Genomic DNA, 144,179 nt, shown 5'->3' with positions numbered 1-144,179 from the left:
CTGATTGGACCTTGTTTTCACACAAATGGACCCAGAATGATGTGAAATTGTGCTTCGTGCAACATAATTCTGGGTGCCATTTACAAACCATAAGTGCTAATGACTCCATTCCTTTTTGTGGTTGTAGAGGCTGTCTATTGGAGTACACTAAAACAAACCTGACCTCTTTAGGATATTCAGAAGCCAAGTTATTAGCTCACAAAGGTGTAACTGGACTACTTCTTTAAAGTGACACCAGGCCCGGTGACCTTTGGGTCATGGTTTGACCCCCTATAGGAATGTGCGATCATCATGAAACGTTCAGATCACTTACAACTCAATAGATTCTACCTTCTTGTAACGTTTCAGCCTGATTGGACCTTGTTTTCACACAAATGGACCCAGAATGTTGTGAAATTGTGCTTCGTGCAGCATAATTCTGGGTGCCATTTACAAACCATAAGTGCTAATGACTCCATTCCTTTTTGTGGTTGTAGGGGCTGTTGATTGGAGTACACTAAAACAAACCTGATCTCTCTAGGACATTCAGAAGCCAAGTTATAAGCCCACAAATGTGTAACTGGACTACTTCTTTAAATTGACACCAGATCCGGTGACCTTTGGGACATGGTTTGACCGCCTTAGGAAAGTGCTATCATCATGAAACGTTCAGATCACTTACAACTCAATAGATTCTACCTTCCTGTAACGTTTCAGCCTGATTGGACCTTGTTTTCACACAAATGAACCCAGAATGATGTGAAATTGTGCTTCGTGCAACATAATTCTGGGTGCCATTTAAAAACCATAAGTGCTAATGACTCCATTACTTTTTGGGGTAATGGGGGCTGTTAACTGGAGTACACTAAAACAAGCCTGACCTCTCTAGGACATTCAGAAGCCAAGTTATAAGCCCACAAATGTTGGTACATGACTACGTCTTTAAATTGACACCAGATCCGGTGACCTTTGGGACATGGTTTGACCCCCTTAGGAAAGTGCTATCATCATGAAACGTTCAGATCACTTACAACTCAATAGATTCTACCTTCCTGTAACGTTTCAGCCTGATTGGACCTTGTTTTCACACAAATGGACCCAGAATGTTGTGAAATTGTGCTTCGTGCAGCATAATTCTGGGTGCCATTTACAAACCATAAGTGCTAATGACTCCATTCCTTTTTGTGGTTGTAGGGGCTGTTGATTGGAGTACACTAAAACAAACCTGATCTCTCTAGGACATTCAGAAGCCAAGTTATAAGCCCACAAATGTGTAACTGGACTACTTCTTTAAATTGACACCAGATCCGGTGACCTTTGGGACATGGTTTGACCCCCTTAGGAAAGTGCTATCATCATGAAACGTTCAGATCACTTACAACTCAATAGATTCTACCTTCCTGTAACGTTTCAGCCTGATTGGACCTTGTTTTCACACAAATGAACCCAGAATGATGTGAAATTGTGCTTCGTGCAACATAATTCTGGGTGCCATTTAAAAACCATAAGTGCTAATGACTCCATTACTTTTTGGGGTAATGGGGGCTGTTAACTGGAGTACACTAAAACAAGCCTGACCTCTCTAGGACATTCAGAAGCCAAGTTATAAGCCCACAAATGTTGGTACATGACTACGTCTTTAAATTGACACCAGATCCGGTGACCTTTGGGACATGGTTTGACCCCCTTAGGAAAGTGCTATCATCATGAAACGTTCAGATCACTTACAACTCAATAGATTCTACCTTCCTGTAACGTTTCAGCCTGATTGGACCTTGTTTTCACACAAATGAACCCAGAATGATGTGAAATTGTGCTTCGTGCAACATAAATCTGGGTGCCATTTACAAACCATAAGTGCTAATGACTCCATTCCTTTTTGTGGTTGTAGGGGCTGTTGATTGGTGTATACTAAAACAAACCTGATCTCTCTAGGACATTCAGAAGCCAAGTTATAAGCCCACAAATGTGTAACTGGACTACTTCTTTAAATTGACACCAGATCCGGTGACCTTTGGGACATGATTTGACCCCCTTAGGAAAGTGCTATCATCATGAAACGTTCAGATCACTTACAACTCAATAGATTCTACCTTCCTGTAACGTTTCAGCCTGATTGGACCTTGTTTTCACACAAATGAACCCAGAATGATGTGAAATTGTGCTTCGTGCAACATAATTCTGGGTGCCATTTACAAACCATAAGTGCTAATGACTCCATTCCTTTTTGTGGTTGTAGGGGCTGTTTATTGGAGTATACTAAAACAAACCTGATCTCTCTAGGACATTCAGAAGCCAAGTTATAAGCCCACAAATGTGTAACTGGACTACTTCTTTAAATTGAAACCAGATCCGGTGACCTTTGGGACATGGTTTGACCCCCTTAGGAAAGTGCTATCATCATGAAACGTTCAGATCACTTACAACGCAATAGATTCTACCTTCTTGTAACGTTTCAGCCTGATTGGACCTTGTTTTCACACAAATGGGCCCAGAATGTTGTGAAATTGTGCTTCGTGCAGCATAATTCTGGGTGCCATTTACAAACCATAAGTGCTAATGACCCCATTCATTTTTGTGGTTGTAGGGGCTGTTGATTGGAGTACACTAAAACAAACCTGATCTCTCTAGGACATGCAGAAGCCAAGTTATAAGCCCACAAATGTGTAACTGGACTACTTCTTTAAATTGACACCAGATCCGGTGACCTTTGGGACATGGTTTGACCCCCTTAGGAAAGTGCTATCATCATGAAACGTTCAGATCACTTACAACTCAATAGATTCTACCTTCCTGTAACGTTTCAGCCTGATTGGACCTTGTTTTCACACAAATGAACCCAGAATGATGTGAAATTGTGCTTCGTGCAACATAATTCTGGGTGCCATTTAAAAACCATAAGTGCTAATGACTCCATTACTTTTTGGGGTAATGGGGGCTGTTAACTGGAGTACACTAAAACAAGCCTGACCTCTCTAGGACATTCAGAAGCCAAGTTATAAGCCCACAAATGTTGGTACTGGACTACGTCTTTAAATTGACACCAGATCCGGTGACCTTTGGGACATGGTTTGACCCCCTTAGGAAAGAGCTATCATCATGAAACGTTCAGATCACTTACAACTCAATAGATTCTACCTTCCTGTAACGTTTCAGCCTGATTGGACCTTGTTTTCACACAAATGAACCCAGAATGATGTGAAATTGTGCTTCGTGCAACATAATTCTGGGTGCCATTTACAAACCATAAGTGCTAATGACTCCATTCCTTTTTGTGGTTGTAGGGGCTGTTGATTGGAGTACTCTAAAACAAACCTGATCGCTCTAGGACATTCAGAAGCCAAGTTATAAGCCCACAAATGTGTAACTGGACTACTTCTTTAAATTGACACCAGATCCGGTGACCTTTGGGACATGATTTGACCCCCTTAGGAAAGTGCTATCATCATGAAACGTTCAGATCACTTACAACTCAATAGATTCTACCTTCCTGTAACGTTTCAGCCTGATTGGACCTTGTTTTCACACAAATGAACCCATAATGATGTGAAATTGTGCTTCGTGCAACATCATTCTGGGTGCCATTTACAAACCATAAGTGCTAATGACTCCATTCCTTTTTGTGGTAGTAGGGGCTGTTGATTGGAGTATACTAAAACAAACCTGATCTCTCTAGGACATTCAGAAGCCAAGTTATAAGCCCACAAATGTGTAACTGGACTACTTCTTTAAATTGACACCAGATCCGGTGACCTTTGGGACATGGTTTGACCCCCTATAGGAATGTGCTATCATCATGAAACTTTCAGATCACTTACAACTCAATAGAATCTACCTTCCTGTAACGTTTCAGCCTGATTGGACCTTGTTTTCACACAAATGGACCCAGAATGATGTGAAATTGTGCTTCGTGCAACATAATTCTGGGTGCCATTTACAAACCATAAGTGCTAATGACTCCATTCCTTTTTGTGGTTGTAGAGGCTGTCTATTGGAGTACACTAAAACAAACCTGACCTCTTTAGGATATTCAGAAGCCAAGTTATTAGCTCACAAAGGTGTAACTGGACTACTTCTTTAAAGTGACACCAGGCCCAGTGACCTTTGGGTCATGGTTTGACCCCCTATAGGAATGTGCGATCATCATGAAACGTTCAGATCACTTACAACTCAATAGATTCTACCTTCTTGTAACGTTTCAGCCTGATTGGACCTTGTTTTCACACAAATGGACCCAGAATGTTGTGAAATTGTGCTTCGTGCAGCATAATTCTGGGTGCCATTTACAAACCATAAGTGCTAATGACTCCATTCCTTTTTGTGGTTGTAGGGGCTGTTGATTGGAGTACACTAAAACAAACCTGATCTCTCTAGGACATTCAGAAGCCAAGTTATAAGCCCACAAATGTGTAACTGGACTACTTCTTTAAATTGACACCAGATCCGGTGACCTTTGGGACATGGTTTGACCCCCTTAGGAAAGTGCTATCATCATGAAACGTTCAGATCACTTACAACTCAATAGATTCTACCTTCCTGTAACGTTTCAGCCTGATTGGACCTTGTTTTCACACAAATAAACCCAGAATGATGTGAAATTGTGCTTCGTGCAACATAATTCTGGGTGCCATTTACAAACCATAAGTGCTAATGACTCCATTCTTTTTTGTGGTTGTAGGGGCTGTTAATTGGAGTACACTAAAACAAGCCTGACCTCTCTAGGACATTCAGAAGCCAAGTTATAAGCCCACAAATGTGTAACTGGACTACTTTAAAATGACACCAGATCCGATGTCCTTTGGGACATGGTTTGACCCCCTTAGGAAAGTGCTATCATCATGAAACGTTCAGATCACTTACAACTCAATAGATTCTACCTTCCTGTAACGTTTCAGCCTGATTGGACCTTGTTTTCACACAAATGAACCCAGAATGATGTGAAATTGTGCTTCGTGCAACATAATTCTGGGTGCCATTTAAAAACCATAAGTGCTAATGACTCCATTCCTTTTTGTGGTTGTAGGGGCTGTTTATTGGAGTACACTAAATTAAACCTGATCTCTCTAGGACATTCAGAAGCCAAGTTATAAGCCCACAAATGTGTAACTGGACTACTTCTTTAAATTGACACCAGATCTGGTGACATTTGGGACATAGTTTGACCTCCTTAGGAAAGTGCTATATGCATGAAACGTTCAGATCACTTACAACTCAATAGATTCTACCTTCCTGTAACGTTTCAGCCTGATTGGACCTTGTGTTCACACAAATGGACCCCGAATGATTTGAAATTCTGCTTCGTACAACATAATTCTGGATGCCATTTACAAACCATAAGTGCTAATGACTCCATTCCTTTTTGTGGTTGTAGGGGCTGTTGATTGGAGTACACTAAAACAAGCCTGACCTCTCTAGGACATTCAGAAGCCAAGTTATAAGCCCACAAATGTGTAACTGGACTACTTCTTTAAATTGACACCAGATCTGGTGACCTTTGGGACATGGTTTGACCCCCTATAGGAATTTGCTATCATCATGAAACGTTCAGATCACTTACAACTCAATAGATTCTACCTTCCTGTAACGTTTCAGCCTGATTGGACCTTGTTTTCACACAAATGGACCCAGAATGATGTGAAATTGTGCTTCGTGCAACATAATTCTGGGTGCCATTTACAAACCATAAGGGCTAATGACTCCATTCCTTTTTGTGGTTGTAGAGGCTGTTGATTGGAGTACACTAAAACAAACCTGACCTCTTTAGGATATTCAGAAGCCAAGTTATTAGCTCACAAAGGTGTAACTGGACTACTTCTTTAAAGTGACACCAGGCTCGGTGACCTTTGGGACATGGTTTGACCCCCTATAGGAATATGCGATCATCATGAAACGTTCAAATCACTTACAACTCAATAGATTCTACCTTCTTGTAATGTTTCAGCCTGAATGGACCTTGTTTTCACACAAATGGACCCAGAATGTTGTGAAATTGTGCTTCGTGCAGCATAATTCTGGGTGCCATTTACAAACCATAAGTGCTAATGACTCCATTCCTTTTTGTGGTTTGTAGGGGCTGTTGATTGGAGTACACTAAAACAAACCTGATCTCTCTAGGACATTCAGAAGCCAAGTTATAAGCCCACAAATGTTTAACTGGACTACTGCTTTAAATTGACACCAGATCCGGTGACCTTTGGGACATGGTTTGACCCCCTTAGGAAAGTGCGATCATCATGAAACGGTCAGATCACTTACAACTCAATAGATTCTACCTTCCTGTAACGTTTCAGCCTGATTGGACCTTGTTTTCACACAAATGAACCCAGAATGATGTGAAATTGTGCTTCGTGCAACATAATTCTGGGTGCCATTTAAAAACCATAAGTGCTAATGACTCCAGTCTTGTTTGTGGTTGTAGGGGCTTTTGATTGGAGTACACTAAAACAAACCTGACCTCTTTAGGATATTCAGAAGCCAAGTTATAAGCCCACAAAGTTGTAACTGGACTACTTCTTTAAAGTGACACCAGGCCCGGTGACCTTTGGGACATGGTTTGACCCCCTTAGGAAAGTGCTATCATCATGAAACGTTCAGATCACTTACAACTCAATAGATTCTACCTTCTTGTAACGTTTCAGCCTGATTGGACCTTGTTTTTACACAAATGGACCGAGAATGATGTGAAATTGTGCTTCGTGCAACATAATTCTGGCTGCCGTTTACAAACCATAAGTGCTAATGACTCCCTTCCTTTTTGTGGTTGTAGGGGCTGTTGATTGGAGTACACTAAAACAAACCTGATCTCTCTAGGAAATTCAGAAGCCAAGTTATAAGCTCACAAATGTGTAACTGGACTACTTCTTTAAATTGACACCAGATCCGGTGACCTTTGGGACATGGTTTGACCCCCTTAGGAAAGTGCTATCATCATGAAACGTTCAGATCACTTACAACTCAATAGATTCTACCTTCCTGTAACGTTTCAGCCTGATTGGACCTTGTTTTCACACAAATGAACCCAGAATGATGTGAAATTGTGCTTCGTGCAACATAATTCTGGGTGCCATTTAAAAACCATAAGTGCTAATGACTCCATTCCTTTTTGTGGTTGTAGAGGCTGTTGATTGGAGTACACTAAAACAAACCTGACCTCTTTAAGATATTCAGAAGCCAAGTTATAAGCCCACAAAGGTGTAACTGGACTACTTCTTTAAAGTGACACCAGGCCCGGTGACCTTATTGGAAATGGTTTGACCCCCTATAGGAAAGTGCGATCATCATGAAACGTTCAGATCACTTACAACTCAATAGATTCTACCTTCTTGTAGCGTTTCAGCCTGATTGGACCTTGTTTACACACAAATGGACCCAGAATGATGTGAAATTGTGCTTCGTGCAACATAATTCTGGGTGCCATTTACAAACCATAAGTGCTAATGACTCCATTCCTTTTTGTGGTTGTAGGGGCTGTTGATTGGAGTACACTAAAACAAGCCTGACCTCTCTAGGACATTCAGAAGCCAAGTTATAAGCCCACAAATGTGTAACTGGACTACTTCTTTAAATTGACACCAGATCCAGTGACCTTTGGGACATGGTTTTTCCCCCTATAGGAATTTTCTATCATCATGAAACGTTCAGATCACTTACAACTCAATAGATTCTACCTTCCTGTAACGTTTCAGCCTGATTGGACCTTGTTTTCACACAAATGGACCCAGAATGATATGAAATTGTGCTTCGTGCAACATAATTCTGGGTGCCATTTACAAACCATAAGGGCTAATGACTCCATTCCTTTTTGTGGTTGTAGAGGCTGTTGATTGGAGTACACTAAAACAAACCTGACCTCTTTAGGATATTCAGAAGCCAAGTTATTAGCTCACAAAGGTGTAACTGGACTACTTCTTTAAAGTGACACCAGGCTCGGTGACCTTTGGGACATGGTTTGACCCCCTATAGGAATATGCGATCATCATGAAACGTTCAGATCACTTACAACTCAATAGATTCTACCTTCTTGTAACGTTTCAGCCTGATTGGACCTTGTTTTCACACAAATGGACCCAGAATGTTGTGAAATTGTGCTTCGTGCAGCATAATTCTGGGTGCCATTTACAAACCATAAGTGCTAATGACTCCATTCCTTTTTGTGGTTGTAGGGGCTGTTTTTGGAGTACACTAAAACAAACCTGATCTCTCTAGGACATTCAGAAGCCAAGTTATAAGCCGACAAATGTGTAACTGGACTACTTCTTTAAATTGACACCAGATCCGGTGACCTTTGGGACATGGTTTGACCCCCTTAGGAAAGTGCTATCATCATGAAACGTTCAGATCACTTACAACTCAATAGATTCTACCTTCCTGAAACGTTTCAGCCTGATTGGACCTTGTTTTCACACAAATGAACCCAGAATGATGTGAAATTGTGCTTCGTGCAACATAATTCTGGGTGCCATTTAAAAACCATAAGTGATAATGACTCCATTACTTTTTGGGGTAATGGGGGCTGTTAACTGGAGTACACTAAAACAATTCTGACCTCTCTAGGACATTCAGAAGCCAAGTTATAAGCCCACAAATGTTGGTACATGACTACGTCTTTAAATTGACACCAGATCCGGTGACCTTTGGGACATGGTTTGACCCCCTTAGGAAAGTGCTATCATCATGAAACGTTCAGATCACTTACAACTCAATAGATTCTACCTTCCTGTAACGTTTCAGCCTGATTGGACCTTGTTTTCACACAAATGAACCCAGAATGATGTGAAATTGTGCTTCGTGCAACATAATTCTGGGTGCCATTTAAAAACCATAAGTGCTAATGACTCCATTCCTTTTTGTGGTTGTAGGGGCTGTTTATTGGAGTACACTAAATTAAACCTGATCTCTCTAGAACATTCAGAAGCCAAGTTATAAGCCCACAAATGTGTAACTGGACTACTTCTTTAAATTGACACCAGATCTGGTGACATTTGGGACATAGTTTGACCTCCTTAGGAAAGTGCTATATGCATGAAACGTTCAGATCACTTACAACTCAATAGATTCTACCTTCCTGTAACGTTTCAGCCTGATTGGACCTTGTTTTCACACAAATGGACCCCGATGATTTGAAATTCTGCTTCGTACAACATAATTCTGGATGCCATTTACAAACCATAAGTGCTAATGACTCCATTCCTTTTTGTGGTTGTAGGGGCTGTTGATTGGAGTACACTAAAACAAGCCTGACCTCTCTAGGACATTCAAAAGCCAAGTTATAAGCCCACAAATGTGTAACTGGACTACTTCTTTAAATTGACACCAGATCCGGTGACCTTTGGTACATGGTTTGACCCCCTATAGGAATTTGCTATCATCATGAAACGTTCAGATCACTTACAACTCAATAGATTCTACCTTCCTGTAACGTTTCAGCCTGATTGGACCTTGTTTTCACACAAATGGACCCAGAATGATGTGAAATTGTGCTTCGTGCAACATAATTCTGGGTGCCATTTACAAACCATAAGGGCTAATGACTCCATTCCTTTTTGTGGTTGTAGAGGCTGTTGATTGGAGTACACTAAAACAAACCTGACCTCTTTAGGATATTCAGAAGCCAAGTTATTAGCTCACAAAGGTGTAACTGGACTACTTCTTTAAAGTGACACCAGGCTCGGTGACCTTTGGGACATGGTTTGACCCCCTATAGGAATATGCGATCATCATGAAACGTTCAAATCACTTACAACTCAATAGATTCTACCTTCTTGTAATGTTTCAGCCTGAATGGACCTTGTTTTCACACAAATGGACCCAGAATGTTGTGAAATTGTGCTTCGTGCAGCATAATTCTGGGTGCCATTTACAAACCATAAGTGCTAATGACTCCATTCCTTTTTGTGGTTTGTAGGGGCTGTTGATTGGAGTACACTAAAACAAACCTGATCTCTCTAGGACATTCAGAAGCCAAGTTATAAGCCCACAAATGTGTAACTGGACTACTGCTTTAAATTGACACCAGATCCGGTGACCTTTGGGACATGGTTTGACCCCCTTAGGAAAGTGCGATCATCATGAAACGGTCAGATCACTTACAACTCAATAGATTCTACCTTCCTGTAACGTTTCAGCCTGATTGGACCTTGTTTTCACACAAATGAACCCAGAATGATGTGAAATTGTGCTTCGTGCAACATAATTCTGGGTGCCATTTAAAAACCATAAGTGCTAATGACTCCAGTCTTGTTTGTGGTTGTAGGGGCTTTTGATTGGAGTACACTAAAACAAACCTGACCTCTTTAGGATATTCAGAAGCCAAGTTATAAGCCCACAAAGTTGTAACTGGACTACTTCTTTAAAGTGACACCAGGCCCGGTGACCTTTGGGACATGGTTTGACCCCCTTAGGAAAGTGCTATCATCATGAAACGTTCAGATCACTTACAACTCAATAGATTCTACCTTCTTGTAACGTTTCAGCCTGATTGGACCTTGTTTTCACACAAATGGACCGAGAATGATGTGAAATTGTGCTTCGTGCAACATAATTCTGGCTGCCGTTTACAAACCATAAGTGCTAATGACTCCCTTCCTTTTTGTGGTTGTAGGGGCTGTTGATTGGAGTACACTAAAACAAACCTGATCTCTCTAGGAAATTCAGAAGCCAAGTTATAAGCTCACAAATGTGTAACTGGACAACTTCTTTAAATTGACACCAGATCCGGTGACCTTTGGGACATGGTTTGACCCCCTTAGGAAAGTGCTATCATCATGAAACGTTCAGATCACTTACAACTCAATAGATTCTACCTTCCTGTAACGTTTCAGCCTGATTGGACCTTGTTTTCACACAAATGAACCCAGAATGATGTGAAATTGTACTTCGTGCAACATAATTCTGGGTGCCATTTAAAAACCATAAGTGCTAATGACTCCATTCCTTTTTGTGGTTGTAGAGGCTGTTGATTGGAGTACACTAAAACAAACCTGACCTCTTTAAGATATTCAGAAGCCAAGTTATAAGCCCACAAAGGTGTAACTGGACTACTTCTTTAAAGTGACACCAGGCCCGGTGACCTTATTGGAAATGGTTTGACCCCCTATAGGAAAGTGCGATCATCATGAAACGTTCAGATCACTTACAACTCAATAGATTCTACCTTCTTGTAGCGTTTCAGCCTGATTGGACCTTGTTTACACACAAATAGACCCAGAATGATGTGAAATTGTGCTTCGTGCAACATAATTCTGGGTGCCATTTACAAACCATAAGTGCTAATGACTCCATTCCTTTTTGTGGTTGTAGGGGCTGTTGATTGGAGTACACTAAAACAAGCCTGACCTCTCTAGGACATTCAGAAGCCAAGTTATAAGCCCACAAATGTGTAACTGGACTACTTCTTTAAATTGACACCAGATCCAGTGACCTTTGGGACATGCTTTGTCCCCCTATAGGAATTTTCTATCATCATGAAACGTTCAGATCACTTACAACTCAATAGATTCTACCTTCCTGTAACGTTTCAGCCTGATTGGACCTTGTTTTCACACAAATGGACCCAGAATGATATGAAATTGTGCTTCGTGCAACATAATTCTGGGTGCCATTTACAAACCATAAGGGCTAATGACTCCATTCCTTTTTGTGGTTGTAGAGGCTGTTGATTGGAGTACACTAAAACAAACCTGACCTCTTTAGGATATTCAGAAGCCAAGTTATTAGCTCACAAAGGTGTAACTGGACTACTTTTTTAAAGTGACACCAGGCTCGGTGACCTTTGGGACATGGTTTGACCCCCTATAGGAATATGCGATCATCATGAAACGTTCAGATCACTTACAACTCAATAGATTCTACCTTCTTGTAACGTTTCAGCCTGATTGGACCTTGTTTTCACACAAATGGACCCAGAATGTTGTGAAATTGTGCTTCGTGCAGCATAATTCTGGGTGCCATTTACAAACCATAAGTGCTAATGACTCCATTCCTTTTTGTGGTTGTAGGGGCTGTTTTTGGAGTACACTAAAACAAACCTGATCTCTCTAGGACATTCAGAAGCCAAGTTATAAGCCGACAAATTTGTAACTGGACTACTTCTTTAAATTGACACCAGATCCGGTGACCTTTGGGACATGGTTTGACCCCCTTAGGAAAGTGCTATCATCATGAAACGTTCAGATCACTTACAACTCAATAGATTCTACCTTCCTGTAACGTTTCAGCCTGATTGGACCTTGTTTTCACACAAATGAACCCAGAATGATGTGAAATTGTGCTTCGTGCAACATAATTCTGGGTGCCATTTAAAAACCATAAGTGCTAATGACTCCATTACTTTTTGGGGTAATGGGGGCTGTTAACTGGAGTACACTAAAACAATTCTGACCTCTCTAGGACATTCAGAAGCCAAGTTATAAGCCCACAAATGTTGGTACATGACTACGTCTTTAAATTGACACCAGATCCGGTGACCTTTGGGACATGGTTTGACCCCCTTAGGAAAGTGCTATCATCATGAAACGTTCAGATCACTTACAACTCAATAGATTCTACCTTCCTGTAACGTTTCAGCCTGATTGGACCTTGTTTTCACACAAATGAACCCAGAATGATGTGAAATTGTGCTTCGTGCAACATAATTCTGGGTGCCATTGAAAAACCATAAGTGCTAATGACTCCATTACGTTTTGGGGTAATGGGGGCTGTTAACTGGAGTACACTAAAACAAGCCTGACCTCTCTAGGACATTCAGAAGCCAAGTTATAAGCCCACAAATGTTGGTACTGGACTACGTCTTTAAATTGACACCAGATCCGGTGACATTTGGGACATGGTTTGACCCCCTTAGGAAAGTGCTATCATCATGAAACGTTCAGATCACTTACAACTCAATAGATTCTACCTTCCTGTAACGTTTCAGCCTGATTGGACCTAGTTTTCACACAAATGAACCCAGAATGATGTGAAATTGTGCTTCGTGCAACATAAATCTGGGTGCCATTTACAAACCATAAGTGCTAATGACTCCATTCCTTTTTGTGGTTGTAGGGGCTGTTGATTGGAGTATACTAAAACAAACCTGATCTCTCTAGGACATTCAGAAGCCAAGTTATAAGCCCACAAATGTGTAACTGGACTACTTCTTTAAATTGACACCAGATCCGGTGACCTTTGGGACATGGTTTGACCCCCTATAGGAATGTGCTATCATCACGAAACGTTCAGATCACTTACAACTCAATAGAATATACCTTCCTGTAACGTTTTAGCCTGATTGGACCTTGTTTTCACACAAATGGACCCAGAATGATGTGAAATTGTGCTTCGTGCAACATAATTCTGGGTGCCATTTACAAACCATAAGTGCTAATGACTCCATTCCTTTTTGTGGTTGTAGAGGCTGTCTATTGGAGTACACTAAAACAAACCTGACCTCTTTAGGATATTCAGAAGCCAAGTTATTAGCTCACAAAGGTGTAACTGGACTACTTCTTTAAAGTGACACCAGGCCCGGTGACCTTTGGGTCATGGTTTGACCCCCTATAGGAATGTGCGATCATCATGAAACGTTCAGATCACTTACAACTCAATAGATTCTACCTTCCTGTAACGTTTCAGCCTGATTAGACCTTGTTTTCACACAAATGAACCCAGAATGATGTGAAATTGTGCTTCGTGCAGCATAATTCTGGGTGCCATTTACAAACCATAAGTGCTAATGACTCCATTCCTTTTTGTGGTTGTAGGGGCTGTTGATTGGAGTATACTAAAACAAACCTGATCTCTCTAGGACATTCAGAAGCCAAGTTATAAGCCCACAAATGTGTAACTGGACTACTTCTTTAAATTGACACCAGATCCGGTGACCTTTGGGACATGGTTTGACCCCCTATAGGAATGTGCTATCATCATGAAACGTTCAGATCACTTACAACTCAATAGAATATACCTTCCTGTAACGTTTCAGCCTGATTGGACCTTGTTTTCACACAAATGAACCCAGAATGATGTGAAATTGTGCTTCGTGCAACATAATTCTGGGTGCCATTTACAAACCATAAGTGCTAATGACTCCATTCCTTTTTGTGGTTGTAGGGGCTGTTGATTGGAGTACACTTAAACAAACCTGATCGCTCTAGGATATTCAGAAGCCAAGTTATAAGCCCACAAATGTGTAACTGGACTACTTCTTTAAATTGACACCAGATCCGGTGACCTTTGGGACATGATTTGACCCCCTTAGGAAAGTGCTGTCATCATGAAACGTTCAGATCACTTACAACTCAATAGATTCTACCTTCCTGTAACGTTTCAGCCTGATTGGACCTTGTTTTCACACAAATGAACCCAGAATGATGTGAAATTGTGCTTCGTGCAACATAATTCTGGGTGCCATTTACAAACCATAAGTGCTAATGACTCCATTCCTTTTTGTGGTTGTAGGGGCTGTTGATTGGAGTACACTTAAACAAACCTGATCGCTGTAGGACATTCAGAAGCCAAGTTATAAGCCCACAAATGTGTAACTGGACTACTTCTTTAAATTGACACCAGATCTGGTGACCTTTGGGACATGGTTTGACCCCCTATAGGAATGTGCTATCATCATGAAACGTTCAGATCACTTACAACTCAATAGAATATACCTTCCTGTAACGTTTCAGCCTGATTGGACCTTGTTTTCACACAAATGGACCCAGAATGATGTGAAATTGTGCTTCGTGCAACATAATTCTGGGTGCCATTTACAAACCATAAGTGCTAATGACTCCATTCCTTTTTGTGGTTGTAGAGGCTGTCTATTGGAGTACACTAAAACAAACCTGACCTCTTTAGGATATTCAGAAGCCAAGTTATTAGCTCACAAAGGTGTAACTGGACTACTTCTTTAAAGTGACACCAGGCCCGGTGACCTTTGGGTCATGGTTTGACCCCCTATAGGAATGTGCGATCATCATGAAACGTTCAGATCACTTACAACTCAATAGATTCTACCTTCTTGTAACGTTTCAGCCTGATTGGACCTTGTTTTCACACAAATGGACCCAGAATGTTGTGAAATTGTGCTTCGTGCAGCATAATTCTGGGTGCCATTTACAAACCATAAGTGCTAATGACTTCATTCCTTTTTGTGGTTGTAGGGGCTGTTGATTGGAGTACACTAAAACAAACCTGATCTCTCTAGGACATTCAGAAGCCAAGTTATAAGCCCACAAATGTGTAACTGGACTACTTCTTTAAATTGACACCAGATCCGGTGACCTTTGGGACATGGTTTGACCCCCTTAGGAAAGTGCTATCATCATGAAACGTTCAGATCACTTACAACTCAATAGATTCTACCTTCCTGTAACGTTTCAGCCTGATTGGACCTTGTTTTCACACAAATGAACCCAGAATGATGTGAAATTGTGCGTCGTGCAACATAATTCTGGGTGCCATTTAAAAACCATAAGTGCTAATGACTCCATTACTTTTTGGGGTAATGGGGGCTGTTAACTGGAGTACACTAAAACAAGCCTGACCTCTCTAGGACATTCAGAAGCCAAGTTATAAGCCCACAAATGTTGGTACATGACTACGTCTTTAAATTGACACCAGATCCGGTGACCTTTGGGACATGGTTTGACCCCCTTAGGAAAGTGCTATCATCATGAAACGTTCAGATCACTTACAACTCAATAGATTCTACCTTCCTGTAACGTTTCAGCCTGATTGGACCTTGTTTTCACACAAATGGACCCAGAATGTTGTGAAATTGTGCTTCGTGCAGCATAATTCTGGGTGCCATTTACAAACCATAAGTGCTAATGACTCCATTCCTTTTTGTGGTTGTAGGGGCTGTTGATTGGAGTACACTAAAACAAACCTGATCTCTCTAGGACATTCAGAAGCCAAGTTATAAGCCCACAAATGTGTAACTGGACTACTTCTTTAAATTGACACCAGATCCGGTGACCTTTGGGACATGGTTTGACCCCCTTAGGAAAGTGCTATCATCATGAAACGTTCAGATCACTTACAACTCAATAGATTCTACCTTCCTGTAACGTTTCAGCCTGATTGGACCTTGTTTTCACACAAATGAACCCAGAATGATGTGAAATTGTGCTTCGTGCAACATAATTCTGGGTGCAATTTAAAAACCATAAGTGCTAATGACTCCATTACTTTTTGGGGTAATGGGGGCTGTTAACTGGAGTACACTAAAACAAGCCTGACCTCTCTAGGACATTCAGAAGCCAAGTTATAAGCCCACAAATGTTGGTACATGACTACGTCTTTAAATTGACACCAGATCCGGTGACATTTGGGACATGGTTTGACCCCCTTAGGAAAGTGCTATCATCATGAAACGTTCAGATCACTTACAACTCAATAGATTCTACCTTCCTGTAACGTTTCAGCCTGATTGGACCTTGTTTTCACACAAATGAACCCAGAATGATGTGAAATTGTGCTTCGTGCAACATAAATCTGGGTGCCATTTACAAACCATAAGTGCTAATGACTCCATTCCTTTTTGTGGTTGTAGGGGCTGTTGATTGGAGTATACTAAAACAAACCTGATCTCTCTAGGACATTCAGAAGCCAAGTTATAAGCCCACAAATGTGTAACTCGACTACTTCTTTAAATTGACACCAGATCCGGTGACCTTTGGGACATGATTTGACCCCCTTAGGAAAGTGCTATCATCATGAAACGTTCAGATCACTTACAACTCAATAGATTCTACCTTCCTGTAACGTTTCAGCCTGATTGGACCTTGTTTTCACACAAATGGGCCCAGAATGTTGTGAAATTGTGCTTCGTGCAGCATAATTCTGGGTGCCATTTACAAACCATAAGTGCTAATGACTTCATTCCTTTTTGTGGTTGTAGGGGCTGTTGATTGGAGTACACTTAAACAAACCTGATCGCTCTAGGACATTCAGAAGCCAAGTTATAAGCCCACAAATGTGTAACTGGACTACTTCTTTAAATTGACACCAGATCTGGTGACCTTTGGGACATGGTTTGACCCCCTATAGGAATGTGCTATCATCATGAAACGTTCAGATCACTTACAACTCAATAGAATATACCTTCCTGTAACGTTTCAGCCTGATTGGACCTTGTTTTCACACAAATGGACCCAGAATGATGTGAAATTGTGCTTCGTGCAACATAATTCTGGGTGCCATTTACAAACCATAAGTGCTAATGACTCCATTCCTTTTTGTGGTTGTAGAGGCTGTCTATTGGAGTACACTAAAACAAACCTGACCTCTTTAGGATATTCAGAAGCCAAGTTATTAGCTCACAAAGGTGTAACTGGACTACTTCTTTAAAGTGACACCAGGCCCGGTGACCTTTGGGTCATGGTTTGACCCCCTATAGGAATGTGCGATCATCATGAAACGTTCAGATCACTTACAACTCAATAGATTCTACCTTCTTGTAACGTTTCAGCCTGATTGGACCTTGTTTTCACACAAATGGACCCAGAATGTTGTGAAATTGTGCTTCGTGCAGCATAATTCTGGGTGCCATTTACAAACCATAAGTGCTAATGACTTCATTCCTTTTTGTGGTTGTAGGGGCTGTTGATTGGAGTACACTAAAACAAACCTGATCTCTCTAGGACATTCAGAAGCCAAGTTATAAGCCCACAAATGTGTAACTGGACTACTTCTTTAAATTGACACCAGATCCGGTGACCTTTGGGACATGGTTTGACCCCCTTAGGAAAGTGCTATCATCATGAAACGTTCAGATCACTTACAACTCAATAGATTCTACCTTCCTGTAACGTTTCAGCCTGATTGGACCTTGTTTTCACACAAATGAACCCAGAATGATGTGAAATTGTGCGTCGTGCAACATAATTCTGGGTGCCATTTAAAAACCATAAGTGCTAATGACTCCATTACTTTTTGGGGTAATGGGGGCTGTTAACTGGAGTACACTAAAACAAGCCTGACCTCTCTAGGACATTCAGAAGCCAAGTTATAAGCCCACAAATGTTGGTACATGACTACGTCTTTAAATTGACACCAGATCCGGTGACCTTTGGGACATGGTTTGACCCCCTTAGGAAAGTGCTATCATCATGAAACGTTCAGATCACTTACAACTCAATAGATTCTACCTTCCTGTAACGTTTCAGCCTGATTGGACCTTGTTTTCACACAAATGGACCCAGAATGTTGTGAAATTGTGCTTCGTGCAGCATAATTCTGGGTGCCATTTACAAACCATAAGTGCTAATGACTCCATTCCTTTTTGTGGTTGTAGGGGCTGTTGATTGGAGTACACTAAAACAAACCTGATCTCTCTAGGACATTCAGAAGCCAAGTTATAAGCCCACAAATGTGTAACTGGACTACTTCTTTAAATTGACACCAGATCCGGTGACCTTTGGGACATGGTTTGACCCCCTTAGGAAAGTGCTATCATCATGAAACGTTCAGATCACTTACAACTCAATAGATTCTACCTTCCTGTAACGTTTCAGCCTGATTGGACCTTGTTTTCACACAAATGAACCCAGAATGATGTGAAATTGTGCTTCGTGCAACATAATTCTGGGTGCAATTTAAAAACCATAAGTGCTAATGACTCCATTACTTTTTGGGGTAATGGGGGCTGTTAACTGGAGTACACTAAAACAAGCCTGACCTCTCTAGGACATTCAGAAGCCAAGTTATAAGCCCACAAATGTTGGTACATGACTACGTCTTTAAATTGACACCAGATCCGGTGACATTTGGGACATGGTTTGACCCCCTTAGGAAAGTGCTATCATCATGAAACGTTCAGATCACTTACAACTCAATAGATTCTACCTTCCTGTAACGTTTCAGCCTGATTGGACCTTGTTTTCACACAAATGAACCCAGAATGATGTGAAATTGTGCTTCGTGCAACATAAATCTGGGTGCCATTTACAAACCATAAGTGCTAATGACTCCATTCCTTTTTGTGGTTGTAGGGGCTGTTGATTGGAGTATACTAAAACAAACCTGATCTCTCTAGGACATTCAGAAGCCAAGTTATAAGCCCACAAATGTGTAACTCGACTACTTCTTTAAATTGACACCAGATCCGGTGACCTTTGGGACATGATTTGACCCCCTTAGGAAAGTGCTATCATCATGAAACGTTCAGATCACTTACAACTCAATAGATTCTACCTTCCTGTAACGTTTCAGCCTGATTGGACCTTGTTTTCACACAAATGGGCCCAGAATGTTGTGAAATTGTGCTTCGTGCAGCATAATTCTGGGTGCCATTTACAAACCATAAGTGCTAATGACTCCATTCCTTTTTGTGGTTGTAGGGGCTGTTTATTGGAGTATACTAAAACAAACCTGATCTCTCTAGGACATTCAGAAGCCAAGTTATAAGCCCACAAATGTGTAACTGGACTACTTCTTTAAATTGAAACCAGATCCGGGGACCTTTGGGACATGGTTTGACCCCCTTAGGAAAGTGCTATCATCATGAAACGTTCAGATCACTTACAACGCAATAGATTCTACCTTCTTTTAACGTTTCAGCCTGATTGGACCTTGTTTTCACACAAATGGGCCCAGAATGTTGTGAAATTGTGCTTCGTGCAGCATAATTCTGGGTGCCATTTACAAACCATAAGTGCTAATGACCCCATTCCTTTTTGTGGTTGTAGGGGCTGTTGATTGGAGTACACTAAAACAAACCTGATCTCTCTAGGACATGCAGAAGCCAAGTTATAAGCCCACAAATGTGTAACTGGACTACTTCTTTAAATTGACACCAGATCCGGTGACCTTTGGGACATGGTTTGACCCCCTTAGGAAAGTGCTATCATCATGAAACGTTCAGATCACTTACAACGCAATAGATTCTACCTTCCTGTAACGTTTCAGCCTGATTGGACCTTGTTTTCACACAAATGAACCCAGAATGATGTGAAATTGTGCTTCGTGCAACATCATTCTGGGTGCCATTTAAAAACCATACGTGCTAATGACTCCATTCCTTTTTGTGGTAGTAGGGGCTGTTGATTGGAGTATACTAAAACAAACCTGATCTCTCTAGGACATTCAGAAGCCAAGTTATAAGCCCACAAATGTGTAACTGGACTACTTCTTTAAATTGACACCAGATCCGGTGACCTTTGGGACATGGTTTGACCCCCTATAGGAATGTGCGATCATCATGAAACGTTCAGATCACTTACAACTCAATAGAATCTACCTTCCTGTAACGTTTCAGCCTGATTGGACCTTGTTTTCACACAAATGGACCCAGAATGATGTGAAATTGTGCTTCGTGCAACATAATTCTGGGTGCCATTTACAAACCATAAGTGCTAATGACTCCATTCCTTTTTGTGGTTGTAGAGGCTGTCTATTGGAGTACACTAAAACAAACCTGACCTCTTTAGGATATTCAGAAGCCAAGTTATTAGCTCACAAAGGTGTAACTGGACTACTTCTTTAAAGTGACACCAGGCCCAGTGACCTTTGGGTCATGGTTTGACCCCCTATAGGAATGTGCGATCATCATGAAACGTTCAGATCACTTACAACTCAATAGATTCTACCTTCTTGTAACGTTTCAGCCTGATTGGACCTTGTTTTCACACAAATGGACCCAGAATGTTGTGAAATTGTGCTTCGTGCAGCATAATTCTGGGTGCCATTTACAAACCATAAGTGCTAATGACTCCATTCCTTTTTGTGGTTGTAGGGGCTGTTGATTGGAGTACACTAAAACAAACCTGATCTCTCTAGGACATTCAGAAGCCAAGTTATAAGCCCACAAATGTGTAACTGGACTACTTCTTTAAATTGACACCAGATCCGGTGACCTTTGGGACATGGTTTGACCCCCTTAGGAAAGTGCTATCATCATGAAACGTTCAGATCACTTACAACTCAATAGATTCTACCTTCCTGTAACGTTTCAGCCTGATTGGACCTTGTTTTCACACAAATAAACCCAGAATGATGTGAAATTGTGCTTCGTGCAACATAATTCTGGGTGCCATTTACAAACCATAAGTGCTAATGACTCCATTCTTTTTTGTGGTTGTAGGGGCTGTTAATTGGAGTACACTAAAACAAGCCTGATCTCTCTAGGACATTCAGAAGCCAAGTTATAAGCCCACAAATGTGTAACTGGATTACTTTAAAATGACACCAGATCCGATGACCTTTGGGACATGGTTTGACCCCCTTAGGAAAGTGCTATCATCATGAAACGTTCAGATCACTTACAACTCAATAGATTCTACCTTCCTGTAACGTTTCAGCCTGATTGGACCTTGTTTTCACACAAATGAACCCAGAATGATGTGAAATTGTGCTTCGTGCAACATAATTCTGGGTGCCATTTAAAAACCATAAGTGCTAATGACTCCATTCCTTTTTGTGGTTGTAGGGGCTGTTTATTGGAGTACACTAAATTAAACCTGATCTCTCTAGGACATTCAGAAGCCAAGTTATAAGCCCACAAATGTGTAACTGGACTACTTTAAATTGACACCAGATCTGGTGACATTTGGGACATAGTTTGACCTCCTTAGGAAAGTGCTATATGCATGAAACGTTCAGATCACTTACAACTCAATAGATTCTACCTTCCTGTAACATTTCAGCCTGACTGGACCTTGTTTTCACACAAATGGACCCCGAATGATTTGAAATTCTGCTTCGTACAACATAATTCTGGATGCCATTTACAAACCATAAGTGCTAATGACTCCATTCCTTTTTGTGGTTGTAGGGGCTGTTGATTGGAGTACACTAAAACAAGCCTGACCTCTCTAGGACATTCAGAAGCCAAGTTATAAGCCCACAAATGTGTAACTGGACTACTTCTTTAAATTGACACCAGATCCGGTGACCTTTGGGACATGGTTTGACCCCCTATAGGAATTTGCTATCATCATGAAACGTTCAGATCACTTACAACTCAATAGATTCTACCTTCCTGTAACGTTTCAGCCTGATTGGACCTTGTTTTCACACAAATGAACCCAGAATGATGTGAAATTGTGCTTCGTGCAACATAATTCTGGGTGCCATTTAAAAACCATAAGTGCTAATGACTCCATTACTTTTTGGGGTAATGGGGGCTGTTAACTGGAGTACACTAAAACAAGCCTGACCTCTCTAGGACATTCAGAACCAAGTTATAAGCCCACAAATGTTGGTACATGACTACGTCTTTAAATTGACACCAGATCCGGTGACCTTTGGGACATGGTTTGACCCCCTTAGGAAAGTGCTATCATCATGAAACGTTCAGATCACTTACAACTCAATAGATTCTACCTTCCTGTAACGTTTCAGCCTGATTGGACCTTGTTTTCACACAAATGGACCCAGAATGTTGTGAAATTGTGCTTCGTGCAGCATAATTCTGGGTGCCATTTACAAACCATAAGTGCTAATGACTCCATTCCTTTTTGTGGTTGTAGGGGCTGTTGATTGGAGTACACTAAAACAAACCTGATCTCTCTAGGACATTCAGAAGCCAAGTTATAAGCCCACAAATCTGTAACTGGACTACTTCTTTAAATTGACACCAGATCCGGTGACCTTTGGGACATGGTTTGACCCCCTTAGGAAAGTGCTATCATCATGAAACGTTCAGATCACTTACAACTCAATAGATTCTACCTTCCTGTAACGTTTCAGCCTGATTGGACCTTGTTTTCACACAAATGAACCCAGAATGATGTGAAATTGTGCTTCGTGCAACATAATTCTGGGTGCAATTTAAAAACCATAAGTGCTAATGACTCCATTACTTTTTGGGGTAATGGGGGCTGTTAACTGGAGTACACTAAAACAAGCCTGACCTCTCTAGGACATTCAGAAGCCAAGTTATAAGCCCACAAATGTTGGTACATGACTACGTCTTTAAATTGACACCAGATCCGGTGACATTTGGGACATGGTTTGACCCCCTTAGGAAAGTGCTATCATCATGAAACGTTCAGATCACTTACAACTCAATAGATTCTACCTTCCTGTAACGTTTCAGCCTGATTGGACCTTGTTTTCACACAAATGAACCCAGAATGATGTGAAATTGTGCTTCGTGCAACATAAATCTGGGTGCCATTTACAAACCATAAGTGCTAATGACTCCATTCCTTTTTGTGGTTGTAGGGGCTGTTGATTGGAGTATACTAAAACAAACCTGATCTCTCTAGGACATTCAGAAGCCAAGTTATAAGCCCACAAATGTGTAACTCGACTACTTCTTTAAATTGACACCAGATCCGGTGACCTTTGGGACATGATTTGACCCCCTTAGGAAAGTGCTATCATCATGAAACTTTCAGATCACTTACAACTCAGTAGATTCTACCTTCCTGTAACGTTTCAGCCTGATTGGACCTTGTTTTCACACAAATGAACCCAGAATGATGTGAAATTGTGCTTCGTGCAACATAATTCTGGGTGCCATTTACAAACCATAAGTGCTAATGACTCCATTCCTTTTTGTGGTTGTAGGGGCTGTTTATTGGAGTATACTAAAACAAACCTGATCTCTCTAGGACATTCAGAAGCCAAGTTATAAGCCCACAAATGTGTAACTGGACTACTTCTTTAAATTGAAACCAGATCCGGGGACCTTTGGGACATGGTTTGACCCCCTTACGAAAGTGCTATCATCATGAAACGTTCAGATCACTTACAACGCAATAGATTCTACCTTCTTTTAACGTTTCAGCCTGATTGGACCTTGTTTTCACACAAATGGGCCCAGAATGTTGTGAAATTGTGCTTCGTGCAGCATAATTCTGGGTGCCATTTACAAACCATAAGTGCTAATGACCCCATTCCTTTTTGTGGTTGTAGGGGCTGTTGATTGGAGTACACTAAAACAAACCTGATCTCTCTAGGACATGCAGAAGCCAAGTTATAAGCCCACAAATGTGTAACTGGACTACTTCTTTAAATTGACACCAGATCCGGTGACCTTTGGGACATGGTTTGACCCCCTTAGGAAAGTGCTATCATCATGAAACGTTCAGATCACTTACAACGCAATAGATTCTACCTTCCTGTAACGTTTCAGCCTGATTGGACCTTGTTTTCACACAAATGAACCCAGAATGATGTGAAATTGTGCTTCGTGCAACATCATTCTGGGTGCCATTTAAAAACCATAAGTGCTAATGACTCCATTCCTTTTTGTGGTAGTAGGGGCTGTTGATTGGAGTATACTAAAACAAACCTGATCTCTCTAGGACATTCAGAAGCCAAGTTATAAGCCCACAAATGTGTAACTGGACTACTTCTTTAAATTGACACCAGATCCGGTGACCTTTGGGACATGGTTTGACCCCCTATAGGAATGTGCTATCATCATGAAACGTTCAGATCACTTACAACTCAATAGAATCTACCTTCCTGTAACGTTTCAGCCTGATTGGACCTTGTTTTCACACAAATGGACCCAGAATGATGTGAAATTGTGCTTCGTGCAACATAATTCTGGGTGCCATTTACAAACCATAAGTGCTAATGACTCCATTCCTTTTTGTGGTTGTAGAGGCTGTCTATTGGAGTACACTAAAACAAACCTGACCTCTTTAGGATATTCAGAAGCCAAGTTATTAGCTCACAAAGGTGTAACTGGACTACTTCTTTAAAGTGACACCAGGCCCAGTGACCTTTGGGTCATGGTTTGACCCCCTATAGGAATGTGCGATCATCATGAAACGTTCAGATCACTTACAACTCAATAGATTCTACCTTCTTGTAACGTTTCAGCCTGATTGGACCTTGTTTTCACACAAATGGACCCAGAATGTTGTGAAATTGTGCTTCGTGCAGCATAATTCTGGGTGCCATTTACAAACCATAAGTGCTAATGACTCCATTCCTTTTTGTGGTTGTAGGGGCTGTTGATTGGAGTACACTAAAACAAACCTGATCTCTCTAGGACATTCAGAAGCCAAGTTATAAGCCCACAAATGTGTAACTGGACTACTTCTTTAAATTGACACCAGATCCGGTGACCTTTGGGACATGGTTTGACCCCCTTAGGAAAGTGCTATCATCATGAAACGTTCAGATCACTTACAACTCAATAGATTCTACCTTCCTGTAACGTTTCAGCCTGATTGGACCTTGTTTTCACACAAATAAACCCAGAATGATGTGAAATTGTGCTTCGTGCAACATAATTCTGGGTGCCATTTACAAACCATAAGTGCTAATGACTCCATTCTTTTTTGTGGTTGTAGGGGCTGTTAATTGGAGTACACTAAAACAAGCCTGACCTCTCTAGGACATTCAGAAGCCAAGTTATAAGCCCACAAATGTGTAACTGGACTACTTTAAAATGACACCAGATCCGATGACCTTTGGGACATGGTTTGACCCCCTTAGGAAAGTGCTATCATCATGAAACGTTCAGATCACTTACAACTCAATAGATTCTACCTTCTTGTAACGTTTCAGCCTGATTGGACCTTGTTTTCACACAAATGAACCCAGAATGATGTGAAATTGTGCTTCGTGCAACATAATTCTGGGTGCCATTTAAAAACCATAAGTGCTAATGACTCCATTCCTTTTTGTGGTTGTAGGGGCTGTTTATTGGAGTACACTAAATTAAACCTGATCTCTCTAGGACATTCAGAAGCCAAGTTATAAGCCCACAAATGTGTAACTGGACTACTTTAAATTGACACCAGATCTGGTGACATTTGGGACATAGTTTGACCTCCTTAGGAAAGTGCTATATGCATGAAACGTTCAGATCACTTACAATTCAATAGATTCTACCTTCCTGTAACATTTCAGCCTGATTGGACCTTGTTTTCACACAAATGGACCCCGAATGATTTGAAATTCTGCTTCGTACAACATAATTCTGGATGCCATTTACAAACCATAAGTGCTAATGACTCCATTCCTTTTTGTGGTTGTAGGGGCTGTTGATTGGAGTACACTAAAACAAGCCTGACCTCTCTAGGACATTCAGAAGCCAAGTTATAAGCCCACAAATGTGTAACTGGACTACTTCTTTAAATTGACACCAGATCCGGTTACCTTTGGGACATGGTTTGACCCCCTATAGGAATTTGCTATCATCATGAAACGTTCAGATCACTTACAACTCAATAGATTCTACCTTCCTGTAACGTTTCAGCCTGATTGGACCTTGTTTTCACACAAATGAACCCAGAATGATGTGAAATTGTGCTTCGTGCAACATAATTCTGGGTGCCATTTACAAACCATAAGGGCTAATGACTCCATTCCTTTTTGTGGTTGTAGAGGCTGTTGATTGGAGTACACTAAAACAAACCTGACCTCTTTAGGATATTCAGAAGCCAAGTTATTAGCTCACAAAGGTGTAACTGGACTACTTCTTTAAAGTGACACCAGGCTCGGTGACCTTTGGGACATGGTTTGACCCCCTATAGGAATATGCGATCATCATGAAACGTTCAGATCACTTACAACTCAATAGATTCTACCTTCTTGTAATGTTTCAGCCTGATTGGACCTTGTTTTCACACAAATGGACCCAGAATGTTGTGAAATTGTGCTTCGTGCAGCATAATTCTGGGTGCCATTTACAAACCATAAGTGCTAATGACTCCATTCCTTTTTGTGGTTTGTAGGGGCTGTTGATTGGAGTACACTAAAACAAACCTGATCTCTCTAGGACATTCAGAAGCCAAGTTATAAGCCCACAAATGTTTAACTGGACTACTTCTTTAAATTGACACCAGATCCGGTGACCTTTGGGACATGGTTTGACCCCCTTAGGAAAGTGCGATCATCATGAAACGTTCAGATCACTTACAACTCAATAGATTCTACCTTCCTGTAACGTTTCAGCCTGATTGGACCTTGTTTTCACACAAATGGACCGAGAATGATGTGAAATTGTGCTTCGTGCAACATAATTCTGGCTGCCGTTTACAAACCATAAGTGCTAATGACTCCCTTCCTTTTTGTGCTTGTAGGGGCTGTTGATTGGAGTACACTAAAACAAACCTGATCTCTCTAGGAAATTCAGAAGCCAAGTTATAAGCTCACAAATGTGTAACTGGACTACTTCTTTAAATTGACACCAGATCCGGTGACCTTTGGGACATGGTTTGACCCCCTTAGGAAAGTGCTATCATCATGAAACGTTCAGATCACTTACAACTCAATAGATTCTACCTTCCTGTAACGTTTCAGCCTGATTGGACCTTGTTTTCACACAAATGAACCCAGAATGATGTGAAATTGTGCTTCGTGCAACATAATTCTGGGTGCCATTTAAAAACCATAAGTGCTAATGACTCCATTCCTTTTTGTGGTTGTAGAGGCTGTTGATTGGAGTACACTAAAACAAACCTGACCTCTTTAAGATATTCAGAAGCCAAGTTATAAGCCCACAAAGGTGTAACTGGACTACTTCTTTAAAGTGACACCAGGCCCGGTGACCTTATTGGAAATGGTTTGACCCCCTATAGGAATATGCGATCATCATGAAACGTTCAGATCACTTACAACTCAATAGATTCTACCTTCTTGTAACGTTTCAGCCTGATTGGACCTTGTTTTCACACAAATGGACCCAGAATGTTGTGAAATTGTGCTTCGTGCAGCATAATTCTGGGTGCCATTTACAAACCATAAGTGCTAATGACTCCATTCCTTTTTGTGGTTGTAGGGGCTGTTGATTGGAGTACACTAAAACAAACCTGATTTCTCTAGGACATTCAGAAGCCAAGTTATAAGCCCACAAATGTGTAACTGGACTACTTCTTTAAATTGACACCAGATCCGGTGACCTTTGGGACATGGTTTGACCCCCTTAGGAAAGTGCTATCATCATGAAACGTTCAGATCACTTACAACTCAATAGATTCTACCTTCCTGTAACGTTTCAGCCTGATTGGACCTTGTTTTCACACAAATGAACCCAGAATGATGTGAAATTGTGCTTCGTGCAACATAAATCTGGGTGCCATTTACAAACCATAAGTGCTAATGACTCCATTCCTTTTTGTGGTTGTAGGGGCTGTTGATTGGAGTATACTAAAACAAACCTGATCTCTCTAGGACATTCAGAAGCCAAGTTATAAGCCCACAAATGTGTAACTGGACTACTTCTTTAAATTGACACCAGATCCGGTGACCTTTGGGACATGGTTTGACCCCCTATAGGAATGTGCTATCATCATGAAACGTTCAGATCACTTACAACTCAATAGAATATACCTTCCTGTAACGTTTCAGCCTGATTGGACCTTGTTTTCACACAAATGAACCCAGAATGATGTGAAATTGTGCTTCGTGCAACATAATTCTGGGTGCCATTTACAAACCATAAGTGCTAATGACTCCATTCCTTTTTGTGGTTGTAGAGGCTGTCTATTGGAGTACACTAAAACAAACCTGACCTCTTTAGGATATTCAGAAGCCAAGTTATTAGCTCACAAAGGTGTAACTGGACTACTTCTTTAAAGTGACACCAGGCCCGGTGACCTTTGGGTCATGGTTTGACCCCCTATAGGAATGTGCGATCATCATGAAACGTTCAGATCACTTACAACTCAATAGATTCTACCTTCTTGTAACGTTTCAGCCTGATTGGACCTTGTTTCCACACAAATGGAGCCAGAATGTTGTGAAATTGTGCTGCGTGCAGCATAATTCTGGGTGCCATTTACAAACCATAAGTGCTAATGACCCCATTCCTTTTTGTGGTTGTAGGGGCTGTTGATTGGAGTACACTAAAACAAACCTGATCTCTCTAGGACATGCAGAAGCCAAGTTATAAGCCCACAAATGTGTAACTGGACTACTTCTTTAAATTGACACCAGATCCGGTGACCTTTGGGACATGGTTTGACCCCCTTAGGAAAGTGCTATCATCATGAAACGTTCAGATCACTTACAACTCAATAGATTCTACCTTCCTGTAACGTTTCAGCCTGATTGGACCTTGTTTTCACACAAATGAACCCAGAATGATGTGAAATTGTGCTTCGTGCAACATAATTCTGGGTGCCATTTAAAAACCATAAGTGCTAATGACTCCATTACTTTTTGGGGTAATGGGGGCTGTTAACTGGAGTACACTAAAACAAGCCTGATCTCTCTAGGACATTCAGAAGCCAAGTTATAAGCCCACAAATGTTGGTACTGGACTACGTCTTTAAATTGACACCTGATTCGGTGACCTTTGGGACATGGTTTGACCCCCTTAGGAAAGTGCTATCATCATGAAACGTTCAGATCACTTACAACTCAATAGATTCTACCTTCCTGTAACGTTTCAGCCTGATTGGACCTTGTTTTCACACAAATGAACCCAGAATGATGTGAAATTGTGCTTCGTGCAACATAATTCTGGGTGCCATTTACAAACCATAAGTGCTAATGACTCCATTCCTTTTTGTGGTTGTAGGGGCTGTTGATTGGAGTACTCTAAAACAAACCTGATCGCTCTAGGACATTCAGAAGCCAAGTTATAAGCCCACAAATGTGTAACTGGACTACTTCTTTAAATTGACACCAGATCCGGTGACCTTTGGGACATGATTTGACCCCCTTAGGAAAGTGCTATCATCATGAAACGTTCAGATCACTTACAACTCAATAGATTCTACCTTCCTGTAACGTTTCAGCCTGATTGGACCTTGTTTTCACACAAATGAACCCAGAATGATGTGAAATTGTGCTTCGTGCAACATCATTCTGGGTGCCATTTACAAACCATAAGTGCTAATGACTCCATTCCTTTTTGTGGTTGTAGGGGCTGTTGATTGGAGTATACTAAAACAAACCTGATCTCTCTAGGACATTCAGAAGCCAAGTTATAAGCCCACAAATGTGTAACTGGACTACTTCTTTAAATTGACACCAGATCCGGTGACCTTTGGGACATGGTTTGACCCCCTATAGGAATGTGCTATCATCATGAAACGTTCAGATCACTTACAACTCAATAGAATCTACCTTCCTGTAACGTTTCAGCCTGATTGGACCTTGTTTTCAAACAAATGGACCCAGAATGATGTGAAATTGTGCTTCGTGCAACATAATTCTGGGTGCCATTTACAAACCATAAGTGCTAATGACTCCATTCCTTTTTGTGGTTGTAGAGGCTGTCTATTGGAGTACACTAAAACAAACCTGACCTCTTTAGGATATTCAGAAGCCAAGTTATTAGCTCACAAAGGTGTAACTGGACTACTTCTTTAAAGTGACACCAGGCCCAGTGACCTTTGGGTCATGGTTTGACCCCCTATAGGAATGTGCGATCATCATAAAACGTTCAGATCACTTACAACTCAATAGATTCTACCTTCTTGTAACGTTTCAGCCTGATTGGACCTTGTTTTCACACAAATGGACCCAGAATGTTGTGAAATTGTGCTTCGTGCAGCATAATTCTGGGTGCCATTTACAAACCATAAGTGCTAATGACTCCATTCCTTTTTGTGGTTGTAGGGGCTGTTGATTGGAGTACACTAAAACAAACCTGATCTCTCTAGGACATTCAGAAGCCAAGTTATAAGCCCACAAATGTGTAACTGGACTACTTCTTTAAATTGACACCAGATCCGGTGACCTTTGGGACATGGTTTGACCCCCGTAGGAAAGTGCTATCATCATGAAACGTTCAGATCACTTACAACTCAATAGATTCTACCTTCCTGTAACGTTTCAGCCTGATTGGACCTTGTTTTCACACAAATAAACCCAGAATGATGTGAAATTGTGCTTCGTGCAACATAATTCTGGGTGCCATTTACAAACCATAAGTGCTAATGACTCCATTCTTTTTTGTGGTTGTAGGGGCTGTTAATTGGAGTACACTAAAACAAGCCTGACCTCTCTAGGACATTCAGAAGCCAAGTTATAAGCCCACAAATGTGTAACTGGACTACTTCTTTAAATTGACACCAGATCTGGTGACATTTGGGACATAGTTTGACCTCCTTAGGAAAGTGCTATATGCATGAAACGTTCAGATCACTTACAACTCAATAGATTCTACCTTCCTGTAACGTTTCAGCCTGATTGGACCTTGTTTTCACACAAATGGACCCCGAATGATTTGAAATTCTGCTTCGTACAACATAATTCTGGATGCCATTTACAAACCATGAGTGCTAATGACTCCATTCCTTTTTGTGGTTGTAGGGGCTGTTGATTGGAGTACACTAAAACAAGCCTGACCTCTCTAGGACATTCAGAAGCCAAGTTATAAGCCCACAAATGTGTAACTGGACTACTTCTTTAAATTGACACCAGATCCGGTGACCTTTGGGACATGGTTTGACCCCCTATAGGAATTTGCTATCATCATGAAACGTTCAGATCACTTACAACTCAATAGAATATACCTTCCTGTAACGTTTCAGCCTGATTGGACCTTGTTTTCACACAAATGAACCCAGAATGATGTGAAATTGTGCTTCGTGCAACATAATTCTGGGTGCCATTTACAAACCATAAGTGCTAATGACTCCATTCCTTTTTGTGGTTGTAGAGGCTGTCTATTGGAGTACACTAAAACAAACCTGACCTCTTTAGGATATTCAGAAGCCAAGTTATTAGCTCACAAAGGTGTAACTGGACTACTTCTTTAAAGTGACACCAGGCCCGGTGACCTTTGGGTCATGGATTGACCCCCTATAGGAATGTGCGATCATCATGAAACGTTCAGATCACTTACAACTCAATAGATTCTACCTTCTTGTAACGTTTCAGCCTGATTGGACCTTGTTTCCACACAAATGGACCCAGAATGTTGTGAAATTGTGCTGCGTGCAGCATAATTCTGGGTGCCATTTACAAACCATAAGTGCTAATGACCCCATTCCTTTTTGTGGTTGTAGGGGCTGTTGATTGGAGTACACTAAAACAAACCTGATCTCTCTAGGACATGCAGAAGCCAAGTTATAAGCCCACAAATGTGTAACTGGACTACTTCTTTAAATTGACACCAGATCCGGTGACCTTTGGGACATGGTTTGACCCCCTTAGGAAAGTGCTATCATCATGAAACGTTCAGATCACTTACAACTCAATAGATTCTACCTTCCTGTAACGTTTCAGCCTGATTGGACCTTGTTTTCACACAAATGAACCCAGAATGATGTGAAATTGTGCTTCGTGCAACATAATTCTGGGTGCCATTTAAAAACCATAAGTGCTAATGACTCCATTACTTTTTGGGGTAATGGGGGCTGTTAACTGGAGTACACTAAAACAAGCCTGATCTCTCTAGGACATTCAGAAGCCAAGTTATAAGCCCACAAATGTTGGTACTGGACTACGTCTTTAAATTGACACCAGATCCGGTGACCTTTGGGACATGGTTTGACCCCCTTAGGAAAGTGCTATCATCATGAAACGTTCAGATCACTTACAACTCAATAGATTCTACCTTCCTGTAACGTTTCAGCCTGATTGGACCTTGTTTTCACACAAATGAACCCAGAATGATGTGAAATTGTGCTTCGTGCAACATAATTCTGGGTGCCATTTACAAACCATAAGTGCTAATGACTCCATTCCTTTTTGTGGTTGTAGGGGCTGTTGATTGGAGTACTCTAAAACAAACCTGATCGCTCTAGGACATTCAGAAGCCAAGTTATAAGCCCACAAATGTGTAACTGGACTACTTCTTTAAATTGACACCAGATCCGGTGACCTTTGGGACATGATTTGACCCCCTTAGGAAAGTGCTATCATCATGAAACGTTCAGATCACTTACAACTCAATAGATTCTACCTTCCTGTAACGTTTCAGCCTGATTGGACCTTGTTTTCACACAAATGAACCCAGAATGATGTGAAATTGTGCTTCGTGCAACATCATTCTGGGTGCCATTTACAAACCATAAGTGCTAATGACTCCATTCCTTTTTGTGGTTGTAGGGGCTGTTGATTGGAGTATACTAAAACAAACCTGATCTCTCTAGGACATTCAGAAGCCAAGTTATAAGCCCACAAATGTGTAACTGGACTACTTCTTTAAATTGACACCAGATCCGGTGACCTTTGGGACATGGTTTGACCCCCTATAGGAATGTGCTATCATCATGAAACGTTCAGATCACTTACAACTCAATAGAATCTACCTTCCTGTAACGTTTCAGCCTGATTGGACCTTGTTTTCACACAAATGGACCCAGAATGATGTGAAATTGTGCTTCGTGCAACATAATTCTGGGTGCCATTTACAAACCATAAGTGCTAATGACTCCATTCCTTTTTGTGGTTGTAGAGGCTGTCTATTGGAGTACACTAAAACAAACCTGACCTCTTTAGGATATTCAGAAGCCAAGTTATTAGCTCACAAAGGTGTAACTGGACTACTTCTTTAAAGTGACACCAGGCCCAGTGACCTTTGGGTCATGGTTTGACCCCCTATAGGAATGTGCGATCATCATAAAACGTTCAGATCACTTACAACTCAATAGATTCTACCTTCTTGTAACGTTTCAGCCTGATTGGACCTTGTTTTCACACAAATGGACCCAGAATGTTGTGAAATTGTGCTTCGTGCAGCATAATTCTGGGTGCCATTTACAAACCATAAGTGCTAATGACTCCATTCCTTTTTGTGGTTGTAGGGGCTGTTGATTGGAGTACACTAAAACAAACCTGATCTCTCTAGGACATTCAGAAGCCAAGTTATAAGCCCACAAATGTGTAACTGGACTACTTCTTTAAATTGACACCAGATCCGGTGACCTTTGGGACATGGTTTGACCCCCTTAGGAAAGTGCTATCATCATGAAACGTTCAGATCACTTACAACTCAATAGATTCTACCTTCCTGTAACGTTTCAGCCTGATTGGACCTTGTTTTCACACAAATAAACCCAGAATGATGTGAAATTGTGCTTCGTGCAACATAATTCTGGGTGCCATTTACAAACCATAAGTGCTAATGACTCCATTCTTTTTTGTGGTTGTAGGGGCTGTTAATTGGAGTACACTAAAACAAGCCTGACCTCTCTAGGACATTCAGAAGCCAAGTTATAAGCCCACAAATGTGTAACTGGACTACTTCTTTAAATTGACACCAGATCTGGTGACATTTGGGACATAGTTTGACCTCCTTAGGAAAGTGCTATATGCATGAAACGTTCAGATCACTTACAACTCAATAGATTCTACCTTCCTGTAACGTTTCAGCCTGATTGGACCTTGTTTTCACACAAATGGACCCCGAATGATTTGAAATTCTGCTTCGTACAACATAATTCTGGATGCCATTTACAAACCATGAGTGCTAATGACTCCATTCCTTTTTGTGGTTGTAGGGGCTGTTGATTGGAGTACACTAAAACAAGCCTGACCTCTCTAGGACATTCAGAAGCCAAGTTATAAGCCCACAAATGTGTAACTGGACTACTTCTTTAAATTGACACCAGATCCGGTGACCTTTGGGACATGGTTTGACCCCCTATAGGAATTTGCTATCATCATGAAACGTTCAGATCACTTACAACTCAATAGATTCTACCTTCCTGTAACGTTTCAGCCTGATTGGACCTTGTTTTCACACAAATGGACCCAGAATGATGTGAAATTGTGCTTCGTGCAACATAATTCTGGGTGCCATTTACAAACCATAAGGGCTAATGACTCCATTCCTTTTTGTGGTTGTAGAGGCTGTTGATTGGAGTACACTAAAACAAACCTGACCTCTTTAGGATATTCAGAAGCCAAGTTATTAGCTCACAAAGGTGTAACTGGACTACTTCTTTAAAGTGACACCAGGCTCGGTGACCTTTGGGACATGCTTTGACCCCCTATAGGAATATGCGATCATCATGAAACGTTCAGATCACTTACAACTCAATAGATTCTACCTTCTTGTAATGTTTCAGCCTGATTGGACCTTGTTTTCACACAAATGGACCCAGAATGTTGTGAAATTGTGCTTCGTGCAGCATAATTCTGGGTGCCATTTACAAACCATAAGTGCTAATGACTCCATTCCTTTTTGTGGTTTGTAGGGGCTGTTGATTGGAGTACACTAAAACAAACCTGATCTCTCTAGGACATTCAGAAGCCAAGTTATAAGCCCACAAATGTTTAACTGGACTACTTCTTTAAATTGACACCAGATCCGGTGACCGTTGGGACATGGTTTGACCCCCTTAGGAAAGTGCGATCATCATGAAACGTTCAGATCACTTACAACTCAATAGATTCTACCTTCCTGTAACGTTTCAGCCTGATTGGACCTTGTTTTCAAACAAATGGACCGAGAATGATGTGAAATTGTGCTTCGTGCAACATAATTCTGGCTGCCGTTTACAAACCATAAGTGCTAATGACTCCCTTCCTTTTTGTGGTTGTAGGGGCTGTTGATTGGAGTACACTAAAACGAACCTGATCTCTCTAGGAAATTCAGAAGCCAAGTTATAAGCTCACAAATGTGTAACTGGACTAATTCTTTAAATTGACACCAGATCCGGTGACCTTTGGGACATGGTTTGACCCCCTTAGGAAAGTGCTATCATCATGAAACGTTCAGATCACTTACAACTCAATAGATTCTACCTTCCTGTAACGTTTCAGCCTGATTGGACCTTGTTTTCACACAAATGAACCCAGAATGATGTGAAATTGTGCTTCGTGCAACATAATTCTGGGTGCCATTTAAAAACCATAAGTGCTAATGACTCCATTCCTTTTTGTGGTTGTAGAGGCTGTTGATTGGAGTACACTAAAACAAACCTGACCTCTTTAAGATATTCAGAAGCCAAGTTATAAGCCCACAAAGCTGTAACTGGACTACTTCTTTAAAGTGACACCAGGCCCGGTGACCTTATTGGAAATGGTTTGACCCCCTATAGGAAAGTGCGATCATCATGAAACGTTCAGATCACTTACAACTCAATAGATTCTACCTTCTTGTAGCGTTTCAGCCTGATTGGACCTTGTTTACACACAAATGGACCCAGAATGATGTGAAATTGTGCTTCGTGCAACATAATTCTGGGTGCCATTTACAAACCATAAGTGCTAATGACTCCATTCCTTTTTGTGGTTGTAGGGGCTGTTGATTGGAGTACACTAAAACAAGCCTGACCTCTCTAGGATATTCAGAAGCCAAGTTATTAGCTCACAAAGGTGTAACTGGACTACTTCTTTAAAGTGACACCAGGCTCGGTGACCTTTGGGACATGGTTTGACCCCCTATAGGAATATGCGATCATCATGAAACGTTCAGATCACTTACAACTCAATAGATTCTACCTTCTTGTAACGTTTCAGCCTGATTGGACCTTGTTTTCACACAAATGGACCCAGAATGTTGTGAAATTGTGCTTCGTGCAGCATAATTCTGGGTGCCATTTACAAACCATAAGTGCTAATGACTCCATTCCTTTTTGTGGTTGTAGGGGCTGTTGATTGGAGTACACTAAAACAAACCTGATCTCTCTAGGACATTCAGAAGCCAAGTTATAAGCCCACAAATGTTTAACTGGACTACTTCTTTAAATTGACACCAGATCCGGTGACCTTTGGGACATGGTTTGACCCCCTTAGGAAAGTGCGATCATCATGAAACGTTCAGATCACTTACAACTCAATAGATTCTACCTTCCTGTAACGTTTCAGCCTGATTGGACCTTGTTTTCACACAAATGAACCCAGAATGATGTGAAATTGTGCTTCGTGCAACATAATTCTGGGTGCCACTTAAAAACCATAAGTGCTAATGACTCCAGTCCTTTTTGTGGTTGTAGGGGCTGTTGATTGGAGTACACTAAAACAAACCTGACCTCTTTAGGATATTCAGAAGCCAAGTTATAAGCCCACAAAGTTGTAACTGGACTACTTCTTTAAAGTGACACCAGGCCCGGTGACCTTTGGGACATGGTTTTACCCCCTATAGGAATGTGCGATCGTCATGAAACGTTCAGATCACTTTTCAACTCAATAGATTCTACCTTCTTGGAACCTTTCAGCCTGATTGGACCTTGTTTTCACACAAATGGACCCAGAATGATGTGAAATTGTGCTTCGTGCAACATAATTCTGGGTGCCATTTACAAACCATAAGTGCTAATGACTCCATTTCTTTTTGTGGTTGTAGGGGCTGTTGATTGGAGTACACTAAAACAAACCTGATCCCTCTAGGACATTCAGAAGCCAAGTTATAAGCCCACAAATGTGTAACTGGACTACTTCTTTAAATTGACACCAGATCTGGTGACATTTTGGGACATGGTTTGACCACCTTAGGAAAGTGCTATCATCATGAAACGTTCAGATCACTAACAACTCAATAGATTCTACCTTCCTGTAACGTTTCAGCCTGATTGGACCTTGTTTTCACACTAATGAACCCAGAATGATGTGAAATTGTGCTTCGTGCAACATAATTCTGGGTGCCATTTAAAAACCATAAGTGCTAATGACTCCATTCCTTTTTGTTCTTGTAGGGGCTGTTAATTGGAGTACTCTAAAACAAACCTGACCTCTCTAGGATATTCAGAAGCCAAGTTATAAGCCCACAAATGTGTAACTGGACTACTTCTTTAAAGTGACACCAGATCCGGTGACCTTTGGGACATGGTTTGACCCCCAATAGGAATGTGCGATCATCATGAAACGTTCAGATCACTTACAACTCAATATATTCTACCTTCTTGTAACGTTTCAGCCTGATTGGACCTTTTTTTCACACAAATGGACCCAGAATGATGTGAAATTGTGCTTCGTGCAACATAATTCTGGGTGCCATTTATAAACCATAAGTGCTAATGACTCCCTTCCTTTTTGTGGTTGTAGGGGCTGTTGATTGGAGTACACTAAAACAAACCTGATCTCTCTAGGACATTCAGAAGCCAAGTTATAAGCCCACAAATGTGTAACTGGACTACTTCTTTAAATTGACACCAGATCCGGTGACCTTTGGGACATGGTTTGACCCCCTTAGGAAAGTGCTATCATCATGAAACGTTCAGATCACTTACAACTCAATAGATTCTACCTTCCTGTAACGTTTCAGCCTGATTGGACCTTGTTTTCACACAAATGAACCCAGAATGATGTGAAATTGTGCTTCGTGCAACATAATTCTGGGTGCCATTTAAAAACCATAAGTGCTAATGACTCCATTCCTTTTTGTGGTTGTAGGGGCTGTTGGTTGGAGTACACTAAAACAAACCTGATCTCTCTAGGACATTCAGAAGCCAAGTTATAAGCCCACAAATGTGTAACTGGACTACTTCTTTAAATTGACACCAGATCCGGTGACCTTTGGGACATGGTTTGACCCCCTTAGGAAAGTGCTATCATCATGAAACGTTCAGATCACTTACAACTCAATAGATTCTACCTTCCTGTAACGTTTCAGCCTGATTGGACCTTGTTTTCACACAAATGAACCCAGAATGATGTGAAATTGTGCTTCGTGCAACATAATTCTGGGTGCCATTTAAAAACCATAAGTGCTAATGACTCCAGTCCTTTTTGTGGTTGTAGGAGCTGTTGATTGGAGTACACTAAAACAAACCTGACCTCTTTAGGATATTCAGAAGCCAAGTTATAAGACCACAAAGTTGTAACTGGACTACTTCTTTAAAGTGACACCAGGCCCGGTGACCTTTGGGACATGGTTTGACCCCCTTAGGAAAGTGCTATCATCATGAAACGTTCAGATCACTTACAACTCAATAGATTCTACCTTCTTGTAACGTTTCAGCCTGATTGGACCTTGTTTTCACACAAATGGACCCAGAATGATGTGAAATTGTGCTTCGTGCAACATAATTCTGGCTGCCATTTACAAACCATAAGTGCTAATGACTCCCTTTCTTTTTGTGGTTGTAGGGGCTGTTGATTGGAGTACACTAAAACAAACATGATCTCTCTAGGAAATTCAGAAGCCAAGTTATAAGCTCACAAATGTGTAACTGGACTACTTCTTTAAATTGACACCAGATCCGGTGACCTTTGGGACATGGTTTGACCCCCTTAGGAAAGTGCTATCATCATGAAACGTTCAGATCACTTACAACTCAATAGATTCTACCTTCCTGTAACGTTTCAGCCTGATTGGACCTTGCTTTCACACAAATGAACCCAGAATGATGTGAAATTGTGCTTCGTGCAACATAATTCTGGGTGCCATTTAAAAACCATAAGTGCTAATGACTCCATTCCTTTTTGTGGTTGTAGAGGCTGTTGATTGGAGTACACTAAAACAAACCTGACCTCTTTAAGATATTCAGAAGCCAAGTTATAAGCCCACAAAGCTGTAACTGGACTACTTCTTTAAAGTGACACCAGGCCCGGTGACCTTATTGGAAATGGTTTGACCCCCTATAGGAAAGTGCGATCATCATGAAACGTTCAGATCACTTACAACTCAATAGATTCTACCTTCTTGTAGCGTTTCAGCCTGATTGGACCTTGTTTACACACAAATGGACCCAGAATGATGTGAAATTGTGCTTCGTGCAACATAATTCTGGGTGCCATTTACAAACCATAAGTGCTAATGACTCCATTCCTTTTTGTGGTTGTAGGGGCTGTTGATTGGAGTACACTAAAACAAGCCTGACCTCTCTAGGATATTCAGAAGCCAAGTTATTAGCTCACAAAGGTGTAACTGGACTACTTCTTTAAAGTGACACCAGGCTCGGTGACCTTTGGGACATGGTTTGACCCCCTATAGGAATATGCGATCATCATGAAACGTTCAGATCACTTACAACTCAATAGATTCTACCTTCTTGTAACGTTTCAGCCTGATTGGACCTTGTTTTCACACAAATGGACCCAGAATGTTGTGAAATTGTGCTTCGTGCAGCATAATTCTGGGTGCCATTTACAAACCATAAGTGCTAATGACTCCATTCCTTTTTGTGGTTGTAGGGGCTGTTGATTGGAGTACACTAAAACAAACCTGATCTCTCTAGGACATTCAGAAGCCAAGTTATAAGCCCACAAATGTTTAACTGGACTACTTCTTTAAATTGACACCAGATCCGGTGACCTTTGGGACATGGTTTGACCCCCTTAGGAAAGTGCGATCATCATGAAACGTTCAGATCACTTACAACTCAATAGATTCTACCTTCCTGTAACGTTTCAGCCTGATTGGACCTTGTTTTCACACAAATGAACCCAGAATGATGTGAAATTGTGCTTCGTGCAACATAATTCTGGGTGCCACTTAAAAACCATAAGTGCTAATGACTCCAGTCCTTTTTGTGGTTGTAGGGGCTGTTGATTGGAGTACACTAAAACAAACCTGACCTCTTTAGGATATTCAGAAGCCAAGTTATAAGCCCACAAAGTTGTAACTGGACTACTTCTTTAAAGTGACACCAGGCCCGGTGACCTTTGGGACATGGTTTTACCCCTATAGGAATGTGCGATCGTCATGAAACGTTCAGATCACTTTTCAACTCAATAGATTCTACCTTCTTGGAACGTTTCAGCCTGATTGGACCTTGTTTTCACACAAATGGACCCAGAATGATGTGAAATTGTGCTTCGTGCAACATAATTCTGGGTGCCATTTACAAACCATAAGTGCTAATGACTCCATTTCTTTTTGTGGTTGTAGGGGCTGTTGATTGGAGTACACTAAAACAAACCTGATCCCTCTAGGACATTCAGAAGCCAAGTTATAAGCCCACAAATGTGTAACTGGACTACTTCTTTAAATTGACACCAGATCTGGTGACATTTTGGGACATGGTTTGACCACCTTAGGAAAGTGCTATCATCATGAAACGTTCAGATCACTAACAACTCAATAGATTCTACCTTCCTGTAACGTTTCAGCCTGATTGGACCTTGTTTTCACACTAATGAACCCAGAATGATGTGAAATTGTGCTTCGTGCAACATAATTCTGGGTGCCATTTAAAAACCATAAGTGCTAATGACTCCATTCCTTTTTGTTCTTGTAGGGGCTGTTAATTGGAGTACTCTAAAACAAACCTGACCTCTCTAGGATATTCAGAAGCCAAGTTATAAGCCCACAAATGTGTAACTGGACTACTTCTTTAAAGTGACACCAGATCCGGTGACCTTTGGGACATGGTTTGACCCCCAATAGGAATGTGCGATCATCATGAAACGTTCAGATCACTTACAACTCAATATATTCTACCTTCTTGTAACGTTTCAGCCTGATTGGACCTTTTTTTCACACAAATGGACCCAGAATGATGTGAAATTGTGCTTCGTGCAACATAATTCTGGGTGCCATTTATAAACCATAAGTGCTAATGACTCCCTTCCTTTTTGTGCTTGTAGGGGCTGTTGATTGGAGTACACTAAAACAAACCTGATCTCTCTAGGACATTCAGAAGCCAAGTTATAAGCCCACAAATGTGTAACTGGACTACTTCTTTAAATTGACACCAGATCCGGTGACCTTTGGGACATGGTTTGACCCCCTTAGGAAAGTGCTATCATCATGAAACGTTCAGATCACTTACAACTCAATAGATTCTACCTTCCTGTAACGTTTCAGCCTGATTGGACCTTGTTTTCACACAAATGAACCCAGAATGATGTGAAATTGTGCTTCGTGCAACATAATTCTGGGTGCCATTTAAAAACCATAAGTGCTAATGACTCCATTCCTTTTTGTGGTTGTAGGGGCTGTTGGTTGGAGTACACTAAAACAAACCTGATCTCTCTAGGACATTCAGAAGCCAAGTTATAAGCCCACAAATGTGTAACTGGACTACTTCTTTAAATTGACACCAGATCCGGTGACCTTTGGGACATGGTTTGACCCCCTTAGGAAAGTGCTATCATCATGAAACGTTCAGATCACTTACAACTCAATAGATTCTACCTTCCTGTAACGTTTCAGCCTGATTGGACCTTGTTTTCACACAAATGAACCCAGAATGATGTGAAATTGTGCTTCGTGCAACATAATTCTGGGTGCCATTTAAAAACCATAAGTGCTAATGACTCCAGTCCTTTTTGTGGTTGTAGGAGCTGTTGATTGGAGTACACTAAAACAAACCTGACCTCTTTAGGATATTCAGAAGCCAAGTTATAAGACCACAAAGTTGTAACTGGACTACTTCTTTAAAGTGACACCAGGCCCGGTGACCTTTGGGACATGGTTTGACCCCCTTAGGAAAGTGCTATCATCATGAAACGTTCAGATCACTTACAACTCAATAGATTCTACCTTCTTGTAACGTTTCAGCCTGATTGGACCTTGTTTTCACACAAATGGACCCAGAATGATGTGAAATTGTGCTTCGTGCAACATAATTCTGGCTGCCATTTACAAACCATAAGTGCTAATGACTCCCTTTCTTTTTGTGGTTGTAGGGGCTGTTGATTGGAGTACACTAAAACAAACATGATCTCTCTAGGAAATTCAGAAGCCAAGTTATAAGCTCACAAATGTGTAACTGGACTACTTCTTTAAATTGACACCAGATCCGGTGACCTTTGGGACATGGTTTGACCCCCTTAGGAAAGTGCTATCATCATGAAACGTTCAGATCACTTACAACTCAATAGATTCTACCTTCCTGTAACGTTTCAGCCTGATTGGACCTTGCTTTCACACAAATGAACCCAGAATGATGTGAAATTGTGCTTCGTGCAACATAATTCTGGGTGCCATTTAAAAACCATAAGTGCTAATGACTCCATTCCTTTTTGTGGTTGTAGAGGCTGTTGATTGGAGTACACTAAAACAAACCTGACCTCTTTAAGATATTCAGAAGCCAAGTTATAAGCCCACAAAGGTGTAACTGGACTACTTCTTTAAAGTGACACCAGGCCCGGTGACCTTTTTGGAAATGGTTTGACCCCCTATAGGAAAGTGCGATCATCGTGAAACGTTCAGATCACTTACAACTCAATAGATTCTACCTTCTTGTAGCGTTTCAGCCTGATTGGACCTTGTTTACACACAAATGGACCCAGAATGATGTGAAATTGTGCTTCGTGCAACATAATTCTGGGTGCCATTTACAAACCATAATTGCTAATGACTCCATTCCTTTTTGTGGTTGTAGGGGCTGTTGGTTGGAGTACACTAAAACAAACCTGATCTCTCTAGGACATTCAGAAGCCAAGTTATAAGCCCACAAATGTGTAACTGGCCTACTTCTTTAAATTGACACCAGATCCGGTGACCTTTGGGACATGGTTTGACCCCCTTAGGAAAGTGCTATCATCATGAAACGTTCAGATCACTTACAACTCCATAGATTCTACCGTCCTTTAACGTTTCAGCCTGATTGGACCTTGTTTTCACACAAATGAACCCAGAATGATGTGAAATTGTGCTTCGTGCAACATAATTCTGGGTGCCATTTAAAAACCATAAGTGCTAATGACTCCATTCCTTTTTGGGGTAATAAGGGCTGTTGATTGGAGTACACTAAGACAAACCTGACCTCTCTGAGACATTCAGAAGCTAAGTAATAAGCCCCCAAATGTGTGTTTGGAACCCCGCCTTCAAGGAACAAGTGATCCGGTGACCTTTATGACCTGATTTGACGCCCTTAGGAATCTGCTATCATCATGAAACACAGGAATCATTTACAACTCAATAGATTCTACTTTTCTGTGACATTTCAGCCTGATTGAAGTTGTTTTCTTTGAAATGGACCCGGAATGATGTGAAATTGTGCTTTGTGCAACATAATTCTGGGTGCCATTTAAAAACCATAAGTGCTAATGACTCCATTCCTTTTTGTGGTTGTAGGGGCTGTTGATTGGAGTACACTAAAACAAACCTAACCTCTCTAGGCCATTCAGAAGCCAAGTTATAAGCCCACAAAGGTGTAACTGGACTACTTCTTTAAAGTGACACCAGGCCCGGTGACCTTTGGGACATGGTTTGACCCCCTTAGGAAAGTGCTATCATCATGAAACGTTCAGATCATTTACAACTCAATAGATTCTACCTTCCTGTAACGTTTCAGCATGATTGGACCTTGTTTTCACACAAATGGACCCAGAATGATGTGAAATTGTGCTTCGTGCAACATAATTCTGGGTGCCATTTACAAACCATAAGTGCTAATGACTCCATTCCTTTTTGTGGTTGTAGGGGCTGTTGATTGGAGTACACTAAAACAAACCTGATCTCTCTAGAACATTCAGAAGCCAAGTTATAAGCCCACAAATGTGTAATTGGACTACTTCTTTAAAAATTGACACCAGATCCGGTGACATTTTGGGACATGGTTTGACCCCCTATAGGAATGTGCGATCATCATGAAACGTTCAGATCACTTACAACTCAATAGATTCTACCTTCTTGTAACGTTTCAGCCTGATTGGACCTTGTTTTCACACAAATGGACCCAGAATGATGTGAAATTGTGCTTCGTGCAACATAATTCTGGGTGCCATTTACAAACCATAAATGCTAATGACTCCATTTCTTTTTGTGGTTGTAGGGGCTGTTGATTGGAGTACACTAAACCAAACCTGATCTCTCTAGGACATTCAGAAGCCAAGTTATAAGCCCACAAATGTGTAATTGGACTACTTCTTTAAATTGACACCAGATCCGGTGACATTTTGGGACATGGTTTGACCCCCTTAGGAAAGTGCTATCATCATGAAATGTTCAGATCACTTACAACTCAATAGATTCTACCTTCCTGTAACGTTTCAGCCTGATTGGACCTTGTTTTCACACAAATGAACCCAGAATGATGTGAAATTGTGCTTCGTGCAACATAATTCTGGGTGCCATTTAAAAACCATAAGTGCTAATGACTCCATTCCTTTTTGTGGTTGTAGGGGCTGTTAATTGGAGTTCTCTAAAACAAACCTGACCTCTCTAGGATATTCAGAAGCCAAGTTATAAGCCCACAAATGTGTAACTGGACTACTTCTTTAAAGTGACACCAGATCCGGTGACCTTTGGGACATGGTTTGACCCCCAATAGGAATGTGCGATCATCATGAAACGTTCAGATCACTTACAACTCAATAGATTCTACCTTCTTGTAACGTTTCAGCCTGATTGGACCTTGTTTTCACACAAATGGACCCAGAATGATGTGAAATTGTGCTTCGTGCAACATAATTCTGGGTGCCATTTACAAACCATAAGTGCTAATGACTCCCTTCCTTTTTGTGGTTGTAGGGGCTGTTGATTGGAGTACACTAAAACAAACCTGATCTCTCTAGGAAATTCAGAAGCCAAGTTATAAGCCCACAAATGTGTAACTGGACTACTTCTTTAAATTGACACCAGATCCGGTGACCTTTGGGACATGGTTTGACCCCCTTAGGAAAGTGCTATCATCATGAAACGTTCAGATCACTTACAACTCAATAGATTCTACCTTCCTGTAACGTTTCAGCCTGATTGGACCTTGTTTTCACACAAATGAACCCAGAATGATGTGAAATTGTGCTTCGTGCAACATTATTCTGGGTGCCATTTAAAAACCATAAGTGCTAATGACTCCATTCCTTTTTGTGGTTGTAGGGGCTGTTGATTGGAGTACACTAAAACAAACCTGATCTCACTAGGACATTCAGAAGCCAAGTTATAAGCCCACAAATGTGTAACTGGACTACTTCTTTAAATTGACACCAGATCCGGTGACCTTTGGGACATGATTTGACCCCCTTAGGAAAGTGCTATCATCATGAAATGTTCAGATCACTTACAACTCAATAGATTCTACCTTCCTGTAACGTTTCAGCCTGATTGGACCTTGTTTTCACACAAATGAACCCAGAATGATGTGAAATTGTGCTTCGTGCAACATAATTCTGGGTGCCATTTAAAAACCATAAGTGCTAATGACTCCATTCCTTTTTGTGGTTGTAGGGGCTGTTAATTGGAGTTCTCTAAAACAAACCTGACCTCTCTAGGATATTCAGAAGCCAAGTTATAAGCCCACAAATGTGTAACTGGACTACTTCTTTAAAGTGACACCAGATCCGGTGACCTTTGGGACATGGTTTGACCCCCAATAGGAATGTGCGATCATCATGAAACGTTCAGATCACTTACAACTCAATAGATTCTACCTTCTTGTAACGTTTCAGCCTGATTGGACCTTGTTTTCACACAAATGGACCCAGAATGATGTGAAATTGTGCTTCGTGCAACATAATTCTGGGTGCCATTTACAAACCATAAGTGCTAATGACTCCCTTCCTTTTTGTGGTTGTAGGGGCTGTTGATTGGAGTACACTAAAACAAACCTGATCTCTCTAGGAAATTCAGAAGCCAAGTTATAAGCCCACAAATGTGTAACTGGACTACTTCTTTAAATTGACACCAGATCCGGTGACCTTTGGGACATGGTTTGACCCCCTTAGGAAAGTGCTATCATCATGAAACGTTCAGATCACTTACAACTCAATAGATTCTACCTTCCTGTAACGTTTCAGCCTGATTGGACCTTGTTTTCACACAAATGAACCCAGAATGATGTGAAATTGTGCTTCGTGCAACATTATTCTGGGTGCCATTTAAAAACCATAAGTGCTAATGACTCCATTCCTTTTTGTGGTTGTAGGGGCTGTTGATTGGAGTACACTAAAACAAACCTGATCTCACTAGGACATTCAGAAGCCAAGTTATAAGCCCACAAATGTGTAACTGGACTACTTCTTTAAATTGACACCAGATCCGGTGACCTTTGGGACATGATTTGACCCCCTTAGGAAAGTGCTATCATCATGAAATGTTCAGATCACTTACAACTCACTAGATTCTACCGTCTTGTAACGTTTCAGCCTGATTGGACCTTGTTTTCACACAAATGAACCCAGAATTATGTGAAATTGTGCTTCGTGCAACATAATTCTGGGTTCCATTTAAAAACCATAAGTGCTTATGACTCCATTCCTTTTTGGGGTAATGGGGGCTGTTAACTGGAGTACTCTAAAACAAACCTGACCTCTTTAGGTTATTCAGAAGCCAAGTTATAAGCCCACAAAAGTGTAACTGGACTACTTCTTTAAAGTGACACCAGGCCCTGTGACCTTTGGGACATGGTTTGACCCCCTATAGGATTGTGCGATCATCATGAAAAGTTCAGATCACTTACAACTCAATAGATTCTACCTTCTTGTAACGTTTCAGCCTGATTGGACCTTGTTTTCACACAAATGGACCCAGAATGATGTGAAATTGTGCTTCGTGCAACATAATTCTGGGTGCCATTTACAAACCATAAGTGCTAATGACTCCATTCCTTTTTGTGGTTGCAGGGGCTGTTGATTGTAGTACACTAAAACAAGCTTGACTTCTCTAGGACATTCAGAAGCCAAGTTATAAGCCCACAAATGTGTAATTGGACTACTTCTTTAAATTGACACCAGATCCGGTGACATTTTGGGACATGGTTTGACCCCCTTAGGAAAGTGCTATCATCATGAAATGTTCAGATCACTTACAACTCAATAGATTCTACCTTCCTGTAACGTTTCAGCCTGATTGGACCTTGTTTTCACACAAATGGACCCAGAATGATGTGAAATTGTGCTTCGTGCAACATTATTCTGGGTGCCATTTAAAAACCATAAGTGCTAATGACTCCATTCCTTTTTGTGGTTGTAGGGGCTGTTGATTGGAGTACACTAAAACAAACCTGATCTCACTAGGACATTCAGAAGCCAAGTTATAAGCCCACAAATGTGTAACTGGACTACTTCTTTAAATTGACACCAGATCCGGTGACCTTTGGGACATGATTTGACCCCCTTAGGAAAGTGCTATCATCATGAAATGTTCAGATCACTTACAACTCACTAGATTCTACCGTCTTGTAACGTTTCAGCCTGATTGCACCTTGTTTTCACACAAATGAACCCAGAATTATGTGAAATTGTGCTTCGTGCAACATAATTCTGGGTTCCATTTAAAAACCATAAGTGCTTATGACTCCATTCCTTTTTGGGGTAATGGGGGCTGTTAACTGGAGTACTCTAAAACAAACCTGACCTCTTTAGGATATTCAGAAGCCAAGTTATAAGCCCACAAAGGTGTAACTGGACTACTTTAAAGTGACACCACGCCCGGTGACCTTTGGGACATGGTTTGACCCCCTATAGGATTGTGCGATCATCATGAAAAGTTCAGATCACTTACAACTCAATAGATTCTACCTTCTTGTAACGTTTCAGCCTGATTGGACCTTGTTTTCACACAAATGGACCCAGAATGATGTGAAATTGTGCTTCGTGCAACATAATTCTGGGTGCCATTTACAAACCATAAGTGCTAATGACTCCATTCCTTTTTGTGGTTGTAGGGGCTGTTGATTGGAGTACACTAAAACAAGCTTGACTTCTCTAGGACATTCAGAAGCCAAGTTATAAGCCCACAAATGTGTAATTGGACTACTTCTTTAAATTGACACCAGATCCGGTGACATTTTGGGACATGGTTTGACCCCCTTAGGAAAGTGCTATCATCATGAAATGTTCAGATCACTTACAACTCAATAGATTCTACCTTCCTGTAACGTTTCAGCCTGATTGGACCTTGTTTTCACACAAATGGACCCAGAATGATGTGAAATTGTGCTTCGTGCAACATTATTCTGGGTGCCATTTAAAAACCATAAGTGCTAATGACTCCATTCCTTTTTGTGGTTGTAGGGGCTGTTGATTGGAGTACACTAAAACAAACCTGATCTCACTAGGACATTCAGAAGCCAAGTTATAAGCCCACAAATGTGTAACTGGACTACTTCTTTAAATTGACACCAGATCCGGTGACCTTTGGGACATGATTTGACCCCCTTAGGAAAGTGCTATCATCATGAAATGTTCAGATCACTTACAACTCACTAGATTCTACCGTCTTGTAACGTTTCAGCCTGATTGCACCTTGTTTTCACACAAATGAACCCAGAATTATGTGAAATTGTGCTTCGTGCAACATAATTCTGGGTTCCATTTAAAAACCATAAGTGCTTATGACTCCATTCCTTTTTGGGGTAATGGGGGCTGTTAACTGGAGTACTCTAAAACAAACCTGACCTCTTTAGGATATTCAGAAGCCAAGTTATAAGCCCACAAAGGTGTAACTGGACTACTTTAAAGTGACACCACGCCCGGTGACCTTTGGGACATGGTTTGACCCCCTATAGGATTGTGCGATCATCATGAAAAGTTCAGATCACTTACAACTCAATAGATTCTACCTTCTTGTAACGTTTCAGCCTGATTGGACCTTGTTTTCACACAAATGGACCCAGAATGATGTGAAATTGTGCTTCGTGCAACATAATTCTGGGTGCCATTTACAAACCATAAGTGCTAATGACTCCATTCCTTTTTGTGGTTGTAGGGGCTGTTGATTGGAGTACACTAAAACAAGCTTGACTTCTCTAGGACATTCAGAAGCCAAGTTATAAGCCCACAAATGTGTAACTGGACTACTTCTTTAAATTGACACCAGATCCGGTGACCTTTGGGACATGGTTTGACCCCCTTAGGAAAGTGCTATCATCATGAAACGTTCAGATCACTTACAACTCAATAGATTCTACCTTCCTGTAACGTTTCAGCATGATTGGACCTTGTTTTCACACAAATGAACCCAGAATGATGTGAAATTGTGCTTCGTGCAACATAATTCTGGGTGCCATTTACAAACCATAAGTGCTAATGACTCCATTCCTTTTTGTGGTTGTAGGGGCTGTTTATTGGAGTACACTAAATTAAACCTGATCTCTCTAGGACATTCAGAAGCCAAGTTATAAGCCCACAAATGTGTAACTGGACTACTTCTTTAAATTGACACCAGATCCGGTGACCTTTGGGACATAGTTTGACCTCCTTAGGAAAGTGCTATCAGCATGAAACGTTCAGATCACTTACAACTCAATAGATTCTACCTTCCTGTAATGTTTCAGCCTGATTGGACCTTGTTTTCACACAAATGGACCCAGAATGATTTGAAATTGTGCTTCGTACAACATAATTCTGGATGCCATTTACAAACCATAAGTGCTAATGACTCCATTCCTTTTTGTGGTTGTAGGAGCTATTAATTGAAGTACTCTAAAACAAACCTGACCTCTCTAGGACATTCAGAAGAAAAGTTATAAGCCCACAAAAGTGTAACTGGACTACTTCTTTAAAGTGACACCAGGCCCGGTGACCTTTGGGACATGGTTTTACCCCCTATAGGAATGTGCGATCGTCATGAAACGTTCAGATCACTTACAACTCAATAGATTCTACCTTCTTGTAACGTTTCAGCCTGATTGGACCTTGTTTTCACACAAATGGACCCAGAATGATGTGAAATTGTGCTTCGTGCAACATAATTCTGGGTGCCATTTACAAACCATAAGTGCTAATGACTCCATTTCTTTTTGTGGTTGTAGGGGCTGTTGATTGGAGTACACTAAACCAAACCTGATCCCTCTAGGACATTCAGAAGCCAAGTTATAAGCCCACAAATGTGTAACTGGACTACTTCTTTAAATTGACACCAGATCTGGTGACATTTTGGGACATGGTTTGACCACCTTAGGAAAGTGCTATCATCATGAAACGTTCAGATCACTAACAACTCAATAGATTCTACCTTCCTGTAATGTTTCAGCCTGATTGGACCTTGTTTTCACACTAATGAACCCAGAATGATGTGAAATTGTGCTTCGTGCAACATAATTCTAGGTGCCATTTAAAAACCATAAGTGCTAATGACTCCATTCCTTTTTGTTGTTGTAGGGGCTGTTAATTGGAGTACTCTAAAACAAACCTGACCTCTCTAGGATATTCAGAAGCCAAGTTATAAGCCCACAAATGTGTAACTGGACTACTTCTTTAAAGTGACACCAGATCCGGTGACCCTTCGGACATGGTTTGACCCCCAATAGGAATGTGCGATCATCATGAAACGTTCAGATCACTTACAACTCAATATATTCTACCTTCTTGTAACGTTTCAGCCTGATTGGACCTTTTTTTCACACAAATGGACCCAGAATGATGTGAAATTGTGCTTCGTGCAACATAATTCTGGGTGCCATTTATAAACCATAAGTGCTAATGACTCCCTTCCTTTTTGTGGTTGTAGGGGCTGTTGATTGGAGTACACTAAAACAAACCTGATCTCTCTAGGACATTCAGAAGCCAAGTTATAAGCCCACAAATGTGTAACTGGACTACTTCTTTAAATTGACACCAGATCCGGTGACCTTTGGGACATGGTTTGACGCCCTTAGGAAAGTGCTATCATCATGAAACGTTCAGATCACTTACAACTCAATAGATTCTACCTTCCTGTAACGTTTCAGCCTGATTGGACCTTGTTTTCACACAAATGAACCCAGAATGATGTGAAATTGTGCTTCGTGCAACATAATTCTGGGTGCCATTTAAAAACCATAAGTGCTAATGACTCCATTCCTTTTTGTGGTTGTAGGGGCTGTTGGTTGGAGTACACTAAAACAAACCTGATCTCTCTAGGACATTCAGAAGCCAAGTTATAAGCCCACAAATGTGTAACTGGACTACTTCTTTAAATTGACACCAGATCCGGTGACCTTTGGGACATGGTTTGACCCCCTTAGGAAAGTGCTATCATCATGAAACGTTCAGATCACTTACAACTCAATAGATTCTACCTTCCTGTAACGTTTCAGCCTGATTGGACCTTGTTTTCACACAAATGAACCCAGAATGATGTGAAATTGTGCTTCGTGCAACATAATTCTGGGTGCCATTTAAAAACCATAAGTGCTAATGACTCCAGTCCTTTTTGTGGTTGTAGGAGCTGTTGATTGGAGTACACTAAAACAAACCTGACCTCTTTAGGATATTCAGAAGCCAAGTTATAAGACCACAAAGTTGTAACTGGACTCCTTCTTTAAAGTGACACCAGGCCCGGTGACCTTTGGGACATGGTTTGACCCCCTTAGGAAAGTGCTATCATCATGAAACGTTCAGATCACTTACAACTCAATAGATTCTACCTTCTTGTAACGTTTCAGCCTGATTGGACCTTGTTTTCACACAAATGGACCGAGAATGATGTGAAATTGTGCTTCGTGCAACATAATTCTGGCTGCCATTCACAAACCATAAGTGCTAATGACTCCCTTTCTTTTTGTGGCTGTAGGGGCTGTTGATTGGAGTACACTAAAACAAACCTGATCTCTCTAGGAAATTCAGAAGCCAAGTTATAAGCTCACAAATGTGTAACTGGACTACTTCTTTAAATTGACACCAGATCCGGTGACCTTTGGGACATGGTTTGACCCCCTTAGGAAAGTGCTATCATCATGAAACGTTCAGATCACTTACAACTCAATAGATTCTACCTTCCTGTAACGTTTCAGCCTGATTGGACCTTGTTTTCACACAAATGAACCCAGAATGATGTGAAATTGTGCTTCGTGCAACATAATTCTGGGTGCCATTTAAAAACCATAAGTGCTAATGACTCCATTCCTTTTTGTGGTTGTAGAGGCTGTTGATTGGAGTACACTAAAACAAACCTGACCTCTTTAAGATATTCAGAAGCCAAGTTATAAGCCCACAAAGGTGTAACTGGACTACTTCTTTAAAGTGACACCAGGCCCGTTGACCTTTTTGGAAATGGTTTGACCCCCAATAGGAAAGTGCGATCATCATGAAACGTTCAGATCACTTACAACTCAATAGATTCTACCTTCTTGTAGCGTTTCAGCCTGATTGGACCTTGTTTACACACAAATGGACCCAGAATGATGTGAAATTGTGCTTCGTGCAACATAATTCTGGGTGCCATTTACAAACCATAATTGCTAATGACTCCATTCCTTTTTGTGGTTGTAGGGGCTGTTGGTTGGAGTACACTAAAACAAACCTGATCTCTCTAGGACATTCTGAAGCCAAGTTATAAGCCCACAAATGTGTAACTGGACTACTTCTTTAAATTGACACCAGATCCGGTGACCTTTGGGACATGGTTTGACCCCCTTAGGAAAGTGCTATTATCATGAAACGTTCAGATCACTTACAACTCCATAGATTCTACCGTCCTGTAATGTTTCAGCCTGATTGGACCTTGTTTTCACACAAATGAACCCAGAATGATGTGAAATTGTGCTTTGTGCAACATAATTCTGGGTGCCATTTAAAAACCATAAGTACTAATGACTCCATTCCTTTTTGGGGTAATAAGGGCTGTTGATTGGAGTACACTAAGACAAAGCTGACCTCTCTGAGACATTCAGAAGCTAAGTAATAAGCCCCCAAATGTGTGTTTGGAACCCCGCCTTCAAGGAACAAGTGATCCGGTGACCTTTATGACCTGATTTGACGCCCTTAGGAATCTGCTATCATCATGAAACACAGGAATCATTTACAACTCAATAGATTCTACTTTTCTGTGACATTTCAGCCTGATTGAAGCTGTTTTCTTTGAAATGGACCCGGAATGATGTGAAATTGTGCTTTGTGCAACATAATTCTGGGTGCCATTTAAAAACCATAAGTGCTAATGACTCCATTCCTTTTTGTGGTTGTAGGGGCTGTTGATTGGAGTACACTAAAACAAACCTAACCTCTCTAGGCCATTCAGAAGCCAAGTTATAAGCCCACAAAGGTGTAACTGGACTACTTCTTTAAAGTGACACCAGGCCCGGTGACCTTTGGGACATGGTTTGACCCCCTTAGGAAAGTGCTATCATCATGAAACGTTCAGATCATTTACAACTCAATAGATTCTACCTTCCTGTAACGTTTCAGCATGATTGGACCTTGTTTTCACACAAATGGACCCAGAATGAAGTGAAATTGTGCTTCGTGCAACATAATTCTGGGTGCCATTTACAAACCATAAGTGCTAATGACTCCATTCCTTTTTGTGGTTGTAGGGGCTGTTGATTGGAGTACACTAAAACAAACCTGATCTCTCTAGAACATTCAGAAGCCAAGTTATAAGCCCACAAATGTGTAATTGGACTACTTCTTTAAAAATTGACACCAGATCCGGTGACATTTTGGGACATGGTTTGACCCCCTATAGGAATGTGCGATCATCATGAAACGTTCAGATCACTTACAACTCAATAGATTCTACCTTCTTGTAACGTTTCAGCCTGATTGGACCTTGTTTTCACACAAATGGACCCAGAATGATGTGAAATTGTGCTTCGTGCAACATAATTCTGGGTGCCATTTACAAACCATAAGTGCTAATGACTCCATTTCTTTTTGTGGTTGTAGGGGCTGTTGATTGGAGTACACTAAACCAAACCTGATCTCTCTAGGACATTCAGAAGCCAAGTTATAAGCCCACAAATGTGTAATTGGACTACTTCTTTAAATTGACACCAGATCCGGTGACATTTTGGGACATGGTTTGACCCCCTTAGGAAAGTGCTATCATCATGAAATGTTCAGATCACTTACAACTCAATAGATTCTACCTTCCTGTAACGTTTCAGCCTGATTGGACCTTGTTTTCACACAAATGAACCCAGAATGATGTGAAATTGTGCTTCGTGCAACATAATTCTGGGTGCCATTTAAAAACCATAAGTGCTAATGACTCCATTCCTTTTTGTGGTTGTAGGGGCTGTTAATTGGAGTTCTCTAAAACAAACCTGACCTCTCTAGGATATTCAGAAGCCAAGTTATAAGCCCACAAATGTGTAACTGGACTACTTCTTTAAAGTGACACCAGATCCGGTGACCTTTGGGACATGGTTTGACCCCCAATAGGAATGTGCGATCATCATGAAACGTTCAGATCACTTACAACTCAATAGATTCTACCTTCTTGTAACGTTTAAGCCTGATTGGACCTTGTTTTCACACAAATGGACCCAGAATGATGTGAAATTGTGCTTCGTGCAACATAATTCTGGGTGCCATTTACAAACCATAAGTGCTAATGACTCCCTTCCTTTTTGTGGTTGTAGGGGCTGTTGATTGGAGTACACTAAAACAAACCTGATCTCTCTAGGAAATTCAGAAGCCAAGTTATAAGCCCACAAATGTGTAACTGGACTACTTCTTTAAATTGACACCAGATCCGGTGACCTTTGGGACATGGTTTGACCCCCTTAGGAAAGTGCTATCATCATGAAACATTCAGATCACTTACAACTCAATAGATTCTACCTTCCTGTAACGTTTCAGCCTGATTGGACCTTGTTTTCACACAAATGAACCCAGAATGATGTGAACTTGTGCTTCGTGCAACATTATTCTGGGTGCCATTTAAAAACCATAAGTGCTAATGACTCCATTCCTTTTTGTGGTTGTAGGGGCTGTTGATTGGAGTACACTAAAACAAACCTGATCTCACTAGGACATTCAGAAGCCAAGTTATAAGCCCACAAATGTGTAACTGGACTACTTCTTTAAATTGACACCAGATCCGGTGACCTTTGGGACATGATTTGACCCCCTTAGGAAAGTGCTATCATCATGAAATGTTCAGATCACTTACAACTCACTAGATTCTACCGTCTTGTAACGTTTCAGCCTGATTGGACCTTGTTTTCACACAAATGAACCCAGAATTATGTGAAATTGTGCTTCGTGCAACATAATTCTGGGTTCCATTTAAAAACCATAAGTGCTTATGACTCCATTCCTTTTTGGGGTAATGGGGGCTGTTAACTGGAGTACTCTAAAACAAACCTGACCTCTTTAGGATATTCAGAAGCCAAGTTATAAGCCCACTAATGTGTAACTGGACTACTTCTTTAAAGTGACACCAGGCCCGGTGACCTTTGGGACATGGTTTGACCCCCTATAGGATTGTGCGATCATCATGAAAAGTTCAGATCACTTACAACTCAATAGATTCTACCTTCTTGTAACGTTTCAGCCTGATTGGACCTTGTTTTCACACAAATGGACCCAGAATGATGTGAAATTGTTCTTCGTGCAACATAATTCTGGGTGCCATTTACAAACCATAAGTGCTAATGACTCCATTCCTTTTTGTGGTTGTAGGGGCTGTTGATTGGAGTACACTAAAACAAGCTTGACTTCTCTAGGACATTCAGAAGCCAAGTTATAAGCCCACAAATGTGTAACTGGACTACTTCTTTAAATTGACACCAGATCCGGTGACATTTTGGGACATGGTTTGACCCCCTTAGGAAAGTGCTATCATCATGAAATGTTCAGATCACTTACAACTCAATAGATTCTACCTTCCTGTAATGTTTCAGCCTGATTGGACCTTGTTTTCACACAAATGGACCCAGAATGATGTGAAATTGTGCTTCGTGCAACATTATTCTGCGTGCCATTTAAAAACCATAAGTGCTAATGACTCCATTCCTTTTTTTGGTTGTAGGGGCTGTTGATTGGAGTACACTAAAACAAACCTGATCTCACTAGGACATTCAGAAGCCAAGTTATAAGCCCACAAATGTGTAACTGGACTACTTCTTTAAATTGACACCAGATCCGGTGACCTTTGGGACATGATTTGACCCCCTTAGGAAAGTGCTATCATCATGAAATGTTCAGATCACTTACAACTCACTAGATTCTACCGTCTTGTAACGTTTCAGCCTGATTGGACCTTGTTTTCACACAAATGAACCCAGAATTATGTGAAATTGTGCTTCGTGCAACATAATTCTGGGTTCCATTTAAAAACCATAAGTGCTTATGACTCCATTCCTTTTTGGGGTAATGGGGGCTGTTAACTGGAGTACTCTAAAACAAACCTGACCTCTTTAGGATATTCAGAAGCCAAGTTATAAGCCCACAAAGGTGTAACTGGACTACTTCTTTAAAGTGACACCAGGCCCGGTGACCTTTGGGACATGGTTTGACCCCCTATAGGATTGTGCGATCATCATGAAAAGTTCAGATCACTTACAACTCAATAGATTCTACCTTCTTGTAATGTTTCAGCCTGATTGGACCTTGTTTTCACACAAATGGACCCAGAATGATGTGAAATTGTGCTTCGTGCAACATAATTCTGGGTGCCATTTACAAACCATAAGTGCTAATGACTCCATTCCTTTTTGTGGTTGTAGGGGCTGTTGATTGGAGTACACTAAAACAAGCTTGACTTTTCTAGGACATTCAGAAGCCAAGTTATAAGCCCACAAATGTGTAACTGGACTACTTCTTTAAATTGACACCAGATCCCGTGACCTTTGGGACATGGTTTGACCCCCCTATAGTAATGTGCAATCATCTTGAAACGTTCAGATCACTTACAACTCAATAGATTCTACCTTCTTGTAACGTTTCAGCCTGATTGGACCTTGTTTTCACACAAATGGACCCAGAATGATGTGAAATTGTGCTTCGTGCAACATAATTCTGGGTGCCATTTACAAACCATAAGTGCTAATGACTCCATTCCTTTTTGTGGTTGTAGAGGCTGTTGATTGGAGTACACTAAAACAAACCTGACCTCTTTAGGATATTCAGAAGCCAAGTTATAAGCCCACAAAGGTGTAACTGGACTACTTCTTTAAAGTGACACCAGGCCCGGTGACCTTTGGGACATGGTTTGACCCCCTATAGTAAAGTGCGATCATCATGAAACGTTCAGATCACTTACAACTCAATAGATTCTACCTTCTTGTAACGTTTCAGCCTGATTGGACCTTGTGTTCACACAAATGGACCCAGAATGATGTGAAATTGTGCTTCGTGCAACATAATTCTGGGTGCCATTTACAAACCATAAGTGCTAATGACTCAATTCCTTTTTGTGGTTGTAGGGGCTGTTGGTTGGAGTACACTAAAACAAACCTGATCTCTCTAGGACATTCAGAAGCCAAGTTATAAGCCCACAAATGTGTAACTGGACTACTTCTTTAAATTGACACCAGATCCGGTGACCTTTGGGACATGGTTTGATCCCCTTAGGAAAGTGCTATCATCATGAAACGTTCAGATCACTTACAACTCAATAGATTCTACCTTCCTGCAACGTTTCAGCCTGATTGGACCTTGTTTTCACACAAATGAACCCAGAATGATGTGAAATTGTGCTTCGTGCAACATAATTCTGGGTGCCATTTAAGAACCATAAGTGCTAATGACTCCATTCCTTTTTGTGGTTGTAGGAGCTATTAATTGAAGTACTCTAAAACAAACCTGACCTCTCTAGGACATTCAGAAGAAAAGTTATAAGCCCACAAATGTGTAACTGGACTACTTCTTTAAAGTGACACCAGGCCCGGTGACCTTTGGGACATGGTTTGACCACCTATAGTAATGTGAAATCATCTTGAAACGTTCAGATCACTTACAACTCAATAGATTCTACCTTCTTGTAACGTTTCAGCCTGATTGGACCTTGTTTTCACACAAATGGACCCAGAATGATGTGAAATTGTGCTTCGTGCAACATAATTCTGGGTGCCATTTACAAACCATAAGTGTTAATGACTCCCTTCTTTTTGTGGTTGTAGGAGCTATTAATTGAAGTACTCTAAAACAAACCTGACCTCTCTAGGACATTCAGAAGAAAAGTTATAAGCCGAAAAAGGTGTAACTGGACTACTTCTTTAAAGTGACACCAGGCCCGGTGACCTTTGGGACATGGTTTGACCCCCTATAGGAATGTGCGATCATCAAGAAACGTTCAGATCACTTACAACTCAATAGATTCTACCTTCCTGTAAAGTTTCAGCCTGATTGGACCTTGTTTTCACACAAATGGACCCAGAATGATGTGAAATTGTGCTCCGTGCAACATAATTCTGGCTGCCATTTACAAACCATAAGTGCTAATGACTCCCTTTCTTTTTGTGGTTGTAGGGGCTGTTGATTGGAGTACACTAAAACAAACCTGATCTCTCTAGGAAATTCAGAAGCCAAGTTATAAGCTCACAAATGTGTAACTGGACTACTTCTTTAAATTGACACAAGATCCGGTGACCTTTGGGACATGGTTTGACCCCCTTAGGAAAGTGATATCATCATGAAACGTTCAGATCACTTACAACTCAATAGATTCTACCTTCCTGTAACGTTTCAGCCTGATTGGACCTTGTTTTCACACAATTGAACCCAGAATGATGTGAAATTGTGCTTCGTGCATCATAATTCTGGGTGCCATTTAAAAACCATAAGTGCTAATGACTCCATTCCTTTTTGTGGTTGTAGGAGCTATTAATTGAAGTACTCTAAAACAAACCTGACCTCTCTAGGACATTCAGAAGAAAAGTTATAAGCCGACAAAGGTGTAACTGGACTACTTCTTTAAAGTGACACCAGGCCCGGTGACCTTTGGGACATGGTTTGACCCCCTATAGTAATGTGCAATCATCTTGAAACGTTCAGATCACTTACAACTCAATAGATTCTACCTTCTTGTAACGTTTCAGCCTGATTGGACCTTGTTTTCACACAAATGAACCCAGAATGATGTGAAATTGTGCTTCGTGCAACATAATTCTGGGTGCCATTTAAAAACCATAAGTGCTAATGACTCCATTCCTTTTTGTGGTTGTAGGGGCTGTTAATTGGAATACTCTAAAACAAACCTGACCTCTCTAGGATATTCAGAAGCCAAGTTATAAGCCCACAAATGTGTAACTGGACTACTTCTTTAAAGTGACACCAGATCCGGTGACCTTTGGGACATGGTTTGACCCCCAATAGGAATGTGCGATCATCATGAAACGTTCAGATCACTTACAACTCAATAGATTCTACCCTCTTGTAACGTTTCAGCCTGATTGGACCTTGTTTTCACACAAATGGACCCAGAATGATGTGAAATTGTGCTTCGTGCAACATAATTCTGGGTGCCATTTACAAACCATAAGTGCTAATGACTCCCTTCCTTTTTGTGGTTGTAGGGGCTGTTGATTGGAGTACACTAAAACAAACCTGATCTCTCTAGGAAATTCAGAAGCCAAGTTATAAGCTCACAAATGTGTAACTGGACTACTTCTTTAAATTGACACCAGATCCGGTGACCTTTGGGACATGGTTTGACCCCCTTAGGAAAGTGCTATCATCATGAAACGTTCAGATCACTTACAACTCAATAGATTCTAACTTCCTGTAACGTTTCAGCCTGATTGGACCTTGTTTTCACACAAATGAACCCAGAATGATGTGAAATTGTGCTTCGTGCAACATAATTCTGGGTGCCATTTAAGAACCATAAGTGCTAATGACTCCATTCCTTTTTGTGGTTGTAGGAGCTATTAATTGAAGTACTCTAAAACAAACCTGACCTCTCTAGGACATTCAGAAGAAAAGTTATAAGCCCACAAATGTGTAACTGGACTACTTCTTTAAAGTGACACCAGGCCCGGTGACCTTTGGGACATGGTTTGACCCCCTATAGGAATGTGCGATCATCATGAAACGTTCAGATCACTTACAACTCAATAGATTCTACCTTCTTGTAACGTTTCAGCCTGATTGGACCTTGTTTTCACACAAATGGACCCAGAATGATGTGAAATTGTGCTTCGTGCAGCATAATTCTGGGTGCCATTTACAAACCATAAGTGCTAATGACTCCATTCCTTTTTGTGGTTGTAGGGGCTGTTAATTGGAATACTCTAAAACAAACCTGACCTCTCTAGGATATTCAGAAGCCAAGTTATAAGCCCACAAATGTGTAACTGGACTACTTCTTTAAAGTGACACCAGATCCGGTGACCTTTGGGACATGGTTTGACCCCCAATAGGAATGTGCGATCATCATGAAACGTTCAGATCACTTACAACTCAATAGATTCTACCTTCTTGTAACGTTTCAGCCTGATTGGACCTTGTTTTCACACAAATGGACCCAGAATGATGTGAAATTGTGCTTCGTGCAACATAATTCTGGGTGCCATTTACAAACCATAAGTGCTAATGACTCCCTTCCTTTTTGTGGTTGTAGGGGCTGTTGATTGGAGTACACTAAAACAAACCTGATCTCTCTAGGAAATTCAGAAGCCAAGTTATAAGCTCACAAATGTGTAACTGGACTACTTCTTTAAATTGACACCAGATCCGGTGACCTTTGGGACATGGTTTGACCCCCTTAGGAAAGTGCTATCATCATGAAACGTTCAGATCACTTACAACTCAATAGATTCTAACTTCCTGTAACGTTTCAGCCTGATTGGACCTTGTTTTCACACAAATGAACCCAGAATGATGTGAAATTGTGCTTCGTGCAACATAATTCTGGGTGCCATTTAAGAACCATAAGTGCTAATGACTCCATTCCTTTTTGTGGTTGTAGGAGCTATTAATTGAAGTACTCTAAAACAAACCTGACCTCTCTAGGACATTCAGAAGAAAAGTTATAAGCCCACAAATGTGTAACTGGACTACTTCTTTAAAGTGACACCAGGCCCGGTGACCTTTGGGACATGGTTTGACCACCTATAGTAATGTGCAATCATCTTGAAACGTTCAGATCACTTACAACTCAATAGATTCTACCTTCTTGTAACGTTTCAGCCTGATTGGACCTTGTTTTCACACAAATGGACCGAGAATGATGTGAAATTGTGCTTCGTGCAACATAATTCTGGGTGCCATTTACAAACCATAAGTGCTAATGACTCCATTCCTTTTTGTGGTTGTAGAGGCTGTTGATTGGAGTACACTAAAACAAACCTGACCTCTTTAGGATATTCAGAAGCCAAGTTATAAGCCCACAAAGGTGTAACTGGACTACTTCTTTAAAGTGAAACCAGGCCCGGTGACCTTTGGGACATGGTTTGACCCCTATAGGAATGTGCGATCATCATGAAACGTTCAGATCACTTACAACTCAATAGATTCTACCTTCTTGTAACGTTTCAGCCTGATTGGACCTTGTTTTCACACAAATGGACCCAGAATGATGTGAAATTGTGCTTCGTGCAGCATAATTCTGGGTGCCATTTACAAACCATAAGTGCTAATGACTCCATTCCTTTTTGTGGTTGTAGGGGCTGTTGGTTGGAGTACACTAAAACAAACATGATCTCTCTAGGACATTCAGAAGCCAAGTTATAAGCCCACAAATGTGTAACTGGACTACTTCTTTAAATTGACACCAGATCTGGTGACCTTTGGGACATGGTTTGACCCCCTTAGGAAAGTGCTATCATCATGAAACGTTCAGATCACTTACAACTCAATAGATTCTACCTTCCTGTAACGTTTCAGCCCGATTGGACCTTGTTTTCACACAAATGAACCCAGAATGATGTGAAATTGTGCTTCGTGCAACATAATTCTGGGTGCCATTTAAAAACCATAAGTGCTAATGACTCCAGTCCTTTTTGTGGTTGTAGGGGCTGTTGATTGGAGTACACTAAAACAAACCTGACCTCTTGAGGATATTCAGAAGCCAAGTTATAAGCCCACAAAGTTGTAACTGGACTACTTTTTTAAAGTGACACCAGGCCCGGTGACCTTTGGGACATGGTTTGACCCCCTTAGGAAAGTGCTATCATCATGAAACGTTCAGATCACTTACAACTCAATAGATTCTACCTTCTTGTAACGTTTCAGCCTGATTGGACCTTGTTTTCACACAAATGGACCCAGAATGATGTGAAATTGTGCTTCGTGCATCATAATTCTGGCTGCCATTTACAAACCATAAGTGCTAATGACTCCATTCCTTTTTGTGGTTGTAGGAGCTATTAATTGAAGTACTCTAAAACAAACCTGACCTCTCTAGGACATTCAGAAGAAAAGTTATAAGCCGACAAAGGTGTAACTGGACTACTTCTTTAAAGTGACACCAGGCCCGGTGACCTTTGGGACATGGTTTGACCACCTATAGTAATGTGCAATCATCTTGAAATGTTCAGATCACTTACAACTCAATAGATTCTACCTTCTTGTAACGTTTCAGCCTGATTGGACCTTGTTTTCACACAAATGAACCCAGAATGATGTGAAATTGTGCTTCGTGCAACATGATTCTGGGTGCCATTTAAAAACCATAAGTGCTAATGACTCCATTCCTTTTTGTGGTTGTAGGGGATCTTAATTGGAATACTCTAAAACAAACCTGACCTCTCTAGGATATTCAGAAGCCAAGTTATAAGCCCACAAATGTGTAACTGGACTACTTCTTTAAAGTGACACCAGATCCGGTGACCTTTGGGACATGGTTTGACCCCCTTAGGAAAGTGCTATCATCATGAAAAGTTCAGATCACTTACAACTCAATAGATTCTACCTTCTTGTAACGTTTCAGCCTGATTGGACCTTGTTTTCACACAAATGGACCCAGAATGATGTGAAATTGTGCTTCGTGCAACATAATTCTGGGTGCCATTTACAAACCATAAGTGCTAATGACTCCATTCCTTTTTGTGGTTGTAGGGGCTGTTGATTGGAGTACACTAAAACAAGCTTGACTTCTCTAGGACATTCAGAAGCCAAGTTATAAGCCCACAAATGTGTAATTGGACTACTTCTTTAAATTGACACCAGATCCGGTGACATTTTGGGACATGGTTTGACCCCCTTAGGAAAGTGCTATCATCATGAAATGTTCAGATCACTTACAACTCAATAGATTCTACCTTCCTGTAATGTTTCAGCCTGATTGGACCTTGTTTTCACACAAATGGACCCAGAATGATGTGAAATTGTGCTTCGTGCAACATTATTCTGGGTGCCATTTAAAAACCATAAGTGCTAATGACTCCATTCCTTTTTTTGGTTGTAGGGGCTGTTGATTGGAGTACACTAAAACAAACCTGATCTCACTAGGACATTCAGAAGCCAAGTTATAAGCCCACAAATGTGTAACTGGACTACTTCTTTAAATTGACACCAGATCCGGTGACCTTTGGGACATGATTTGACCCCCTTAGGAAAGTGCTATCATCATGAAATGTTCAGATCACTTACAAATCACTAGATTCTACCGTCTTGTAACGTTTCAGCCTGATTGGACCTTGTTTTCACACAAATGAACCCAGAATTATGTGAAATTGTGCTTCGTGCAACATAATTCTGGGTTCCATTTAAAAACCATAAGTGCTTATGACTCCATTCCTTTTTGGGGTAATGGGGGCTGTTAACTGGAGTACTCTAAAACAAACCTGACCTCTTTAGGATATTCAGAAGCCAAGTTATAAGCCCACAAAGGTGTAACTGGACTACTTCTTTAAAGTGACACCAGGCCCGGTGACCTTTGGGACATGGTTTGACCCCCTATAGGATTGTGCGATCATCATGAAAAGTTCAGATCACTTACAACTCAATAGATTCTACCTTCTTGTAATGTTTCAGCCTGATTGGACCTTGTTTTCACACAAATGGACCCAGAATGATGTGAAATTGTGCTTCGTGCAACATAATTCTGGGTGCCATTTACAAACCATAAGTGCTAATGACTCCATTCCTTTTTGTGGTTGTAGGGGCTGTTGATTGGAGTACACTAAAACAAGCTTGACTTCTCTAGGACATTCAGAAGCCAAGTTATAAGCCCACAAATGTGTAACTGGACTACTTCTTTAAATTGACACCAGATCCCGTGACCTTTGGGACATGGTTTGACCCCCCTATAGTAATGTGCAATCATCTTGAAACGTTCAGATCACTTACAACTCAATAGATTCTACCTTCTTGTAACGTTTCAGCCTGATTGGACCTTGTTTTCACACAAATGGACCCAGAATGATGTGAAATTGTGCTTCGTGCAACATAATTCTGGGTGCCATTTACAAACCATAAGTGCTAATGACTCCATTCCTTTTTGTGGTTGTAGACGCTGTTGATTGGAGTACACTAAAACAAACCTGACCTCTTTAGGATATTCAGAAGCCAAGTTATAAGCCCACAAAGGTGTAACTGGACTACTTCTTTAGAATGACACCAGGCCCGGTGACCTTTGGGACATGGTTTGACCCCCTATAGTAAAGTGCGATCATCATGAAACGTTCAGATCACTTACAACTCAATAGATTCTACCTTCTTGTAACGTTTCAGCCTGATTGGACCTTGTGTTCACACAAATGGACCCAGAATGATGTGAAATTGTGCTTCGTGCAACATAATTCTGGGTTCCATTTACAAACCATAAGTGCTAATGACTCAATTCCTTTTTGTGGTTGTAGGGGCTGTTGGTTGGAGTACACTAAAACAAACCTGATCTCTCTAGGACATTCAGAAGCCAAGTTATAAGCCCACAAATGTGTAACTGGACTACTTCTTTAAATTGACACCAGATCCGGTGACCTTTGGGACATGGTTTGACCCCCTTAGGAAAGTGCTATCATCATGAAACGTTCAGATCACTTACAACTCAATAGATTCTACCTTCCTGCAACGTTTCAGCCTGATTGGACCTTGTTTTCACACAAATGAACCCAGAATGATGTGAAATTGTGCTTCGTGCAACATAATTCTGGGTGCCATTTAAGAACCATAAGTGCTAATGACTCCATTCCTTTTTGTGGTTGTAGGAGCTATTAATTGAAGTACTCTAAAACAAACCTGACCTCTCTAGGACATTCAGAAGAAAAGTTATAAGCCCACAAATGTGTAACTGGACTAATTCTTTAAAGTGACACCAGGCCCGGTGACCTTTGGGACATGGTTTGACCACCTATAGTAATGTGAAATCATCTTGAAACGTTCAGATCACTTACAACTCAATAGATTCTACCTTCTTGTAACGTTTCAGCCTGATTGGACCTTGTTTTCACACAAATGGACCCAGAATGATGTGAAATTGTGCTTCGTGCAACATAATTCTGGGTGCCATTTACAAACCATAAGTGCTAATGACTCCCTTCTTTTTGTGGTTGTAGGAGCTATTAATTGAAGTACTCTAAAACAAACCTGACCTCTCTAGGACATTCAGAAGAAAAGTTATAAGCCGAAAAAGGTGTAACTGGACTACTTCTTTAAAGTGACACCAGGCCCGGTGACCTTTGGGACATGGTTTGACCCCCTATAGGAATGTGCGATCATCAAGAAACGTTCAGATCACTTACAACTCAATAGATTCTACCTTCCTGTAAAGTTTCAGCCTGATTGGACCTTGTTTTCACACAAATGGACCCAGAATGATGTGAAATTGTGCTTCGTGCAACATAATTCTGGGTGCCATTTACAAACCATAAGTGCTAATGACTCCCTTCCTTTTTGTGGTTGTAGGGGCTGTTGATTGGAGTACACTAAAACAAACCTGATCTCTCTAGGAAATTCAGAAGCCAAGTTATAAGCTCACAAATGTGTAACTGGAATACTTCTTTAAATTGACACCAGATCCGGTGACCTTTGGGACATGGTTTGACCCCCTTAGGAAAGTGCTATCATCATGAAACGTTCAGATCACTTAAAACTCAATAGATTCTAACTTCCTGTAACGTTTCAGCCTGACTGGACCTTGTTTTCACACAAATGAACCCAGAATGATGTGAAACTGTGCTTCGTGCAACATAATTCTGGGTGCCATTTAAGAACCATAAGTGCTAATGACTCCATTCCTTTTTGTGGTTGTAGGAGCTATTAATTGAAGTACTCTAAAACAAACCTGACCTCTCTAGGACATTCAGAAGAAAAGTTATAAGCCCACAAATGTGTAACTGGACTACTTCTTTAAAGTGACACCAGGCCCGGTGACCTTTGGGACATGGTTTGACCACCTATAGTAATGTGCAATCATCTTGAAACGTTCAGATCACTTACAACTCAATAGATTCTACCTTCTTGTAACATTTCAGCCTGATTGGACCTTGTTTTCACACAAATGGACCCAGAATGATGTGAAATTGTGCTCCGTGCAACATAATTCTGGCTGCCATTTACAAACCATAAGTGCTAATGACTCCCTTTCTTTTTGTGGTTGTAGGGGCTGTTGATTGGAGTACACTAAAACAAACCTGATCTCTCTAGGAAATTCAGAAGCCAAGTTATAAGCTCACAAATGTGTAACTGGACTACTTCTTTAAATTGACACAAGATCCGGTGACCTTTGGGACATGGTTTGACCCCCTTAGGAAAGTGATATCATCATGAAACGTTCAGATCACTTACAACTCAATAGATTCTACCTTCCTGTAACGTTTCAGCCTGATTGGACCTTGTTTTCACACAATTGAACCCAGAATGATGTGAAATTGTGCTTCGTGCAACATAATTCTGGGTGCCATTTAAAAACCATAAGTGCTAATGACTCCATTCCTTTTTGTGGTTGTAGGAGCTATTAATTGAAGTACTCTAAAACAAACCTGACCTCTCTAGGACATTCAGAAGAAAAGTTATAAGCCGACAAAGGTGTAACTGGACTACTTCTTTAAAGTGACACCAGGCCCGGTGACCTTTGGGACATGGTTTGACCCCCTATAGTAATGTGCAATCATCTTGAAACGTTCAGATCACTTACAACTCAATAGATTCTACCTTCTTGTAACGTTTCAGCCTGATTGGACCTTGTTTTCACACAAATGAACCCAGAATGATGTGAAATTGTGCTTCGTGCAACATAATTCTGGGTGCCATTTAAAAACCATAAGTGCTAATGACTCCATTCCTTTTTGTGGTTGTAGGGGCTGTTAATTGGAATACTCTAAAACAAACCTGACCTCTCTAGGATATTCAGAAGCCAAGTTATAAGCCCACAAATGTGTAACTGGACTACTTCTTTAAAGTGACACCAGATCCGGTGACCTTTGGGACATGGTTTGACCCCCAATAGGAATGTGCGATCATCATGAAACGTTCAGATCACTTACAACTCAATAGATTCTACCTTCTTGTAACGTTTCAGCCTGATTGGACCTTGTTTTCACACAAATGGACCCAGAATGATGTGAAATTGTGCTTCGTGCAACATAATTCTGGGTGCCATTTACAAACCATAAGTGCTAATGACTCCCTTCCTTTTTGTGGTTGTAGGGGCTGTTGATTGGAGTACACTAAAACAAACCTGATCTCTCTAGGAAATTCAGAAGCCAAGTTATAAGCTCACAAATGTGTAACTGGACTACTTCTTTAAATTGACACCAGATCCGGTGACCTTTGGGACATGGTTTGACCCCCTTAGGAAAGTGCTATCATCATGAAACGTTCAGATCACTTACAACTCAATAGATTCTAACTTCCTGTAACGTTTCAGCCTGATTGGACCTTGTTTTCACACAAATGAACCCAGAATGATGTGAAATTGTGCTTCGTGCAACATAATTCTGGGTGCCATTTAAGAACCATAAGTGCTAATGACTCCATTCCTTTTTGTGGTTGTAGGAGCTATTAATTGAAGTACTCTAAAACAAACCTGACCTCTCTAGGACATTCAGAAGAAAAGTTATAAGCCCACAAATGTGTAACTGGACTACTTCTTTAAAGTGACACCAGGCCCGGTGACCTTTGGGACATGGTTTGACCCCCTATAGGAATGTGCGATCATCATGAAACGTTCAGATCACTTACAACTCAATAGATTCTACCTTCTTGTAACGTTTCAGCCTGATTGGACCTTGTTTTCACACAAATGGACCCAGAATGATGTGAAATTGTGATTCGTGCAGCATAATTCTGGGTGCCATTTACAAACCATAAGTGCTAATGACTCCATTCCTTTTTGTGGTTGTAGGGGCTGTTAATTGGAATACTCTAAAACAAACCTGACCTCTCTAGGATATTAAGAAGCCAAGTTATAAGCCCACAAATGTGTAACTGGACTACTTCTTTAAAGTGACACCAGATCCGGTGACCTTTGGGACATGGTTTGACCCCCAATAGGAATGTGCGATCATCATGAAACGTTCAGATCACTTACAACTCAATAGATTCTACCTTCTTGTAACGTTTCAGCCTGATTGGACCTTGTTTTCACACAAATGGACCCAGAATGATGTGAAATTGTGCTTCGTGCAACATAATTCTGGGTGCCATTTACAAACCATAAGTGCTAATGACTCCCTTCCTTTTTGTGGTTGTAGGGGCTGTTGATTGGAGTACACTAAAACAAACCTGATCTCTCTAGGAAATTCAGAAGCCAAGTTATAAGCTCACAAAGGTGTAACTGGACTACTTCTTTAAATTGACACCAGATCCGGTGACCTTTGGGACATGGTTTGACCCCCTTAGGAAAGTGCTATCATCATGAAACGTTCAGATCACTTACAACTCAATAGATTCTAACTTCCTGTAACGTTTCAGCCTGATTGGACCTTGTTTTCACACAAATGAACCCAGAATGATGTGAAATTGTGCTTCGTGCAACATAATTCTGGGTGCCATTTAAGAACCATAAGTGCTAATGACTCCATTCCTTTTTGTGGTTGTAGGAGCTATTAATTGAAGTACTCTAAAACAAACCTGACCTCTCTAGGACATTCAGAAGAAAAGTTATAAGCCCACAAATGTGTAACTGGACTACTTCTTTAAAGTGACACCAGGCCCGGTGACCTTTGGGACATGGTTTGACCACCTATAGTAATGTGCAATCATCTTGAAACGTTCAGATCACTTACAACTCAATAGATTCTACCTTCTTGTAACGTTTCAGCCTGATTGGACCTTGTTTTCACACAAATGGACCGAGAATGATGTGAAATTGTGCTTCGTGCAACATAATTCTGGGTGCCATTTACAAACCATAAGTGCTAATGACTCCATTCCTTTTTGTGGTTGTAGAGGCTGTTGATTGGAGTACACTAAAACAAACCTGACCTCTTTAGGATATTCAGAAGCCAAGTTATAAGCCCACAAAGGTGTAACTGGACTACTTCTTTAAAGTGACACCAGGCCCGGTGACCTTTGGGACATGGTTTGACCCCCTTAGGAAAGTGCTATCATCATGAAACGTTCAGATCACTTACAACTCAATAGATTCTACCTTCCTGTAACGTTTCAGCCCGATTGGACCTTGTTTTCACACAAATGAACCCAGAATGATGTGAAATTGTGCTTCGTGCAACATAATTCTGGGTGCCATTTAAAAACCATAAGTGCTAATGACTCCAGTCCTTTTTGTGGTTGTAGGGGCTGTTGATTGGAGTACACTAAAACAAACCTGACCTCTTGAGGATATTCAGAAGCCAAGTTATAAGCCCACAAAGTTGTAACTGGACTACTTTTTTAAAGTGACACCAGGCCCGGTGACCTTTGGGACATGGTTTGACCCCCTTAGGAAAGTGCTATCATCATGAAACGTTCAGATCACTTACAACTCAATAGATTCTACCTTCTTGTAACGTTTCAGCCTGATTGGACCTTGTTTTCACACAAATGGACCCAGAATGATGTGAAATTGTGCTTCGTGCATCATAATTCTGGCTGCCATTTACAAACCATAAGTGCTAATGACTCCATTCCTTTTTGTGGTTGTAGGAGCTATTAATTGAAGTACTCTAAAACAAACCTGACCTCTCTAGGACATTCAGAAGAAAAGTTATAAGCCGACAAAGGTGTAACTGGACTACTTCTTTAAAGTGACACCAGGCCCGGTGACCTTTGGGACATGGTTTGACCACCTATAGTAATGTGCAATCATCTTGAAATGTTCAGATCACTTACAACTCAATAGATTCTACCTTCTTGTAACGTTTCAGCCTGATTGGACCTTGTTTTCACACAAATGAACCCAGAATGATGTGAAATTGTGCTTCGTGCAACATGATTCTGGGTGCCATTTAAAAACCATAAGTGCTAATGACTCCATTCCTTTTTGTGGTTGTAGGGGATCTTAATTGGAATACTCTAAAACAAACCTGACCTCTCTAGGATATTCAGAAGCCAAGTTATAAGCCCACAAATGTGTAACTGGACTACTTCTTTAAAGTGACACCAGATCCGGTGACCTTTGGGACATGGTTTGACCCCCTTAGGAAAGTGCTATCATCATGAAACGTTCAGATCACTTACAACTCAATAGATTCTACCTTCCTGCAAGTTTCAGCCTGATTGGACCTTGTTTTCACACAAATGAACCCAGAATGATGTGAAATTGTGCTTCGTGCAACATAATTCTGGGTGCCATTTAAGAACCATAAGTGCTAATGACTCCATTCCTTTTTGTGGTTGTAGGAGCTATTAATTGAAGTACTCTAAAACAAACCTGACCTCTCTAGGACATTCAGAAGAAAAGTTATAAGCCCACAAATGTGTAACTGGACTACTTCTTTAAAGTGACACCAGGCGCGGTGACCTTTGGGACATGGTTTGACCACCTATAGTAATGTGAAATCATCTTGAAACGTTCAGATCACTTACAACTCAATAGATTCTACCTTCTTGTAACGTTTCAGCCTGATTGGACCTTGTTTTCACACAAATGGACCCAGAATGATGTGAAATTGTGCTTCGTGCAACATAATTCTGGGTGCCATTTACAAACCATAAGTGCTAATGACTCCATTCCTTTTTGTGGTTGTAGGGGCTGTTGATTGGAGTACTCTAAAACAAACCTGACCTCTCTAGGACATTCAGAAGAAAAGTTATAAGCCGAAAAACGTGTAACTGGACTACTTCTTTAAAGTGACACCAGGCCCGGTGACCTTTGGGACATGGTTTGACCCCCTATAGGAATGTGCGATCATCATGAAACGTTCAGATCACTTACAACTCAATAGATTCTACCTTCCTGTAACGTTTCAGCCTGATTGGACCTTGTTTTCACACAAATGGACCCAGAATGATGTGAAATTGTGCTTCGTGCAACATAATTCTGGCTGCCATTTACAAACCATAAGTGCTAATGACTCCCTTCCTTTTTGTGGTTGTAGGGGCTGTTGATTGGAGTACACTAAAACAAACCTGATCTCTCTAGGAAATTCAGAAGCCAAGTTATAAGCTCACAAATGTGTAACTGGACTACTTCTTTAAATTGACACCAGATCCGGTGACCTTTGGGACATGGTTTGACCCCCTTAGGAAAGTGCTATCATCATGAAACGTTCAGATCACTTACAACTCAATAGATTCTAACTTCCTGTAACGTTTCAGCCTGATTGGACCTTGTTTTCACACAAATGAACCCAGAATGATGTGAAATTGTGCTTCGTGCAACATAATTCTGGGTGCCATTTAAGAACCATAAGTGCTAATGACTCCATTCCTTTTTGTGGTTGTAGGGGCTGTTGATTGAAGTACTCTAAAACAAACCTGACCTCTCTAGGACATTCAGAAGAAAAGTTATAAGCCCACAAATGTGTAACTGGACTACTTCTTTAAAGTGACACCAGGCCCGGTGACCTTTGGGACATGGTTTGACCACCTATAGTAATGTGCAATCATCTTGAAACGTTCAGATCACTTACAACTCAATAGATTCTACCTTCTTGTAACGTTTCAGCCTGATTGGACCTTGTTTTCACACAAATGGACCCAGAATGATGTGAAATTGTGCTTCGTGCAACATAATTCAGGGTGCCATTTACAAACCATAAGTGCTAATGACTCCATTCCTTTTTGTGGTTGTAGAGGCTGTTGATTGGAGTACACTAAAACAAACCTGACCTCTTTAGGATATTCAGAAGCCAAGTTATAAGCCCACAAAGGTGTAACTGGACTACTTCTTTAAAGTGACACCAGGCCCGGTGACCTTTGGGACATGGTTTGACCCCCTATAGGAATGTGCGATCATCATGAAACGTTCAGATCACTTACAACTCAATAGATTCTACCTTCTTGTAACGTTTCAGCCTGATTGGACCTTGTTTTCACACAAATGGACCCAGAATGATTTGAAATTGTGCTTCGTGCAGCATAATTCTGGGTGCCATTTACAAACCATAAGTGCTAATGACTCCATTCCTTTTTGTGGTTTTAGGGGCTGTTGGTTGGAGTACACTAAAACAAACATGATCTCTCTAGGACATTCAGAAGCCAAGTTATAAGCCCACAAATGTGTAACTGGACTACTTCTTTAAATTGACACCAGATCTGGTGACCTTTGGGACATGGTTTGACCCCCTTAGGAAAGTGCTATCATCATGAAACGTTCAGATCACTTACAACTCAATAGATTCTACCTTCCTGTAACGTTTCAGCCTGATTGGACCTTGTTTTCACACAAATGAACCCAGAATGATGTGAAATTGTGCTTCGTGCAACATAATTCTGGGTGCCATTTAAAAACCATAAGTGCTAATGACTCCAGTCCTTTTTGTGGTTGTAGGGGCTGTTGATTGGAGTACACTAAAACAAACCTGACCTCTTGAGGATATTCAGAAGCCAAGTTATAAGCCCACAAAGTTGTAACTGGACTACTTCTTTAAAGTGACACCAGGCCCGGTGACCTTTGGGACATGGTTTGACCCCCTTAGGAAAGTGCTATCATCATGAAACGTTCAGATCACTTACAACTCAATAGATTCTAACTTCCTGTAACGTTTCAGCCTGATTGGACCTTGTTTTCACACAAATGAACCCAGAATGATGTGAAATTGTGCTTCGTGCAACATAATTCTGGGTGCCATTTAAGAACCATAAGTGCTAATGACTCCATTCCTTTTTGTGGTTGTAGGAGATATTAATTGAAGTACTCTAAAACAAACCTGACCTCTCTAGGACATTCAGAAGAAAAGTTATAAGCCCACAAATGTGTAACAGGACTACTTCTTTAAAGTGACACCAGGCCCGGTGACCTTTGGGACATGGTTTGACCACCTATAGTAATGTGCAATCATCTTGAAACGTTCAGATCACTTACAACTCAATAGATTCTACCTTCTTGTAACGTTTCAGCCTGATTGGACCTTGTTTTCACACAAATGGACCGAGAATGATGTGAAATTGTGCTTCGTGCAACATAATTCTGGGTGCCATTTACAAACCATAAGTGCTAATGACTCCATTCCTTTTTGTGGTTGTAGAGGCTGTTGATTGGAGTACACTAAAACAAACCTGACCTCTTTAGGATATTCAGAAGCCAAGTTAAAAGCCCACAAAGGTGTAACTGGACTACTTCTTTAAAGTGACACCAGGCCCGGTGACCTTTGGGACATGGTTTGACCCCCTATAGGAATGTGCGATCATCATGAAACGTTCAGATCACTTACAACTCAATAGATTCTACCTTCTTGTAACGTTTCAGCCTGATTGGACCTTGTTTTCACACAAATGGACCCAGAATGATGTGAAATTGTGCTTCGTGCAGTATAATTCTGGGTGCCATTTACAAACCATAAGTGCTAATGACTCCATTCCTTTTTGTGGTTGTAGGGGCTGTTGGTTGGAGTACACTAAAACAAACATGATCTCTCTAGGACATTCAGAAGCCAAGTTATAAGCCCACAAATGTGTAACTGGACTACTTCTTTAAATTGACACCAGATCTGGTGACCTTTGGGACATGGTTTGACCCCCTTAGGAAAGTGCTATCATCATGAAACGTTCAGATCACTTACAACTCAATAGATTCTACCTTCCTGTAACGTTTCAGCCTGATTGGACCTTGTTTTCACACAAATGAACCCAGAATGATGTGAAATTGTGCTTCGTGCAACATAATTCTGGGTGCCATTTAAAAACCATAAGTGCTAATGACTCCAGTCCTTTTTGTGGTTGTAGGGGCTGTTGATTGGAGTACACTAAAACAAACCTGACCTCTTGAGGATATTCAGAAGCCAAGTAAGCCCACAAAGTTGTAACTGGACTACTTCTTTAAAGTGACACCAGGCCCGGTGACCTTTGGGACATGGTTTGACCCCCTTAGGAAAGTGCTATCATCATGAAACATTCAGATCACTTACAACTCAATAGATTCTACCTTCTTGTAACGTTTCAGCCTGATTGGACCTTGTTTTCACACAAATGGACCCAGAATGATGTGAAATTGTGCTCCGTGCAACATAATTCTGGCTGCCATTTACAAACCATAAGTGCTAATGACTCCCTTCCTTTTTGTGGTTGTAGGGGCTGTTGATTGGAGTACACTAAAACAAACCTGATCTCTCTAGGAAATTCAGAAGCCAAGTTATAAGCTCACAAATGTGTAACTGGACTACTTCTTTAAATTGACACCAGATCCGGTGACCTTTGGGACATGGTTTGACCCCCTTAGGAAAGTGCTATCATCATGAAACGTTCAGATCACTTACAACTCAATAGATTCTACCTTCCTGTAACGTTTCAGCCTGATTGGACCTTGTTTTCACACAAATGAACCCAGAATGATGTGAAATTGTGCTTCGTGCAACATAATTCTGGGTGCCATTTAAAAACCATAAGTGCTAATGACTCCAGTCCTTTTTGTGGTTGTAGGGGCTGTTGATTGGAGTACACTAAAACAAACCTGACCTCTTGAGGATATTCAGAAGCCAAGTTATAAGCCCACAAAGTTGTAACTGGACTACTTCTTTAAAGTGACACCAGGCCCGGTGACCTTTGGGACATGGTTTGACCCCCTTAGGAAAGTGCTATCATCATGAAACGTTCAGATCACTTACAACTCAATAGATTCTACCTTCTTGTAACGTTTCAGCCTGATTGGACCTTGTTTTCACACAAACTGACCCAGAATGATGTGAAATTGTGCTCCGTGCAACATAATTCTGGCTGCCATTTACAAACCATAAGTGCTAATGACTCCCTTCCTTTTTGTGGTTGTAGGGGCTGTTGATTGGAGTACACTAAAACAAACCTGATCTCTCTAGGAAATTCAGAAGCCAAGTTATAAGCTCACAAATGTGTAACTGGACTACTTCTTTAAATTGACACCAGATCCGGTGACCTTTGGGACATGGTTTGACCCCCTTAGGAAAGTGATATCATCATGAAACGTTCAGATCACTTACAACTCAATAGATTCTACCTTCCTGTAACGTTTCAGCCTGATTGGACCTTGTTTTCACCCAATTGAACCCAGAATGATGTGAAATTGTGCTTCGTGCAACATAATTCTGGGTGCCATTTAAAAACCATAAGTGCTAATGACTCCATTCCTTTTTGTGGTTGTAGGAGCTATTAATTGAAGTACTCTAAAACAAACCTGACCTCTCTAGGACATTCAGAAGAAAAGTTATAAGCCGACAAAGGTGTAACTGGACTACTTCTTTAAAGTGACACCATGCCCGGTGACCTTTGGGACATGGTTTGACCCCCTATACTAATGTGCAATCATCTTGAAACGTTCAGATCACTTACAACTCAATAGATTCTACCTTCTTGTAACGTTTCAGCCTGATTGGACCTTGTTTTCACACAAATGAACCCAGAATGATGTGAAATTGTGCTTCGTGCAACATAATTCTGGGTGCCATTTAAAAACCATAAGTGCTAATGACTCCATTCCTTTTTGTGGTTGTAGGGGCTGTTAATTGGAATACTCTAAAACAAACCTGACCCCTCTAGGATATTCAGAAGCCAAGTTATAAGCCCACAAATGTGTAACTGGACTACTTCTTTAAAGTGACACCAGATCCGGTGACCTTTGGGACATGGTTTGACCCCCAATAGGAATGTGCGATCATCATGAAACGTTCAGATCACTTACAACTCAATAGATTCTACCTTCTTGTAACGTTTCAGCCTGATTGGACCTTGTTTTCACACAAATGGACCCAGAATGATGTGAAATTGTGCTTCGTGCAACATAATTCTGGGTGCCATTTAAGAACCATAAGTGCTAATGACTCCATTCCTTTTTGTGGTTGTAGGAGCTATTAATTGAAGTACTCTAAAACAAACCTGACCTCTCTAGGACATTCAGAAGAAAAGTTATAAGCCCACAAATGTGTAACTGGACTACTTCTTTAAAGTGACACCAGGCCCGGTGACCTTTGGGACATGGTTTGACCACCTATAGTAATGTGCAATCATCTTGAAACGTTCAGATCACTTACAGGTGCTGGCCAGTAAATTAGAATATCATCAAAAGGTTGAAAATATTTCAGTAATTCCATTCAAAACGTGAAACTTGTACATTATATTCATGCAATGCACACAGACCAATGTATTTCCAATGTTCATTACATTTAAATTTGATATTCATAAGTGACAACTAATGAAAACTCCAAATTTGGTATCTCAAAAAATTAGAATATTCTGAAAAGGCTGAATATAGAAGACACCTGCTGCCACTCTAATCAGCTGATTTACTCAAAACACCTGCAAAGGCCTTTAAAAGGTCCCTCAGTCTTGTTTTGAAGGCACCACAATCATGGGGAAGACTTCTGACTTAACAGCTGTCCAAAAGACAATCATTGACACCTTGCACAAGGAGGGCAAGACACAAAAGGTGATTGCTAAAGAAGCTGGCTGTTCGCAGAGCTCTGTGTCCAAGCACATTAACAGACAGGCGAAGGGACGGAAAAAATGTGGTAGAAAAAAGTGTACAAGCTCTAGGGATAACCGCACCCTGCAGAGAATTGTGACGACAAACCCATTCAAAAATGTGGGGGAGATCCACAAAGAGTGGACTGCAGCTGGAGTCAGCGCTTCAAGAACCACCACGAGGAGACTCATGAAAGACATGGGATTCAGGTGTCGCATTCCGTGTGTCAAGCCACTCTTGAACAAGAAACAGCGCAAGAAGCGTCTCGCCTGGGCCAAGGACAAAAAGGACTGGACTGATGCTGAGTGGTCCAAAGTTATGTTTTCTGATGAAAGCAAGTTCTGCATTTCCTTTGGAAATCAAGGACCCAGAGTCTGGAGGAAGAGCGGAGACGCACAGAATCCACGTTGCATGAGGTCCAGTGTAAAGTTTCCACCGTCAGTGATGGTGTGGGGTGCCATGTCATCTGCCGGTGTTGGCCCACTCTGTTTCCTGAGGTCCAGGGTCAATGCAGCCGTCTACCAGGAAGTTTTAGAGCACTTCATGCTTCCTGCTGCTGACCAACTTTATGGGGATGCAGACTTCACCTTTCAACAGGACTTGGCACCTGCACACAGTGCCAAAACCACCAGCACCTGGTTCAAGGACCATGGTATCCCTGTCCTTGATTGGCCAGCAAACTCGCCTGACCTTAACCCCATAGAAAATCTATGGGGTATTGTGAAGCGGAGGATGCAATACGCTAGACCCAACAATGCAGAGGAGCTGAAGACGACTATCAGAGCAACCTGGGCTCTCATAACACCTGAGCAGTGCCACAGACTGATCGAGTCCATGCCACGCCGCATTACTGCAGTTATTGAGGCAAAAGGAGCCCCGACTAAGTATTGAGTGCTATACATGCACATTCTTTTCATGTTCATTCTTTTCAGTTGGCCAACATTAGAGAAACAAACATTTTTTCATTGGCCTTTAGAATATTCTAATTTTCTGAGATACCAGATTTGATGTTTTCATTGGTTGTCACCTATAAATATCAAAATTAAACGTAATAAACATCGGAAATACATTGGTCTGTGTGCATTGCATGAATATAATGTACAAGTTTCACGTTTTGAATGGAATTACTGAAATATTTTCAACCTTTTGATGATATTCTAATTTACTGGCCAGCACCTGTACAACTCAATAGATTCTACCTTCTTGTAACGTTTCAGCCTGATTGGACCTTGTTTTCACACAAATGGACCGAGAATGATGTGAAATTGTGCTTCGTGCAACATAATTCTGGGTGCCATTTACAAACCATAAGTGCTAATGACTCCATTCCTTTTTGTGGTTGTAGAGGCTGTTGATTGGAGTACACTAAAACAAACCTGACCTCTTTAGGATATTCAGAAGCCAAGTTATATGCCCACAAAGGTGTAACTGGACTACTTCTTTAAAGTGACACCAGGCCCGGTGACCTTTGGGACATGGTTTGACCCCCTATAGGAATGTGCGATCATCATGAAACGTTCAGATCACTTACAACTCAATAGATTCTACCTTCTTGTAACGTTTCAGCCTGATTGGACCTTGTTTTCACACAAATGGACCCAGAATGATGTGAAATTGTGCTTCGTGCAGCATAATTCTGGGTGCCATTTACAAACCATAAGTGCTAATGACTCCATTCCTTTTTGTGGTTGTAGGGGCTGTTGGTTGGAGTACACTAAAACAAACATGATCTCTCTAGGACATTCAGAAGCCAAGTTATAAGCCCACAAATGTGTAACTGGACTACTTCTTTAAATTGACACCAGATCTGGTGACCTTTGGGACATGGTTTGACCCCCTTAGGAAAGTGCTATCATCATGAAACGTTCAGATCACTTACAACTCAATAGATTCTACCTTCCTGTAACGTTTCAGCCTGATTGGACCTTGTTTTCACACAAATGAACCCAGAATGATGTGAAATTGTGCTTCGTGCAACATAATTCTGGGTGCCATTTAAAAACCATAAGTGCTAATGACTCCAGTCCTTTTTGTGGTTGTAGGGGCTGTTGATTGGAGTACACTAAAACAAACCTGACCTCTTGAAGATATTCAGAAGCCAAGTAAGCCCACAAAGTTGTAACTGGACTACTTCTTTAAAGTGACACCAGGCCCGGTGACCTTTGGGACATGGTTTGACCCCCTTAGGAAAGTGCTATCATCATGAAACAGTCAGATCACTTACAACTCAATAGATTCTACCTTCTTGTAACGTTTCAGCCTGATTGGACCTTGTTTTCACACAAATGGACCCAGAATGATGTGAAATTGTGCTCCGTGCAACATAATTCTGGCTGCCATTTACAAACCATAAGTGCTAATGACTCCCTTCCTTTTTGTGGTTGTAGGGGCTGTTGATTGGAGTACACTAAAACAAACCTGATCTCTCTAGGAAATTCAGAAGCCAAGTTATAAGCTCACAAATGTGTAACTGGACTACTTCTTTAAATTGACACCAGATCCGGTGACCTTTGGGACATGGTTTGACCCCCTTAGGAAAGTTATATCATCATGAAACGTTCAGATCACTTACAACTCAATAGATTCTACCTTCCTGTAACGTTTCAGCCTGATTGGACCTTGTTTTCACACAATTGAACCCAGAATGATGTGAAATTGTGCTTCGTGCAACATAATTCTGGGTGCCATTTAAAAACCATAAGTGCTAATGACTCCATTCCTTTTTGTGGTTGTAGGAGCTATTAATTGAAGTACTCTAAAACAAACCTGACCTCTCTAGGACATTCAGAAGAAAAGTTATAAGCCGACAAAGGTGTAACTGGACTACTTCTTTAAAGTGACACCAGGCCCGGTGACCTTTGGGACATGGTTTGACCCCCTATAGTAATGTGCAATCATCTTGAAACGTTCAGATCACTTACAACTCAATAGATTCTACCTTCTTGTAACGTTTCAGCCTGATTGGACCTTGTTTTCACACAAATGAACCCAGAATGATGTGAAATTGTGCTTCGTGCAACATAATTCTGGGTGCCATTTAAAAACCATAAGCGCTAATGACTCCATTCCTTTTTGTGGTTGTAGGGGCTGTTAATTGGAATACTCTAAAACAAACCTGACCTCTCTAGGATATTCAGAAGCCAAGTTATAAGCCCACAAATGTGTAACTGGACTACTTCTTTAAAGTGACACCAGATCAGGTGACCTTTGGGACATGGTTTGACCCCCAATAGGAATGTGCGATCATCATGAAACGTTCAGATCACTTACAACTCAATAGATTCTACCTTCTTGTAACGTTTCAGCCTGATTGGACCTTGTTTTCACACAAATGGACCCAGAATGATGTGAAATTGTGCTTCGTGCAACATAATTCTGGGTGCCATTTACAAACCATAAGTGCTAATGACTCCCTTCCTTTTTGTGGTTGTAGGGGCTGTTGATTGGAGTACACTAAAACAAACCTGATCTCTCTAGGAAATTCAGAAGCCAAGTTATAAGCTCACAAATGTGTAACTGGACTACTTCTTTAAATTGACACCAGATCCGGTGACCTTTGGGACATGGTTTGACCCCCTTAGGAAAGTGCTATCATCATGAAACGTTCAGATCACTTACAACTCAATAGATTCTAACTTCCTGTAACGTTTCAGCCTGACTGGACCTTGTTTTCACACAAATGAACCCAGAATGATGTGAAATTGTGCTTCGTGCAACATAATTCTGGGTGCCATTTAAGAACCATAAGTGCTAATGACTCCATTCCTTTTTGTGGTTGTAGGAGCTATTAATTGAAGTACTCTAAAACAAACCTGACCTCTCTAGGACATTCAGAAGAAAAGTTATAAGCCCACAAATGTGTAACTGGACTACTTCTTTAAAGTGACACCAGGCCCGGTGACCTTTGGGACATGGTTTGACCACCTATAGTAATGTGCAATCATCTTGAAACGTTCAGATCACTTACAACTCAATAGATTCTACCTTCCTGTAACGTTTCAGCCTGATTGGACCTTGTTTTCACACAAATGAACCCAGAATGATGTGAAATTGTGCTTCGTGCAACATAATTCTGGGTGCCATTTAAAAACCATAAGTGCTAATGACTCCAGTCCTTTTTGTTGTTGTAGGGGCTGTTGATTGGAGTACACTAAAACAAACCTGACCTCTTGAGGATATTCAGAAGCCAAGTTATAAGCCCACAAAGTTGTAACTGGACTACTTTTTTAAAGTGACACCAGGCCCGGTGACCTTTGGGACATGGTTTGACCCCCTTTGGAAAGTGCTATCATCATGAAACGTTCAGATCACTTACAACTCAATAGATTCTACCTTCTTGTAACGTTTCAGCCTGATTGGACCTTGTTTTCACACAAATGGACCCAGAATGATGTGAAATTGTGCTCCGTGCATCATAATTCTGGCTGCCATTTACAAACCATAAGTGCTAATGACTCCATTCCTTTTTGTGGTTGTAGGAGCTATTAATTGAAGTACTCTAAAACAAACCTGACCTCTCTAGGACATTCAGAAGAAAAGTTATAAGCCGACAAAGGTGTAACTGGACTACTTCTTTAAAGTGACACCAGGCCCGGTGACCTTTGGGACATGGTTTGACCACCTATAGTAATGTGCAATCATCTTGAAATGTTCAGATCACTTACAACTCAATAGATTCTACCTTCTTGTAACGTTTCAGCCTGATTGGACCTTGTTTTCACACAAATGAACCCAGAATGATGTGAAATTGTGCTTCGTGCAACATAATTCTGGGTGCCATTTAAAAACCATAAGTGCTAATGACTCCATTCCTTTTTGTGGTTGTAGGGGCTGTTAATTGGAATACTCTAAAACAAACCTGACCTCTCTAGGATATTCAGAAGCCAAGTTATAAGCCCACAAATGTGTAACTGGACTACTTCTTTAAAGTGACACCAGATCCGGTGACCTTTGGGACATGGTTTGACCCCCAATAGGAATGTGCGATCATCATGAAACGTTCAGATCACTTACAACTCAATAGATTCTACCTTCTTGTAATGTTTCAGCCTGATTGGACCTTGTTTTCACACAAATGGACCCAGAATGATGTGAAATTGTGCTTCGTGCAACATAATTCTGGGTGCCATTTACAAACCATAAGTGCTAATGACTCCCTTCCTTTTTGTGGTTGTAGGGGCTGTTGATTGGAGTACACTAAAACAAACCTGATCTCTCTAGGAAATTCAGAAGCCAAGTTATAAGCTCACAAATGTGTAACTGGACTACTTCTTTAAATTGACACCAGATCCGGTGACCTTTGGGACATGGTTTGACCCCCTTAGGAAAGTGCTATCATCATGAAACGTTCAGATCACTTACAACTCAATAGATTCTAACTTCCTGTAACGTTTCAGCCTGATTGGACCTTGTTTTCACACAAATGAACCCAGAATGATGTGAAATTGTGCTTCGTGCAACATAATTCTGGGTGCCATTTAAGAACCATAAGTGCTAATGACTCCATTCCTTTTTGTGGTTGTAGGAGCTATTAATTGAAGTACTCTAAAACAAACCTGACCTCTCTAGGACATTCAGAAGAAAAGTTATAAGCCCACAAATGTGTAACTGGACTACTTCTTTAAAGTGACACCAGGCCCGGTGACCTTTGGGACATGGTTTGACCACCTATAGTAATGTGCAATCATCTTGAAACGTTCAGATCACTTACAACTCAATAGATTCTACCTTCTTGTAACGTTTCAGCCTGATTGGACCTTGTTTTCACACAAATGGACCCAGAATGATGTGAAATTGTGCTTCGTGCAACATAATTCTGGGTGCCATTTACAAACCATAAGTGCTAATGACTCCATTCCTTTTTGTGGTTGTAGAGGCTGTTGATTGGAGTACACTAAAACAAACCTGACCTCTTTAGGATATTCAGAAGCCAAGTTATAAGCCCACAAGTAACTGGACTACTTCTTTAAAGTGACACCAGGCCCGGTGACCTTTGGGACATGGTTTGACCCCCTATAGGAATGTGCGATCATCATGAAACGTTCAGATCACTTACAACTCAATAGATTCTACCTTCTTGTAACGTTTCAGCCTGATTGGACCTTGTTTTCACACAAATGGACCCAGAATGATGTGAAATTGTGCTTCGTGCAGCATAATTCTGGGTGCCATTTACAAACCATAAGTGCTAATGACTCCATTCCTTTTTGTGGTTGTAGGGGCTGTTGGTTGGAGTACACTAAAACAAACATGATCTCTCTAGGACATTCAGAAGCCAAGTTATAAGCCCACAAATGTGTAACTGGACTACTTCTTTAAATTGACACCAGATCTGGTGACCTTTGGGACATGGTTTGACCCCCTTAGGAAAGTGCTATCATCATGAAACGTTCAGATCACTTACAACTCAATAGATTCTACCTTCCTGTAACGTTTCAGCCTGATTGGACCTTGTTTTCACACAAATGAACCCAGAATGATGTGAAATTGTGCTTCGTGCAACATAATTCTGGGTGCCATTTAAAAACCATAAGTGCTAATGACTCCAGTCCTTTTTGTGGTTGTAGGGGCTGTTGATTGGAGTACACTAAAACAAACCTGACCTCTTGAGGATATTCAGAAGCCAAGTTATAAGCCCACAAAGTTGTAACTGGACTACTTTTTAAAGTGACACCAGGCCCGGTGACCTTTGGGACATGGTTTGACCGCCTTAGGAAAGTGCTATCATCATGAAACGTTCAGATCACTTACAACTCAATAGATTCTACCTTCTTGTAACGTTTCAGCCTGATTGGACCTTGTTTTCACAAAATTGAACCCAGAATGATGTGAAATTGTGCTTCGTGCAACATAATTCTGGGTGCCATTTAAAAACCATAAGTGCTAATGACTCCATTACTTTTTGTGGTTGTAGGAGCTATTAATTGAAGTACTCTAAAACAAACCTGACCTCTCTAGGACATTCAAAAGAAAAGTTATAAGCCGACAAAAGTGTAACAGGACTACTTCTTTAAAGTGACACCAGGCCCGGTGACCTTTGGGACATGGTTTGACCCCCTATAGTAATGTGCAATCATCTTGAAACGTTCAGATCACTTACAACTCAATAGATTCTACCTTCTTGTAACGTTTCAGCCTGATTGGACCTTGTTTTCACACAAATGAACCCAGAATGATGTGAAATTGTGCTTCGTGCAACATAATTCTGGGTGCCATTTAAAAACCATAAGTGCTAATGACTCCATTCCTTTTTGTGGTTGTAGGGGCTGTTAATTGGAATACTCTAAAACAAACCTGACCTCTCTAGGATATTCAGAAGCCAAGTTATAAGCCCACAAATGTGTAACTGGACTACTTCTTTAAAGTGACACCAGATCCGGTGACCTTTGGGACATGGTTTGACCCCCAATAGGAATGTGCGATCATCATGAAACGTTCAGATCACTTACAACTCAATAGATTCTACCTTCTTGTAACGTTTCAGCCTGATTGGACCTTGTTTTCACACAAATGGACCCAGAATGATGTGAAATTGTGCTTCGTGCAACATAATTCTGGGTGCCATTTACAAACCATAAGTGCTAATGACTCCCTTCCTTTTTGTGGTTGTAGGGACTGTTGATTGGAGTACACTAAAACAAACCTGATCTCTCTAGGAAATTCAGAAGCCAAGTTATAAGCTCACAAATGTGTAACTGGACTACTTTAAATTGACACCAGATCCGGTGACCTTTGGGACATGGTTTGACCCCCTTAGGAAAGTGCTATCATCATGAAACGTTCAGATCACTTACAACTCAATAGATTCTAACTTCCTGTAACGTTTCAGCCTGATTGGACCTTGTTTTCACACAAATGAACCCAGAATGATGTGAAATTGTGCTTCGTGCAACATAATTCTGGGTACCATTTAAGAACCATAAGTGCTAATGACTCCATTCCTTTTTGTGGTTGTAGGATCTATTAATTGAAGTACTCTAAAACAAACCTGACATCTCTAGGACATTCAGAAGATAAGTTATAAGCCCACAAATGTGTAACTGGACTACTTCTTTAAAGTGACACCAGGCCCGGTGACCTTTGGGACATGGTTTGACCACCTATAGTAATGTGCAATAATCTTGAAACGTTCAGATCACTTACAACTCAATAGATTCTACCTTCTTGTAACGTTTCAGCCTGATTGGACCTTGTTTTCACACAAATGGACCCAGAATGATGTGAAATTGTGCTTCGTGCAACATAATTCTGGGTGCCATTTACAAACCATAAGTGCTAATGACTCCATTCCTTTTTGTGGTTGTAGAGGCTGTTGATTGGAGTACACTAAAACAAACCTGACCTCTTAAGGATATTCAGAAGCCAAGTTATAAGCCCACAAAGGTGTAACAGGACTACTTCTTTAAAGTGACACCAGGCCCGGTGACCTTTGGGACATGGTTTGACCCCCTTAGGAAATAAGCTATCATCATGAAACGTTCAGATCACTTACAACTCAATATATTCTACCTTCCTGTAACGTTTCAGCCTGATTGGACCTTGTTTTCACACAAATGAACCCAGAATGATGTGAAATTGTGCTTCGTGCAACATAATTCTGGGTGCCATTTAAAAACCATAAGTGCTAATGACTCCAGTCCTTTTTGTGGTTGTAGGGGCTGTTAATTGGAGTACACTAAATTAAACCTGACCTCTTGAGGATATTCAGAAGCCAAGTTATAAGCCCACAAAGTTGTAACTGGACTACTTCTTTAAAGTGACACCAGGCCCGGTGACCTTTGGGACATGGTTTGACCCCCTTAGGAAAGTGCTATCATCATGAAACGTTCAGATCACTTACAACTCAATAGATTCTACCTTCTTGTAAAGTTTCAGCCTGATTGGACCTTGTTTTCACACAAATTGACCCAGAATGATGTGAAATTGTGCTCCGTGCAACATAATTCTGGCTAACATTTACAAACCATAAGTGCTAATGACTCCCTTCCTTTTTGTGGTTGTAGGGGCTGTTGATTGGAGTACACTAAAACAAACCTGATCTCTCTAGGAAATTCAGAAGCCAAGTTATAAGCTCACAAATGTGTAACTGGACTACTTCTTTAAATTGACACCAGATCCGGTGACCTTTGGGACATGGTTTGACCCCCTTAGGAAAGTGCTATCATCATGAAACGTTCAGATCACTTACAACTCAATAGATTCTACCTTCCTGTAACGTTTCAGCCTGATTGGACCTTCTTTTCACACAATTGAACCTAGAATGATGTGAAATTGTGCTTCGTGCAACATAATTCTGGGTGCCATTTAAAAACCATGGAAGAAGGTAGAATCTATTGAGTTGTAAGTGATCTGAACGTTTCAAGATGATTGCACATTACTAAAGGGGGTCAAACCATGTCCCAAAGGTCACCGGGCCTGGTGTCACTTTAAAGAAGTAGTCCAGTTACACCTTTGTCGGCTTATAACTTTTCTTCTGAATGTCCTAGAGAGGTCAGGTTTGTTTTAGAGTACTTCAATTAATAGCTCCTACAACCACAAAAAGGAATGGAGTCATTAGCACTTATGGTTTTTAAATGGCACCCAGAATTATGTTGCACGAAGCACAATTTCACATCATTCTGGGTTCAATTGTGTGAAAACAAGGTCCAATCAGGCTGAAACGTTACAGGAAGGTAGAATCTATTGAGTTGTAAGTGATCTGAACGTTTCATGATGATATCACTTTCCTAAGGGGGTCAAACCATGTCCCAAAGGTCACCGGATCTTGTGTCAATTTAAAGAAGTAGTCCAGTTACACATTTGTGAGCTTATAACTTGGCTTCTGAATTTCCTAGAGAGATCAGGTTTGTTTTAGTGTACTCCAATCAACAGCCCCTACAACCACAAAAAGGAAGGGAGTCATTAGCACTTATGGTTTGTAAATGGCAGCCAGAATTATGTTGCACGGAGCACAATTTCACATCATTCTGCGTCCATTTGTGTGAAAACAAGGTCCAATCAGGCTGAAACGTTACAAGAAGGTAGAATCTATTGAGTTGTAAGTGATCTGAACGTTTCATAATGATAGCACTTTCCTAAAGGGGTCAAACCATGTCCCAAAGGTCACCGGGCCTGGTGTCACTTTAAAGAAGTAGTCCAGTTACAACTTTGTGGGCTTATAACTTGGCTTCTGAATATCCTCATGAGGTCAGGTTTGTTTTAGTGTACTCCAATCAACAGCCCCTACAACCACAAAAAGGACTGGAGTCATTAGCACTTATGGTTTTTAAATGGCACCCAGAATTATGTTGCACGAAGCACAATTTCACATCATTCTGGGTTCATTTGTGTGAAAACAAGGTCCAATCAGGCTGAAACGTTACAGGAAGGTAGAATCTATTGAGTTGTAAGTGATCTGAACGTTTCATGATGATAGCACTTTCCTAAGGGGGTCAAACCATGTCCCAAAGGTCACCGGATCTGGTGTCAATTTAAAGAAGTAGTCCAGTTACACATTTGTGGGCTTATAACTTGGCTTCTGAATGTCCTAGAGAGATCATGTTTGTTTTAGTGTACTCCAACCAACAGCCCCTACAACCACAAAAAGGAATGGAGTCATTAGCACTTATGGTTTGTAAATGGCACCCAGAATTATGCTGCACGAAGCACAATTTCAAATCATTCTGGGTCCATTTGTGTGAAAACAAGGTCCAATCAGGCTGAAACGTTACAAGAAGGTAGAATCTATTGAGTTGTAAGTGATCTGAACGTTTCATGATGATCGCACATTCCTATAGGGGGTCAAACCATGTCCCAAAGGTCACCGGGCCTGGTGTCACTTTAAAGAAGTAGTCCAGTTACACCTTTGTGGGCTTATAACTTGGCTTCTGAATATCCTAAAGAGGTCAGGTTTGTTTTAGTGTACTCCAATCAACAGCCTCTACAACCACAAAAAGGAATGGAGTCATTAGCACTTATGGTTTGTAAATGGCACCCTGAATTATGTTGCACGAAGCACAATTTCACATCATTCTGGGTCCATTTGTGTGAAAACAAGGTCCAATCAGGCTGAAACGTTACAAGAAGGTAGAATCTATTGAGTTGTAAGTGATCTGAACGTTTCAAGATGATTGCACATTACTATAGGTGGTCAAACCATGTCCCAAAGGTCACCGGGCCTGGTGTCACTTTAAAGAAGTAGTCCAGTTACACATTTGTGGGCTTATAACTTTTCTTCTGAATGTCCTAGAGAGGTCAGGTTTGTTTTAGAGTACTTCAATTAATAGCTCCTACAACCACAAAAAGGAATGGAGTCATTAGCACTTATGGTTCTTAAATGGCACCCAGAATTATGTTGCAAGAAGCACAATTTCACATCATTCTGGGTTCATTTGTGTGAAAACAAGGTCCAATCAGGCTGAAACGTTACAGGAAGTTAGAATCTATTGAGTTGTAAGTGATCTGAACGTTTCATGATGATAGCACTTTCCTAAGGGGGTCAAACCATGTCCCAAAGGTCACCGGATCTGGTGTCAATTTAAAGAAGTAGTCCAGTTACACATTTGTGAGCTTATAACTTGGCTTCTGAATTTCCTAGAGAGATCAGGTTTGTTTTAGTGTACTCCAATCAACAGCCCCTACAACCACAAAAAGGAAGGGAGTCATTAGCACTTATGGTTTGTAAATGGCACCCAGAATTATGTTGCACGAAGCACAATTTCACATCATTCTGGGTCCATTTGTGTGAAAACAAGGTCCAATCAGGCTGAAACGTTACAGGAAGGTAGAATCTATTGAGTTGTAAGTGATCTGAACGTTTCATGATGATCGCACATTCCTATAGGGGGTCAAACCATGTCCCAAAGGTCACCGGGCCTGGTGTCACTTTAAAGAAGTAGTCCAGTTACACCTTTTTCGGCTTATAACTTTTCTTCTGAATGTCCTAGAGAGGTAGAATCTATTGAGTTGTAAGTGATCTGAACATTTCATGATGATAGCACTTTCCTAAGGGGGTCAAACCATGTCCCAAAGGTCACCGGATCTGGTGTCAATTTAAAGAAGTAGTCCATTTACACATTTGTGGGCTTATAACTTGGCTTCTGAATGTCCTAGAGAGATCAGGTTTGTTTTAATGTACTCATATCAACAGCCCCTACAACCACAAAAAGGAATGGAGTCATTAGCACTTATGGTTTGAAAATGGCACCCAGAATTATGTTGTTGATATGTTGTGTAACTGGTCTACTTCTTTAAATTGACACCAGATCCGGTGACCTTTGGGACATGGTTTGACCCCCTTAGGAAAGTGCTATCATCATGAAACGTTCAGATCACTTACAACTCAATAGATTCTACCTTCCTGTAAAGTTTCAGCCTGACTGGACCTTGTTTTCACACAAATGAACCCAGAATGATGTGAAATTGTGCTTCGTGCAACATAATTCTGGGTGCCATTTAAAAACCATAAGTGCTAATGACTCCATTCCTTTTTGTGGTTGTAGGGGCTGTTGATTGGAGTATATTAAAACAAACCTGATCTCTCTAGGACATTCAGAAGCCACGTTATAAGCCCACAAATGTGTAACTGGACTACTTCTTTAAATTGACACCAGATCCGGTGACCTTTGGGACATGGTTTGACCCCCTTAGGAAAGTGCTATCATCATGAAACGTTCAGATCACTTACAACTCAATAGATTCTACCTTCCTGTAACGTTTCAGCCTGATTGGACCTTGTTTTCACACAAATGAACTCAGAATGATGTGAAATTGTGCTTCGTGCAACATAATTCTGGGTGCCATTTAAAAACCATAAGTGCTAATGACTCCATTCGTTTTTGTGGTTGTAGGGGCTGTTGATTGGAGTATATTAAAACAAACCTGATCTCTCTAGGACATTCAGAAGCCACGTTGTAAGCCCACAAATGTGTAACTGGACTACTTCTTTAAATTGACACCAGATCCGGTGACCTTTGGGACATGGTTTGACCCCCTTAGGAAAGTGCTATCATCATGAAACGTTCAGATCACTTACAACTCAATAGATTCTACCTTCCTGTAACGTTTCAGCCTGATTGGACCTTGTTTTCACACAAATGAACCCAGAATGATGTGAAATTGTGCTTCGTGCAAAATAATTCTGGGTGCCATTTACAAACCATAAGTGCTAATGACTCCATTCCTTTTTGTGGTTGTAGGGGCTTTTGATTGGAGTACACTAAAACAAACCTTACCTCTCTAGGACATTTAGAAGCCAAGTTATAAGCCCACAAAGGTGTAACTGGACTACAACTTTAAAGTGACACCAGGCCCGGTGACCTTTGGGACATGGTTTTACCCCCTATAGGAATGTGCGATCATCTTGAAACGTTCAGATCACTTACAACTCAATAGATTCTACCTTCTTGTAGCGTTTCAGCCTGATTGGACCTTGTTTTCACAGAAATGGACCCAGAATGATGTGAAATTGTGCTTCGTGCAACATAATTCTGGGTGCCATTTACAAACCATAAGTGCTAATGACTCCATTCCTTTTTGTGGTTGTAGGGGCCGTTGATTGGAGTACATTAAAACAAACCTGATCTCTCTAGGACATTCAGAAGCCAATTTATAAGCCCACAAATGTGTAACTGGACTACTACAAGATGTACACCCGTCTCTCAGATGTACCAATGAAAGCTGTGGCTATTTCTCTTTTGTCTAGCCTCTTCAGTCTATCCCTGTGGACGTGGCAGACTGCAGTGCTGTTGAGCCTCAGCTGTGTCATTGTTGACCTCAGCCAGGTCTTCAACCGTCGCAGAGCGCTGAAACTCCTTTCAGCCTCACAGGATGAGACTGGGACCACAATTAGCAGTCTCACCAGAGTCTCAACTTGTGAGAAGAGCCCTCTGACCTCTGGTTGCATCCCTCTAAGAATTTGGGCAGCCTCTTTACAGGAAGTGTAGGTATGATTTGCTTTAAACATTGCCAACTGAATTTGCATTTTTTGCAGGTCCAGTTCTGGGTACAGGCTCACTATATCATTGGTCTTTCCAGTAAGCAGCAGCTCCTCCAGCTTGTTCAGATTTTCCAGGCTTGGCTGGTCAAAGCGATCATGTAGCTGGGTGATCACTGTGTCAATGGCACTGAAAAAATGGACCCGGAAATACTCCTCTGGTGTCGCAGGAGTATGATGCTTTGCTGGACCACCATATTTTCTGGATGGCATTCGGACATGAGGTGGGTGTACTGGCTGGAGGTCCAAGTCTGCAACAAGTTTCACAGCTTTACCATAGATGCTCATGAAACTATCATTAGTCCTCAAAGAGAGAAAGCCCTGTCTGGTGTATTCAACAGCTTTCAGCATTCCACTGATGGTTTTTCCTCTTGCCTGCAGACTCAAGTTCAGGTCCTCCAACATCATGAGGATCTCTTGTCCCAGAAGAAGGCCAAGAATGGTGTTGCCCTTTTCCAGTCTGTCAAGTAGGCCGTTAGCTTTAGAAGCAGTACTGTCGGTGAGATTTGTAGATGCCATCTCTTCCAGGGCAGCCAAGATGGACTCATATTGAGTCAGGACTGCTCTGATTGCTGGTGTGCGCACAGTCCATCTGGTGGCACACAGAGGCTTGATGGAAGTGAAGGAGCCTTTTTTTGATATGCATATGTCTTTGAATATTGTTTTGCATTTGCCAGACTGAGCGAACAAGCAGCCCAGCTCGTGTACCCACTGTAGAGCGTCCCTGATCACAGGTGTGGAGGTACATGCAGCCTGTGTGACAAGGTTCACACAGTGTGGGCCACAGTGGACAAAGGTGGCCAATGGTTGCTCTCTTCTAATCTGAGCTTGTAACCCTGACAGGTGCCCCGACATGTTGGCTGCTCCATCATAGGTCTGTCCACGTAGACCTGAGAAAGGGAGGTCTAAACGGAGCAGCACATCAGAGGCAATTTTAAAAAGGTGTTCGCCAGTTGTTGAAGAAGCCTCGTACAGTCCAACAAACTCCTCCTTAGGCTCCAGGCCATCATCAACATACCGGAGGCATATTGAAACCTGTTCAGTGCCAGATATATCCTGGGTCCCATCCATTATTAGAGAGAACTGCAGTACAGGTAACCCATGGATTTCAGTTGTTATTTGTCTGATAAGGTTGTTGCTCATTAACATCAGCAGCTCATTTTGACACGCAGGACTTGTGTAGGAATGATACTTCTGCAGCCAGCTTGCCAGATTGGGGTCATTCTCAGCCTTCTCATCCAGATGCTGCTTGAAGTTTCCGTCATCATTGTCATGACCTCTGAGAGCTAGGCCCTGTTTAGCAAGGTACCTCACTGAACTAACAATTTCTATCAGTGCTGACCTGGCCTTCTCTTGTGCACTTTCTGAGATGCTGCATAGTTGCATTCTGACTGACCTGTGTGTGTGTGCGTGTGTGTGTTGACAGCAATTATGTGTGCCCTACTACCAGCGTGCCTGTCAAATGACTCCCTAGCCTTCTTCCAGTTTCTGAACCCCTGAGAAATAAAGGTATGTTCAGTTTTTTTTGCCATTGTTGAAATGTTCTTTTTAAAAGCAGTTGTGCAGTAGAAGCACAAAACTCCTTTTATTTCAGGACTGTAATGGAGCCAGGGGAAGATTTTGAACCAGCTCTCCTGGAAGTGAAGAGTGCGGTTCGGCAGAGTTTGTGGCTCAATGAGCTGTGCTGCTGGTTGGTATGGGGAACTTGGACCCTCAGCTGTATGGATCTCCTGGTTTGCATGTGGAGGGTTATCCTGCTTCCCGAGATCAGTAGCTGATGGCTCGACCTATAATGTAATTATTCAGTTGTCATTAGTTTCCATACATAGCTCTCAGAAATGTTTTGATTCTACACTGTTCTCCAATTGGTCTACTATTGCCATGATGTTATTTACACAACTTACTTTTCTGTTTGTATTTTAGTAGTAATTGTAGTGTTGTAGATCTGTTGTTTTAATCAAATCTGTTTTCCTTCCACATTTTTGTACAAGTTGAACCAATGAACAGCCCTGCAGATGGATAAATCTTGCATATGTTTGCTTCCTGAACCCTCACCTGCTGAATCTGATCTGAGCTTGTTTCAACACTCTCCATTTCTTCATCCAGTGATTGCACTTGCTGTAAGAGTATACCAAAGTTGGTTTCATATTTACTGTAAGGTTATATGATTTTCTGTTGATGTGAATTTCACCTCTGCATTCTCAGCTGCCTGTTCCTGCGTTTCTTCATTTTCCTCTGTCACATGCTGTTCCTGATAGAAAAAGGGTATTCAAATAAACATTACAACTTGTGGGATTTGATTTTTTTTTTAATTTGCAATGCAGCATAGACTTTGACTTAATTATCTTTGGTTTTGTTGGAAAAGTTTAGGTTCTTTGGGTGTCCATTATTTGACATCCAAAAATGAGACACATTCCTGAAGCACTGAACTTGTGTGTTGTTTACTTGAAGAAAGCTTTTGACTTTAAAATGTGCTGGTTCTTTGTGGTTAGAAAATATAAATAACTTCAGCTAGGCTAATAAGTCAAAAAGTGGAAAAAAATATCTGTGGAAATAACTTAACGGTTTAAAAAAAGATACCCTGAAACAAATTGGTCAGTCATATGGGACAAAAATCTGATGCACTAAGACACATGTGACTCTAGGGGGTGCTGATTCCTACTGAACAAATGTAGTGCTATTTTGTAGTATCAATGCCATCAAAATCTGATTTAAGGTTAACACAGTTTTGCAAGGCTATGAAAGGGCTTGTTAAGGTCATGTAAGGGGTTAGGGTCATGCTGTTGGAATCTCACTTTTACACCCCCAAACTACTCTGAGACTTATTCATCTACACACTTCAACCTAAAAATGTATCCCTCTAATACTTTTTAGTTATGGATGGGTCATTTCACATAATAGGACCATTTGCTAGATGGGGACCTAGTTGGAATTAGTTAAACAGCACCACTCAGTAACAGGTGCAACTCCTGGATGTTAGTAGGCTACTGCAACCGTTCAGAACCATCCACTTGAGCAGGTCGGGAGTATATCACGGCTGTGCTGTTGTATTTATGTATTGTAAGATGAAGTCTTCTGAAAACGATGAAAACCTAGACATTTTATCAGTTTATGAAATCTTCCCAGATGCCCCGCCCTAATGGTACATAAAAAGCAAAAATGTCACGGAAAAAGAGTTTTGGTCACCTAGCATAAACTGGATGGTTTTTAACCGTTATTGCTGCTAGCTAACTGTTACCAGTAGAGAAACTTGCCCTCTTTTATCTACTACTAAGTAAGTCAATATTAAATGATAAAACTGGATATCTTAGTCTTTTTTGTAGGGATGCACTTACAGCACATTTTTTCTTGCCGAAAAACCACCTGATATCGGTTGCATTCTTTCTTTTCAACATGGTTGACGGACACCTACTTTTCACCTTCTTCACTTTAAAAAAAATCAATCCGGTAGTTCACGGACAGCTAGGTTGTGGGAGCGTGGAGTTGACCAGAGAGTGGAGCCTGATAAAGATGAGTATTTTTCTCTGAAAATCTAATTTGATAGTCACAAATAATATAACAAGGATATATATATATATATATATATATATATATATATATATATATATATATATATATATATATATGTATAATACACGATCTTTTTTGCTAGGCTAGCTACATGGATGTAAAGATTCCACCTTGCTTACAGGCTAATGGGGGTTTTAGTGACGTTGGAAAAACAAAACAGGTTTTTAAATAACTGTCAATACACTACTGTGCATATTGGAGTGAAACATTAAAAACTAATGAATACTTAAATATGCTAGCCTATTTAATGATTGTCCCCAGCAATTTTTAAACCCTAATCAAGTGTATGGTTATTGTCCCCAGCAATTCTAAAAACAAACTGACGCCCTTGTCTGTATCGATAACAGAAGGAGTGGAGTGGATAGGATGTACAGTTTTTAAATGGCACACACAGAATTATGTTGCACCAAGCACAATTTCACATAATTTTGGTTCCAGTTCCCTCAAACAAGGTCCAATCTGGCTGAAACACCACAGGTAGGTAGACTCTATTGAGTTGTAAGTGATCTGCACGTTTCATGATGACAGCACATTCCTAAGGGGGTCAGATGATGTCACAAAGGTCACCGGATCACTTCTGCCTTAAAGAAAAATGTCCGGATACACTTTTGGAGGCTCATAACTTGGCTTCTGAATGTCCTAGAGAGGTCAGGTTGGGTTTAAATGACTCCAATTAACAGCCCCTATTACCAGCAGAAGGAATGGAGTCATTAGCACTTACGGTTTTTAAACAGCATCCTGAAATATGTCGCACAAAGCACATTTTCACATAATGTTGGTTCCTTTTGTGTGAAAACAAGGTCCAATCTGGCTGAAACACAACAGGAACGTAGAATCTATTGAGTTGTAAGTTATCTGAACTTTTCATGATGATAGCACCTTCCTAAGGGGGTCAAACCATGGCCCAAAGGTCACCGAGCATGGTGTCATCTAAAGAAAAATGTCCGGATACACCTTTGGAGGCTCATAACTTGGCTTATGAATGTCCTAGAGAGGTCAAATTTGTTTTAAGATACTCCAATTAATGATCTGTATCGATAACAGAAGGAGTGGAGTGGATAGGATGTACAGTTTTTAAATGGCACACACAGAATTATGTTGCACCAAGCACAATTTCACATAATTTTGGTTCCAGTTCCCTCAAACAAGGTCCAATCTGGCTGAAACACCACAGGAAGGTAGAATCTATTGAGTTGTAAGTGATCTGCACGTTTCATGATGACAGCACATTCCTAAGGGGGTCAGATGATGTCACAAAGGTCACCGGATCACTTCTGCCTTAAAGAAAAATGTCCGGATACACCTTTGGAGGCTCATAACTTGGCTTCTGAATGTCCTAGAGAGGTCAGGTTGGGTTTAAATGACTCCAATTAACAGCCCCTATCACCAGCAGAAGGAATGGAGTCATTAGCACTTACGGTTTTTAAACAGCACCCTGAAATATGTCGCACAAAGCACATTTTCACATAATGTTGGTTCCTTTTGTGTGAAAACAAGGTCCAATCTGGCTGAAACACAACAGGAAGGTAGAATCTATTGAGTTGTAAGTTATCTGAACTTTTCATGATGATAGCACCTTCCTAAGGGGGTCAAACCATGGCCCAAAGGTCACCGAGCATGGTGTCATCTAAAGAAAAATGTCCGGATACACCTTTGGAGGCTCATAACTTGGCTTATGAATGTCCTAGAGAGGTCAAATTTGTTTTAAGATACTCCAATTAATGGTCTGTATCGATAACAGAAGGAGTGGAGTGGATAGGATGTACAGTTTTTAAATGGCACACACAGAATTATGTTGCACCAAGCACAATTTCACATAATTTTGGTTCCAGTTCCCTCAAACAAGGTCCAATCTGGCTGAAACACCACAGGAAGGTAGAATCTATTGAGTTGTAAGTGATCTGCACGTTTCATGATGACAGCACATTCCTAAGGGGGTCAGATGATGTCACAAAGTTCACCGGATCACTTCTGCCTTAAAGAAAAATGTCCGGATACACCTTTGGAGGCTCATAACTTGGCTTCTGAATGTCCTAGAGAGGTCAGGTTGGGTTTAAATGACTCCAATTAACAGCCCCTATCACCACCAGAAGGAATGGAGTCATTAGCACGTATGGTTTTTAAACAGCACCCTGAAATATGTCGCACAAAGCACATTTTCACATAATGTTGGTTCCTTTTGTGTGAAAACAAGGTCCAATCTGGCTGAAACACAACAGGAAGGTAGAATCTATTGAGTTGTAAGTTATCTGTACATTTCATGATGATAGCACATTCCTAAGGGGGTCAGATGATGTCCCAAAGGTCACCGGATCACTTCTGCCTTAAAGACAAATGTCCGGATACACCTTTGGAGGCTCAGAACTTGGCTTCTGAATGTCCTAGAGAGGTCAGGTTGGGTTTAAATGACTCCAATTAACAGCCCCTATCACCAGCAGAAGGAATGGAGTCGTCAGCACTTATGGTTTTTAAATGGCACCCAGAAATATGTCGCACCAAGCACAATTTCACATATTTCTGGTTGAAAAACCTGTGATACAAGCTCCAATCTGTCTGAAATTAACACATGATGGACCTGTGAGGTCAAGGAGCACACAGTATCAGTGTCAAGTCTGGAGGTTGAAGAGAACCCCGTTTTTAGCTGAAATCCATCTTTTTTCTGACCTCTGACCCAGAACAGCACCAGAACAACGCGCTACGGCTACCAAACTGCCTGAGCTAGCTCTGGGTGACGGCGGCATGCCAAATCGACGTTTGTTTGGTGAAAATCGGTTGAGAAATGCCACTTTGCCGAGCACATGGCAGAAAAGGCGGGAAAAGTGCCGTACGGCTCCAAACGGACGCTTAACACGATGCGACCGGCACGAACTCGACATATGTGTTTTGGGCCAGTGCTGGGATGCACCAGAAGAGTTTTCGGGCGCCTCGGATCAACGATGGCCGAACGGCAGCCAAAAAGGGTCTAAAAATCGTGGTTTCGGGCCTAGGGTTTTGCCGGTCTCTTTTAATTCATTAAAAATAGTTAAATTCCACGTAGGGACATGAAATTCACATATGTTGTAAAGAAGGACATGCCGAATCATAATATTTTAGTTGCGTCACACTACGTTGCTCACTGACCAAGTTCGGCCACTAGGGGTGCAGTCGAAAATTGTTTACACTCTCTGGTTCGGAAGTCCGGTACGAGCGCAAAAATCTACTCATCTTTTCGATAGCCCTCACGGCGCTAGAATTGCGCCATTGTAAACTTGCAAAAATCGCGCACTTTGGGGGGCTATATCTCCGGAACCACAAAATATTTTGCCACCAAACCACCTCGGATGGACTCGTGCTTGGCCCCCGAACAACATATCCGAAGATGGCATCGCTGGCGCAAGCAGAACTTTTTCTTTCCACTTTCTACCAGAAAAACACAAGTCCTCTTTGAGGCGATGGGTCTAAGAGGGCATTTTTTTGGCCAAACTCAGACACAACTTTTTTTTTTTTTTCAATTTTGACAGCGGATTATGATTGCTTGGCACCACGGGGACCACCTCTCCAAAAACGGGACGGATCGGGCGTTCCCTTGAGGAGCTGTGGCCAAAAAGAGCGTGACCTCTGGCGACCTGGGGTTCGGAAAAGCACCGAAACAAAGAGCTACGGCTACCAAACTGCCTGGGCTAGCTCGGGGTGACGGCGGCATGCCAAATCGACGTTTGTTTGGTGAAAATCGGTTGAGAAACGCCACTTTGCCGAGCACATGGCAAAATGGAGGGAAAACTGCCCTCAGGCCCCAAACGGACGCTTAGCACGTTGCGACCGGCACGAGCTCGACGTATGTGGTAGCTGTCAGCTATCTAAAGGAAATGTGCAAGTGTCAACTCTCTAGGTTGAGCAGAACCCTGTTTTTCAGCTCCAAAACAGCCCAAATCCATCATTTTCTCTGCTTGTACCAAGAGGCTGTGAACCTTGACCCTTCTGAATAAGCCAGCAACTTGAAAACTGCATATGTTGTAGCTGTCAGCTATTTAAAGAAACATTCTCAGTTTCAAGTCTCTAGGTTGAGGAGAACCCTGTTTTTCAGCCCCAAAACAGCCCAAATCCATCATTTTCTCTGACCTCTGACCCAGAACAGCACCGGAACAACGAGCTACGGCTACCAAACTGCCTGGGCTAGATCGGGGTGACGGCGGCATGCCAAATCGATGTTTGTTTGGTGAAAATCGGTTGAGAAATGCCAATTTGCCGAGCACATGGCAAAATGGAGGGAAAACCGCCCTCAGGCCCCAAACGGATGCTTAACACAATGCGACCGGCACGATTTCGAAATCTGTGGTTCGGACCAGTGCTGGGATGCACCAAAAAAAATTCGTGCGCCTCGGACCAACGTGGGCCGAACGGCAGCCAAAAAGGGGCTCAAGTGGCAGAAGGCCGCAAATGAAGCCTGAGCTAAATTTTCACACTTTTGGGCCGCCTTTTGAATTCGGTTTGGCGTAGCCGCACGAAATTTGGGGTGGTGCATCCCGGCTACCATCTCATCGACGCACGTCGAAATCGATGCCGTCGGACCTTTTCGAGCGCCCTTACGGGACGCTTGTCCAAGCAGATATAGTCAGGTGTCTGGTTACACCTTTGTGGGCTTATAACTTGGCTTCTGAATATCCTAGAGAGGTCAGGCTGGTTTTAAAATACTCCAATGAATGGTCTGTATCTAGAACAGAATGAATGGAGTGGATAGGATGTACAGTTTTTAAATGGCACCCAGACCTATGTTGCACCAAGCACAAGTTCACATTATTATGGGTCCAGTTCTCTGAAAAAAGCTTCAATCAGGCTGAAACATCACAGGAAGGTACAATCTATTGAGTTGTAAATGAATCATGTGTTTCATGATGATAGCACATTCCTTAGGGGGTCAAATGTTGTCACAAAGGTCATTGGATCACTTCTTCTTTAAAGGTGTGGTTCGTAACACACCTTTGTGGGCTTATAACTTGGCTTCTGAATATCCTAGAGAGGTCATGTTGGTTTTAAAATGCTCCAATTAACAGCCCCTGCTACCACAAAAAGGAATGGAGTAATAAGCACTTATGGTCTTTAAATGGCACCAGAGATTATGTTGCACAAAGAACAATTTCACATATTTCTGGGTCCATTTGTGCGAAAACAAGGTCCAATAAGGCTGAAACATCACATGAACGTATAGTCTATGGAGTTGTAAGTGATCTGAACGTTACCCTAACAGGGTCAAATGATGTCACAAAGGTCACCAGACCTGAAATGGAGACTCAATTTTGGTGCTTCTTCAAAAGTAACCCAAAATGGAGGCCTCCAATTTGGGTCTTCTTCTAAAGTAACCCAAAATGGAGGAAATGGAGGCCTCCATTTTGGGGCTTCTTCAAAAGTAACCCAATATGGAGGCCTCCATTTTGGGTCATCTTCTAAAGTAACCCAAACTGAATTTTTCAATTAAGGAAGCCTTCAATTTGGGATACTTTCAACTACATGCAAAAGAAGCCCGAAATGTAGTCCTCCATTTTGGTGCTTCTTCAAAAGTAACCCAAAATGGAGGCCTCCAATTTGGGTCTTCTTCTAAAGTAACCCAAAATGGAGGAAGTGGAGGCCTTCATTTTGGGGCTTCTTCAAAAGTAACCCAAAATGGAGGTCTCCAATTTGGGTTTTCTTCTAAAGTAACACAAAATTGAGGAAATGGAGGCCTCCATTTTGGGGCTTCTTCAAAAGTAACCCAAAATGGAGGCCTCCAATTTGGGTCTTCTTCTAAAGTAACCCAAAATGGAGGAAATGGAGGCCTCCATTTTGGGGCTTCTTCAAAAGTAACCCAAAATGGAGGCCTCCAATTTGGGTCTTCTTCTAAAGTAACCCAAAATGGAGGAAATGGAGGCCTCCATTTTGGGGCTTCTTCAAAAGTAACCCAAAATGGAGGCCTCCAATTTGGGTCTTCTTCTAAAGTAACCCAAAATGGAGGAAATGGAGGCCTCCATTTTGGGGCTTCTTCAAAAGTAACCCAAAATGGAGGTCTCCAATTTGGGTTTTCTTCTAAAGTAACACAAAATTGAGGAAATGGAGGCCTCCATTTTGGGGCTTCTTCAAAAGTAACCCAAAATGGAGGCCTCCAATTTGGGTCTTCTTCTAAAGTAACCCAAACTGAATTCTTCAATTAATGAAGCATTCATTTTGGGCTACTTTTGAATGTTGTAAAATCAGCCCAAAAGGAATTGTGTTGCACGAAGCACAATTTCACATCATTCTGGGTTCATTTGTGTGAAAACAAGGTCCAATAAGGCTGAAACGCTACAAGAAGGTAGAATCTATTGAGTTGTAAGTGATCTGAACGTTTCATGATGATAGCACTTTCCTAAGGGGGTCAAACCATGTCCCAAAGGTCACCGGATCTGGTGTCAATTTAAAGAAGTAGTCCAGTTACACCTTTGTGGGCTTATAACTTGGCTTCTGAATATCCTAGAGAGATCAGGTTTGTTTTAGTGTACTCCAATCAACATCCCCTACAACCTCAAAAAGGAATGGAGTCATTAGCACTTAAGGTTTTTAAATGGCACCCAGAATTATGCTGCACTAAGCACAATTTCACATCATTCTGGGTTCATTTGTGTGAAAACAAGGTCCAATCAGGCTGAAACGTTACAGGAAGGTAGAATCTATTGAGTTGTAAGTGATCTGAACGTTTCATGATGATAGCACTTTCCTAAGGGGGTCAAACCATGTCCCAAAGGTCACCGGATCTGGTGTCAGTTTAAAGAAGTAGTCCAGTTACACATTTGTGGGCTTATAACTTGGCTTCTGAATGTCCTAGAGAGATCAGGTTTGTTTTAATGTACTCCAACCAACAGCCCCTACAACCACAAAAAGGAATGGAGTCATTAGCACTCATGGTTTGTAAATGGCACCCAGAATTATGTTGCACGAAGCACAATTTCCCATCATTCTGGGTCCATTTGTGTGAAAACAAGGTCCAATCAGGCTGAAACGTTACAAGAAGGTAGAATCTATTGAGTTGTAAGTGATCTGAACGTTTCAAGATGATCGCACATTCCAATAGGGGGTCAAACCATGTCCCAAAGGTCACCGGGCCTGGTGTCAATGTAAAGAAGTAGTCCAGTTACACCTTTGAGGGCTTATAACTTGGCTTCTGAATGTCCTAGAGAGATCAGGTTTGTTTTAGTGTACTCCAATCAACAGCCCCTACAACCTCAAAAAGGAATGGAGTCATTAGCACTTATGGTTTGTAAATGGCACCCAGAATTATGTTGCACGAAGCACAATTTCACTTCATTCTGGGTCCATTTGTGTGAAAACAAGGTCCAGTCAGGCTGAAACGTTACAGGAAGGTAGAATCTATTGAGTTGTAAGTGATCTGAACGTTTCATGATGATAGCACTTTCCTAAGGGGGTCAAACCATGTCCCAAAGGTCACCGGATCTGGTGTCAATTTAAAGAAGTAGTCCAGTTACACATTTGTGGGCTTATAACTTGGCTTCTGAATGTCCTAGAGAGATCAGGTTTGTTTTAGTGTACTCCAATCAACAGCCCCTACAACCACAAAAAGGAATGGAGTCATTAGCACTTATGGTTTTTAAATGGCACCCAGAATTATCTTGCACGAAGCACAATTTCACATCATTCTGGGTTCATTTGTGTGAAAACAAGGTCCAATCAGGCTGAAACGTTACAGGAAGGTAGAATCTATTGAGTTGTAAGTGATCTGAACGTTTCATGATGATAGCACTTTCCTAAGGGGGTCAAACCATGTCCCAAAGGTCACCGGATCTGGTGTCAATTTAAAGAAGTAGTCCAGTTACACATTTGTGGGCTTATAAATTGGCTTCTGAATGTCCTAGAGAGATCAGGTTTGTTTTAATGTACTCCAATCAACGGCCCCTACAACCACAAAAACGAATGGAGTCATTAGCACTTATGGTTTGTAAATGGCACCCAGAATTATGTTGCACGAAGCACAATTTCACATAATTCTGGGTCCATTTCTGTGAAAACAAGGTCCAATCAGGCTGAAACGCTACAAGAAGGTAGAATCTATTGAGTTGTAAGTGATCTGAACGTTTCAAGATGATCGCATATTCCTATAGGGGGTAAAACCATGTCCCAAAGGTCACCGGGCCTGGTGTCACTTTAAAGTTGTAGTCCAGTTACACCTTTGTGGGCTTATAACTTGGCTTCTAAATGTCCTAGAGAGGTAAGGTTTGTTTTAGTGTACTCCAATCAAAAGCCCCTACAACCACAAAAAGGAATGGAGTCATTAGCACTTATGGTTTGTAAATGGCACCCAGAATTATTTTGCACGAAGCACAATTTCACATCATTCTGGGTTCATTTGTGTGAAAACAAGGTCCAATCAGGCTGAAACGTTATAGGAAGGTAGAATCTATTGAGTTGTAAGTGATCTGAACGTTTCATGATGATAGCACTTTCCTAAGGGGGTCAAACCATGTCCCAAAGGTCACCGGATCTGGTGTCAATTTAAAGAAGTAGTCCAGTTACACATTTGTGGGCTTACAACGTGGCTTCTGAATGTCCTAGAGAGATCAGGTTTGTTTTAATATACTCCAATCAACAGCCCCTACAACCACAAAAACGAATGGAGTCATTAGCACTTATGGTTTTTAAATGGCACCCAGAATTATGTTGCACGAAGCACAATTTCACATCATTCTGAGTTCATTTGTGTGAAAACAAGGTCCAATCAGGCTGAAACGTTACAGGAAGGTAGAATCTATTGAGTTGTAAGTGATCTGAACGTTTCATGATGATAGCACTTTCCTAAGGGGGTCAAACCATGTCCCAAAGGTCACCGGATCTGGTGTCAATTTAAAGAAGTAGTCCAGTTACACATTTGTGGGCTTATAACGTGGCTTCTGAATGTCCTAGAGAGATCAGGTTTGTTTTAATATACTCCAATCAACAGCCCCTACAACCACAAAAAGGAATGGAGTCATTAGCACTTATGGTTTTTAAATGGCACCCAGAATTATGTTGCACGAAGCACAATTTCACATCATTCTGGGTTCATTTGTGTGAAAACAAGGTCCAATCAGGCTGAAACTTTACAGGAAGGTAGAATCTTTTGAGTTGTAAGTGATCTGAACGTTTCATGATGATAGCACTTTCCTAAGGGGGTCAAACCATGTCCCAAAGATCACCGGATCTGGTGTCAATTTAAAGAAGTAGTCCAGTTACACAACATATCAACAACATAATTCTGGGTGCCATTTACAAACCATAAGTGCTAATGACTCCATTCCTTTTTGTGGTTGTAGGGGCTTTTGATTGCAGTACACTAAAACAAATCTAACCTCTCTAGGAAATTCAGAAGCCAAGTTATAAGCCCACAAAGGTGTAACTGGACTACTTCTTTAAAGTGACTCCAGGCCCGGTAACCTTTGGGAAATGGTTTTACCCCCTATAGGAATGTGCGATCATCTTGAAACGTTCAGATCACTTACAACTCAATAGATTCTACCTTCTTGTAGCGTTTCAGCCTGATTGGACCTTGTTTTCACACAAATGGACCCAGAATGATGTGAAATTGTGCTTCATGCAACATAATTCTGGGTGCCATTTACAAACCATAAGTGCTAATGACTCCATTCCTTTTTGTGGTTGTAGGGGCTGTTGATTGGAGTACACTAAAACAAACCTAACCTCTCTAGGACATTCAGAAGCCAAGTTATAAGCCCACAAATGTGTAACTGGACTACTTCTCTAAATTGACACCAGATCCTGTGACCTTTGGGACATGGTTTGACCCCCTTAGGAAAGTGCTATCATCATGAAACGTTCAGATCACTTACAACTCAATAGATTCTACCTTCCTGTAACGTTTCAGCCTGATTGGACCTTGTTTTCACACAAATGAACCCAGAATGATGTGAAATTGTGCTTCGTGCAACATAATTCTGGGTGCCATTTAAAAACCATAAGTGCTAATGACTCCATTCCTTTTTTTGGTTTTAGGGGCTGTTGATTGGAGTACACTAAAACAAACCTAACCTCTCTAGGACATTCAGAAGCCAAGTTATAAGCCCACAAAGGTGTAACTGGACTACTTCTTTAAAGTGACACCAGGCCCGGTGACCTTTGGGACATGGTTTTACCCCCTATAGGAATGAGCGATCATCTTGAAACGTTCAGATCACTTACAACTCAATAGATTCTACCTTCTTGTAGCGTTTCAGCCTGATTGGACCTTGTTTTCACACAAATGGACCCAGAATGATGTGAAATTGTGCTTCGTGCAAAATAATTCTGGGTGCCATTTACAAACCATAAGTGCTAATGACTCCATTCCTTTTTGTGGTTGTAGGGGCTGTTGATTGGAGTACACTAAAACAAACCTGACCTCTCTAGGACATTCAGAAGCCAAGTTATAAGCCCACAAATGTGTAACTGGACTACTTCTTTAAAGTGACACCAGATCCGGTGACCTTTGGGACATGGTTTGACCCCCTTAGGAAAGTGCTATCATCATGAAACGTTCAGATCACTTACAACTCAAAAGATTCTACCTTCCTGTAACGTTTCAGCCTGATTGGACCTTGTTTTCACACAAATGAACCCAGAATGATGTGAAATTGTGCTTCGTGCAACATAATTCTGGGTACCATTTACAAACCATAAGTGCTAATGACTCCAGTCCTTTTTGTGGTTGTAGGGGCTGTTGATTGGAGTACATTAAAACAAACCAGATCTCTCTAGGACATTCAGAAGCCAAGTTATAAGCCCACAAATGTGTAACTGGACTGCTTCTTTAAATTGACACCAGATCCGGTGACCTTTGGGACATGGTTTGACCCCCTTAGGAAAGTGCTATCATCATGAAACGTTCAGATCACTTACAACTCAATAGATTCTACCTTTCTGTAAAGTTTCAGCCTGATTGGACCTTGTTTTCACACAAATGAACCCAGAATGATGTGAAATTGTGCTTCGTGCAACATAATTCTGGGTGCCATTTAAAAACCATAAGTGCTAATGACTCCATTCCTTTTTGTGGTTGTAGGGGCTGTTGATTGGAGTACATTAAAACAAACCTGAACTCTCTTGGACATTCAGAAGCCAAGTTATATGCCCACAAATGTGTAACTGGACTACTTCTTTAAATTGACACCAGATCCAGTGACCTTTGGGACATGGTTTGACCCCCTTAGGAAAGTGCTATCATCATGAAACATTCAGATCACTTACAACTCAATAGATTCTACCTTCCTGTAACGTTTCAGCCTGATTGGACCTTGTTGTCACACAAATGAACCCAGAATGATGTGAAATTGTGCTTCGTGCAACATAATTCTGGGTGCCATTTACAAACCATAAGTGCTAATGACTCCATTCCTTTTTGTGGTTGTAGGGGCTTTTGATTGCAGTACACTAAAACAAATCTAACCTCTCTAGGAATTTCAGAAGCCAAGTTATAAGCCCACAAAGGTGTAACTGGACTACTTCTTTAAAGTGACTCCAGGCCCGGTGACCTTTGGGAAATGGTTTTACCCCCTATAGGAATGTGCGATCATCTTGAAACGTTCAGATCACTTACAACTCAATAGATTCTACCTTCTTGTAGCGTTTCAGCATGATTGGACCTTGTTTTCACACAAATGGACCCAGAATGATGTGAAATTGTGCTTCGTGCAACATAATTCTGGGTGCCATTTACAAACCATAAGTGCTAATGACTCCATTCCTTTTTGTGGTTGTAGGGGCTGTTGATTGGAGTACACTAAAACAAACCTAACCTCTCTAGGACATTCAGAAGCCAAGTTATAAGCCCACAAATGTGTAACTGGACTACTTCTCTAAATTGACACCAGATCCTGTGACCTTTGGGACATGGTTTGACCCCCTTAGGAAAGTGCTATCATCATGAAACGTTCAGATCACTTACAACTCAATAGATTCTACCTTCCTGTAACGTTTCAGCCTGATTGGACCTTGTTTTCACACAAATGAACCCAGAATGATGTGAAATTGTGCTTCGTGCAACATAATTCTGGGTGCCATTTAAAAACCATAAGTGCTAATGACTCCATTCCTTTTTTTGGTTTTAGGGGCTGTTGATTGGAGTACACTAAAACAAACCTAACCTCTCTAGGACATTCAGAAGCCAAGTTATAAGCCCACAAAGGTGTAACTGGACTACTTCTTTAAAGTGACACCAGGCCCGGTGACCTTTGGGACATGGTATTACCCCCTATAGGAATGAGCGATCATCTTGAAACGTTCAGATCACTTACAACTCAATAGATTCTACCTTCTTGTAGCGTTTCAGCCTGATTGGACCTTGTTTTCACACAAATGGACCCAGAATGATGTGAAATTGTGCTTCGTGCAAAATAATTCTGGGTGCCATTTACAAACCATAAGTGCTAATGACTCCATTCCTTTTTGTGGTTGTAGGGGCTGTTGATTGGAGTACACTAAAACAAACCTGACCTCTCTAGGACATTCAGAAGCCAAGTTATAAGCCCACAAATGTGTAACTGGACTACTTCTTTAAAGTGACACCAGATCCGGTGACCTTTGGGACAAGGTTTGACCCCCTTAGGAAAGTGCTATCATCATGAAACGTTCAGATCACTTACAACTCAAAAGATTCTACCTTCCTGTAACGTTTCAGCCTGATTGGACCTTGTTTTCACACAAATGAACCCAGAATGATGTGAAATTGTGCTTCGTGCAACATAATTCTGGGTACCATTTACAAACCATAAGTGCTAATGACTCCAGTCCTTTTTGTGGTTGTAGGGGCTGTTGATTGGAGTACATTAAAACAAACCTGATCTCTCTAGGACATTCAGAAGCCAAGTTATAAGCCCACAAATGTGTAACTGGACTACTTCTTTAAATTGACACCAGATCCAGTGACCTTTGGGACATGGTTTGACCCCCTTAGGAAAGTGCTATCATCATGAAACGTTCAGATCACTTACAACTCAATAGATTCTACCTTCCTGTAACGTTTCAGCCTGATTGGACCTTGTTTTCACACAAATGAACCCAGAATGATGTGAAATTGTGCTTCGTGCAACATAATTCTGGGTGCCATTTACAAACCATAAGTGCTAATGACTCCATTCCTTTTTGTGGTTGTAGGGGCTTTTGATTGCAGTACACTAAAACAAATCTAACCTCTCTAGGAAATTCAGAAGCAGAGTTATAAGCCCACAAAGGTGTAACTGGACTACTTCTTTAAAGTGACTCCAGGCCCGGTGACCTTTGGGAAATGGTTTTACCCCCTATAGGAATGTGCGATCATCTTGAAACGTTCAGATCACTTACAACTCAATAGATTCTACCTTCTTGTAGCGTTTCAGCCTGATTGGACCTTGTTTTCACACAAATGGACCCAGAATGATGTGAAATTGTGCTTCGTGCAACATAATTCTGGGTGCCATTTACAAACCATAAGTGCTAATGACTCCATTCCTTTTTGTGGTTGTAGGGGCTGTTGATTGGAGTACACTAAAACAAACCTAACCTCTCTAGGACATTCAGAAGCCAAGTTATAAGCCCACAAATGTGTAACTGGACTACTTCTCTAAATTGACACCAGATCCTGTGACCTTTGGGACATGGTTTGACCCCCTTAGGAAAGTGCTATCATCATGAAACGTTCAGATCACTTACAACTCAATAGATTCTACCTTCCTGTAACGTTTCAGCCTGATTGGACCTTGTTTTCACACAAATGGACCCAGAATGATGTGAAATTGTGCTTCGTGCAACATAATTCTGGGTGCCATTTAAAAACCATAAGTGCTAATGACTCCATTCCTTTTTTTGGTTTTAGGGGCTGTTGATTGGAGTACACTAAAACAAACCTAACCTCTCTAGGACATTCAGAAGCCAAGTTATAAGCCCACAAAGGTGTAACTGGACTACTTCTTTAAAGTGACACCAGGCCCGGTGACCTTTGGGACATGGTTTTACCCCCTATAGGAATGAGCGATCATCTTGAAACGTTCAGATCACTTACAACTCAATAGATTCTACCTTCTTGTAGCGTTTCAGCCTGATTGGAGCTTGTTTTCACACAAATGCACCCAGAATGATGTGAAATTGTGCTTCGTGCAAAATAATTCTGGGTGCCATTTACAAACCATAAGTGCTAATGACTCCATTCCTTTTTGTGGTTGTAGGGGCTGTTGATTGGAGTACACTAAAACAAACCTGACCTCTCTAGGACATTCAGAAGCCAAGTTATAAGCCCACAAATGTGTAACTGGACTACTTCTTTAAAGTGACACCAGATCCGGTGCTATCATCATGAAACGTTCAGATCACTTACAACTCAAAAGATTCTACCTTCCTGTAACGTTTCAGCCTGATTGGACCTTGTTTTCACACAAATGAACCCAGAATGATGTGAAATTGTGCTTCGTGCAACATAATTCTGGGTACCATTTACAAACCATAAGTGCTAATGACTCCAGTCCTTTTTGTGGTTGTAGGGCTGTTGATTGGAGTACATTAAAACAAACCTGATCTCTCTAGGACATTCAGAAGCCAAGTTATAAGCCCACAAATGTGTAACTGGACTGCTTCTTTAAATTGACACCAGATCCGGTGACCTTTGGGACATGGTTTGACCCCCTTAGGAAAGTGCTATCATCATGAAACGTTCAGATCACTTACAACTCAATAGATTCTACCTTTCTGTAAAGTTTCAGCCTGATTGGACCTTGTTTTCACACAAATGAACCCAGAATGATGTGAAATTGTGCTTCGTGCAACATAATTCTGGGTGCCATTTAAAAACCATAAGTGCTAATGACTCCATTCCTTTTTGTGGTTGTAGGGGCTGTTGATTGGAGTACCTTAAAACAAACCTGAACTCTCTTGGACATTCAGAAGCCAAGTTAAAAGCCCACAAATGTGTAACTGGACTACTTCTTTAAATTGACACCAGATCCAGTGACCTTTGGGACATAGTTTGACCCCCTTAGGAAAGTGCTATCATCATGAAACGTTCAGATCACTTACAACTCAATAGATTCTACCTTCCTGTAACGTTTCAGCCTGATTGGACCTTGTTTTCACACAAATGAACCCAGAATGATGTGAAATTGTGCTTCGTGCAACATAATTCTGGGTGCCATTTACAAACCATAAGTGCTAATGACTCCATTCCTTTTTGTGGTTGTAGGGGCTTTTGATTGCAGTACACTAAAACAAATCTAACCTCTCTAGGAAATTCAGAAGCCAAGTTATAAGCCCACAAAGGTGTAACTGGACTACTTCTTTAAAGTGACTCCAGGCCCGGTGACCTTTGGGAAATGGTTTTACCCCCTATAGGAATGTGCGATCATCTTGAAACGTTCAGATCACTTACAACTCAATAGATTCTACCTTCTTGTAGCGTTTCAGCCTGATTGGACCTTGTTTTCACACAAATGGACCCAGAATGATGTGAAATTGTGCTTCGTGCAACATAATTCTGGGTGCCATTTACAAACCATAAGTGCTAATGACTCCATTCCTTTTTGTGGTTGTAGGGGCTGTTGATTGGAGTACACTTAAACAAACCTAACCTCTCTAGGACATTCAGAAGCCAAGTTATAAGCCCACAAATGTGTAACTGGACTACTTCTCTAAATTGACACCAGATCCTGTGACCTTTGGGACATGGTTTGACCCCCTTAGGAAAGTGCTATCATCATGAAACGTTCAGATCACTTACAACTCAATAGATTCTAACTTCCTGTAACGTTTCAGCCTGATTGGACCTTGTTTTCACACAAATGAACCCAGAATGATGTGAAATTGTGCTTCGTGCAACATAATTCTGGGTGCCATTTACAAACCATAAGTGCTAATGACTCCATTCCTGTTTGTGGTTGTAGGGGCTTTTGATTGGAGTACACTAAAACAAACCTAACCTCTCTAGGGCATTTAGAAGCCAAGTTATAAGCCCACAAAGGTGTAACTGGACTACATCTTTAAAGTGACACCAGGCCCGGTGACCTTTGGGACATTGTTTTACCCCCTATAGGAATGTGTGATCATCTTGAAACGTTCAGATCACTTACAACTCAATAGATTCTACCTTCTTGTAGCGTTTCAGCCTGATTGGACCTTGTTTTCACACAAATGGACCCAGAATGATGTGAAATTGTGCTTCGTGCAACATAATTCTGGGTGCCATTTACAAACCATAAGTGATAATAACTCTATTCCTTTTTGTGGTTGTAGGGGCTGTTGATTGGAGTACACTAAAACAAACCTGATCTCTCTAGGACATTCAGAAGCAAAGTTATAAGCCCACAAATGTGTAACTGGACTACTTCTTTAAATTGACACCAGATCCGGTGACTTTTGGGACATGGTTTGACCCCCTTAGGAAAGTGCTATCATCATGAAACGTTCAGATAACTTACAACTCAATAGATTCTACCTTCCTGTAACGTTTCAATCTGATTGGACCTTGTTTTGACACAAATGAAGCCAGAATGATGTGAAATTGTGCTTCGTGCAACATAATTCTGGGTGCCATTTACAACCCATAAGTGCTAATGACTCCATTCCTTTTTGTGGTTGTAGGGGCTGCTGATTGGAGTACATTAAAACAAACCTGGTCTCTCTAAGACATTCAGAAGCCAAGTTATAAGCCCACAAATGTGTAACTGGACTACTTCTTTAAATTGACACCAGATCCGGTGACCTTTGGGACATGGTTTGACCCCCTTAGGAAAGTGCTATCATCATGAAACGTTCAGATCACTTACGACTCAATAGATTCTACCTTCCTGTAACGTTTCAGCCTGATTGGAGCTTGTTTTCACACAAATGAACCCAGAATGATGTGAAATTGTGCTTCGTGCAACATAATTCTGGGTGCCATTTAAAAACCATAAGTGCTAATGACTCCATTCCTTTTTGTGGTTGTAGGGGCTGTTGATTGGAGTACATTAAAACAAACCTGAACTCTCTTGGACATTCAGAAGCCAAGTTATAAGCCCACAAATGTGTAACTGGACTACTTCTTTAAATTGACACCAGATCCAGTGACATTTGGGACATGGTTTGACCCCCTTAGGAAAGTGCTATCATCATGAAACGTTCAGATCACTTACAACTCAATAGATTCTACCTTCCTGTAACGTTTCAGCCTGATTGGACCTTGTTGTCACACAAATGAACCCAGAATGTTGTGAAATTGTGCTTCGTGCAACATAATTCTGGGTGCCATTTACAAACCATAAGTGCTAATGACTCCATTCCTTTTTGTGGTTGTAGGGGCTTTTGATTGCAGTACACTAAAACAAATCTAACCTCTCTAGGAATTTCAGAAGCCAAGTTATAAGCCCACAAAGGTGTAACTGGACTACTTCTTTAAAGTGACTCCAGGCCCGGTGACCTTTGGGAAATGGTTTTACCCCCTATAGGAATGTGCGATCATCTTGAAACGTTCAGATCACTTACAACTCAATAGATTCTACCTTCTTGTAGCGTTTCAGCCTGATTGGACCTTGTTTTCACACAAATGGACCCAGAATGATGTGAAATTGTGCTTCGTGCAACATAATTCTGGGTGCCATTTACAAACCATAAGTGCTAATGACTCCATTCCTTTTTGTGGTTGTAGGGGCTGTTGATTGGAGTACACTAAAACAAACCTAACCTCTCTAGGACATTCAGAAGCCAAGTTATAAGCCCACAAATGTGTAACTGGACTACTTCTCTAAATTGACACCAGATCCTGTGACCTTTGGGACATGGTTTGACCCCCTTAGGAAAGTGCTATCATCATGAAACGTTCAGATCACTTACAACTCAATAGATTCTACCTTCCTGTAACGTTTCAGCCTGATTGGACCTTGTTTTCACACAAATGAACCCAGAATGATGTGAAATTGTGCTTCGTGCAACATAATTCTGGGTGCCATTTAAAAACCATAAGTGCTAATGACTCCATTCCTTTTTTTGGTTTTAGGGGCTGTTGATTGGAGTACACTAAAACAAACCTAACCTCTCTAGGACATTCAGAAGCCAAGTTATAAGCCCACAAAGGTGTAACTGGACTACTTCTTTAAAGTGACACCAGGTCCGGTGACCTTTGGGACATGGTTTTACCCCCTATAGGAATGAGCGATCATCTTGAAACGTTCAGATCACTTACAACTCAATAGATTCTACCTTCTTGTAGCGTTTCAGCCTGATTGGACCTTGTTTTCACACAAATGGACCCAGAATGATGAGAAATTGTGCTTCGTGCAAAATAATTCTGGGTGCCATTTACAAACCATAAGTGCTAATGACTCCATTCCTTTTTGTGGTTGTAGGGGCTGTTGATTGGAGTACACTAATACAAACCTGACCTCTCTAGGACATTCAGAAGCCAAGTTATAAGCCCACAAATGTGTAACTGGACTACTTCTTTAAAGTGACACCAGATCCGGTGACCTTTGGGACATGGTTTGACCCCCTTAGGAAAGTGCTATCATCATGAAACGTTCAGATCACTTACAACTCAAAAGATTCTACCTTCCTGTAACGTTTCAGCCTGATTGGACCTTGTTTTCACACAAATGAACCCAGAATGATGTGAAATTGTGCTTCGTGCAACATAATTCTGGGTACCATTTACAAACCATAAGTGCTAATGACTCCAGTCCTTTTTGTGGTTGTAGGGGCTGTTGATTGGAGTACATTAAAACAAACCTGATCTCTCTAGGACATTCAGAAGCCAAGTTATAAGCCCACAAATGTGTAACTGGACTGCTTCTTTAAATTGACACCAGATCCGGTGACCTTTGGGACATGGTTTGACCCCCTTAGGAAAGTGCTATCATCATGAAACGTTCAGATCACTTTCAACTCAATAGATTCTACTTTTCTGTAAAGTTTCAGCCTGATTGGACCTTGTTTTCACACAAATGAACCCAGAATGATGTGAAATTGTGCTTCGTGCAACATAATTCTGGGTGCCATTTAAAAACCATAAGTGCTAATGACTCCATTCCTTTTTGTGGTTGTAAGGGCTGTTGATTGGAGTACATTAAAACAAACCTGAACTCTCTTGGACATTCAGAAGCCAAGTTATAAGCCCTCAAATGTGTAACTGGACTACTTTAAATTGACACCAGATCCAGTGACCTTTGGGACATGGTTTGACCCCCTTAGGAAAGTGCTATCATCATGAAACGTTCAGATCACTTACAACTCAATAGATTCTACCTTCCTGTAACGTTTCAGCCTGATTGGACCTTGTTTTCACACAAATGAACCCAGAATGATGTGAAATTGTGCTTCGTGCAACATAATTCTGGGTGCCATTTACAAACCATAAGTGCTAATGACTCCATTCCTTTTTGTGGTTGTAGGGGCTTTTGATTGCAGTACACTAAAACAAATCTAACCTCTCTAGGAAATTCAGAAGCCAAGTTATAAGCCCACAAAGGTGTAACTGGACTACTTCTTTAAAGTGACTCCAGGCCCGGTGACCTTTGGGAAATGGTTTTACCCCCTATAGGAATGTACGATCATCTTGAAACGTTCAGATCACTTACAACTCAATAGATTCTACCTTCTTGTAGCGTTTCAGCCTGATTGGACCTTGTTTTCACACAAATGGACCCAGAATGATGTGAAATTGTGCTTCGTGCAACATAATTCTGGGTGCCATTTACAAACCATAACTGCTAATGACTCCATTCCTTTTTGTGGTTGTAGGGGCTGTTGATTGGAGTACACTTAAACAAACCTAACCTCTCTAGGACATTCAGAAGCCAAGTTATAAGCCCACAAATGTGTAACTGGACTACTTCTCTAAATTGACACCAGATCCTGTGACCTTTGGGACATAGTTTGACCCCCTTAGGAAAGTGCTATCATCATGAAACGTTCAGATCACTTACAACTCAATAGATTCTACCTTCCTGTAACGTTTCAGCCTGATTGGACCTTGTTTTCACACAAATGAAGCCAGAATGATGTGAAATTGTGCTTCGTGCAACATAATTCTGGGTGCCATTTAAAAACCATAAGTGCTAATGACTCCATTCCTTTTTGTGGTTGCAGGGGCTGTTGATTGGAGTATACTAAAACAAACCTGATCTCTCTAGGACATTCAGAAGCAAAGTTATAAGCCCACAAATGTGTAACTGGACTACTTCTTTAAATTGACACCAGATCCGGTGACCTTTGGGACATGGTTTGACCCCCTTAGGAAAGTGCTATCATCATGAAACGTTCAGATCACTTACAACTCAATAGATTCTACCTTCCTGTAACGTTTCAGCCTGATTGGACCTTGTTTTCACACAAATGAACCCAGAATGATGTGAAATTGTGCTTCGTGCAACATAATTCTGGGTGCCATTTAAAAACCACAAGTGCTAATGACTCCATTCCTTTTTGTGGTTGTAGGGGCTGTTGATTGGAGTACCCTAAAACAAACCTGATCTCTCTAGGACATTCAGAAGCCAAGTTATAAGCCCACAAATGTGTAACTGGACTACTTCTTTAAATTGACACCAGATCCGGTGACCTTTGGGACATGGTTTGACCCCCTTAGGAAAGTGCTATCATCATGAAACGTTCAGATCACTTACAACTCAATAGATTCTACCTTCCTGTAACGTTTCAGCCTGATTGGACCTTGTTTTCACACAAATGAACCCAGAATGATGTGAAATTGTGCTTCGTGCAACATAATTCTGGGTGCCATTTACAAACCATAAGTGCTAATGACTCCATTCCTGTTTGTGGTTGTAGGGGCTTTTGATTGGAGTACACTAAAACAAACCTAACCTCTCTAGGGCATTTAGAAGCCAAGTTATAAGCCCACAAAGGTGTAACTGGACTACATCTTTAAAGTGACACCAGGCCCGGTGACCTTTGGGACATTGTTTTACCCCCTATAGGAATGTGCGATCATCTTGAAACGTTCAGATCACTTACAACTCAATAGATTCTACCTTCTTGTAGCGTTTCAGCCTGACTGGACCTTGTTTTCACACAAATGGACCCAGAATGATGTGAAATTGTGCTTCGTGCAACATAATTCTGGGTGCCATTTACAAACCATAAGTGCTAATGACTCTATTCCTTTTTGTGGTTGTAGGGGCTGTTGATTGGAGTACACTAAAACAAACCTGATCTCTCTAGGACATTCAGAAGCAAAGTTATAAGCCCACAAATGTGTAACTGGACTACTTCTTTAAATTGACACCAGATCCGGTGACTTTTGGGACATGGTTTGACCCCCTTAGGAAAGTGCTATCATCATGAAACGTTCAGATAATTTACAACTCAATAGATTCTACCTTCCTGTAACGTTTCAGCCTGATTGGACCTTGTTTTGACACAAATGAAGCCAGAATGATGTGAAATTGTGCTTCGTGCAACATAATTCTGGGTGCCATTTACAAACCATAAGTGCTAATGACTCCATTCCTTTTTGTGGTTGTAGGGGCTGCTGATTGGAGTACATTAAAACAAACCTGGTCTCTCTAAGACATTCAGAAGCCAAGTTATAAGCCCACAAATGTGTAACTGGACTACTTCTTTAAATTGACACCAGATCCGGTGACCTTTGGGACATGGTTTGACCCCCTTAGGAAAGTGCTATCATCATGAAACGTTCAGATCACTTACGACTCAATAGATTCTACCTTCCTGTAACGTTTCAGCCTGATTGGAGCTTGTTTTCACACAAATGAACCCAGAATGATGTGAAATTGTGCTTCGTGCAACATAATTCTGGGTGCCATTTAAAAACCATAAGTGCTAATGACTCCATTCCTTTTTGTGGTTGTAGGGGCTGTTGATAGGAGTATATTAAAACAAGCCTGATCTCTCTAGGTCATTCAGAAGCCACGTTATAAGCCCACAAATGTGTAACTGGACTACTTCTTTAAATTGACACCAGATCCGGTGACCTTTGGGACATGGTTTGACCCCCTTAGGAAAGTGCTATCATCATGAAACGTTCAGATCACTTACAACTCAATAGATTCTACCTTCCTGTAACGTTTCAGCCTGATTGGACCTTGTTTTCACACAAATGAACCCAGAATGATGTGAAATTGTGCTTCGTGCAACATAATTCTGGGTGCCATTTACAAACCATAAGTGCTAATGACTCCATTCCTTTTTGTGGTTGTAGGGGCTTTTGATTGCAGTACACTAAAACAAATCTAACCTCTCTAGGAAATTCAGAAGCCAAGTTATAAGCCCACAAAGGTTAACTGGACTACTTCTTTAAAGTGACTCCAGGCCCGGTGACCTTTGGGAAATGGTTTTACCCCCTATAGGAATGTACGATCATCTTGAAACGTTCAGATCACTTACAACTCAATAGATTCTACCTTCTTGTAGCGTTTCAGCCTGATTGGACCTTGTTTTCACACAAATGGACCCAGAATGATGTGAAATTGTGCTTCGTGCAACATAATTCTGGGTGCCATTTACAAACCATAAGTGCTGATGACTCCATTCCTTTTTGTGGTTGTAGGGGCTGTTGATTGGAGTACACTTAAACAAACCTAACCTCTCTAGGACATTCAGAAGCCAAGTTATAAGCCCACAAATGTGTAACTGGACTACTTCTCTAAATTGACACCAGATCCTGTGACCTTTGGGACATAGTTTGACCCCCTTAGGAAAGTGCTATCATCATGAAACGTTCAGATCACTTACAACTCAATAGATTCTACCTTCCTGTAACGTTTCAGCCTGATTGGACCTTGTTTTCACACAAATGAACCCAGAATGATGTGAAATTGTGCTTCGTGCAACATAATTCTGGGTGCCATTTAAAAACCATAAGTGCTAATGACTCCATTCCTTTTTGTGGTTGTAGGGGCTGTTGATTGGAGTATACTAAAACAAACCTGATCTCTCTAGGACATTCAGAAGCAAAGTTATAAGCCCACAAATGTGTAACTGGACTACTTCTTTAAATTGACACCAGATCCGGTGACCTTTGGGACATGGTTTGACCCCCTTAGGAAAGTGCTATCATCATGAAACGTTCAGATCACTTACAACTCAATAGATTCTACCTTCCTGTAACGTTTCAGCCTGATTGGACCTTGTTTTCACACAAATGAACCCAGAATGATGTGAAATTGTGCTTCGTGCAACATAATTCTGGGTGCCATTTAAAAACCACAAGTGCTAATGACTCCATTCCTTTTTGTGGTTGTAGGGGCTGTTGATTGGAGTACCCTAAAACAAACCTGATCTCTCTAGGACATTCAGAAGCCAAGTTATAAGCCCACAAATGTGTAACTGGACTACTTCTTTAAATTGACACCAGATCCGGTGACCTTTGGGACATGGTTTGACCCCCTTAGGAAAGTGCTATCATCATGAAACGTTCAGATCACTTACAACTCAATAGATTCTACCTTCCTGTAACGTTTCAGCCTGATTGGACCTTGTTTTCACACAAATGAACCCAGAATGATGTGAAATTGTGCTTCGTGCAACATAATTCTGGGTGCCATTTACAAACCATAAGTGCTAATGACTCCATTCCTGTTTGTGGTTGTAGGGGCTTTTGATTGGAGTACACTAAAACAAACCTAACCTCTCTAGGGCATTTAGAAGCCAAGTTATAAGCCCACAAAGGTGTAACTGGACTACATCTTTAAAGTGACACCAGGCCCGGTGACCTTTGGGACATTGTTTTACCCCCTATAGGAATGTGCGATCATCTTGAAATGTTCAGATCACTTACAACTCAATAGATTCTACCTTCTTGTAGCGTTTCAGCCTGATTGGACCTTGTTTTCACACAAATGGACCCAGAATTATGTGAAATTGTGCTTCGTGCAACATAATTCTGGGTGCCATTTACAAACCATAAGTGCTAATGACTCTATTCCTTTTTGTGGTTGTAGGGGCTGTTGATTGGAGTACACTAAAACAAACCTGATCTCTCTAGGACATTCAGAAGCAAAGTTATAAGCCCACAAAAGTGTAACTGGATTACTTCTTTAAATTGACACCAGATCCGGTGACTTTTGGGACATGGTTTGACCCCCTTAGGAAAGTGCTATCATCATGAAACGTTCAGATAACTTACAACTCAATAGATTCTACCTTCCTGTAACGTTTCAGCCTGATTGGACCTTGTTTTGACACAAATGAAGCCAGAATGATGTGAAATTGTGCTTCGTGCAACATAATTCTGGGTGCCATTTACAAACCATAAGTGCTAATGACTCCATTCCTTTTTGTGGTTGTAGGGGCTGCTGATTGGAGTACATTAAAACAAACCTGGTCTCTCTAAGACATTCAGAAGCCAAGTTATAAGCCCACAAATGTGTAACTGGACTACTTCTTTAAATTGACACCAGATCCGGTGACCTTTGGGACATGGTTTGACCCCCTTAGGAAAGTGCTATCATCATGAAACGTTCAGATCCCTTACGACTCAATAGATTCTACCTTCCTGTAACGTTTCAGCCTGATTGGAGCTTGTTTTCACACAAATGAACCCAGAATGATGTGAAATTGTGCTTCGTGCAACATAATTCTGGGTGCCATTTAAAAACCATAAGTGCTAATGACTCCATTCCTTTTTGTGGTTGTAGGGGCTGTTGATTGGAGTATATTAAAACAAGCCTGATCTCTCTAGGTCATTCAGAAGCCACGTTATAAGCCCACAAATGTGTAACTGGACTACTTCTTTAAATTGACACCAGATCCGGTGACCTTTGGGACATGGTTTGACCCCCTTAGGAAAGTGCTATCATCATGAAACGTTCAGATCACTTACAACTCAATAGATTCTACCTTCCTGTAACGTTTCAGCCTGATTGGACCTTGTTTTCACACAAATGAACCCAGAATGATGTGAAATTGTGCTTCGTGCAACATAATTCTGGGTGCCATTTACAAACCATAAGTGCTAATGACTCCATTCCTGTTTGTGGTTGTAGGGGCTTTTGATTGGAGTACACTAAAACAAACCTGACCTCTCTAGGACATTTAGAAGCCAAGTTATAAGCCCACAAAGGTGTAACTGGACTACATCTTTAAAGTGACACCAGGCCCGGTGACCTTTGGGACGTGGTTTGACCCCCTATAGGAATGTGCGATCATCTCGAAACGTTCAGATCACTTACAACTCAATAGATTCTACCTTCTTGTAGCGTTTCAGCCTGATTGGACCTTGTTTTCACAGAAATGGACCCAGAATGATGTGAAATTGTGCTTCGTGCAACATAATTCTGGGTGCCATTTACAAACCATAAGTGCTAATGACTCCATTCCTTTTTGTGGTTGTAGGGGCTGTTGATTGGAGTACACTAAAACAAACCTGATCTCTCTAGGACATTCAGAAGCCAAGTTATAAGCCCACAAATGTGTAACTGGACTACTTCTTTAAATTGACACCAGATCCGGTGACCTTTGGGACATGGTTTGACCCCCTTAGGAAAGTGCTATCATCATGAAACGTTCAGATCACTTACAACTCAATAGATTCTACCTTCCTGTAACGTTTCAGCCTGACTGGACCTTGTTTTCACACAAATGGACCCAGAATGAAGTGAAATTGTGCTTCGTGCAACATAATTCTGGGTGCCATTTACAAACCAAAAAAGCTAATGACTCCATTCCTTTTTGTGGTTGTAGGGGCTGTTGATTGGAGTACACTAAAACAAACCTAACCTCTCTAGGACATTCAGAAGCCAAGTTATAAGCCCACAAAGGTGTAACTGGACTACTTCTTTAGTCACACCAGGCCCGGTGACCTTTGGGACATGGTTTTACCCCCTATAGGAATGTGCGATCATCTTGAAACGTTCAGATCACTTACAGCTCAATAGATTCTACCTTCTTGTAGCGTTTCAGCCTGATTGGACCTTGTTTTCACACAAATGAACCCAGAATGATGTGAAATTGTGCTTCGTGCAACATAATTCTGGGTGCCATTTAAAAACCATAAGGGCTAATGACTCCATTCCTTTTTGTGGTTGTAGGGGCTGTTGATTGGAGTACACTAAAACAAACCTGATCTCTCTAGGACATTCAGAAGCCAAGTTATAAGCCCACAAATGTGTAACTGGACTACTTCTTTAAATTGACACCAGATCCGGTGACCTTTGGGACATGGTTTGACCCCCTTAGGAAAGTGCTATCATCATGAAACGTTCAGATCACTTACAACTCAGTAGATTCTACCTTCCTGTAACGTTTCAGCCTGATTGGACCTTGTTTTCACACAAATGAACCCAGAATGATGTGAAATTGTGCTTCGTGCAACATAATTCTGGGTGCCATTTACAAACCATAAGTGCTAATGTCTCCATTCCTTTTTGTGGTTGTAGGGGCTGTTGATTGGAGTACACTAAAACAAACCTGATCGCTCTAGGACATTCAGAAGCCAAGTTATAAGCCCACTAATGTGTAACTGGACTACTTCTTTAAATTGACACCAGATCCGGTGACCTTTGGGACATGGTTTGACCCCCTTAGGAAAGTGCTATCATCATGAAACGTTCAGATCACTTACAACTCAATAGATTCTACCTTCCTGTAACGTTTCAGCCTGATTGGACCTTGTTTTCACACAAATGAACCCAGAATGATGTGAAATTGTGCTTCGTGCAACATAATTCTGGGTGCCATTTACAAACCATAAGTGCTAATGTCTCCATTCCTTTTTGTGGTTGTAGGGGCTGTTGATTGGAGTACACTAAAACAAACCTGACCTCTCCAGGACATTCAGAAGCCAAGTTATAAGCCCACAAATGTGTAACTGGACTACTTCTTTAAAGTGACACCAGATCCGGTGACCTTTGGGACATGGTTTGACCCCCTATAGGAAAGTTCTATCATCATGAAACGTTCAGATCACTTACAACTCAATAGATTCTACCTTCCTGTAACGTTTCAGCCTGATTGGACCTTGTTTTCACACAAATGAACCCAGAATGATGTGAAATTGTGCTTCGTGCAACATAATTCTGAGTGCCATTTAAAAACCATAAGTGCTAATGTCTCCATTCCTTTTTGTGGTTGTAGGGGCTGTTGATTGTAGTACACTAAAACAAACCTGATCTCTCTAGGACATTCAGAAGCCAAGTTATAAGCCCACAAATGTGTAACTGGACTACTTCTTTAAATTGACACAAGATCCGGTGACCTTTGGGACATGGTTTGACCCCCTTAGGAAAGTGCTATCATCGTGAAACGTTCAGATCACTTACAACTCAATAGATTCTACCTTCCTGTAACGTTTCAGCCTGATTGGACCTTGTTTTCACACAAATGAACCCAGAATGATGTGAAATTGTGCTTCGTGCAACATAATTCTGGGTGCCATTTAAAAACCACAAGTGCTAATGACTCCATTCCTTTTTGTGGTTGTAGGGGCTGTTGATTGGAGTACCCTAAAACAAACCTGATCTCTCTAGGACATTCAGAAGCCAAGTTATAAGCCCACAAATGTGTAACTGGACTACTTCTTTAAATTGACACGAGATCCGGTGACCTGTGGGACATGGTTTGACCCCCTTAGGAAAGTGCTATCATCATGAAACGTTCAGATCACTTACAACTCAATAGATTCTACCTTCCTGTAACGTTTCAGCCTGATTGGACCTTGTTTTCACACAAATGAACCCAGAATGATGTGAAATTGTGCTTCGTGCAACATAATTCTGGGTGCCATTTACAAACCATAAGTGCTAATGACTCCATTCCTGTTTGTGGTTGTAGGGGCTTTTGATTGGAGTACACTAAAACAAACCTAACCTCTCTAGGGCATTTAGAAGCCAAGTTATAAGCCCACAAAGGTGTAACTGGACTACATCTTTAAAGTGACACCAGGCCCGGTGACCTTTGGGACATTGTTTTACCCCCTATAGGAATGTGCGATCATCTTGAAACGTTCAGATCACTTACAGCTCAATAGATTCTACCTTCTTGTAGCGTTTCAGCCTCATTGGACCTTGTTTTCACACAAATGGACCCAGAATGATGTGAAATTGTGCTTCGTGCAACATAATTCTGGGTGCCATTTACAAACCATAAGTGCTAATGACTCTATTCCTTTTTGTGGTTGTAGGGGCTGTTGATTGGAGTACACTAAAACAAACCTGATCTCTCTAGGACATTCAGAAGCAAAGTTATAAGCCCACAAATGTGTAACTGGACTACTTCTTTAAATTGACACCAGATCCGGTGACTTTTGGGACATGGTTTGACCCCCTTAGGAAAGTGCTATCATCATGAAACGTTCAGATAACTTACAACTCAATAGATTCTACCTTCCTGTAACGTTTCAGCCTGATTGGACCTTGTTTTGACACAAATGAAGCCAGAATGATGTGAAATTGTGCTTCGTGCAACATAATTCTGGGTGCCATTTACAAACCATAAGTGCTAATGACTCCATTCCTTTTTGTGGTTGTAGGGGCTGCTGATTGGAGTACATTAAAACAAACCTGGTCTCTCTAAGACATTCAGAAGCCAAGTTATAAGCCCACAAATGTGTAACTGGACTACTTCTTTAAATTGACACCAGATCCGGTGACCTTTGGGACATGGTTTGACCCCCTTAGGAAAGTGCTATCATCATGAAACGTTCAGATCACTTACGACTCAATAGATTCTACCTTCCTGTAACGTTTCAGCCTGATTGGAGCTTGTTTTCACACAAATGAACCCAGAATGATGTGAAATTGTGCTTCGTGCAACATAATTCTGGGTGCCATTTAAAAACCACAAGTGCTAATGACTCCATTCCTTTTTGTGGTTGTAGGGGCTGTTGATTGGAGTACCCTAAAACAAACCTGATCTCTCTAGGACATTCAGAAGCCAAGTTATAAGCCCACAAATGTGTAACTGGACTACTTCTTTAAATTGACACGAGATCCGGTGACCTGTGGGACATGGTTTGACCCCCTTAGGAAAGTGCTATCATCATGAAACGTTCAGATCACTTACAACTCAATAGATTCTACCTTCCTGTAACGTTTCAGCCTGATTGGACCTTGTTTTCACACAAATGAACCCAGAATGATGTGAAATTGTGCTTCGTGCAACATAATTCTGGGTGCCATTTACAAACCATAAGTGCTAATGACTCCATTCCTGTTTGTGGTTGTAGGGGCTTTTGATTGGAGTACACTAAAACAAACCTAACCTCTCTAGGGCATTTAGAAGCCAAGTTATAAGCCCACAAAGGTGTAACTGGACTACATCTTTAAAGTGACACCAGGCCCGGTGACCTTTGGGACATTGTTTTACCCCCTATAGGAATGTGCGATCATCTTGAAACGTTCAGATCACTTACAGCTCAATAGATTCTACCTTCTTGTAGCGTTTCAGCCTCATTGGACCTTGTTTTCACACAAATGGACCCAGAATGATGTGAAATTGTGCTTCGTGCAACATAATTCTGGGTGCCATTTACAAACCATAAGTGCTAATGACTCTATTCCTTTTTGTGGTTGTAGGGGCTGTTGATTGGAGTACACTAAAACAAACCTGATCTCTCTAGGACATTCAGAAGCAAAGTTATAAGCCCACAAATGTGTAACTGGACTACTTCTTTAAATTGACACCAGATCCGGTGACTTTTGGGACATGGTTTGACCCCCTTAGGAAAGTGCTATCATCATGAAACGTTCAGATAACTTACAACTCAATAGATTCTACCTTCCTGTAACGTTTCAGCCTGATTGGACCTTGTTTTGACACAAATGAAGCCAGAATGATGTGAAATTGTGCTTCGTGCAACATAATTCTGGGTGCCATTTACAAACCATAAGTGCTAATGACTCCATTCCTTTTTGTGGTTGTAGGGGCTGCTGATTGGAGTACATTAAAACAAACCTGGTCTCTCTAAGACATTCAGAAGCCAAGTTATAAGCCCACAAATGTGTAACTGGACTACTTTAAATTGACACCAGATCCGGTGACCTTTGGGACATGGTTTGACCCCCTTAGGAAAGTGCTATCATCATGAAACGTTCAGATCACTTACGACTCAATAGATTCTACGTTCCTGTAACGTTTCAGCCTGATTGGAGCTTGTTTTCACACAAATGAACCCAGAATGATGTGAAATTGTGCTTCGTGCAACATAATTCTGGGTGCCATTTAAAAACCATAAGTGCTAATGACTCCATTCCTTTTTGTGGTTGTAGGGGCTGTTGATTGGAGTATATTAAAACAAGCCTGATCTCTCTAGGTCATTCAGAAGCCACGTTATAAGCCCACAAATGTGTAACTGGACTACTTTAAATTGACACCAGATCCGGTGACCTTTGGGACATGGTTTGACCCCCTTAGGAAAGTGCTATCATCATGAAACGTTCAGATCACTTACAACTCAATAGATTCTACCTTCCTGTAACGTTTCAGCCTGATTGGACCTTGTTTTCACACAAATGAACCCAGAATGATGTGAAATTGTGCTTCGTGCAACATAATTCTGGGTGCCATTTACAAACCATAAGTGCTAATGACTCCATTCCTGTTTGTGGTTGTAGGGGCTTTTGATTGGAGTACACTAAAACAAACCTAACCTCTCTAGGACATTTAGAAGCCAAGTTATAAGCCCACAAAGGTGTAACTGGACTACATCTTTAAAGTGACACCAGGCCCGGTGACCTTTGGGACATGGTTTTACCCCCTATAGGAATGTGCGATCATCTCGAAACGTTCAGATCACTTACAACTCAATAGATTCTACCTTCTTGTAGCGTTTCAGCCTGATTGGACCTTGTTTTCACAGAAATGGACCCAGAATGATGTGAAATTGTGCTTCGTGCAACATAATTCTGGGTGCCATTTACAAACCATAAGTGCTAATGACTCCATTCCTTTTTGTGGTTGTAGGTGCTGTGGATTGGAGTACACTAAAACAAACCTGATCTCTCTAGGACATTCAGAAGCCAAGTTATAAGCCCACAAATGTGTAACTGGACTACTTCTTTAAATTGACACCAGATCCGGTGACCTTTGGGACATGGTTTGACCCCCTTAGGAAAGTGCTATCATCATGAAACGTTCAGATCACTTACAACTCAATAGATTCTACCTTCCTGTAACGTTTCAGCCTGACTGGACCTTGTTTTCACACAAATGGACCCAGAATGAAGTGAAATTGTGCTTTGTGCAACATAATTCTGGGTGCCATTTACAAACCAAAAAAGCTAATGACTCCATTCCTTTTTGTGGTTGTAGGGGCTGTTGATTGGAGTACACTAAAACAAACCTAACCTCTCTAGGACATTCAGAAGCCAAGTTATAAGCCCACAAAGGTGTAACTGGACTACTTCTTTAAAGTCACACCAGGCCCGGTGACCTTTGGGACATGGTTTTACCCCCTATAGGAATGTGCGATCATCTTGAAACGTTCAGATCACTTACAGCTCAATAGATTCTACCTTCTTGTAGCGTTTCAGCCTGATTGGACCTTGTTTTCACACAAATGAACCCAGAATGATGTGAAATTGTGCTTCGTGCAACATAATTCTGGGTGCCATTTAAAAACCATAAGGGCTAATGACTCCATTCCTTTTTGTGGTTGTAGGGGCTGTTGATTGGAGTACACTAAAACAAACCTGATCTCTCTAGGACATTCAGAAGCCAAGTTATAAGCCCACAAATGTGTAACTGGACTACTTCTTTAAATTTACACCAGATCCGGTGACCTTTGGGACATGGTTTGACCCCCTTAGGAAAGTGCTATCATCATGAAACGTTCAGATCACTTACAACTCAGTAGATTCTTCCTTCCTGTAACGTTTCAGCCTGATTGGACCTTGTTTTCACACAAATGAACCCAGAATGATGTGAAATTGTGCTTCGTGCAACATAATTCTGGGTGCCATTTACAAACCATAAGTGCTAATGTCTCCATTCCTTTTTGTGGTTGTAGGGGCTGTTGATTGGAGTACACTAAAACAAACCTGATCGCTCTAGGACATTCAGAAGCCAAGTTATAAGCCCACTAATGTGTAACTGGACTACTTCTTTAAATTGACACCAGATCCGGTGACCTTTGGGACATGGTTTGACCCCCTTAGGAAAGTGCTATCATCATGAAACGTTCAGATCACTTACAACTCAATAGATTCTACCTTCCTGTAACGTTTCAGCCTGATTGGACCTTGTTTTCACACAAATGAACCCAGAATGATGTGAAATTGTGCTTCGTGCAACATAATTCTGGGTGCCATTTACAAACCATAAGTGCTAATGTCTCCATTCCGTTTTGTGGTTGTAGGGGCTGTTGATTGGAGTACACTAAAACAAACCTGACCTCTCCAGGACATTCAGAAGCCAAGTTATAAGCCCACAAATGTGTAACTGGACTACTTCTTTAAAGTGACACCAGATCCGGTGACCTTTGGGACATGGTTTGACCCCCTATAGGAAAGTTCTATCATCATGAAACGTTCAGATCACTTACAACTCAATAGATTCTACCTTCCTGTAACGTTTCAGCCTGATTGGACCTTGTTTTCACACAAATGAACCCAGAATGATGTGAAATTGTGCTTCGTGCAACATAATTCTGGGTGCCATTTAAAAACCATAAGTGCTAATGTCTCCATTCCTTTTTGTGGTTGTAGGGGCTGTTGATTGTAGTACACTAAAACAAACCTGATCGCTCTAGGACATTCAGAAGCCAAGTTATAAGCCCACAAATGTGTAACTGGACTACTTTAAATTGACACCAGATCCGGTGACCTTTGGGACATGGTTTGACCCCCTTAGGAAAGTGCTATCATCATGAAACGTTCAGATCACTTACAACTCAATAGATTCTACCTTCCTGTAACGTTTCAGCCTGATTGGACCTTGTTTTCACACAAATGAACCCAGAATGATGTGAAATAATGCTTCGTGCAACATAATTCTGGGTGCCATTTAAAAACCATAAGTGCTAATGACTCCATTCATTTTTGTGGTTGTAGGGGCTGTTGATTGGAGTATACTAAAACAAATCTGATCTCTCTAGGACATTCAGAAGCCAAGTTATAAGCCCACAAATGTGTAACTGGACTACTTTAAATTGACACCAGATCCGGTGACCTTTGGGACATGGTTTGACCCCCTTAGGAAAGTGCTATCATCATGAAACGTTCAGATCACTTACAACTCAATAGATTCTACCTTCCTGTAACGTTTCAGCCTGATTGGACCTTGTTTTCACACAAATGAACCCAGAATGATGTGAAATTGTGCTTCGTGCAACATAATTCTGGGTGCCATTTAAAAACCATAAGTGCTAATGACTCCGTTCCTTTTAGTGGTAATGGGGGCTGCTAATTGGAGTACTCTAAAACAAACCTGACCTCTCTAGGATATTCAGAAGCCAAGTTATAATCCCACAAAGGTGTAACAAGACTACTTCGTTAAAGTTACACCAGGCCCGGTGACCTTTGGGACAATGTTTGACCCCCAATAGGAATGTGCGATCATCTTGAAACGTTCAGATCACTTACAGCTCAATAGATTCTACCTTCTTGTAGCGTTTCAGCCTGATTGGACCTTGTTTTCACACAAATGAACCCAGAATGATGTGAAATTGTGCTTCGTGCAACATAATTCTGGGTGCCATTTAAAAACCATAAGGGCTAATGACTCCATTCCTTTTTGTGGTTGTAGGGGCTGTTGATTGGAGTACACTAAAACAAACCCGATCTCTCTAGGACATTCAGAAGCCAAGTTATACGCCCACAAATGTGTAACTGGACTACTTCTTTAAATTTACACCAGATCCGGTGACCTTTGGGACATGGTTTGACCCCCTTAGGAAAGTGCTATCATCATGAAACGTTCAGATCACTTACAACTCAGTAGATTCTACCTTCCTGTAACGTTTCAGCCTGATTGGACCTTGTTTTCACACAAATGAACCCAGAATGATGTGAAATTGTGCTTCGTGCAACATAATTCTAGGTGCCATTTACAAACCATAAGTGCTAATGTCTCCATTCCTTTTTGTGGTTGTAGGGGCTGTTGATTGGAGTACACTAAAACAAACCTGATCGCTCTAGGACATTCAGAAGTCAAGTTATAAGCCCACTAATGTGTAACTGGACTACTTCTTTAAATTGACACCAGATCCGGTGACCTTTGGGACATGGTTTGACCCCCTTAGGAAAGTGCTATCATCATGAAACGTTCAGATCACTTACAACTCAATAGATTCTACCTTCCTGTAACGTTTCAGCCTGATAAGACCTTGTTTTCACACAAATGAACCCAGAATGATGTGAAATTGTGCTTCGTGCAACATAATTCTGGGTGCCATTTACAAACCATAAGTGCTAATGTCTCCATTCCTTTTTGTGGTTGTAGGGGCTGTTGATTGGAGTACACTAAAACAAACCTGACCTCTCCAGGACATTCAGAAGCCAAGTTATAAGCCACAAATGTGTAACTGGACTACTTCTTTAAAGTGACACCAGATCCGGTGACCTTTGGGACATGGTTTGACCCCCTATAGGAAAGTTCTATCATCATGAAACGTTCAGATCACTTACAACTCAATAGATTCTACCTTCCTGTAACGTTTCAGCCTGATTGGACCTTGTTTTCACACAAATGAACCCAGAATGATGTGAAATTGTGCTTCGTGCAACATAATTCTGGGTGCCATTTAAAAACCATAAGTGCTAATGTCTCCATTCCTTTTTGTGGTTGTAGGGGCTGTTGATTGTAGTACACTAAAACAAACCTGATCGCTCTAGGACATTCAGAAGCCAAGTTATAAGCCCACAAATGTGTAACTGGACTACTTCTTTAAATTGACACCAGATCCGGTGACCTTTGGGACATGGTTTGACCCCCTTAGGAAAGTGCTATCATCATGAAACGTTCAGATCACTTACAACTCAATAGATTCTACCTTCCTGTAACGTTTCAGCCTGATTGGACCTTGTTTTCACACAAATGAACCCAGAATGATGTGAAATAATGCTTCGTGCAACATAATTCTGTGTGCCATTTAAAAACCATAAGTGCTAATGACTCCGTTCCTTTTAGTGGTAATGGGGGCTGCTAATTGGAGTACTCTAAAACAAACCTGACCTCTCTAGGATATTCAGAAGCCAAGTTATAATCCCACAAAGGTGTAACAAGACTACTTCTTTAAAGTTACACCAGGCCCGGTGACCTTTGGGACAATGTTTGACCCCCAATAGGAAGGTGCGATCATCATGAAACGTTCAGATCACTTACAACTCAATAGATTCTACCTTCTTGTAAAGTTTCAGCCTGATTGGACCTTGTTTTCACACAAATGGACCCAGAATGATGTGAAATTGTGCTTCGTGCAACATAATTCTGGGTGCCATTTAAAAACCATAAGTGCTAATGACTCCATTCCTTTTTGAGGTTGTAGGGGCTGTTGATTGGAGTACACTAAAACAAACCTGATCTCTCTAGGACATTCAGAAACCAAGTTATAAGCCCTCAAAGGTGTAATTGGACTACTTCTTTAAAGTGACACCAGGCCCGGTGACCTTTGGGACATGGTTTGACCCCCTATAGGAATGTGCGATCATCATGAAACGTTCAGATCACTTACAACTCAATAGATTCTACCTTCTTGTAACGTTTCAGCCTGATTGGACCTTGTTTTCACACAAATGGACCCAGAATGATGTGAAATTGTGCTTCGTGCAACATAATCTTGGGTGCCATTTACAAACCATAAGTGCTAATGACTCCATTCCTTTTTTGTGGTTGTAGGGGCTGTTGATTGGAGTACATTAAAACAAACCTGATCTCTCTAGGACATTCAGAAGCCAAGTTATAAGCCCACAAATGTGTAACTGGACTACTTCTTTAAATTGACACCAGATCCGGTGACATTTGGGACATGGTTTGATCCCCTTAGGAAAGTACTATCATCATGAAACGTTCAGATAACTTACAACTCAATAGATTCTACCTTCCTGTAACGTTTCAGCTTGATTGGACCTTGTTTTCACACAAATGAACCCAGAATGATGTGAAATTGTGCTTCGTACCACATAATTCTGGGTGCCATTTAAAAACCACAAGTGCTAATGACTCCATTCCTTTTTGTGGTTGTAGGGGCTGTTGATTGGAGTATACTAAAACAAACCTGATCTCTCTAGGACATTCAGAAGCCAAGTTATAAGCCCACAAATGTGTAACTGGACTACTTCTTTAAATTGACACCAGATCCGGTGACCTTTGGGACATGGTTTGACCCCCTTAGGAAAGTGCTATCATCATGAAACGTTCAGATACCTTGCAACTCAATAGATTCTACCTTCCTGTAACGTTACAGCCTGATTGTACCTTGTTTTCACACAAATGAACCCAGAATGATGTGAAATTGTGCTTCGTGCAATATAATTCTGGGGTGCCATTTACAAACCATAAGTGCTAATGACTCCATTTCTTTTTGTGGTTGTAGGGGCTGTTGGTTGGAGTACATTAAAACAAACCTGACCTCTCTAGGATATTCAGAAGCCAAGTTATAAGCACACAAATGTGTAACTGGACTACTTCTTTAAATTGACACCAGATCCGGTGACCTTTGGGACATGGTTTGACCCCCTTAGGAAAGTGCTATCATCATGAAACGTTCAGATCACTTACAACTCAATAGATTCTACCTTCCTGTAACGCTTCAGCCTGACTGGACCTTGTTTTCACACAAATGGACCCAGAATGAAGTGAAATTGTGCTTCGTGCAACATAATTCTGGGTGCCATTTACAAACCAAAAAAGCTAATGACTCCATTCCTTTTTGTGGTTGTAGGGGCTGTTGATTGGAGTACACTAAAACAAACCTAACCTCTCTAGGACATTCAGAAGCCAAGTTATAAGCCCACAAAGGTGTAACTGGACTACTTCTTTAAAGTCACACCAGGCCCGGTGACCTTTGGGACATGGTTTTACCCCCTATAGGAATGTGCGATCATCTTGAAACGTTCAGATCACTTACAGCTCAATAGATTCTACCTTCTTGTAGCGTTTCAGCCTGATTGGACCTTGTTTTCACACAAATGAACCCAGAATGATGTGAAATTGTGCTTCGTGCAACATAATTCTGGGTGCCATTTAAAAACCATAAGGGCTAATGACTCCATTCCTTTTTGTGGTTGTAGGGGCTGTTGATTGGAGTACACTAAAACAAACCTGATCTCTCTAGGACATTCAGAAGCCAAGTTATAAGCCCACAAATGTGTAACTGGACTACTTCTTTAAATTTACACCAGATCCGGTGACCTTTGGGACATGGTTTGACCCCCTTAGGAAAGTGCTATCATCATGAAACGTTCAGATCACTTACAACTCAGTAGATTCTACCTTCCTGTAACGTTTCAGCCTGATTGGACCTTGTTTTCACACAAATGAACCCAGAATGATGTGAAATTGTGCTTCGTGCAACATAATTCTGGGTGCCATTTACAAACCATAAGTGCTAATGTCTCCATTCCTTTTTGTGGTTGTAGGGGCTGTTGATTGGAGTACACTAAAACAAACCTGATCGCTCTAGGACATTCAGAAGCCAAGTTATAAGCCCACTAATGTGTAACTGGACTACTTCTTTAAATTGACACCAGATCCGGTGACCTTTGGGACATGGTTTGACCCCCTTAGGAAAGTGCTATCATCATGAAACGTTCAGATCACTTACAACTCAATAGATTCTACCTTCCTGTAACGTTTCAGCCTGATTGGACCTTGTTTTCACACAAATGAACCCAGAATGATGTGAAATTGTGCTTCGTGCAACATAATTCTGGGTGCCATTTACAAACCATAAGTGCTAATGTCTCCATTCCGTTTTGTGGTTGTAGGGGCTGTTGATTGGAGTACACTAAAACAAACCTGACCTCTCCAGGACATTCAGAAGCCAAGTTATAAGCCCACAAATGTGTAACTGGACTACTTCTTTAAAGTGACACCAGATCCGGTGACCTTTGGGACATGGTTTGACCCCCTATAGGAAAGTTCTATCATCATGAAACGTTCAGATCACTTACAACTCAATAGATTCTACCTTCCTGTAACGTTTCAGCCTGATTGGACCTTGTTTTCACACAAATGAACCCAGAATGATGTGAAATTGTGCTTCGTGCAACATAATTCTGGGTGCCATTTAAAAACCATAAGTGCTAATGTCTCCATTCCTTTTTGTGGTTGTAGGGGCTGTTGATTGTAGTACACTAAAACAAACCTGATCGCTCTAGGACATTCAGAAGCCAAGTTATAAGCCCACAAATGTGTAACTGGACTACTTCTTTAAATTGACACCAGATCCGGTGACCTTTGGGACATGGTTTGACCCCCTTAGGAAAGTGCTATCATCATGAAACGTTCAGATCACTTACAACTCAATAGATTCTACCTTCCTGTAACGTTTCAGCCTGATTGGACCTTGTTTTCACACAAATGAACCCAGAATGATGTGAAATAATGCTTCGTGCAACATAATTCTGGGTGCCATTTAAAAACCATAAGTGCTAATGACTCCATTCATTTTTGTGGTTGTAGGGGCTGTTGATTGGAGTATACTAAAACAAATCTGATCTCTCTAGGACATTCAGAAGCCAAGTTATAAGCCCACAAATGTGTAACTGGACTACTTCTTTAAATTGACACCAGATCCGGTGACCTTTGGGACATGGTTTGACCCCCTTAGGAAGGTGCTATCATCATGAAATGTTCAGATCACTTACAACTCAATAGATTCTACCTTCCTGTAACGTTTCAGCCTGATTGGACCTTGTTTTCACACAAATGAACCCAGAATGATGTGAAATTGTGCTTCGTGCAACATAATTCTGGGTGCCATTTAAAAACCATAAGTGCTAATGACTCCGTTCCTTTTAGTGGTAATGGGGGCTGCTAATTGGAGTACTCTAAAACAAACCTGACCTCTCTAGGATATTCAGAAGCCAAGTTATAATCCCACAAAGGTGTAACAAGACTACTTCGTTAAAGTTACACCAGGCCCGGTGACCTTTGGGACAATGTTTGACCCCCAATAGGAATGTGCGATCATCTTGAAACGTTCAGATCACTTACAGCTCAATAGATTCTACCTTCTTGTAGCGTTTCAGCCTGATTGGACCTTGTTTTCACACAAATGAACCCAGAATGATGTGAAATTGTGCTTCGTGCAACATAATTCTGGGTGCCATTTAAAAACCATAAGGGCTAATGACTCCATTCCTTTTTGAGGTTGTAGGGGCTGTTGATTGGAGTACACTAAAACAAACCCGATCTCTCTAGGACATTCAGAAGCCAAGTTATAAGCCCACTAATGTGTAACTGGACTACTTCTTTAAATTGACACCAGATCCGGTGACCTTTGGGACATGGTTTGACCCCCTTAGGAAAGTGCTATCATCATGAAACGTTCAGATCACTTACAACTCAATAGATTCTACCTTCCTGTAACGTTTCAGCCTGATTGGACCTTGTTTTCACACAAATGAACCCAGAATGATGTGAAATTGTGCTTCGTGCAACATAATTCTGGGTGCCATTTACAAACCATAAGTGCTAATGTCTCCATTCCGTTTTGTGGTTGTAGGGGCTGTTGATTGGAGTACACTAAAACAAACCTGACCTCTCCAGGACATTCAGAAGCCAAGTTATAAGCCCACAAATGTGTAACTGGACTACTTCTTTAAAGTGACACCAGATCCGGTGACCTTTGGGACATGGTTTGACCCCCTATAGGAAAGTTCTATCATCATGAAACGTTCAGATCACTTACAACTCAATAGATTCTACCTTCCTGTAACGTTTCAGCCTGATTGGACCTTGTTTTCACACAAATGAACCCAGAATGATGTGAAATTGTGCTTCGTGCAACATAATTCTGGGTGCCATTTAAAAACCATAAGTGCTAATGTCTCCATTCCTTTTTGTGGTTGTAGGGGCTGTTGATTGTAGTACACTAAAACAAACCTGATCGCTCTAGGACATTCAGAAGCCAAGTTATAAGCCCACAAATGTGTAACTGGACTACTTCTTTAAATTGACACCAGATCCGGTGACCTTTGGGACATGGTTTGACCCCCTTAGGAAAGTGCTATCATCATGAAACGTTCAGATCACTTACAACTCAATAGATTCTACCTTCCTGTAACGTTTCAGCCTGATTGGACCTTGTTTTCACACAAATGAACCCAGAATGATGTGAAATAATGCTTCGTGCAACATAATTCTGGGTGCCATTTAAAAACCATAAGTGCTAATGACTCCATTCATTTTTGTGGTTGTAGGGGCTGTTGATTGGAGTATACTAAAACAAATCTGATCTCTCTAGGACATTCAGAAGCCAAGTTATAAGCCCACAAATGTGTAACTGGACTACTTCTTTAAATTGACACCAGATCCGGTGACCTTTGGGACATGGTTTGACCCCCTTAGGAAGGTGCTATCATCATGAAATGTTCAGATCACTTACAACTCAATAGATTCTACCTTCCTGTAACGTTTCAGCCTGATTGGACCTTGTTTTCACACAAATGAACCCAGAATGATGTGAAATTGTGCTTCGTGCAACATAATTCTGGGTGCCATTTAAAAACCATAAGTGCTAATGACTCCGTTCCTTTTAGTGGTAATGGGGGCTGCTAATTGGAGTACTCTAAAACAAACCTGACCTCTCTAGGATATTCAGAAGCCAAGTTATAATCCCACAAAGGTGTAACAAGACTACTTCGTTAAAGTTACACCAGGCCCGGTGACCTTTGGGACAATGTTTGACCCCCAATAGGAATGTGCGATCATCTTGAAACGTTCAGATCACTTACAGCTCAATAGATTCTACCTTCTTGTAGCGTTTCAGCCTGATTGGACCTTGTTTTCACACAAATGAACCCAGAATGATGTGAAATTGTGCTTCGTGCAACATAATTCTGGGTGCCATTTAAAAACCATAAGGGCTAATGACTCCATTCCTTTTTGAGGTTGTAGGGGCTGTTGATTGGAGTACACTAAAACAAACCCGATCTCTCTAGGACATTCAGAAGCCAAGTTATAAGCCCACAAATGTGTAACTGGACTACTTCTTTAAATTTACACCAGATCCGGTGACCTTTGGGACATGGTTTGACCCCCTTAGGAAAGTGCTATCATCATGAAACGTTCAGATCACTTAAAACTCAGTAGATTCTACCTTCCTGTAACGTTTCAGCCTGATTGGACCTTGTTTTCACACAAATGAACCCAGAATGATGTGAAATTGTGCTTCGTGCAACATAATTCTGGGTGCCATTTACAAACCATAAGTGCTAATGTCTCCATTCCTTTTTGTGGTTGTAGGGGCTGTTGATTGGAGTACACTAAAACAAACCTGATCGCTCTAGGACATTCAGAAGCCAAGTTATAAGCCCACTAATGTGTAACTGGACTACTTCTTTAAATTGACACCAGATCCGGTGACCTTTGGGACATGGTTTGACCCCCTTAGGAAAGTGCTATCATCATGAAACGTTCAGATCACTTACAACTCAATAGATTCTACCTTCCTGTAACGTTTCAGCCTGATTGGACCTTGTTTTCACACAAATGAACCCAGAATGATGTGAAATTGTGCTTCGTGCAACATAATTCTGGGTGCCATTTACAAACCATAAGTGCTAATGTCTCCATTCCTTTTTGTGGTTGTAGGGGCTGTTGATTGGAGTACGGTAAAACAAACCTGACCTCTCCAGGACATTCAGAAGCCAAGTTATAAGCCCACAAATGTGTAACTGGACTACTTCTTTAAAGTGACACCAGATCCGGTGACCTTTGGGACATGGTTTGACCCCCTATAGGAAAGTTCTATCATCATGAAACGTTCAGATCACTTACAACTCAATAGATTCTACCTTCCTGTAACGTTTCAGCCTGATTGGACCTTGTTTTCACACAAATGAACCCAGAATGATGTGAAATAATGCTTCGTGCAACATAATTCTGGGTGCCATTTAAAAACCATAAGTGCTAATGACTCCATTCATTTTTGTGGTTGTAGGGGCTGTTGATTGGAGTATACTAAAACAAATCTGATCTCTCTAGGACATTCAGAAGCCAAGTTATAAGCCCACAAATGTGTAACTGGACTACTTCTTTAAATTGACACCAGATCCGGTGACCTTTGGGACATGGTTTGACCCCCTTAGGAAGGTGCTATCATCATGAAACGTTCAGATCACTTACAACTCAATAGATTCTACCTTCCTGTAACGTTTCAGCCTGATTGGACCTTGTTTTCACACAAATGAACCCAGAATGATGTGAAATTGTGCTTCGTGCAACATAATTCTGGGTGCCATTTAAAAACCATAAGTGCTAATGACTCCGTTCCTTTTAGTGGTAATGGGGGCTGCTAATTGGAGTACTCTAAAACAAACCTGACCTCTCTAGGATATTCAAAAGCCAAGTTATAATCCCACAAAGGTGTAACAAGACTACTTCTTTAAAGTTACACCAGGCCCGGTGACCTTTGGGACAATGTTTGACCCCCAATAGGAATGTGCGATCATCATGAAACGTTCAGATCACTTACAACTCAATAGATTCTACCTTCTTGTAAAGTTTCAGCCTGATTGGACCTTGTTTTCACACAAATGGACCCAGAATGATGTGAAATTGTGCTTCGTGCAACATAATTCTGGGTGCCATTTAAAAACCATAAGTGCTAATGACTCCATTCCTTTTTGAGGTTGTAGGGGCTGTTGATTGGAGTACACTAAAACAAACCTGATCTCTCTAGGACATTCAGAAACCAAGTTATAAGCCCTCAAAGGTGTAATTGGACTACTTCTTTAAAGTGACACCAGGCCCGGTGACCTTTGGGACATGGTTTGACCCCCTATAGGAATGTGCGATCATCATGAAACGTTCAGATCACTTACAACTCAATAGATTCTACCTTCTTGTAACGTTTCAGCCTGATTGGACCTTGTTTTCACACAAATGGACCCAGAATGATGTGAAATTGTGCTTCGTGCAACATAATCTTGGGTGCCATTTACAAACCATAAGTGCTAATGACTCCATTCCTTTTTTGTGGTTGTAGGGGCTGTTGATTGGAGTACATTAAAACAAACCTGATCTCTCTAGGACATTCAGAAGCCAAGTTATAAGACCACAAATGTGTAACTGGACTACTTCTTTAAATTGACACCAGATCCGGTGACATTTGGGACATGGTTTGATCCCCTTAGGAAAGTACTATCATCATGAAACGTTCAGATAACTTACAACTCAATAGATTCTACCTTCCTGTAACGTTTCAGCTTGATTGGACCTTGTTTTCACACAAATGAACCCAGAATGATGTGAAATTGTGCTTCGTACCACATAATTCTGGGTGCCATTTAAAAACCACAAGTGCTAATGACTCCATTCCTTTTTGTGGTTGTAGGGGCTGTTGATTGGAGTATACTAAAACAAACCTGATCTCTCTAGGACATTCAGAAGCCAAGTTATAAGCCCACAAATGTGTAACTGGACTACTTCTTTAAATTGACACCAGATCCGGTGACCTTTGGGACATGGTTTGACCCCCTTAGGAAAGTGCTATCATCATGAAACGTTCAGATACCTTGCAACTCAATAGATTCTACCTTCCTGTAACGTTACAGCCTGATTGTACCTTGTTTTCACACAAATGAACCCAGAATGATGTGAAATTGTGCTTCGTGCAATATAAGTCTGGGTGCCATTTACAAACCATAAGTGCTAATGACTCCATTTCTTTTTGTGGTTGTAGGGGCTGTTGGTTGGAGTACATTAAAACAAACCTGACCTCTCTAGGATATTCAGAAGCCAAGTTATAAGCCCACAAATGTGTAACTGGACTACTTCTTTAAAGTGACACCAGGCCCGGTGACCTTTGGGACATGGTTTGATCCCCTTAGGAAAGTACTATCATCATGAAACGTTCAGATAACTTACAACTCAATAGATTCTACCTTCCTGTAACGTTTCAGCTTGATTGGACCTTGTTTTCACACAAATGAACCCAGAATGATGTGAAATTGTGGTTCGTACCACATAATTCTGGGTGCCATTTAAAAACCACAAGTGCTAATGACTCCATTCCTTTTTGTGGTTGTAGGGGCTGTTGATTGGAGTATACTAAAACAAACCTGATCTCTCTAGGACATTCAGAAGCCAAGTTATAAGCCCACAAATGTGTAACTGGACTACTTCTTTAAATTGACACAAGATCCGGTGACCTTTGGGACATGGTTTGACCCCCTTAGGAAAGTGCTATCATCATGAAACGTTCAGATCACTTACAACTCAATAGATTCTACCTTCCTGTAACGTTTCAGCCTGATTGTACCTTGTTTTCACACAAATGAACCCAGAATGATGTGAAATTGTGCTTCGTGCAACATAATTCTGGGTGCCATTTAAAAACCATAAGTGCTAATGACTCCATTTCTTTTTGTGGTTGTAGGGGCTGTTGATTGGAGTATACTAAAACAAACCTGATCTCTCTAGGACATTCAGAAACCAAGTTATAAGCCCTCAAAGGTGTAATTGGACTACTTCTTTAAAGTGACACCAGGCCCGGTGACCTTTGGGACATGGTTTGACCCCCTATAGGAATGTGCGATCATCATGAAACGTTCAGATCACTTACAACTCAATAGATTCTACCTTCTTGTAACGTTTCAGCCTGATTGTACCTTGTTTTCACACAAATGGACCCAGAATGATGTGAAATTGTGCTTCGTGCAATATAATTCTGGGTGCCATTTACAAACCATAAGTGCTAATGACTCCATTTCTTTTTGTGGTTGTAGGGGCTGTTGATTGGAGAACACTAAAACGAACCTAACCTCTCTAGGACATTCAGAAGCCAAGTTATAAGCCCACAAATGTGTAACTGGACTACTTCTTTAAATTGACACCAGATCCGGTGACCTTTGGGACATAGTTTGACCCCCTATAGGAATGTGCTATCATCATGAAACGTTCAGATCACTTACAACTCAATAGATTCTACCTTCCTGTAACATTTCAGCCTGATTGGACCTTGTTTTGACACAAATGGACCCAGAATGATGTGAAATTGTGCTTCGTGCAACATAATTCTGGGTGCCATTTACAAACCATAAGTGCTAATGACTCCATTCCTTTTTGTGGTTGTAGAGGCTGTTGATTGGAGTACGCTAAAACAAACCTGGCCTCTTTAGGATATTCAGAAGCCAAGTTATTAGCTCACAAAGGTGTAACTGGACTACTTCTTTAAAGTGACACCAGGCCCGGTGACCTTTGGGACATGGTTTGACCCCCTATAGGAATGTGCGATCATCATGAAATGTTCAGATCACTTACAACTCAATAGATTCTACGTTCCTGTAACGTTTCAGCCTGATTGGACCTTGTTTTCACACAAATGGATCCAGAATGATGTGAAATTGTGCTTCGTGCAACATAATTCTGGGTGCCATTTAAAAACCATAAGTGCTAATGACTCCAGTCCTTTTTGTGGTTGTAGGGGCTGTTGATTGGAGTACACTAAAACAAACCTGACCTCTTTAGGATATTCAGAAGCCAAGTTATAAGCCCACAAAGTTGTAACTGGACTACTTCTTTAAAGTGACACCAGGCCCGGTGACCTTTGGGACATGGTTTGACCCCCTATAGGAATGTGCGATCATCATGAAACGTTCAGATCACTTACAACTCAATAGATTCTACCTTCTTGTAACGTTTCAGCCTGATTGGACCTTGTTTTCACACAAATGGACCCAGAATGATGTGAAATTGTGCTTCGTGCAACATAATTCTGGGTGCCATTTAAAAACCATAAGTGCTAATGACTCCATTCCTTTTTGTAGTTGTAGGGGCTGTTGACTGGAGTACACTAAAACAAGCCTGACCTCTCTAGGACATTCAGAAGCCAAGTTTTAAGCCCACAAATATGTAACTGGACTACTTCTTTAAATTGACACCAGATCCGGTGACCTTTGGGACATGGTTTGACCCCCTTAGGAAAGTGCTATCATCATGAAACGTTCAGATCACTTACAACTCAATAGATTCTACCTTCCTGTAACGTTTCAGCCTGATTGTACCTTGTTTTCACACAAATGAACCCAGAATGATGTGAAATTGTGCTTCGTGCAACATAATTCTGGGTGCCATTTAAAAACCATAAGTGCTAATGACTCCATTCCTTTTTGTGGTTGTAGGGGCTGTTGATTGGAGTATACTAAAACAAACCTGATCTCTCTAGGACATTCAGAAACCAAGTTATAAGCCCTCAAAGGTGTAATTGGACTACTTCTTTAAAGTGACACCAGGCCCGGTGACCTTTGGGACATGGTTTGACCCCCTATAGGAATGTGCGATCATCATGAAACGTTCAGATCACTTACAACTCATTAGATTCTACCTTCTTGTAACGTTTCAGCCTGATTGTACCTTGTTTTCACACAAATGGACCCAGAATGATGTGAAATTGTGCTTCGTGCAATATAATTCTGGGTGCCATTTACAAACCATAAGTGCTAATGACTCCATTTCTTTTTGTGGTTGTAGGGGCTGTTGATTGGAGAACACTAAAATGAACCTAACCTCTCTAGGACATTCAGAAGCCAAGTTATAAGCCCACAAATGTGTAACTGGACTACTTCTTTAAATTGACACCAGATCCGGTGACCTTTGGGACATAGTTTGACCCCCTATAGGAATGTGCTATCATCATGAAACGTTCAGATCACTTACAACTCAATAGATTCTACCTTCCTGTAACATTTCAGCCTGATTGGACCTTGTTTTGACACAAATGGACCCAGAATGATGTGAAATTGTGCTTCGTGCAACATAATTCTGGGTGCCATTTACAAACCATAAGTGCTAATGACTCCATTCCTTTTTGTGGTTGTAGAGGCTGTTGATTGGAGTACGCTAAAACAAACCTGGCCTCTTTAGGATATTCAGAAGCCAAGTTATTAGCTCACAAAGGTGTAACTGGACTACTTCTTTAAATTGACACCAGGCCCGGTGACCTTTGGGACATGGTTTGACCCCCTATAGGAATGTGCGATCATCATGAAACGTTCAGATCACTTACAACTCAATAGATTCTACGTTCCTGTAACGTTTCAGCCTGATTGGACCTTGTTTTCACACAAATGGACCCAGAATGATGTGAAATTGTGCTTCGTGCAACATAATTCTGGGTGCCATTTAAAAACCATAAGTGCTAATGACTCCAGTCCTTTTTGTGGTTGTAGGGGCTGTTGATTGGAGTACACTAAAACAAACCTGACCTCTTTAGGATATTCAGAAGCCAAGTTATAAGCCCACAAAGTTGTAACTGGACTACTTCTTTAAAGTGACACCAGGCCCGGTGACCTTTGGGACATGGTTTGACCCCCTATAGGAATGTGCGATCATCATGAAACGTTCAGATCACTTACAACTCAATAGATTCTACCTTCTTGTAACGTTTCAGCCTGATTGGACCTTGTTTTCACACAAATGGACCCAGAATGATGTGAAATTGTGCTTCGTGCAACATAATTCTGGGTGCCATTTAAAAACCATAAGTGCTAATGACTCCATTCCTTTTTGTAGTTGTAGGGGCTGTTGACTGGAGTACACTAAAACAAGCCTGACCTCTCTAGGACATTCAGAAGCCAAGTTATAAGCCCACAAACGTTGGTACTGGACTACTTCTTTAAATTGACACCAGATCCGGTGACCTTTGGGACATGGTTTGACCCCCTTAGGAAAGTGCTATCATCATGAAACGTTCAGATCACTTACAACTCCATAGATTCTACCTTCCTGTAACGTTTCAGCCTGATTGGACCTTGTTTTCACACAAATGAACCCAGAATGATGTGAAATTGTGCTTCGTGCAACATAATTCTGGGTGCCATTTAAAAACCATAAGTGCTAATGACTCCATTCCTTTTTGGGGTAATGGGGGCTGTTAACTGGAGTACTCTAAAACAAACCTGACCTCTTTAGGATATTCAGAAGCCAAGTTATAAGCCCACAAAGGTGTAACTGGACTACTTCTTTAAAGTGACACCAGGCCCGGTGACCTTTGGGACATGGTTTGACCCCCTATAGGAATGTGCGATCATCATGAAACGTTCAGATCACTTACAACTCAATAGATTCTACCTTCTTGTAACGTTTCAGCCTGATTGGACCTTGTTTTCACACAAATGGACCCAGAATGATGTGAAATTGTGCTTCGTGCAACATAATTCTGGGTGCCATTTACAAACCATAAGTGCTAATGACTCCATTCCTTTTTGTGGTTGTAGGGGCTGTTGATTGGAGTACACTAAAACAAGCCTGACCTCTCTAGGACATTCAGAAGCCAAGTTATAAGCCCACAAATGTGTAACTGGACTACTTCTTTAAATTGACACCAGATCCGGTGACCTTTGGGACATGGTTTGACCCCCTTAGGAAAGTGCTATCATCATGAAACGTTCAGATCACTTACCACTAAATAGATTCTACCTTCCTGTAACGTTTCAGCCTGATTGTACCTTGTTTTGACACAAATGAACCCAGAATGATGTGAAATTGTGCTTCGTGCAACATAATTCTGGGTGCCATTTACAAACCATAAGTGCTAATGACTCCATTCCTTTTTGTGGTTGTAGGGGCTGTTTATTGGAGTACACTAAATTAAACCTGATCTCTCTAGGACATTCAGAAGCCAAGTTATAAGCCCACAAATGTGTAACTGGACTACTTCTTTAAATTGACACCAGATCCGGTGACCTTTGGGACATAGTTTGACCTCCTTAGGAAAGTGCTATCAGCATGAAACATTCAGATCACTTACAACTCAATAGATTCTACCTTCCTGTAACGTTTCAGCCTTATTGGACCTTGTTTTCACACAAATGGACCCAGAATGATTTGAAATTGTGCTTCGTACAACTTAATTCTGGATGCCATTTTCAAACCATAAGTGCTAATGACTCCATTCCTTTTTGTAGTTGTAGGGGCTGTTGACTGGAGTACACTAAAACAAGCCTGACCTCTCTAGGACATTCAGAAGCCAAGTTATAAGCCCACAAATGTTGGTACTGGACTACTTCTTTAAATTGACACCAGATCCGGTGACCTTTGGGACATGGTTTGACCCCCTTAGGAAAGTGCTATCATCATGAAACGTTCAGATCACTTACAACTAAATAGATTCTACCTTCCTGTAACGTTTCAGCCTGATTGTACCTTGTTTTGACACAAATGAACCCAGAATGATGTGAAATTGTGCTTCGTGCAACATAATTCTGGGTGCCATTTACAAACCATAAGTGCTAATGACTCCATTCCTTTTTGTGGTTGTAGGGGCTGTTGATTGGAGTACACTTAAACAAACCTGATCGCTCTAGGACATTCAGAAGCCAAGTTATAAGCCCACAAATGTGTAACTGGACTACTTCTTTAAATTGACACCAGATCCGGTGACCTTTGGGACATGATTTGACCCCCTTAGGAAAGTGCTATCATCATGAAACGTTCAGATCACTTACAACTCAATAGATTCTACCTTCCTGTAACGTTTCAGCCTGATTGGACCTTGTTTTCACACAAATGAACCCAGAATGATGTGAAATTGTGCTTCGT

The 144,179-nt window shown here is 41.1% G+C and overlaps 1 protein-coding gene across 1 annotated transcript; it reads right to left on the bottom strand.

Moving 5' to 3' along the window:
* Positions 1–90,671: 90,671 nt before the first annotated feature.
* On the bottom strand, positions 90,672–92,414 carry LOC139072266 (zinc finger MYM-type protein 1-like). Its single transcript, XM_070555929.1, has one exon. The coding sequence runs from the start codon at positions 92,412–92,414 to the stop codon at positions 90,672–90,674; it is 1,743 nt and encodes a 580-aa protein (XP_070412030.1).
* Positions 92,415–144,179: the final 51,765 nt, after the last annotated feature.

Source organism: Nothobranchius furzeri, chromosome 1 (genome assembly GCF_043380555.1).
Source record: "Nothobranchius furzeri strain GRZ-AD chromosome 1, NfurGRZ-RIMD1, whole genome shotgun sequence".
In the NCBI taxonomy this organism is placed as follows: Eukaryota; Metazoa; Chordata; class Actinopteri; order Cyprinodontiformes; family Nothobranchiidae; genus Nothobranchius; species Nothobranchius furzeri.
This window is presented reverse-complemented; position numbering and strand designations above follow the sequence as displayed.

What these genes read in the sequence shown, in the direction of transcription:
- LOC139072266 (XM_070555929.1), bottom strand. Translation starts at nt 92,414, where the DNA reads ATGCAACTATGCAGCATCTCAGAAAGTGCACAAGAGAAGGCCAGGTCA.